This window comes from Bos javanicus, chromosome 21, assembly GCF_032452875.1.
Source record: "Bos javanicus breed banteng chromosome 21, ARS-OSU_banteng_1.0, whole genome shotgun sequence".
Classification (NCBI taxonomy): domain Eukaryota; kingdom Metazoa; phylum Chordata; class Mammalia; order Artiodactyla; family Bovidae; genus Bos; species Bos javanicus.
The window spans coordinates 15,015,941-15,160,119 of NC_083888.1; positions in this window are offsets into that span (position 1 = coordinate 15,015,941).

A 144,179-nucleotide genomic window follows, 5' to 3' on the forward strand; every position below is an offset into this window, starting at 1 on the left:
ATGGGGAGTACTCACATAGTTCTTAAAACAGGAAACTGGGATGGGAAGAAACCCCAGAAACTGCTATTATTCCCGAATCTTTGGTAAAGAATCTGCCTGCCAAGGCAGGACACATGGGTTCAATCCCTGGATTGGTAAAATCCCTTAGAGAAGGAAATGACAACCCACTCCAGTATTCTTCCCTGGGAAATCCCATGGATAGAGCCTGGTGGACTATAGTCTACGGTGTCACGAAGAGTCGGACACGACTTAGCAATTGGGCGCTTGAATCTTAAGAGAGGTATCTGAGATTTGAACAATTCCACTGGAAGGGACCATATCAAAGATTAATATTCTATTATTGTTTATATGAAACCATTATATTTCAGTGCTGGTCTGGACTAGGGCAGCATAGATTACAAATAAAAACAGTATAGTTACAGAAATAATACAGGAACTGCACAAAGACTGTTCTACTATACTGTTTCTCAACTTTAACTGTATATTGGAATCTCTTGAATTACCTGGGGAGATTTAAAAAACACTGACACCTGGGTCTTACCCCCAGCAACTCTGATTCAATTGATCTGTGATACAACCTGGGCTTCAGGAACTTTGAAAGTTCACCAGGTGATTCTAGCATCAGCTAAGTTTGAGGAGGACTAGGTTAATAATTTGGAGAAGGCAATGGCACCCCACTCTAGTACTCTGGCCTGGAAAATCCCATGGACGGAGGAGCCTGGTAGGCTGCAGTCCATGGGGTCGCTAAGAGTCGGACATGACTGATCGACTTCACTTTCACTTTTCACTTCCACGCATTGGAGAAGGAAATGGCAACCCACTCCAGTGTTCTTGCCTGGAGAATCCCAGGGACTGGGGAGCCTGGTAGGAGGCCATCTATGGGGTCGCACAGAGTCGGACACGACTGAAGTGACTTAGCAGCAGCAGCAGCAGGTTAATAACTGATCACCGAAGCTGTGAGCTTGACATATTTTTTGAAGGTAATAAGGAATATGATTTTCTCCAAGAGAGTTTTCCAGAGTGTACAGGTGAGATTTAGCTTAAAACTGGCATGAAGATTGCTTTGATAAAGTAGAGAGTGAGATTGCATGTTTACAGTAGAATATGAGATTCAGTTCAGTCCAACAAACAGTAATTGACCATCCTGTGCCAGGCACCCTGCTGGGGGATAGGACACAGTGCCAAACAAAAGTCCTTGTGTTCACCTCCCTGCTTACTGCAGGAATCACGCACACAATGTGATCTGGAGTTTTGTGTTGTTTGCATATTAATGGTTCTCTCTTTTTGTGAGATTAATCAGTTGTTAGTATGCCATAAGTTATGTGCTATCGTGAGCTAAAATTTCAATGTTTGCAAAGAATTTACCTCTGGATAAATGAAATTATGGTGAATTTATAGGTATCCTCAAAGTAATGTCACTCACTTCAATTCCAGCTTTTGATGAGAATTAGAGACAGAGTTATGACTGAGAATTGTTCCTAACCCACACAAGATGAGCCATACAATCTTAAATTATCTACGGAAGATTCAGTTACAGCTGTAGTTTGACCAATTTCATCAGTAAATTCAGCTTCTCCAGTCACAGTGGTGGGTTGATTTGTTTCAAGCAGAACTGTAATAGACACGAGGGGATTTGGGCATTTTAAAATAGAACAGAGAGAATTATGAACAACAAGGTTGAAGCCAGTGAGTCCACATACTTATTATGTAGCACCTGAAAGGTCTCTGAAAATAGCTTCCTCGTCTTGTACATCTTTGCACACAGTAGGTGATCAACAAATGTTTAAATTTTGAATTGAATGGCAGGTTTGCTGGATGATCCACAAATCACAGGATTGCCGTTATCGTAGTGTATTTGTTAGGGCACCTAGTGAGCAAACTTGGCAGAAATCTTTTCAAACTGGTGCAAGCACAGTTTAGACTTGCCCTTGTATATTGTCTTTCTCCATACGCTCTGCTGTTCACTGTGTTGGCTTCCAAACTCTCCCTCTGTTGAAGCCAATTGACCACTGGTTCCTCTAGGCTTATATTCTATTAGTTTAGCAGCCCCAGTGGAGAAAGAATTCCTATTGGTTACAACAGTAACCCTGGGGTGGGGTGGAGGGAGAGATCAACCCAGATTGGCCTGGTTTGGGCCACATGCTCAACTGAATGTGTTTATTTCAGGGGCCAAGCCATATAACCAGTCCATGAAGTACAAGGTAGATCCTGACAAGTCAGCTGAGAGTAGAGAAGGAGCAGTCCCCAAAAGGAAAACTGAGTTGCTATTTCCAGTTCTACAAGTAGATACTATTTGAAGTAGGCATTATTCAAAGTAGATATCATTTGAGGAAATCGATGTTTAGAAAAATGAAGTGGTTTACCTAAAATCACATAGGTAATAAGCGGCAGAGACCCACTGCCCTCAGTGTGCTTCAGCCAACACACTGGCCTCATGTACCCGTGAAGCTAAGGAAGTTCAAACTTCAGGGACCATCATGTACCGGAGAAGGCAATGGCACCCAACTCCAGCACTTTTGCCTAGAAAATCCCATGGACCGAGGAGCCTGGTAGGCTGCAGTCCATGGGGTGGATAAGAGTCGGACAGGACTGAGCGACTTCACTTTCACTTTTTACTTTTATGCATTGGAGAAGGAAATGGCAACCCACTCCACTGTTCTTGCCTGGAGAATCCCAGGGATGGGGGAGCCTGGTGGGCTGCGGTCCATGGGGTCGCTAGAGTTGGACGCAACTGAGCAACTTCACTTTCACTTTTCACTTTCATGCTTTGGAGAAGAAAATGGCAACCCACTCCAGTGTTCTTGCCTGGAGAATCCCAGGGACGGGGAGCCTGGTGGGCTGCCGTCTATGGGGTCGCACAGAGTCAGACATGACTGAAGCGACTTAGCAGCAGCAGCAGGACACTTATTAGGGGCTTCCCTGGTGGCTCAGTGGTAAAAAAAAAAAAAAAAAAAAACAGCCTGCAATGCAGGGTTCAATACCTGGGTCAGGAAGATTCTCCTGGAGAAGGGAATAGCAACCCACTCCAGTATCCTTGCCTGGAAAATCCCATGGATTGGTGGGCTACAGTCCATGGGGTTGCAAAGAGTCGGACAGGACTGAGCAACTGAGCGTGCACGCACATGCATGGGTGCGCACACACACACAGGACACTTATTACAGGCTCCCTTGTGTTGTTTTAACTTACCTGGTGGCTCAGACGGAAAAGCGTCTGCTCGCAATGTGGGAGACCCGAGTTCGATCCCTGGGTTGGGAAGATCCCTGGAGAAGGAAATGTGTTGTTTAAAATTGTGTTGTTTTAATTGTCTTTGTACATATTTTATCTTTCCCATTAAAATGTAAGTCACTTTCAGAGTGATATTTATTTTCTCATTCTCCCAGTAGTAAGTGTATTGCTTAATAGAGTGTATGTACCCAGTTTATGCATGTTGAGTGACTGGATAAAGTGTGAATGCAAGCCAAGGCTTTCTTTGTCTTCTCTTCCTAGAACTCTTGATTTTTTGTATGTGTATTTTGGAGCAACTCCTTATCAGTTGGTATATGTTGATGAAGGCCGAACTTTGAAGACAAAGCTGTAAAATATATTGTAGACCAGATATTCCTTAGTTTTCCAAGGGTCATAAAGGATTCATGAACAGTTGCTAGAAATGCTTTCTCTTATAATTTTCCTGTGTGTCTCCCCTCTGGGACACTTTCCCCACTTATTTGAATGCTTAAGAGGTAGTGGAGTTGTTGTCAAGTCTTTACTGGTAAATATTTAATCAGTAAAAGCTTTTTGCAAGTCTTTCTAATGGTGTATATTCCAAATAATACAAGAAATAATAGACTTCTCTGACATAAATCCTGGACGACCTATGGAAAAATGCACAAATAACCAGAATCAAGAATGCAATTTTCCTGCACAAGATAACCTGACTGTCTGTTTTGTGTTAGATGTATCTTTAACCACTGTATTTTTTTTTCTAATTACTTTTAAATGAAATTTATTTTTATCTATTGAAAATGTAATAGATGCTCATTGTGGAAAACATACACAAAACACATGCCAAGGGACAATATCTATATGAATACTTTTCTTTTATAGATTTCTGAAACATTTAACCAAGGTTTTTAGTGATTTGATAGAGGATTATTAATTTCCTTTCACAGTACATCTTTTTGTGTGCCCCCAGTGATACCTAAATTCTATTTTAGAACAGCTGGAGAGGAATCATCACCTCACCAACCAGTAGAAACAGCCTTACCAATCTATTAATGGATATGATTAAGACGAAGCAAGCAGACCAGAGAAATAAGTGCTTGTACGTCAAGGAAGATGAATCAGAGCCTCTGTGGGCCATGACTGCAGACTGCCCTTATTTGCATTCAGAATGCTAGTTACATTTTAATTTCAATAAGCAGATTATACTCTGAAAAACTCTATTGTTAGACTTTTGAAATTTTTGTTATTGTTGTTCAGTTTTCTCCAGTAAAATTTGCCTTTAGAAAAATGCTTAAATTCTTTGGGGGCAAAATACGAAGGGAAGGGAGTCTTCATACTGGGTCCAGCTGCAAGGAGAACTCAGGGAGTCTTTAGAAGACAGATGTTAATGGAGCCTGGACCTGCTCCCAGCAAGCTGGGGAGAAGAGCATGGGATCTTCATAATGGATCGTTTCCCACTGAGACTTACATCACCTGCTCTGCCTTGGTCCTCAGAGATCTCTACCATCTCATGAGTCACTCACTGGCACTGAATTGTGAAAAGCCGTCTCAACATGGCCACTTCCTTCAAATTCAAACATGACTGATCTCCTACAAAGTGCTTATTTTTACTAAACGCACTGAAACAGGAGGGAAGCGGGCAGGGCACAACCTTCAAAAGAATGTCACAGCAGTATTTATACTGGTGATGGGCTTAGTAAGGAGATAACCCAAGAGAACCGGTCATATTTAACTAAAGATACTAAAGACTGGTTAGAACCAATTGGGTCCAAATGACAGAAGATTCAACTTTCAATGGACCCCGAGTCACATTATGCCCTCATTGTAATACTTTACCATAAGCTAAGTGACACACCCACCCAACAGCACCGTGACAGTTCTGAGGCTAACCATAAAGGTCAAAAAGTGGAGAGTCACCTAGTTCCTGGAAAGCTCCACCTTTTCCCCCAAATAATTGAACTAATCCTCCCACTCACTAGCCTATGGAATTACAGAGCCTGTAAAAATTAACCATGCCATATTTTGGGGCTCTCTCATTCTGAGATGGCCTGCATTCTGTCTGTGGAGTGTGTTTTCTCTCTAAATAAATCCACTTCTCACCTATCACCTCATCTCTGAATTCTTTTGCAATGAAGCAAGAACCTCAAATGTGTCGGGAAGAGCACCACCACTCTGCAGTAATCCCCAGTCCGTAACTGTAGCCACTTTTGGAACCTCTCCTCATTTGTCCTCTATCACGGCCTCTCCTCCATCCCTCACCAAAATAACGGAGACATACTACTAGTGAGTCCTTATAGTTCATTTTCCTACCCTGTATTACCATGTCTTCTCCACGTTCTTCAGTTCAGTTCATTCAGTCACTCAGTCATGTCGGATTCTTTGCAGCCCTATGGACTGCAGCACGCCAGGCTTCCCTGTCCATCACCAACTCCCGGAGGTTGCTCAACTCATGTCCATTGAGTCGGTGAAGCCATCCAACCATCTCATCCTCTGTCATCCCCTTCTCTTGCCCTCTATCTTTCCCAGCATCAGGGTCTTTTCCAGTGAGTCAGTTCTTCACATCAGGTGGCCAAAGAATTGGTGCTTTAGCTTCAGCATCAGTCCTTCCAATGAACACCCAGGACTTTAGGATGGACTGTTTGGATCTCCTTGCTGTCTAAGGGACTCTCAAGAGTCTTCTCCAACACCACAGTTCTAAAGCATCAATTCTTCAGTGCTCAGCTTTCCTTATGGTCAAGCTCTCATATTCATACATGTCTACTGAAAAAACCATAGCTTTGGTAATATGGACTTTTGTTGGCAAAGTAATGTCTCTGCTTTTTAATATGCTTTGGTTATCACCTTACTAATCCTACCACCAATATAAAAAGTCACCATATCCACCATGTTCTATCAATTTTCTTTTGTGATACCCTTAACATCCATTTTCTAAAGCATTCTCAGTGCCATCACTACTTGATTTCAGGGATTAACCTCACCCATCTTCACGGTGTTCTGCATTTTCTTGCTCCTGATATGGCATTGCATTCTGCTTGCCACTCCAGCCCTTCTCCATTTCCCAAACTCTCCCCTGGACTGACTGACACTGTTGCCAAGGTTAAAACTCGGGTGAGGCAAGTGGGGTTATGTTAAGAGAAGGCAAAAAGATAGAGTGGCAGGGGTGTTTAGTGTATTTACACTAAAATACATGATGTCATTAAGGGGAACCAGCTTCCAGTTTAGTTGGAAGTTGAAGGGAACACCTGGAGAAGTTGAAGATGTATTGGAAATGAGTTTCTTGATAGTAGAGCAGCAACCAGGATTCAACAGGACCAGGATTAGGGTGAGAGTGCAATATATTAGGGAGGTGCCAAAAAACTCAATCATCAAGATAAATAATATTTAATACACTATTTTAAAATAAAAATTACTAGACAACAATACAAAATGAATAAAATATCATTTTAAATAAGGACATGATTCAACCCTACACTAGCGTGACTCAGCCTCCTTGTTGTTCAGTCGCTAAGTCATACCTGACTCTTTGCAACCCCATGGACTGCAGCATACCAGGCTTCCCTGTCCTTCACTATCTCCCAGAGTTTGCTCAAATTTATTTCCAATGATTCAGTGATGCTATCTAACCATCTCATCCTCTGTCATCCCTTTCCCTCTTCCCTTCAATCTTTCCCAGAATCAAGGTCTTTTCCAGTGAGTTGGCTCGTCCCATCAGGTGGCCAAAATATTGGAACTTGAGCTTCAGCATCAGTCCTTCCAATGAATATTCAGGGTTGATTTCCTTTAGGGCTGATTGGTTTGATCTCCTTGTTGTCCAAGGGACTCTCGCCCTACTCCAGGTCCTGTTGAATCCTGGTTGCTGCTCTACTATCAAGAAACTCATTTCCAATACATCTTCAACTTCTCCAGGTATTCCCTTCAACTTCCAACTAAACTTGGAGCTGGTTCATCTTAACGACATCATGTATTTAGTATAAATACACTGAACATCCCTACCTCTCTATCTCTTTGCCTCTCTACATGGTAAAAACCCAAGTGAGTGAAGTGAGTGAGTGAGTGAAAGTCGCTCAGTCGTGTCCAACTCTCTGTAACCCCCTGGACTACACAGTCCATGGAATTCTCCAGGCCAGAATAATGGAGTGGGTAGCCTTTCCCTTCTCCAGGGGATCTTCCCAATCCAGGGATCGAACGCAGGTCTTCTGCATTGCAGGCAGATTCTTTACCTGCTGAGCCACAAACTTTAATGAATTTGTCTATTTGTTTTCCCTGTCTGTGCCTTAGTAGATGTGGGCTCTGGAGAAAAACTCTTCTACCATGAACTCATGATTACCAATTTAAAATGGGTGTTGAGCTCTGTCTGATAATCCTATCAGAGCTCTCTGGTTAGCACTCTTACCTATTGCACAATTAACCCTAGTCACCTTGCTGCTGCTGCTAAGTTGCTTCAGTCGTGTCTGACTCTGTGCAACCCCATAGATGGCCTCCTACCAGGCTCCGCTGTCCCTGGGATTTTCCAGGCAAGAACACTGGAGTGTGTTGCCATTTCCTTCTCCAATGCGTGAAAGTGAAGTCGTTCAGTGGTGTCTGACTCTTAACGACCCCATGGACCGCAGCCCACCAGGCTCCTCCATCCATGGGATATTCCAGGCAAGAGTATTGGAGTGGGGTGCCATTCCCTTCTCCTCCAGTCACCTTAACTCTCCTCAAAATTATGTCACCCACCTATAGCCTATGAACCAGCACTCACAAGCTCTTCTCAGCGTATGGTCAATCCCCTATCTTCTAGAGTAGTTGCCAATAGATAGGAATGCTCCAAATGTCCTATTCTTATGCTTACAACCTTAACTGCATCTTCACCTATACTATTTCCATTATTTCCACTCCTTCCTGGGGATCTCTAACTTGCAGGACAAGTGCATTTCCATCTCTTCTGGTTGTTCCCTCTTTTCTCGCACCCAGACATCTGATGATATTTTCAACATCTTTTTGCAAAGATCTTTTCACGCATGTAAACTGTTCACAGACAGGTCAGAAGAAGACTCTACCCCAACTCTTCCTTGTAGGAGTCCTCTTCCTTTAGCTTCCACGTTGTTCTCAGAGGCTACTTCCACCAACCTCTCAACCTTCGGATTTATAAAGCGTGAGTCAGACTGCAGGCCACTGTTTAACTCCCCACTGACACTGAGGGGACACGTGTTAGGCAATCTCTCTTGACTTATGGTGAAGAGGAGGCATCACTCGTCTATTTGAGATTCCCAACATTCCAAAATTATGTTTATCTTTAAATATCTTCTGTGAATCTTCTATTTGGATTCCCTGTCACTAAGCTTGGGTCCCTAATCCAGAGAGTCCAACCTTAGTGGGTAGGATATGATTGCAGCCCACTAGAAGGGAAACAAATCCATTGGATTGCCTTGCCTGGAGCTGGTCCACTGTTGGTGGGTTGAGGTTGGCAGGCAGAGATAGCTGGGGTGGAGCTGGCAAGATAGCCTGATATTAGGGTACTGCCAATTTAAGGCTGGCAGGCAGGAAGCCATCTACTGGTGTGTTAGGAAAACTTAATGGGAAGCTGCTCCTGGGGGATGCTATTGAACTTACTGGGGAGCTGGCTAGGTCATCAGTATACCAGAAAGCCACCAGGAAGACCCCTGCAGAGTATGTTGCTGTACATGCTGAGAAATTGGCTAAGACATCCTTGGAACTTTATGGAAAGCTTTACCCTCAGGGTCGTCTCTGAAACTTTCTGGGCATGAACTCCACTGGTAGCTCTCATGCCAGATGAGCACTGCAGGATAAAAAGAGAGAAATTACACCAGACTCAGGAAGAAGCGCTTTCCTTCTGCAGTATTTGTGTGCCACATCTACTAGCAAAGGAGGAATGGTTTACAAGATCCATCTCTAGTATCCCAAGCAGGGAAATAAAGGGTGGATTAGGAGCTGAGAGGCAGTAAATTGATAACTGTCATACCACACATGTTTAAAACTCTCCTACTTCTCATTTTTATTGTTCTTAGATTAACATCTGAAGTATTCCATTACTGAATGACTATATTAATTATAAATGAATGAACATTTGGGTGTTTGCATTATCCCCTGGTTGGGAATACTGTTGCTCACCAAATACTCCTGGCTGTCTGCATACAGGGCAAATGGTAGGATTGGACTTCTCAGTTCCTTTGGATTTGGATTGAGCCATGTGAATAGTTTTGAATGATAGGTTGTGAGTGAAAGTTCAGTGAATCAAGAAATGTACTGGTGACCACTTAACAACTGGTTCTTTTGGTGGTGGGGGTCAGGAGGAGTGTGATTTGTAGCACTAGTCTATTTCTCTGGTGCAAATACTCCTGCCATGGCTGATTTCTAGCTACCAACTTGATGGCAATGAATGTGGAGTTGGGAAGAGCTGTGCACAACTGACTCTTGTGAGGCCATAGAAACTGACTCCAAGACACCACTGTGTGAGTCGCTTCAGAGCAAAAGATTAAATTGTTGGTGTGAGACCCTCTGGACTTTTCTTTTGCTTTGTCATCTTGTGTGAAAGTCATTCAGTCCTGTCTGACTCTTTGCAACACCATGGACTATACAGCCCATGGAATTCTCCAGGCCAGAATACTGGAGTGAGTAGTGTTTCCCTTCTCCAGGGGATCTTCCCAACCCAGGGATCAAACCCAGGTCTCCCATTTGCAGGAGGATTCTTTACCAGCTGAGCCACAAGGGAAGCCCAAGAATATTGGAGGGAGTAGCCTATCCCTTCTCCAGTGGATCTTCCCAACCCAGGAATCGAACCGGGGTCTCCTGCATTGCAGGCGGATTCTTTACCAACTGAGCTATCAGGGAAGCCCTTTGCTTCGTCATGGTATGTGTCAAAGTTTAAGACAGTGGTACTACCAACACTGTTGAAACCAAGCAGGACCCTGTGGAGTTTCTGGGTACAGAAGTTTTTTTGTGCCCTGCATATTTCTTGATTACTGGAAATAGGCTTCAGTTAGCCTCCATGACTTTCCCTGAGTCCAAAAGGCAGGTTCAAACCAGCGCTAACTAGTGAAGGGAGGGGATTCAGAGACAAGGGATGAGGAGTCAAAGGGAACAGCAGTGCAGCCTTGGGGCAGGGGCCTGTTTCCCCCTCCAGGGATATACCTAACAATATCTTTGATCTGTTTTGCAGATACGGAAACCCGCAGTAGGTGGGAGAAGTTAAATGTATGCTTCCTTTAGGCAGACTCCAGACCAGTTGGAATCAGAAGTTGGTGATGCTGACTCCCACTTATCTCACCACTAACTAGTCAGAAGAATGTCCATGAGCTGATCACACCCTCTTCAAACCATTACTGTAAAACTCCTTACTACCCGCCTCCAGGTCAGGACACACAGTTTTGAGGGCATTAGTCCCGTGTGACCCGCTTTCCCTGGCAAAGTGATAAAGCTTTTCTTTTCTACTTCACTCAAAACTCTATCTCTGAGATTTAATTTGTTGTCAGAGTACAGAGGCAAGGTTCAACTTCACTATTAGGCTAGATTCCTGTGCGAACAGGTCATGTGAGTGAAAAGCAAATATGTTTGTGTGTCTTTGTTTTAAGTCATGAGAGTTTTGAAGCTCTCCCTTTAGCATAACCTAGCCTAACCTGCCTGATAACCTCATAACTGGTTCAACTGGAATATTTTGTACTCCTTCCAGTTATTCTTTTATACTCTGCCATATTAAGATCTGTAATCATGTTTTCTTCATATTTCATCTCTAATTAAAGTATCTACTGGTCCCACTCTGTTCCCTGCCTCATGCCAAAATATGAAGTCCCAACTTTTTGGCATAGTTCTCAAAATTCTCCAAATATGTCCTTATACTGCGTTTGCTATCATATTGCTCACTATTTTTTTGTGCAAACACCCAATTCCTCAGCATTTCTTTTGCTCTTTCTGTGTTTCACCTTTGCCTCTACTGGCATGTAGCACAGTGAACATGGAATGTACTTTGAATGTTCTTTCTGTTCATCTCTACTGATCATACAATGAAACAGGCATCAAATAAATGTGAGGTTCTCCCAGGGCCTGAAATTATTGACTAAGCAGAAGAAATTATCTCCCTTATGAGCCATGAATATATCTTAAATACACATATACACACAAATTATAATACTCAGGAATAGAAAGGTGAAGTAGAGTTAGAGTCTAGACAAAGAAACAAAAAAAGAAATTGACAAGGCAGAGGAGGAAAATGAGTGACAGAAAACCCAGCTCAAAAAGACTAGGAACGGTGATGAATAGCAAGAGCAAATTCATTGAGAACGCCAGAAACCAGTGACTGAGAACAGCACATTTCACAAAGAGGCAGAGAGAAGAAGCATGAACAGGGAGTGCAGTACAGCCTGCAGATAAACCAAAGGAACAGCTAATGTTTCTATGTGCCAGGCAGTGGGAACAGGTTATCTTATCTAATTCTCACACTTCTGTGAAATGCAGGTATTATTTTCATGTTTCAGATTTAGAAATTAAGACTTAAAGATGTGAAGTAATGTGCCCAAGATTCCACCGCTAGTGAATCAGAGTTTCTTTCTTTCTCTCCATCCTTTCTTTTTGCACAGTCCCAGTTTTGATTACCCTATTCCGTGTTCTTCAGTCTAGGGTATAAATCCTGATTGTTCTAAACCAAGCCTGATAATTGTATCCCCGGTGCCAGTATTTGGCTAGGAGGTGTTCATGTGACCCCATTCTAAATGAGAAGACATCAGAAGAAGGCTACTCTGAAGTTTCTGGGAAAGGTTTTGTCCCTTTCAAAGGAAGACCTAAAGAAGAAATCATCTCTTCTTTTCTTGGAGGCTGCTGTGGTGATTGTAACAGGTGTAACTGCCATATGTCCATAGGTAGCCTGAGGAAAAATTCAAAATACTAGGTATGATTAAGAAAAAAGACAGAAAAATCTAGTTCTGTGATGACTTCCCAAAGTGAACATTCAGCTGACTCTGAAACCACCTTACCTCCCAACTTTTTGATATGAAATAATTTCTTTACCATGTAAGGCACATGAGTTGAGGTTTTAAATTACTTGCACCCCAAATCATGTTAAATGATGAAGCAAAGATTTTAATCCAGCTCTTTTTGACTGCAAATCCATGCTCTGTATGACTATACATACTTTGCCTGTGTGGGCTTTGCTTGATGTTCATAACAGTTATTCTAACTCAGGAAGACAAAGTAAATGGCATCATATATGTCATCCTTTTTTTTTTTTTTTAAATTTGGTTGCACTGGGTCTTCATTGCAGCATTCAGGATCTTTAGTTGCAACATGTGAATTCTTATTTGTGACATGTGGGGTCTTGTTCCCTGACCAGGGATTAACCTGAGTCCTCTGCACTGCGAATGCAGTCTTAGCCAATAGACCACCAGAAAAATCCCCTTCACTCTATTTTCTTAGGCAAAGAAATGTGTCGTATTTTAGCATTGAATTTTTTGTTTTTAATCTCATGACTTAAAAGGATAATCTTCAATTTCTCAAGGTTCATTTTCTCAAAGTGGATTCCTCCTTACCCTGCAGGACACTCTTGATGTGTTACTATTGATTGTACTCAACACAAATATATCATTCTGTGAAGACTTCATGGTCTCTATATACTGGGTGTTAGTGAATTTCAGGTATTTAGTAAATACTATGAACTATGTCAACCCCTTGAAAAATACACGTGCTGTGAGGTCAAAGTAGTATTGTTCATCAATTTGAGTAACCTATTATAATGGCTTGTAATGATGATGATTTATTTTTAGTACTCCCTAATTACACTCTCCCTCTGATAATAATTCATACGACAGAAAGAGAGTGTAGTTGATATAATGTATACATCCAGCTAGTTGGCTTGATGTATCTCCTAATGGTCAAGAATCATTATGGTTATTGAAGAAAGAGATACTGAATTTGAATTTACACCTGTCCTAGGGCACTAAAATAGATGAGTAGTTAATGGGGGAAAGGTTTATAGAGTTTAAAGTTTAAAAGAACCAAGTTGTTTAGACAACTTAATCTCTCAGCCTAAATTCAAGCCCTGGAAGTTCTCTGGGTCAAAAATGTGGTGATACTGTAGGAAAGAAAAACCAGAAATGAAAGGTAGCAAAGAAACACAATTAAAAGTACACAAGATGCATACATTAGAAGACCCAGGCCAGGAAAACTAATTCATGATATAGTAGGAGCGTTATAAATAAGTTCAGGATTCATGTTGATGTATGGCAAAACCAAGACAATATTGTAAAGCAATTAACCTCCAATTAAAATAAATACATTTATATAAACAAAAATAAATAAATAAGTTCAAAGGACATGCAGGTCAGTCAGTAGCCCTTCACAACTCATGTTTTGTGGATATTCTCCTAGTGGCTTTTTTGAGGTGACAAGATTATTGAAATGATCTTTCAAGTAAAGGGATTTATAGAGTAAGGGAGAGAGTAGAATATTTTTAGGTGAGAGCAATGCCATATGCAAACAAAAGGAAATAATGACCAACTTACATATGGTAGGATTTGAGTATGATTGCTACTGAAGATTTTCTTAGAAACAAAAAGAGGAAGGAAGTTGGTGAAGTACTTATATGATATACTGGAATATCCTTGGAATCCAGCAATTGACCATTAAAATTAAAAAGATTTGCTACCTTTAGCAAAAAAAAAACCAAAACTCTAGAGTTAGAATCTGAAGACCTGGGGCTGGCTTCTAGGTCCACTGCTTATTCCACCATAGCCTCATCATTTATAAAATCAGGATAATGATATTAACTAACTTGCATTGTCATTATGCAGACTGCTGCTGCTGCTGCTGCTGCTAAGTCACTTCAGTCGTGTCTGACTCTGTGTGACCCCATAGATGGCAGCCCACCAGGCTCCCCCATCCCTGGGATTCTCCAGGCAAGAACACTGGAGTGGGTTGCCATTTCCTTCTCCAATGTGTGACTAAGAGGGATAAGATGTGTGATAAGAGGGATAAGGATCCATGTGTGGATGGATCTAGCTTAATACTTGATAAAGAGGAGGCTTCATGAGTGTTGCTTGTTGAGAATTATTCAGAACTAAAGCATATACAACCCCACCTGGTTATATCTGACATATCTTGTTAAGAGGCTGTAAATAAACATGTAAATAAACAGAATCCACCAGAAAGTCTACCAGTTAGTAATGAATCAGCATGAATTTACTGAGTAACCAGAATATCAGGTCTTGAAAATCTTCTTTCTTAAATCAGTTACTTGACTTTTGAGGTGAATGAATTTCCACTGTGCTAAAGTGAGGAAGTTCTGCAAAGCTAGAGCCTAGAAGCCCTAGAAGCTTAGAAGCCTGCTTGCCCTGTGCCATCACCAGGCACAGGTCCTCTCTCAGGACTTCCTTTGCTATATCCTTGGCAGTCAACAGGTGGCACTGTGCTAGATGATCTATAACAGGATTCCCAGAAAAATGCTCTTTTGTCCAAAGTTTTGATTGAAGCAGTAACCAGCACTGTAATCAAGCTGACATCACAGTTTATCTTCCTTCCAACCACTGTAATTCCCCTTCTTGCCCACAGAGTGTTGTGGCTCAGTTACTTTCAAAGATCTTTTCAGGAAATGCTCTGCAAGCAAATTAAACAGGAGGCACAAAAAGCTGATAATTATCTATGCACCAAACAGTCCAATGCCAAGTTCTCCTGTGGCCACAAAGAGGAAGCAGTGGAAATGATGAAGGGAGCCTGAGTGTGCAACCCACAACCTCAGTGGATGCAGGAGTAGACAGGCATTAGAGGATCATGAAATGTTAACACTTAGATGAGAAAATAAAGTGCTCTTCTTTACTTTAATAGTTACCAAACATGCTTTTCTCAAAGGCAGAGAGAATTTTAAATGGCAGATTTTATAATTTAGAATAACACTGTCCAGTAGAACTTTTAGTGATGCTGGAAATATTCTATATATCTGCACCATCCAACATGGCCTTGTGGCTATTGAGTACATGAAGTGTGGCTAGAGTGACTAAGGAACTAAATTTGTAGCTTTAATTGTCATTTAAATAATCCCATGTGGATAATGGCAATTGCATTGGATAGCACAGAGAAGTTATTAAATCCAAATTATGCTTCTTAATCCACATTCTGTCTACAAGTATTCCATACCTGTTATCCAGTATTTGTCTAACCTGAGGTTCCTTCACCAACACGTGTGTGTGTGTGTGCTCAGTCATGTCCAACTCTGAGTGACGCCCTCTGTGGACTGTTGCCCGCCAGGCTCCTCTGTCCATGGGAATTCTCTGGCAAGAATATTAGAGTAGGTTGTCATTTCCTCCTCCATGGGATCTTCCTGACACAGGGATCAAACTCACACCTCCTCCGTCTCCTGCACTGCAGGTGGATTCCTTACCACTGAGTCACTGGGGCTTCCGTCTTTGTCCGGGTGTTCCAAGATGGCCCCTTGCAGTTTGGGCCCTGCTAAGAGAAGGATGAACTTATTACTGCCTTCAAGGTGGCTTTTCTGCACTTTCTATCCTGTATTCTCAGTGCTTCCTTCTGGTACACCTGTAGATATAATTCCTCAATCTAGCAGGGGTGGGGATTTGCTACTAAGAACTTGTGCTTAAGAGCACAACTTCTGGAATCAGACTGCCTGGTTCTAAGTCTCAGCTTTACCATTTATCAAATGTACATCAGAGGAAAGTTACAAATCACAATTCTAGTTGCAATTTTCCTCATCTGTAAGAGCCTAGGAATTGGACGATTAAATAAAATTGAACAAGTAATACTGTCAGTAGAGTGCATGGCCCATTGTAAACAATTCAGAAGTGTGAGCACCTTTTATTGTTATTGATGTCCTCTGAATGCCCTTCCATTTATCAATGCCTCTTAAAATGCAATGCCCAGAACTATGAGGGTGTGTGCTTAAGTGCTTCGTAAACTATATGTTCATAAAATAGAGTATCACTATATTGCTTTTGTTCTCATTGTTGTGGTAACCAGGGCTCCCCTCTTTCCTCTTCATCTCTAATTTTAGTTGTCACGGAATTCGAGGTTTTTCTGTATCTTAAAGGAAGACAGCTTCTTGAGTGGAAGAATCATAGAACATTTTATGGGTTCAGGCCTGACAAAGAGAGCTTCCACAAAAATTTATAAATCAAAATATTACCATATTTCCCAGTCTATGTTTATGAGCTGTTCCCTTCCATCAGGCCATATGCCAGAAAGTATTGGAGGAGAAATACTTGAAAGGATAGAGCCACAAGAATTTCTCTTCTTTCATATGGTAGAATTTTTACCCATACCTCAGCCAAGAAGTAATTTACTTATATTTTACATATCAGTGGGACTGTGAAAAATAATTATGAGCAATCAAAAACAAATAGAAGAACAAACGACAGTATTACGCAAGTACACGATCATCAAAGCCATACTGTCAAGTTGAAGTGAAGTGAAAGTCGCTCAGTCTCGTCCAACTCTTTGAGACCCCACGGACTATACAGTCCATAGTATTCTCCAGGCCAGAATACAGGAGTGGGTAGCCTTTCCCAATGCCAGGGCATCTTCTCAATCCAGGGATCGAACCCAGGTCTCTCGCAAACGCAGGCAGATTCTTTCCCAGCTGAGCCACCAAGGAAGTCCAAGAATACTGGAGTGGGTAGCCTATCCCTTCTCCAGTGGATCTTCCTGACCCAGGAATTGAACTGGATCTTCTGCATTGCAGGTGAATATCTTCAGGTGGTAATTCATGAAAAGGAGGACAGGCAGAGCCAATGTTATACTGGAGTTTTCTCAAAGGTGACTTCAGGGAAGTGATTGCTAAATTTTCAAAATTTTGGTAAGCAAGCTGACTTCACAGTGGTAGTAGCTTGAAATTGGCCATGGAGGGAGAATTTATATCATGGAAAGGAACAAGTACTATAACCCCCACACATACCATCATGAGCCTTCTTCCCTATTCCAATCTCCCTTGCTTCATGTGTATGTCACTTCTGTTTTGAATGCAAAAATTATGGATACCCACCCATTGAGTTTAGCATGGCAATTTGGAAACTTTAATATTACCAGGTCATCTGGGATTAACTGGAATAACCAAGCACCTGAGGAAGAAATCTTAAGGTATTGTGTTAAAAATATCTTTGCTCACATATCTCGGGGATTATTTTTGTTTGTTTTTGCAGTGGGTATGAGCACGAGATTAGACATTAGAAACTGAGTTCCAATGCTGCCTGTATCACAAGATCCACGGTGAGATCTGAGGAGATCATGTAGCCTTGATTAGCTGTCCAGGCTGATCTCAGGTCTTCTCTGGCATGGATCTTTGGTAAGTTAACTAGAAAAGAGACTGTAAATTATAGTGGAAACCATAAAGTGAAATCTCACAAAAACCTTCTGAAGGCCTCCGTAGTGGCTGACTTTTATAGGATACTGGCCATGTGGATTTTACCATAAAAGGCGAGTATACTATGGGAGACAATAGCCAATTTTAGCTCAAGAGAACCAAGAAAGATGGCAAAAGAGCAATACCAATCATAGTTTCCAACAGAGGGAGTATGAGGGCAGAGGCAGTGGACAGAGCAGTGTTGAAACCAAGCAGTGTTGCTCCAGGGGCACATAGTTGCTCTAGGAGCAACTATGAGGCGTCCTCATCTGAGGCAGAAATGAGGTGTCTATGGCAAATGACAGTGTTAATCAAAGAGGGAGACAATCAGGCTGTTCCTAATTTCTACGAGAGTAGACGGGTCAATGTAGGTAGATTTGGGGAAGACAGAGATATAGTTTGGAATTATGGAACCAAGCATCCTTCCAACCGCAAGAACAGTGCAGAGCAGAAATTGAACCCACACAGAAGCTGGCATCTTCCAATGGCTGTGATGGGTTAATTTTGCCAGTACTTTCATAAGGAGCACAGCCTCTGGTCAGGCTCCAGACTGTGGTCCTGTTTACAGGTGCAAAGTCCGGAATGTCCTGAAACCTGCACCGAAACCCACAGCCGACTTGGACATCTAGGGACGCCTCTGTGCAGCACCCAGACCTCACGGCGGCATTCCATTTTTTTTGTTGAACTCATTCCTCATGATTTAGGTTGGGGAAGAAACTTGTCACTTAAGAACTGTGTTCTTGCTTAGCCATTTTTATTTCCTCTGCTTACAAGACATGTTCATTTCGTGTAATGAAGGAGGTCCATGTGAGACCTTACAGTGGGGAACTTTTTCTTATTTTTGCCACTGCTTCTTTCTTGTTGACAGATCAGACTCAAAAATATCAAGCTTATAGGAACCAGAAAGGTGACAGAGGGGTAGGTGATTCAAGAAAAAGTCAGAGGGACCAAGGTTCCTGCTTTCTAAGTGGCCAGTCAGTTCATTTAAGAACACAAAATTGGGCTGAGTAAGTGGAGGCAGAAGGAGGACTCAAAGGGACCAAGAAATATTGATGTGTTTTTATCATTTTTACAAGTATATTAAAATACATTTTTGTGCTGAATACTTGACCCTGGGAATCCTGAATAAAATTATATTTGACAACACTTAGCAATTACTGTATTGTTTGTGGGACTTTAAAAGTCAGTAATTTCAGAGTAATTATGGTTTTACATGGAATGAGATTTTAACACAACATTTATCCTGTCTTCTAACATCTCTCTTTACTGTCTGTCTGTATAAGGCAGGAATATCAAACCCTTCATATCTTGAAAGTTCTGCTTTGTTATTCTGTAAGGTAATTGTTACACGAACTTCATATTTGCAAGTCCCTTTGTAATCAATTATTAATCTCTTCCAGGATCAATCTTCATCATATGAATTCTTTCTCCTCTTTCTGTTTTTCATGGGGAAAGCTATATACCAGTAATATTAGTTGTAGTTAAATAAAAATCATCCATAATCCCCAAACCCTAATGCAACTTTTCTTATTTGCATATACTTTTCTAGCTTTTGCTTTTATGAGTAAAGATTTTTAGAGCAACAGAATTGTATGCAAAATTTAATATTGTGAGATTAGCATTGTGTCTTGAAAATGACCTTTATTCCTATGTAATTTTGGAGTATAATTTTCATATTTTGCTGTATATGTGCAAGTAAATTGTCTCATAATATATAAAATAATCCTCTGTCATTGGACTTTAATGTTGTTTCCATTTTTCTCTATTGCAGTGAGGACTGAAAAGTAGACTTTGGTGGAATAAACTTCTTGCTTTTCTTCACTTTCCCAGATCCTAGCAGAGAATCCCGTCTGCAACAGGCACAAATACATATTCAAAAAGTTAATTAGTGAAAGATACTCTTGTTTCCTTTTGATAAATTATTTCTTCAGGATAAACTTCCAAGAATAAGAGAGGTTATTGAGTTAAAGGGGATAAATATTCTGAAGTGCTTAATATATATTGGTTTATTAAAATTTATTTCAATTCTTTTTCAACTATTATTATTTCAGATTTTGACTTAGCCATCAAAATGTTGTTTTATTTATTTTTTTAACATTTTTTTATTTAAAAAACTTGCTTATTTATTTGGTCATGCCACATGGCATATGGGACCTTAGTCCCCTCACCAGGGTTCGAATGCACACCCCCTGCATTGAAAGTGTGAAGTCTTAACCACTGGACTGCCAGGGAACTCCCAATGTTGTTTTAATTTGCACAGTGGAATATACATAGAATCATATTTTAATGGTTATTTTACTTGCCAGTTTCCCCGACTGGCAAGTATCTTGATTCTCAGAGAGTATCTTGATCTGCCTTGAATTCCAGGTGTGTGGCACTGAGTGTGGTATAAAATAGATGTTCAATGACATTAAGTCAATAAGTTGTACAAGGTTTTTGATCACTTGTGCTGTTTATTTTAATGTTTTGGAACTTCTAGAAGAGAAAACAAGAGTAGTGGTTAAAACAAAAGTTCTAGACCCTGTTTCCTATGTCTCTGGGACCAGATGGGTTAAAATCTATAAAATGGAGATATTACTATCTCACGTGTCTTAGAACTGTGGTGAGGATTACATGATGTAATATAAATGAATGATCAGTTCCATGAAAGCACTTAACAAATATTACTCACTTTAATCTGGGTCTATTCATTTTTGAAATCTTCCTGTCTCTCTTATGAAATTGAATGGATGTAATTATCCTCCAATTAAAATAATTGTTAAAAAAGAAAGAAATTTAACCTGCCCTTTCAGCCAAAATGCAAGAAAGAAAATTTTTTGTTTATGATTGCTTTGCTGGATTTTATAGTAGGGACCCATTTTGTTTGATTAAAAATAAGTACAAGGCAAGATCCAGAAATTTAGATTTTAATAAATCAAAAGTACAAAAAAATGAATGGGATATTAATGTGTTACAAATATTGATCTCTTGTTTTAAAAAAACTAGTGCAAAATTTTGCTTATTGTGCATGTTTAAATTTAAATTTTACTTTTTGTTATCAGATTAATGTATTTTAATATTTTACATATTTGAAATGTATTTTTAATATTTTACATATTTGAAATGTAATTAAAAATTACATATTTTAATATTTTACATATTTGAACCTGAATTTTTTCAGATTCATGTTAACAGGGTCTTGATCTTTTCCCCAATTACCTACTTAACATTTTGTTGTATTGTATGTTCCCTGGTTAAGAATATGCCTACCAATTCAGGAGACACGGGTTCTATCCCTGATCTGGGAAGATCCCCTGGAGAAGGAAATGACAACCCACTCCAGTATTATTGCCTGGACAGAGGAACCTAGTGGGCAATAGTCCATGGGGTTGCAGAGAGTCAGACATAACTTTGTGACTAAAAAACAACAACAAATATTTCTGAAGATTTGTATTTCAGTTTTGGTGCCAGTGCCACACTGCTGAATAGGTTTTACAACATATTCTATTATCAGTAAGCTAGGGCCTATATCAGAGAAGGCAATGGCACCCCACTCCAGTACTCTTGCCTGGAAAATCCCATGGACGGAGGAGCCTGGTGGGCTGCAGTCCATGGGGTCGGTAAGAGTCGGACACGACTGAGGGACTTCACTTTCACTTTCATGCATTGGAGAAGGAAATGGCAACCCACTCCAGTGTTCTTGCCTGGAGAATCCCTGGGATGGGGGAGCCTGGTGGGCTGCCGTCTATGGGGTCGCACAGAGTCGGACACGACTGAAGCGACTTAGCAGCAGCAGGGCCTATACGGGCTTCCCAGGTGGCACTAGTGGTAAAGAATCCACCTGCCAATGCAGGATATCTAGGAGTTGTGGGTTCAGTTCCTGGGTTGGGAACACCCCTTGGAGTAGGAAATAGCAACCCACTCCAGTATTCCTGCCTAGAGAATCTCATGGACAGAGGAGCCTGGTGGGCTACAGTCCGTAGGGTCGCAAAGAGTCGGACACGACTGAAGCCACTTAGCACACATGCATGCAGGGCATATACACCTTCTTTCCAGTTCATAACATTACAATGATCTTATTTTGAGCCATCATTTGAAAATATAGGTCACCAATTTTTAATAAGCGTGGTTGGAATCTTATTGGAATTGTTTTAAACATATGGATTAACATGCTCTACTTATTTAAAAACCATGACTCTTCACTTTTAGAAATGATTAAATTTTTCCCAAGAAGACTTGGTTATGTTTTTAATGCACATGTCATTTTTCTTTAAGTTTTCTTCTAAGTATTTTACGGCATTGAATTTGTGATAGCTCATTTGTCATCATTTTCTAGTTGACTTTCATATACACATCATCATGTGTCAATTTCTGAGCACTTCTTTTGTGTCTGGCCATTTTAATAAATGCTTATTTATAATTTTAGAATATTATATTTTTATGTATATAATTATGCTATCCACAAGTAATGACACCGTTGCCATTTTTCCGACAGGGATTTATGGTTTAATGATTATCATTACTGTTTAGTGGATACAGAGTTTCAGTTTTGCAAGATGAAAAAGTTCTGGAAATGCATGGTGTTGATGGTTGTACCGGCAATGTGCATGTACTTAATGCCACTGAACTGGAAACTTTTTTAGGTAGTAAATGTTATGTTACGTGTATTTTGCTACAATTAAACATAAATAAGTAAACAATAAGATGTGTGTGAGTGTGTGTGTGTTAAGTCGCTTCAGTCGTCCGACTCTGTGCAACCCCATGGACTGTAGCCCACCAGGCTCCTCTGTCCATGGGATTCTCCAGTTAAGAACACTGGACTGGATTGCCATGTCCTCCTCCAGGGGATCTTCCTGACCCAGGGATCAAACCCATATCTCTCACATCTCCTGCATTGGCAGGCAAGTTTTTTTTACCATGAGTGCCACCTGAGAAGCCTAGGAAACAATAATCTATGAGTTAAAAAAAAAAAAAAAAACTGAATTTAAGGTGATATTTCTTTTGATCCTTGCTGATTTTAATATGTATTTGGGTTATAAATAGTAACTTTATTATGAAAGAGTCTCATTTCTAAGTTCTTTGTTTTGAATGGATATTAAATGTTGGCTATTGATTTTTCTGTGTTCTCTGATTGATAAGTCATATTCTAATAGTAGATTTTCTTAGGCACATTTGCAATCACCAAACATTTATTGAAAACCTGGTAAGTACCAGATACTCTTCTGGAAGCTTTATTTACTCTAAAATAGCTGATGAATTTTGCATGTTGAAATTGAGAGTCAAGCAGCCAGTCATGCCCCAAGCCACAGAGTAGAAACCGTTGGAGCCAGGATTCCATTCTTCTTACAGAGCAAGTTTGATTTTATTTCACTAGCAGCAGCGTTACCCTGCTCATAGAAGTGATTAACTTGGTCAACAGGGTGTTTTAAACATTTTTTGAGCCAACATTTAAAAACTTGGAGAATTGTCACAGCCATCCAGAATAGGCTCCCCTCTTTAGCAGTCGGTGGGTTTTCTTCACAGCCCACTCCTGTGGGTTGTCAGAGCCCCCTGGATGAAGAGCTTGCCTCCAGCACCCTGCAGCTTCAGCCACTCTCTCTACCCAGTGAGGACTGGGGTCAGCAGCCACTTGCCACCTGCTCACATTGGTGCTTTCTTGACTGTAGAGGAGTTTATCCCTGAAAATAGGCCCTAATGAAAAATAAAAGTTACACTTGGAGGGATGATGGAAAAGAGTATATGTTTCTTGTGAAAATGAAGTTTATGCCCATGCATTTGGTGTGAAAGTCACTCCACCCCTGCTTCTCTGATAGATTTAGAAATGCTGCAGGTTATAAATAGCCTACTGATTCTTATAGGATTCTCTTTCTATGAATAATCAAATTTTATTTCTACTATAGTATTTGATAAAATCATTGTGTTGCCAAGGGTTGAGTTATAAAGCCAATTGATTCAGTGGGGATAAAAGTGTCTTATGATCTAGAGTTTCAGACTGGCAATAACAACATAATTTTTCCTTCACGAGTGAAAAGACTAAAGGTATTTTTAGAGCTATAAAAGAACAGCTATAAAAATCTGACATCACTGAGTGATCAGATTTGATCATAGGAGCTGATTTGTGGAAGTGACACCTTTTCCTTTTTTTGTTCCTAACATTACTATTATTGGCACAAAGACACTCTGACCTTATTCTCTCCACCATTATTGTCCGATGAACAAAGTTCAAAGCCACCTAGACTGAATTGTCTTTTAGCTAGCCCAGTGGTTTCCCCCAGCCTGAGTTGCTGTTTCCAAATCCTAATTATAACATTATGGATACAGCTCCCAGGAATTCCAATAACTTTCCCCAACCAATCAACCAAGTTAATAACAAGTAGCATTATTCTTGCCTGGATATATCCATGGACAGAGGAGACTAGTGGGCTACAGTCTACGGGATCTCGGAGTCAGACACGACTGATCATGCACGCTTACCTACATAAATATACAGCGTTATGAAGTCCCATTTATAGAAGTAATACATGCTTTAAATTTTTTTCTGAATATTCTCCAATGAGATTATTTGTACTGACAGAGGAAAGAGGAAGGAAGAAAGGTACATCCTTCCCAGTTTCATTTGTCAGAATGTATTGTTTTGTTTTTCTTACATGACTAAAATCATACTATATACACAATTTTGATTTGTATCTTAATCAAGTAATCTTATAAAATAGGCCATTTGCAGGTTTTACACATTTAAATTTTTTATGTTATTTTCTATAAGTTTGGGGATCACAGTAAAATTTGCCTTATAAAAACACTTTTAAAATCTTATTTTTTGTACTGCTATAATTTTGTAGTTTAGTTTGAAATCTGAGAGCATGATACTGCCAGTTTCATTCCTTTTGTTCAAAATTTTTTTTACTCTTAAGGACCTTTTGTGGTTCCAAACAAATTTTAGAATTATTTGGTCTAGTTCTGTGAACTATCCCATAGGAATTTTGATAGGGATTACATTGAATCCATAAATTGCTTTGGGTAGTAACACATTTTAACATTAATTCTTTCCAACCATGAACATGGAATATCTTTCCATTTTTTGAGTCATCTTCATCTTATTTTATCAATGTCTTATAGTTTTCAGTGTACTTGTCTTTCACCTCCTTGGTTAAATTTATTCCTAGGTATTTTATTCTTTTTGATTTGGTTGTAAACAGTTTGTTTTCTTAAATTATCTTTCTGATAGTTTATTATTAGTGTGTAAAAATGCCACAGATTGATTTTGTATCCTGCGACTTTACTGAATTCTTTCCTTAGCTCTAAGAGGTTTGTGTGTGTGTGAGTGTGGGGGTTTGTGTGTGCAAGCGCATGCATGTCTGTGTAGTCTTCAGAATTCTTAATACACAGTGACAGTTTTACCTCTTCCTTCCCATCTTGGGTGACTTTTATGTCTTTTTCTTGCCTAACTGTTGTGGCTAGAACTTCTAATACTATGTAGTGAAAATGGTGGGGGTGGTCATCCTTGTCTTGTTGCTGATCTAAGAGGAAAAACTCAGCTTTCCACCATTGAGTACAGTATTAGCTATGGGTTTGTCATATATGATTTTTATAATGTACAAGTACACTTCCTTTATATCCACTCTGTTGGAAGTTTTTTTTTTTTTTATCATAACTGGATGTTGAATTTTGTCAAATGCCATTTCTGCATTTATTGAGGTGATCATATGATTTTTATCTTCCATTTTGTTGTATCATGTTGATTGATTTGTGGCTGATGAAACCATCCTTGGAACACTGAGGTAAATCCCACTTGATCACGGTAGATGATCCTTTTAATGTATTGTTGGGTTAGGCTTGCTGATATTTTGTTGAGGATTTTTGCAGCTACATTCATCAAGAATATTGACCTGTAATTTTCTTTTTTGTGGTATTGAGAGCTGACTTTGGTATCAGGGCAATACTGGTTTTGTATGTTTGGAAGGTTTTCCTTCTCTGCAATTTTTGGAAAAGTTTAAGAATAGAGATCAAATCTTTTAATGTTTTGTAGAGTTTGCCAGTGAAAGCATCTGGCCCTGGGCTTTTATTTTTGGGGAAATTTTCAATCTCCTTACTAGTAATTTCTACACTATGGTTTTCTATGTCTTCATAATTCAGTCTTGGATGATTGTATGTTTCTCATAATTTCTCCATGAATGTCTGAAACAATTTAAAACTGAGATTCTGGTTTTTTTCTGAATTGGTAACTTTAATATTTTTGTCAGTTCTGTTTTTTGGTCATATTCTGCCCAGGCCTTTTATTTCATTCATGCATATTGGTATTTATGTTTTCTTAATAGGACATACACTTTATTGTTTTTCAAATTTAATATATGTTAATTTACTATATATTAATCTAGTATTTCTATGAGATTAATCTTTTTATATTAGTTGTTTACCCTTTCTCATTTTAAATGTTTTATTCATTATTATTATTTTCTCTACTTTTTCATTGTTAGATATACCAAAATTCATTTATTTTAATAGGGTTTTCAAAGTCATCATAATATTTATTCAGCATTTCCAAAGTTTTTGTAAATTTTTCAAAATTTGTTTCTTCTTTTATCTTTACTTGTTTCAATTTTTCTTGAAATGTTTGTCCTTTTATAATTTGAAAATTCTAACCAAACTCACATATTATTTTTAATAATTATTGCTATTTTAATAATAATGATTATTATTTTCTAAATAATTTATCTTAAGAGCTATGTCAACTACTCGATTTATATAGAAGAATGCAGCAATTTTACTTCTATTGTTATAAAATATTCTGTCCTTATATTCCTTACGAAGTCCTTCAGCAGCAAATTATGCAGAGAGTGGGATTGTCCTTTTTTCCCTTGATATTGTTTTGAGCTAATCCTTGAGAAAGTGATCCGACAGTAGGCTAGTCTTTTGAGATGCGTTAGAGGACTGCTACAGAGGATGCACAGATTAACTGCTGCACACCCGCGGGGGTGCAGGTTCACAGTGTAAACCTTCGGGGAGGACGGAAGCTTTATGAATGATGCCCCTGGGATTGTGCTGTGCACAACCTGCAAGAAAGTATTTAAGGTTGGTTTATGCTTTTTACCTCAGTAAGTTCAGTCCCAGAATTTTATCTTGAGAAACAATTCTGCAGAGAAGTAAAATGTGTTCATTCTTATCCACGATAGGAACACTGGGGACAGTCACTGTATACTACTTTTTAGTATCCACAATTAGAAATGATCATAAATGTTATAAATTTATGTATTATATATTTCAAATACGTGAGCTGCTACACACTTATTAATAATAATAATTATGAAAAAATTCAAGCAAATATCTCAGCTACAAAGCTAAGAATCATAAAGTATTACATACTTCCTGATTTTAACATTTTATATCAATATTTATTCACATGACCAAAATGAAGACATATTAAAAAATGTAAAAAGTTACAGATTATTTTCTTTTGTAAGAGTAGTACCAAATGTTATAGTTGCATATAATCTTTTCTTTAATGGAAGCAAAAGAAAAGAGCTATGGCTCTCAGAAAATTAATATTTGGTGCTTTAAATTTGAGAAACTACTCTATAGTGCAGTTCAGTTCAGTTCAGTCACATTTTTCTTTAGACTGAAACATACTTTTGTCAAAGGGCAATTCAAGCACAATGAGTGTTCCAGCCTAATGTCCCCTCTCTGACTCATTGTGGAATAAGTGGCTCTGTTCCCCTTTGTCACAGGTTGCTCTGGCCTCTTCCTGTCGCTCTGAATCTTTGTACCCTTAAAAATTTTCCAAGATCCAAAATGTGAAGCCTCCTCAACCAGCTAACCAAAATCTGCAAGTGTGGAGGCAGTTTTTTCTTGACCAGCAGTGACCATCCACAAGAAGGTTAGTTTTTTCACACTGTGGAGCAGAAATTGGCAGCAGGTGGTCTTCAGTCATTTCGACAACACCTCATTGGGCTGGCACCGCTTCCTAACGCACAGCAGGAAAATTGCCCAGCTGTCAATCCATACTTGAGGACATGCTGGTTTTTTTGAAGAATTTCCTTCAAAAGCCTGCCTAATTTATGATAAAGCTGTTGGCTGCCTTTGGACCTCAGTTAGAGCATTAAAACAATGTCATCAGGTTATTCAGTTTCATGCAGATGTTGTTTGAGATTAGCCTTGTCTTATTTTAAGAATCCAGGTTATGTGTATGATAGCATATGCTGAATTATAGCGTTAGGCAACTACAAAGCAGATTTTCCCTATAGGATCTGCGTAGATTCTCATCCTGACCCCGAGAACAGCACCCTTGTTACTGCTAGTCCCCTGAAAAAAAAGAGAATTCTACATATACGCATACAAGAATATGCTTATACTTTTATAAGAGTTTTTTAAGGATGCTTATACATTTAAAGACTTTTAAGGAGAAGGAAATGGCAACCCACTTCAGTGTTCTTGCCTGGAGAATCCCAGGGACGGGGGAGCCTGGTGGGCTGCCGTCTATGGGGTTGCACAGAGTTGGACATGAATGAAGCGACTTAGCAGCAGCAGCAGCAGCAAGGAGTCTTTAATAGAGAACAAATGTATCTATACCAAGGGAGAAAGTGGGAGTGGGATAAACTGAGAGACTGGGGTTGGCTATCTATCTATATACATATACATATATATACACACACACACTATATATGAAATAGATAACTATTGAGAAACTACTCTATAGTGCAGTTCAGTTCAGTTCAGTCACTCAATCATGCCTGACTCTTTGCAACCCCATGAACTGCAGCACGCCAGGCCTCCCTGTCCATCACCAACTCCTGGAGTTCACCCAAACTCATGTCCATCAAGTCGGAGATGCCATCCAGCCATCTCATCCTCTGTCGTCCCCTTCTCCTCCTGCCCCCAATCCCTCCCAGCATCAGAGTCTTTTCCAATGAGTCAACTCTACTCGTGAGGTGGCCAAAATATTGGAGTTTCAGCTTTAGCATCAGTTCTTCCAAAGAACACCCAGGACTGATCTCTTTAGAATGGACTGGTTGGATCTCCTTGCAGTCCAAGGGACTCTCAAGAGTTTTCTCCAACACCACAGTTCAAAAGCATCAATTATTTGGTGCTTGGCTTTCTTCACAGTCCAACTCTCACATCCATACATGACCACTGGAAAGGCTATGGAAAAGGCTATAGCCTTGACTAGATGGACCTTTGTTGGCAAAGTAATGTTTCTGCTTTTGAATATGCTATCTAGGTTGGTCATAACTTTCCTTCCAAGGAGTAAGTGTCTTTTAATTTTATGGCTGCAATCACTATCTGAGGTGATTTTGGAGCCCCCAAAAATAAAGTCTGACACTGTTTCCACTGTTTCCTCATCTATTTCCCATGAAGTCATGGGGCCAGATGCCATGATCTTCGTTTTCTGAATGTTGAGCTTTAAGCCAACTTTTTCACTCTCCACTTTCACTTTCATCAAGAGGCTTTTGAGTTCCTCTTCACTTTCTGCCATAAGGGTTGTGTCATCTGCATATCTGAGGTTACTGATATTTCTCCCGGCAATCTTGATTCCAGCTTGTGCTTCTTCCTGTCCAGCGTTTCTCATGATGTACTCTGCATAGAAGTTAAATAAGCAGGGTGACAATATACGGCCTTGACGTACACCTTTTCCTATTTGGAACCAGTCTGTTGTTCCATGTCCAGTTCTAACTGTTGCTTCCTGACCTGCATGTAGATTTCTCAAGAGGCAGGTCAGGTGGTCTGGTATTCCCATCTCTTTCAGAATTTTCCACAGTTTATTGTGATCCACACAGTCAAAGGCTTTGGCATAGTCAAGAAAGCAGAAATAGATGTTTTTTCTGGAACTCTATTCCTTTTTCCATGATCCAGTGGATGTTGCCAATTTGATCTCTGGTTCCTTTGCCTTTTCTAAAACCAACTTGAACATCTGGAAGTTCACAGTTCACGTATTGCTGAAGCCTGGCTTGGAGAATTTTGAGCATTACTTTACTAGTGTGTGAGATGAGTGCAATTGTGCAGTAGTCTGAGCATTCTTTGGCATTGCCTTTCTTTGGGATTGGAATGAAAACTGACCTTTTCCAGTCCTGTGGCCACTGCTGAGTTTTCCAGATTTGCTGGCATATTGAGTGTTGCACTTTCACAGCATCATCTTTTAGGATTTGAAAGAGCTCAACTGGAATTCCATCAATTCCACTAGCTTTGTTCATAGTGATGCTTTCTAAGGCCACTTGACTTCACATTCCAGGATGTCTGGCTCTAGGTGAGTGATCACACCATCATGATTATCTGGGTCATGAAGATCTTTTTTGTATAGTTCTTCTGTGTATTCTTGCCATCTTTTCTTAATATCTTCTGCTTCTGTTAGGTCCATACCATTTCTGTCCTTTATCGAGCCCATCTTTGCATGAAATGTTCCCTTGGTGTCTCTAATTTTCTTGAAGAGATCTCTAGTCTTTCCCATTCTGTTGTTTTCCTCATTTCTTTGCACTGATCACTAGGGAAGGCTTTCTTATCTCTCTTTGCTATTCTTTGGAATTCTGCATTCAGATGCTTATATCTTTCCTTTTTTCCTTTGCTTTTTGCTTCTCTTCTTTTCACAGCTATTTGTAAGGCCTCCCCAGACAGCCATTTTGCTTTTTTGCATTTCATTTCCATGGGGATGGTCTTGATCCCTGTTTCCTGTACAATGTCACGAATGTCTGTCCATAGTTCATCAGACACTCTATCTATCAGATAGAGTCCTTTAAATCTATTTCCCACTTCCACTGTATAATCATAAGGAATTTGATTTAGGTCATACCTGAATGGTCTAGTGGTTTTCCCTACTTTCTTCAATTTAAGTCTGCTGCTACTGCTGCTAAGTCACTTCAGTCATGTCTGACTCTGTGCGACCCCATAGACGGCAGCCCACCAGGCTCCCCCATCCCTGGGATTCTCCAGGCAAGAACAGTGGAGTGGGTTGCCATTTCCTTCTCCAATGCATGAAAGTGAAAAGTAAAAGTGAAGTCGCTTAGTCATGTCTGACCCTTAGCGACCCCATGGACTGCAGCCTATCATGCTCCTCCGTCCATGGGACTTTCCAGGCAAGAGTACTGGAGTGGGGTGCCATTGCCTTCTCCGTCAAGTTAAGTCTGAATTTGGCAGTTAGGAGTTCATGATCGGGGCCACAGTCAGCTCCTGGTCTTGTTTTGCTGACTGTATAGAGCTTCTCCATTTTTGGCTGCAAAGAATATAATCAATCTGGTGTCGGTGTTGACCATCTGGTGATGTCCATGCATAGGGTCTTCTCTTGTGTTGTTGGAAGAGGGTGTTTGCTATGACCAGTGCATTCTCTTGGCAAAACTCTATTAGCCTTTCCCCTGCTTCATTCCGTATTCAAAGGCCAAATTGCCTGTTACCCCAGGTGTTTCTTGACTTCCTACTTTTGCATTCCAGTCCCCTATAATGAAAAGGACATCTTTTTTGGGTGTCAGTTCTAAAAGGTCTTGTAGGTCTTCATAGAACTGTTCAAATTCAGCTTCTTCAGGATTACTGGTTGGGGAATAGATTTGGATTACTGTGATATTGAATGGTTTGCCTTGGAAACGAACAGAGATCATTCTGTCGTTTTTGAGATTGCATCCAAGTACTGCATTTTGGACTCTTTTGTTGACCATGATGGCTACTCCATTTCTTCTAAGGGATTCCTGCCCACAGTAGTAGATACAATGGTCATCTTGGTTAAATTCACCCATTCCAGTCCATTTTAGTTCGCTGATTCCTAGAATGTTGACGTTCACTCTTGCCATCTCCTGTTTGACCACTTCCAATTTGCCTTGATTCGCGGACCTAACATTCCAGGTTCCTATGCAATATTGCTGTTTACAGCATCGGACCTTGCTTCTATCACCAGTCACATCCACAACTGGATATTGTTTTTGCTTTGGCTCCATCCCTTCATTCTTTCTGAAGTTATTTCTTTACTGATCTCCAGTAGCATATTAGGCACCTACTGACCTGGGGAGTTCCTGTTTCAGTATCCTATCATTTTGCCTTTTCATACTGTTCGTGGGGTTCTCAAGGCAAGAATACTAAAGTGGTTTGCCATTCCCTTCTCCAGTGGACCACATTCTGTCAGACCTCTCCACCATGACCTGCGCGTCAGGAGGGCTGAGAGGAGCTACTGCACATTCAAGGTCAGGTGGGGTGGCTGTGAGGAGATTACACAGATGTGTATGCTCACCCTTCCTCCAAGGTAAGCAGCAGTGGCTGCGCTTTGCTGGAGCAGCCCTGAAGAGATACCCCACGTCCAAGGTAAGAGAAACCCAAGTAAGACGGTAGGTGTTGCGAAAGGCATCAGAAAGCAGACACACAAACCATAATCACAGAAAACTAGAAAACTAGTCAGTCTACTCACATGGACCACAGCCTTGTCTATAGCACAAGGAACTCTAATTAATCCTCTGTAACAACCTATATGGAGAAAGAATCTAAAAAAGAGGAGATATAGGTATCGGTTCAGTCACTCAGTCATGTCTAACTGTGACCCCATGGACTGCAGCATATCAGGCCTCCCTGTCCATCACGAACTACTGGAGCTTACTCAAACTCATCTCCATTGAGCAGATGGTGACATCCAACCATCTCATCCTCTCCTGCCTTCAATCTTTCCCAGCATCAAGGTCTTTTCAAATGAGCCGGTTGTTCACATCAGGTGGCCAAAGTATTGGAGATTCAGCTTCAGCATCAGTCCTTCCAATGAATATTCAGGACTGATTTTATTTAAGATTGACTGATTGGATCTCCTTGCAGTCCAAGGGACTCTCAAGAGTCTTCTCCAACACCACAGTTCAAAAGCATCAATTCTTTGGTACTCAGCTTTCTTTTTGGTACAACTTCACATCCATACATGACCACTGGAAAAATTATAGCTTTGACTAGACAGACCTTTCTTGGTAAAGTAATGTCTCTGCTTTCTAATATGCTGTCTAGGTTGGTCATAGCTTTTCTTCCAAGGCGTAAGTGTCTTTTAATTTCATGGCTGCAATCACCATCTGCAGTGATTTTGGAGCCCCCCCCAAAATAAAGTCTGACACTGTTTCCACTGTTTCCCCATCTATTTCCCATGAAGTGATGGGACAAGCTGCCATGATCTTCATTTTCTGAATATTGAGCTTTAAGACAACTTTTTCACTCTCCTCTTTCACTTTCATCAAGAGGCTTTTTAGTTCTTCATTTTCTGCCATAAGGGTGGTGTCATCTGCATATCTGAGGTTATTGACATTTCTCCCAACAATCTTGATTCCAGCTTGTGCTTTATCCAGCCCAGTGTTTCTCATAATGTATTCTGCATATAAGTTAAATAAGCAGGGTGACAATATACAGCCTTGACATACTCCTTTCCCGATTTGGAACCAGTCTGTTGTGCCTTGTCCAGTTCTAACTGTTGCTTCTTGACCTGCATATAGGTTTCTCAGGAGATAGGTCAAATGGCCTGCTATTCCCATCTCTTTAAGAATTTTTCACAGTTTATTGTGATCCACACAGTCAGAGGCTTTGGCATAGTCAATAAAGCAAAAGTAGATGTTTTTCTGGAACTCTTACTTTTTCAATGATCCAGCAGACATTGGCAATTTGATCTCTGGTTCCTCTGCCTTTTCTAAATCCAACTTGAACTTCTGAGAGTTCACAGTTCACCTACTATTGAAGCTTGGCTTGGAAAATTTTGAGCATTACTTTGCTACCGTGTGAGATGAGTACAATTGTGCAGTAGTTTGAATATTCTTTGGCATTGTGTTTCTTTGGGATTAGAGTGAAAAGTGACCTTTTCCAGTCCTGTGGTCACTGATGAGTTTTCCAAATTTGCTCGCATATTGAGTGCAGCACTTTCACAGCATCGTCTTTTAGGATTTGAAATAACTCAACTGAAATTCCATCACCTCCACTAGCTTTGTTCCTAGGGATGCTTCCTAAGGCCCACTTGACTTCACATTCCAGGATGTCTGGCTCTAGTTAAGTGATCACACCATCGTGGTTATCTGGGTCATGAAGATCTTTTTTTAATAGTTCTTCTGTGTATTCTTGCTGTATACCTGTAGCTGATTCAGGCCTTCCCAGTTGGTGCTAGTGATAAATAACCCACCTACCAATGCAGGAGACATAAGAGACATGGGTTTGATCCCTTGGCCTGGAAGAGCTCCTGGAGGAGGAGATGGCAACCCACTCCAGTATGCTTGCCTGGAGAATCCCCTGAAGAGAGAAGCATGGCAGATTACAGTCCCTGGAGTCACAAACAGCTGGACAAGACTGAAGAGTCTTAGCTCGCATGCACACATAGCTGACTCACTTTGCTGTACGGTAGAAACTAACACAACATTGTAAAACAATTATACTCCAATAAAAAACAATTTTAAAGTCTTTAATCTCTGCTACAGTATATTCATTTGAGACAGTTAAGACTGGAACATTTGAAGAATAGATGTAAACATTTGATTCTAGGCCGATTTATTCCTCTGAACAATAAACACCATAAATGATAAATGTGACATCTTGACTCCACTAAAATCCCAAACCCTATTATTTAGAACCAATTGGGTGCTCTGTGGATGTTGCTTTCATGTAAACTCAGAAGATAATCACTTAAATAAATAATCAGCTCTTCAATTTATGAATTTGATGTAGTTGGTTGCCATCATAGAGAGGCAACTCCATGAAACTTTGGAGTCCTCTCTCATCTATGATTTTTTTTTTTTTATCAATTTTGTACTTAATATATGTTACTAAAATGGAAAAATTTGGTCAAATATCTTAAATCTATGTGGATAATGCTTTCATAAGTTTCTTGAAGTTTTGAATCTTTTTTTTTCCTTTCATTTCCACTGCTGTATGTCTAGTCCTCATGCCTTGACTCAATGGGGCTAGAGATATCCAAGAATTATGAGGAACAAAAGATGACAGATTTCTTACCTGAGGTTTTAACACCTGAATCAGAAAGGTGGCTTTCAGGAGTAGACTCTCATGGGCATGTCAGTCAGAACCAGGGAGAGTCTAGACTCAGGTCAGTAAAATATATAACCAAATAAGATGAAGTTGTGGTGGGGAAATTTCAAAGATCAGTGTTAGGTAAGAGAGTCTAAAGTGTGCCTGTCCTAAGGCAAAGTGTAAGTGGTTCCCCTGTCCTTAGGTGGCTTGTCTGTCAATGCAGGAGATACAAGAGATGCAGGTTCGATCCCTGGGTCTGGAAGATCCCCTGGAGTAGGAAATAGCACCCCACTCCATTATTCTTGCCTGGAAAATCCCATGGACAGAGGAGCCTGGCAGGCTACAGTACCTGGGACCACAAAGATTTGGACACAACTGAGCATACACACTCATGGATATGCAATGAATCTTAAAAGGAGGAGCTGGAGAGAGGTCAGTTCAGTTCAGTTGATCAGTCGTGTCTGACTCTTTGCGACCCCATGGACTGCAGCATGCCAGGCCTCCCTGTCCATCACCAACTCCCGGAGCTTACTAAAACTCATGTCCATAAAGTCAGTGATGCCGTCCAACCATCTCATCCTCTGTCACCCCTTCTCCTCCTGCCTTCAATCTTTCCCCCAGCATCAGGGTCTTTTAAAATGACTCTTCTTTGCATCAGGTGGCCAAAGTATTGGAGTTTCAGCTTCAGCATCAGTCCTTTCAATGAATATTCAGGACTGATTTCCTTTAGGATGGACTGGTTGGGTCTCCTTGCAGTCCAAGGGACTCTCAAGAGTCTTCTCCAACACCACAGTTCAAAAACATTAATTCTTTGGCACTCAGCTTTCTTTATAGTCCACCTCTCACATCCATACACGACTATTGGAAAAACCATAGCTTTGACTAGATGGACCTTTGTTGGCAAAGTAATGTCTCTGGTTTTCATTGGTCATAACTTTTCTTCCGAGGAACAAGCGTCTTTTAATTTCATGGCTGCAGTTGCCATCTGCAGTGATTTTGGAGCCCCCAAAATTAAGTCTGTCACTGTGTCCACTGTTTTCAGAGAGGTCAAGGGATCCTGAAAAAAATGGTATCTGGAATTTTCAGTTTCTATTTCCCACCAAGATACAAAAGGTAGCTGCTGTTATTGTTGTTTACTTGTTAAGTCATGTCCAACTCTTGTGACCCCATGGACTGTAGCCTGCCAGGGTCCTCCGTCCATGGGACTCACCAGGCAAGAATACTGGAGAGGGTTGCCGTTTCTTTCTCCAGGGCATCTTCCCAGCCCAGAGATTGAACCTGCATCTCCTGCATTGGCAGGCAGAGATTCTTTATCACTGAGCCATGGGGGAAGCCTACAAAAGGTAAGGAATTACTTAAATACAGAAATGAGGTCTGTATGCTGAACAAAAATGTCAACTAAAAGTGCCAATTATGGGATGGGCTTTTACTAGACACCTTATATATTTTTTCTTATTAGTTCTTATAATTATTACTTGTGATCAGAACTATTATTACTATTATCAATATACAGATGAGAAAATTAATGTTTGGAGGGTTTAAGTTACTTTCCAAGGTTATGTTCATGATGTGAGAATGCATTCCTCGGTCTATCAGATAACAAACTATGTATAGCAAAGGGGTTTCCATAAAATTAGAGCTCTTCATTGCAGTAGATATAGGGGACTAGTGAACTCATTTCAAGCCCAGTTAAAGTTTATCGGATATACTTTTATGGATGGAGAGTCAAGAGAATGCATTCTGCAGTAACAAATTTATTTCTCCTCCTATCTATATTTTTAATTTTGTTTATTCTTTTTTTTTTTTTTTTGGCTTTGCTGGGTCTTTGTTGCTGCATGGGTTGGTTTATTTTCTCTGCTTTATTTTCTCTAGTTGCACCAAGCAGGAGCTCCTTCTCCAGCTGCGGTGCACAGGTTTCTCATTGCAATGGCTTCTCTTGTTGCAGAGCATGGGCTCTATGGTGTGCAGGCTTCAGTAAGTAGTTGCTGCGTGTGGGCTCAGTAGCCGTGGCTCCTGGTCCCTAGAGCACAGACCCAATAGTTGTGGTACACAGGTTTCACTGCTCTGCAGCATGTGGGATCTTTCAAGATCAGGGATCAAACCCCTGGATTCTTTACCACTGAGCCACCAAGGAAGCCCCTCCTCCTACATTTTTAATTGATGAGTTATGTAAATGAAACCTATGTGTATCAAAGTGATTCTGGAGATGGACTTAAGTTATTTATAGAAAACTAATCCTCTGGAAAAATATGCTTGGCAGGGAAATTGGCCCAGGCTCCTCTTGTGTTGGAGACAAAAATCACCCATTTTCTTGGGGAACGTTTCTCTACCGAACAGTTGGCACACTACTCATGCTGTTAAGTAATGTAAACCCCACTGACTTTATCATATAGTTACATTTGAGTGCTCAACACAATAAACCCAGATCCACAACACTAGGAGACAGGATAAGCTGCCAAATTCTAAGCAGGTGAGTACACCTTCCATGGTTGCTCACTGACATGTCCTCCCATGCCAGACTCCAACCATCACTTCAAATTGGATGTATCACCTTCTGTAATCAGACACTAGTAAACCCACCTGTTCTTCCCTTCATGGGGTAATGATGTAATATCTAAATGCAGGGCAGTCTTGAGAGAATCCTAGAAGCTCTGAGTTTGCAAGGCTCTCAAGGACACTTCTCTGGGACCTAGTGAATTATAACAATTACTCTGTACCCTTGAAGGAGGAAACAGACAAAACAGGCTACATCTTGAAAGCAGGACTCCATCTTGGGCTGGACTGTGGATTTTGATCTATATGCCCAGTATGTATGGAAATGACATGCCAACGAGAAAACCAGACCTGCCCCACCCCCACCCCCATGGAAGAACCCCGGGGCTCGTAGCTAGACTCTCCATTGCCTAAAAGAATACCTTAATTATCTGTGTAACCGAATAGAATCACAAATTCTATTATGCTTATTGGGGTATGACCACAGGCCGATTGATAATTGTCTGCTGTTAACTACCTAGGCTTAAGGCATATGAATCACGGGTTAACTTTGACTGTATCTTTCTTTTCCTTTGTTCAGGCTAGTTTCAGGGAATTTGGGGAGGCAGGTTTGTGCATGTACACTTAGGGTATATAAGATTTTCACAAAAACTGGTTGGGGTCCTTGGCTAAGAGGAGACTCTGCTTCGGGCCGGCCAGTGTAATAAACTGCACTCCACTATCTGCATTGTCCTTCTGAGTGAGTTTGTTTCCAGGAACATGTGGCTACAACACCCTAATGTGGACAGTTTCTACATAGTAGGAAGGTGGTTCTATGTAAGAGCTTACTGAAAAATCTGAACAAAATTTTTGGCCAAGCCAAAAATTCTTTCTTACCCAAAGAAGGGCAGAGAATGGGAAAAAGGAGGTTTGTCTTCAATTATGGTAAAGAAAATCTGAGGTTCATGTGTGAGCCATTCAGCCCAAGAACCCTATCAAGGATCTCTCCCTTCTTTCCACACACACACTGGCCCTTATCTATGATGCACTTAGTGAAGCCTTAGCATATTGAAGCCTTTCACAATATACACTGATGATATATTTCCTAGTTTGCCTTCCTCCAGAAGTGAAGCCTAAGGGTGGATTTGAGTAAAGGTGGTTTATTTGAGAGGTGACCTCTGGTGGGTGGAGGAAAACCAATAGGGTGTATGTTCATGATGGGTTTATCTCTGCTGTGGGTAACCGAAGCTGAGTTCTGCTGGGGACTCTCTGGGAGTTGGAGAATACAGGATGTTTTAGTTGACTCTGCTGCTGCTGCTAAGTCATGTCAGTCGTGACCGACTCTGTGCGACCCCATAGACGGCAGCCCACAGGCTCCCCCATCCCTGGGATTCTCCAGGCAAGAACACTGGAGTGGATTGCCAGTTCCTTCTCCAATGCAGGAAAGTGAAAAGTGAAAGTGAAGTCGCTCAGTCGAGTCCGACTCCTAGCGACCCCATGGACTGCAGCCCACCAGGCTCCTCCGTCCATGGGATTTTCCAGGCAAGAGTACTGGAGTGGGGTGCCATTGCCTTCTCCCTTAGTTGACTCAGGCTGCTATAATAAAATACCCCAGAGTGAGTAGTTTAAACAACAGAAGTTTACTTTCTCAGAGTTTTGAAGACTAGAGGTCCAAGATTAGGGTGCTGGCAAATTCAGTTTTCTCCCCAATTTGCAGATGGTTGTCTTCTCGCTGTGTCCTCACATGACCTTTCCTCGGTACAGTCACAGAAAGAGAGAGAATTCAAGCTCTCTGCTGTCTTCTTATAAAGACACCAATCCTAGCAGATCTCCAGATACAGCCATACTGGAGGGGCAGGGGGCAGGTGGTTAGGGCTTTAATATAGGAATCTGGGGCAGGGGCACACATATTCCATCTGTAATACAAGGATGTAATATTAGTGCGCTGTTTTTCCACCAGCCCCCATCCTCTACCTCAGACAAAGGAAGATGCGCAATTCTCATCAGGTTGTAATCTGGCAGGGCCCTCTGAGGCCTTCCTGGGACAGACCCCTCCCCCACATCCTCCCCTCTAGCTCTCAGAAGTACCTAGATAATAGTATCTGATGCATATTTCTTGAGTTTTTCAGATGCAAAAACCACCACCAAATGGAAGAAATTAACTATTTATTGATCATGAGCACATAGCCCCCAGACCTTTTGGAGCCTAAGGATTGATCACCATCAACCAATCAGAATTGTGCACAAGCTGATCACAGACCCTGAAACTTCCCTCCTTTGCTGCTGCTGCTAAGTCGCTTCAGTCGTGTCCGACTCTGTGCCACCCTAGAGACGTCAGCCCACCAGGCTCCCCCGTCCCTGGGATTCTCTAGGCAAGAACACCGGAGTGGGTTGCCATTTCCTTCTGCCTCCTTTACCTTGCCTTGAAAAATGCTTTGCTGAAACCCTTCAAAGAGTTCATGTTTTCTTTTCTGTTTTGCTTTGTTTTTTAAAGTATGAGCTACTGTTCTTGCTTGGCCTTGCAACTAATCATTCTATCCTCCAAACTCTGATGTTTAGGTTTGTTTGGCCTCACTGTGCCTTGGGCACAAGAACTTGTGTTCAGTAACAAGGTCAACACCAGAGCAGGCTAAGGAGACATGGGCTGTGAATGAATCTGCTTGCTCTGTGGTATGTGTGTGTCTGTGTGTGTGCTCTCACTGGTATGTGTACTCAATCTTCTGTCAATCAGGGACAGAAATTAGTCCCTGGCCCTGAACCCCTGGACACTGACCCTTGGCAAGAATGCTTGAATGCCTCTAATGTTTCAGGGGTGACTGCCTCAGGCTGCCTAGTGCATAGCTATCAGCCCTCCAGCAATGGGTCAAAGACAGAGTGAAACCAGGGAGAAGGTAAAAGCAATGAAGCTTTTCATCCAAAGAAATCAACTGCCTCATGCTTTACGTTTTCAAAACCTTCGAAGCATTTGTGAATTGGGAGGATAACACATGAAGCACCATTTCCAGCTGCCATTCAATGTCATTCTTTCTCTAAATATATATGAGCGGACTACTACGTCCTTGTCAGGTGACCAGGACACATAATTATTCTTTCTTTTCTTAAAAAAAAAAAAAAAGCTGATGGGAAAGACTGCATCAGAGCTTCCCCATCACTTGTATATATTAGTGGGCTTAGCAGTCTGGAAACTCTTTCTTTTGTCCAAAATCTTTCTTACTTTAATGTCATTTATTTGTGTTGTTATTTATTAACAGTTAAGTTGGCTTACATGTATGAGAGCAATTTTCATTCACATTGCCCAAGTGTTTGCCTCCTTGGAACCAGAAAACAGCAGAGCCTCATTTTTATTATAAAATCTGCAGAAGAAGGAAAGTAAATGAGTAAATATTTTTTAGCGTCTTATTGCGGCTTCCCTGGTTGGCTCAGTGGTAAAGACCCGCCTGCAATGCAGGAAATGTAGGAGATGATTCAACCCCTGATTCAGAAAGATACCCTGGAGGAAGGCATGGCAACCCACTCTAGTATTCTTGCCTGGAGAATCCCATGGACAGAGGAGCCTGGCAGACTACAGTCCATGGGGTCGCAAAGAGTCAGACACAACTGAGCGACCAACACACACACAGACATGTTCTAAGAGCTTTCCCTACTTAAGCCTCATAAAACCTCATGAAAATGCAATGCAGTAGATATTACTTTTACACTATACAGATTTTTAAGTGAGAAACAGAGAGGTGAAGTAGCTTTCCCAGAGCCAATGAGAAACAGAGAGGTGAAGTAGCTTTCCCAGAGCCACACAACTATGCATGGTAGAAAAGGACATAACTCAACCAGCCTGGCTCCTTTGGCCATAGTCTTAACCACTAGGGTGTCTTTCTTCTTCATGTGCAATTATGTGGTCTTAACAGTAGTCTAGGAACCTATGAAAGACATGCTGATAGCAAGTGGTGGAAACAGATTCACTCCCAGAACTACCCGTCTATAAGGCCTTTCCAGTCTATACTCTGAAGTCCTAACTAGGCAACTCTTTAGGTTATTTTTAAAAAGCTTGTTTCTTTCATCTTTGGGTCAGACTTTTTCTGACAGATTTTCTTAGGAATCCGTTGGATGAGAAAATTCCATATATTCCATTGTTATGCATTTTTATATTTACATCTAAGTTTACAAAGAATTCAACATGGCTAATTTTCAGTGTATTTTGCTTCACAGCTTAAATTTTTGAATTTGCTAAACCTGGTCACACAGAGAAGGAGGTGGTAGTTTAAAACTAGCTTATAGGAGGTAAATGTAGGTCAAGTAAATATAAAGATGGTATGGAGCTTGTTATCCCAAGATAAAAAAAAAACTATAAATAGGTTCAAAGACGGCTGAGATAAATTTGTAAATCACAACCCCTCTAGACGTTGTTAAGGAAAATTAGTATGTATGAGAAACACATCCTGTGTATGGGATTTTTGTCTAGTTTGTACGTTTTCTCATTGCATCATTTCTGAGTGGCTCGTCTTTGTCCTCTGCCAGCTTCTTAATGGGCATGGGGGCACTTTTGGCCCCCTGGTTTTACTGTTGTCACTGAATGAGAGGAGAACATAGTCAGCAAGGTGGCCTGTGCACTGCCTGTGTGAGCCCCCATTCATGGTGTGCTCTGAGGCTCCCGTCCGGGCAAGCATTCCAGTTCCAGAGTAAAGTCACAGGGTTACAGCCAGTTTACAGAAATGTATTTCTCACTGCAGTCTGAATGCTGAAGGGAAGAGCACAACAGCACGTTGGCATACGTTCATTTACCACTCAGCTAGAAAAGGCTAAATGTACCTATCAAGAGATGCCTTGAGGATTGTCAAGAATCTTGAAGCTCATGGAGTCCAGTGGAGTCCCCTCCTTTTTTTCAAATTAAATTTTTACTGGAGTCTAGTTGCTTTACAATGCTGTGTTAGCTTCTATGGTGCAGCAGAATGAATTAGCCGTAGGTATACCTTCATGGGGTCGCAGAGTCGGACACGACTGAGTGACTGAACTGAACTGAGCTGAACTGATACCTATATCCCCTCCTTTGGGACTTCCTTTCCATTCAGGTCACCAGAGTGAATGAAGTAGAATTCCCTCTGCTATCCAGTAGGTTCTCATTAGTTATCTATTTTATATATAGTATTAACAGTGTATATGTATCAATCCCAATCTCTCAGTTCCTCCCAACCCCCTTTTCCCCTTAGTATCCATATATTTGTTCTCTATATCTGTGTCTCTATTTCTGCTTTGTAAACAAGATCACCTATACCATTTTTCTAGACTCCACATACATGCGTTAATATATGATCATTGTTTTCTCTTTCTGACTAACTTCACTCTGTATGATTCTGTATAAGTCTCTAGGTTCATCCATGTCTCTCTACAAATGACCTAATTTTGCTCCTTTTTTAACTGAGTAATATTCCATTGTATACCTCTCCTTTATACATTCTTCCATTGATGGACATTTGGGTTGTTTTACAGACGAGGATACTGAGGCCCAAGTGATCCTGTTATCAGTTGATACATAATGAACTACTCTCAAATTAAGTGGCTTAAAGCAACAATCATGTTATTATAGTCCCCAATTTAGTGTGTGATGAATTAGGGCAGGGCTCAGCTGGGTGTTTCCTCTGCCCATGTGGTGACAACTGTGACTGCCAGGTGTTATTTGACTGCTGGAGGGGCTTTTCCTCTCTCTAAACTTCAAACCAGGTGTCACTAGTGGTAAAGAATCCGCCTGCCAATGCAGGAAATGAAAGACACAGATTTGACCCCTGGGTCAGGAAGATCCCATGGAATAAGAAATGGTAACCCACTCCAGTGTTCTTGCCTGGGAAATTCCATGGACAGGGGAGCCTGGCGGGCTATAGTCCATGGGGCCACAAACAGTCGGACGTGACTTAGAGACTAAACAATAGCAACAGATTTCCAACCAGAAAGCTCCCGTGTAGACCCGGAGCATCTCCCCTGATAGGAGGGAGGTCAACTTAGAGAATTCCAAAGGCTTCCCAAAGTTATCTGTCAATGATCCAGGCTATTCATGGGGTACATCAACAAAGGTGTCAGGGGACGATTTTCTTGCCTTCAGCTCTATATCATACCAGATCTTGTATCAAGTTTTCTTCTAAAACAGATCAGCATCTCTGACCTCCTAGCTGTTTGGTTATTACTTTCCCATACTTCCTTTGTATGCGTGAAGATAAAAAGCTAAAATTTTACATAACCTCCTGCTCCTTCTGCCTCTGTAACTCAGCTTGCTCCTTGCAAAGTCTAGATCACATAGGTCTCAGAAAGTGGGGACTCACAATACTAGGAACTGGAGCTTATCTCACTCACCCTTGTCCTGCTCTTTGCAATCGCCCTAGCCTCTGCAAACCCACAAACCCACTTAATCATGCCTGTCCGCGTGTAAAAAAACTCTGTAACCCCTTTGTTCGGGGCTCAGAGCTTGGAGTGTTAACTCCTCTGGGCTCATCAGCGTAATAAACCTGAGTTCTCCAATTCTCTGAGTGTGGTGCTTGGTTTCTTGAGTACTGTTTTCTGCAACACATGTACCTTCTCTCCTTCCTGGTGGGTGGAGGACCCCAGAGCATTTGTTTCACTTGGCATGTGATCATGTCAGAAGGAAGGAAGAGACTCTGGGTTTGGGTCTCAGTGAGCTGGAGCCCTGCCATCCAAGCCAGCATTTCTGAATTGTGCAGTTCCCAGGATCATAGAGTTTATTTTATTTTATTTTTTGCTAGAGAGTGAAAAGGGGTAGCAGGTGTGGAGGGAATGCAGCAGTCCAGGCTATCATTATTTCTGGACAAACCAACCATTCTGATGAATGATATCAAATATGAATCTGGAACTAGATGCTCCTCAGTTCTTCTTGGCATCTTCTGCTGGCTTCTTTCAAAGATACAATGTGGGAAAACACATGCCCCCTATAAATTATTTTCCAGTGCAGACATCATAGAGAGCATATCAATGAGCTACTGCTTTCCCCCTCTGTTCTATGCAGCTGTGAGCGTCACTTTCAATATAGTATTTCATATTTATGTTTTTACTTTCTATGTCTCCTCCCATCCCCGAATCTTCAGGGGACCGGAGAAGAGCATCTGGAAGTGTGGTCAATGGGCAATGGGCTGTTTACTTAAGTTGTCAAATAGAAGAATTAATTGAAAGAGAGGATTACTGAGGAGGATAGAAGGAGGCTATGTGGACATTGGCGTTAGACAGGTTTGAGTTCAAATTCTTGCTCTGCCACTTATTTTCCATATGAGCTTTGTTGTTGTTCAGACACCAAGTTGTGTCCCACTCTTTGCAACCTCATAGACTATAGCCCTGGAGAAGGCAATGGCACCCCACTCCAGTACTCTTGCCTGGAAAATCCCATGGATGGAGGAGCCTGGTAGGCTGCAGTCCATGGGGTCGCTAAGAGTTGGACATGACTGAGTGACTTCACTTTCACTTTTCACTTTCATGCATTGGAGAAGGAAATGGCAACCCACTCCAGTGTTCTTGCCTGGAGAATCCCAGGGATGGGGGAGCCTGGTGGGCTGCCATCTCTGGGGTTGCACAGAGTCGAACACGACTGAAGTGACTTAGCAGCAGCAGCAGACTATAGCCCATCAGGCTCTTCTGTCCATGGGATTTCCCAGCCTAGAGCACTGGAGTGAGTTGCCATTTCCTACCATGTGAGCTACAGCAACTTAAAGTTTCTGAACCTCAGTTTTCTCATCTGCCAAATTGGTATAACCGTACCTATGTCATATGATCATATTAAGGACTGAATGAGATGGTGTATGTTCTGTGTCTGCCATGACGGGAGTTCAGTAAATGTCAATGTCCTTTGCTCAAAGAACATCTCTGTGAGTAAACACAACAGGTAGAAAATGTCTTAAAGACATTTTTATTAATGTCTAGAAATGAGAGATCATAATAAATATTGTTTAGCATTCCACATTTTTAGACTGCTAGGCTCTGTGGAGAAAACATGGAAAACCGAGACCCCAGTAAAGGCAGGAGGGTGTGGGGAGTGAAGGTCAGTATAGCAGCCACAAAACTAGAAGATAATGATTTTAAAGGGGCTGTGCAAGTATGGTGCAGAGACTAGAACTGCAGTATTCAGACAGGGGTGATACAATTCATTCACACCAAGAACAGATAAGTTGCATGAGGTCATGGGGAATTCACCTTGAACTCTATGGGCATTTTTATTTGACTTTGAATTTTGATCACCCATTAAAGGAAATCAATGGTCCAGAATAGTTACCAAAAATATTATAAGAAAAAATTCCCTCAAATTCAAAAACCATAAAAAATTGAGATAAATTCAGAAATCATAAAAATCTGATATACAATTTTTTGAGGAAATTAAAAAATTGTACCATGTGTTTTTCATAACTTTAAAAGATTGGTTAATTTAGAAATAATAGATATATACTTCTATATATCAAAGGTTATTTTTCCATTTTAAAATTTTGAAATAATCTGACTTAAAATTTACAAATGTAGTACTTAGAATTCCTGTATAACCTACTATGATTTCTCGAGTGTTAATATTCTAATACCTTTCATTTGTTCTCTGTCTAGTTATATTTTTAAAAAATCTGAACTGTTTGAGGATGAGTAGAGGGCATTATACTCCTTTACCTTTAAGTCACACTTAAAGGGCTTTCTGGGTGACAATTCAGGAGACACAGGAGACACAGGTTCGAACCTTGGGTCAGGAAGATTCCCTAAAGGTATGGCAATCCACACAAGTATTCATGCCTGGAGAATCCCATGGACAGAGGAGCCTGATGAGCTACGATCCATGGGGTCACAAAGAGTCGGATGTGACTGAAGTGACTTAGCAGCAGCAGCAGCGTACCTAAAACAAGGATATTCTGTAATACAACCACAGTACAATTATCACAATTTGGAAGTTAACTTTGATACACACATATTATCCATCTACAGATATTAAAATTTTATCCATTGTCCCACCAATGTCTTGTATGGAAAAAGAAGCACTTATCTGGCCCAGAATTCAATTCAGAATCACACACTGCATTTACACACCATGCACCACGTTCTTTTTCTATCCTAGTCTTCTTTGTCATTTATGGAGAGTGAATTTTTGAAGTGCATGTACCAGGGGTTTGTAGAATGTGCCTCAACGTGGTCTCGTCTGATGTTTCCGTGTGGTTAGATTTGTAATGTGCATTTTTTGTCAGGAATACACAGATGTGGTGATGTGTTCTGTTCAGTGTAGCATATCTCATTATTGACCAGGGAATTTTTGCAGAAACTAATGCATGTGGCTGGGGATTTTTATTTTGGCCAGCCAAAAAATTAATTCTGTGATTTCACCGACACTTTGTGGGTTATACCATTCAATAGGTACACCAGACACACTCATATAAACTCTTCTAATTTTCATGAAATGTTGTTTTCAATCCACTCTTCTATAGAATCAAAGGAGTATTCTTTAGCACTCTGAGTTTCATTTTCACTTTCCATATCAGAGTCAATCACTAAGGTAATTTTTTTTGTCTTTGTGTGGGTCTAATAATTGTGTTGGTCAGTCTACATTGTCTGACTCAGAACTATATTCTGAAAAATTATCATCTTCTGAGACACTATTATATATGTTGCTCAGACAATCAGAGAACGTATTTTCATAAAATTCACTGAAAAGTGCTTCTTTCCTCAAGATCTCATGATGCATCATATTTTAAAATTTTACATTTATAATATGCACAAGGTTGGAACAAAAATATGAACAACAACAATCATAAGTTGTATAATGAAACTTTGATCAATTTTTAGCACTAACAACTTCACACAGTGGTGGTAATTGTCTCTCTCTCTGAAAGAGTATTGATAGGTCTCCAATCAATAAGGTTCACATAATGAAAGACATATTGATAGAAGTCTAGTCAATAATGTGATATCAGGAAACACTTGGTCATGCTTCTTTCTTCCCAACCACCGGGTTAGACTTACACCAGCCATTTTTCTCCACTGAAAAGTTACTTTTCCTATTCATAGTGAATGAATGGGCTTTCCTGGTGGCTCAGTGGTAAGGAATCCACCTGCCAATTCAGGAGACCTAGGTTTGGCCCTTGGGTTGGGAAGATTCTCTGAAGGAGGAAATGGCAGCCCATTCCAGTATTCTTGCTGGACAGTGGAGCCTGGCGGGCTATAGTTCCCTGGGTCGCCAAGACTCAGACATGACTTAGTGACTAAACAGAACAACAACAATGAATGGTCATCTTGTGAGGAGATACATTAAAAGGCTGTGAACAGGTGCCATTGCTCATCACGTTTTTGCCCACTTGTTTTAGCATCCTTGGAGACTTTTATCTAGAGCAATTATTAGGATAGTATTTGCCAAATAGCTATATTCTAACTCAATTTCTTCTACATTTAGCTGAAATTTTTCTGTAAGGGAGAGCTTTTCTTCTGTAACATTACTTTATTTTTTCATTTACATGTTTATCTTACTGAAAACTCAAGGGTTCTTTTTTATTCTATAGGTTACTATGTTTTTTATTTTGTTGCTCAAATTATTCTGTATTTGATTAGTGGAAGCCCCTTCAAGTTAGCGTGTATCCTTTTCACAAGAACCTACTTTTGCGTTATCTATGTCCAGCCCTGGAATCAGCCATTTCTCCAAGGAGCCATTTTCCTGAGGAATCTGTTTTATTTAATTGTAAAGTGCAGTTTATTCTTTTTCTTTTTCAGCAATAACTGAGCATCCATTATATTTAAGGCAGCGAATGTGGTACTCCGGAAGCTCAAGATGCAATTCTTTACCCCAAGGAGTTTCTATCTTAAAAGAAAAATAAGGCATATACACAAACCCCCATATAAGAGAGAAATGATGCATCTGAAGAAGGTTAAATATGAGGTGTGGGATGCAGAAAAGGGGAAAATCCCTTCAGGATGTTAGAGTTCAGGCAGGCTATAAAACGGAAATGGTATCCAAGCTCTAACCAACCAACTAAGCGCGTGCTTAGTCATGTCTGACTCTTTGTAACCCTATGGACTGTAGCTCGCCAGGTTCCTCTGTCCTTGGGATTTTCCTGGCAAGAATACTGGAGTGGGTTGCCATTTCCTCCTCCAAGGAAGAGTTAAATAAGGAGTAAATGGGGGGAGACAGAAAGATGATCAAATAGAGAAAAATAATTTGCTAATTTGCTCATTATTGAGACAACAGATGCAAATTCATGAACTAAATTTACATACGATTACTTTGTTAATTTATTGTATTTTTTGGCTGCACTGCGTCTTTGTTGCAGCCAATGACTTTCTCTAGTTACAGTGCAAGGGCTTCTCCTTGCAGTACACAGGCTCTCGAGTTGCAGGGTGCAGGCTTAATCACCCTGTGGCATGGGGGATCTTAGTTCTCCAACCAGGGATGGAACTCGAGTCCCCTGCACGGGAAGGCAGATTGTTAACCATTGGACCAGCAGAGAAGTCCCCCTATGACTATTTTAAAGCTATACATCTTTTAAGATTTTGGAGATTTGCACTCCTCCCTTTTAAAGTAATTTTTGACACCACAAAAGAGGCACAAAGATTTATTTCACAGAATTTTTCAAAGAGTAGGAAAACAGGGCTTCTCCCAAGCCTGACTTTGACCTTCCTCTAGGCTTGACCAGAAGGAAAGCCTTCTCTGATCTGCTTGTGGCATCAGACAGGCTGAGAGGACTTGGTCTCACTTCACCCCAGTTCATCTTGGCTGCTCTGGGGGCCCCTGACCAGATCAGTCCACCTTACCTGGGTGCAGAAGCCCGGTGGGCTACAGTCCACAGGACCACAAAAGAGTTGGACATGGCTTAGCGACTGAACAACAACAACAACAACAAATTTTTAATTTAGTAAGACCATGCTGGGCTCCCTGGTGGGCTTAGTAGTAAAGAACCTACATGCCAATGCAGGAGACACGGGTTCAGTCCCTGGGTTGAGAAGATCCCCTGGAGAAGGAAATGGCAAGCTCCTCCAGTATTTTTGCCTGGGAAATCCCATGGAGAGGAGCCTGGCAGGCTACAGTCCGTGGGGTCGCAAAGAGTTGGACACAGCTTAGTGATGAAACAAGATAAGAACAAGCATTTTCTTAGGGCCTCCATCTCCCACTGAACTTGAGATCCTGGATCATGGATCTGTGGCAAAGATAAACGGATGCACAGAAAAGCACGTGGTAACCTATGTGAATTCTTTCAGTCTGTACCTCATGCAACAATTGGATTTCCCTGGTGGCTCAGCAGTAAAGAATCTGCCTGCAGTGCACAAGCCACAGGAGATGTGGGCCCAATCCCTGGGTCAAGAAGATCTCCTGAAGGAGGGAAATAGCAACCCATATTCTTGCCTGGAGAATCCCATGGACAAAGGAGCATGGCAGGCTACAGTTCATAGGGTTGCAAAGAGTCAGACTCACTGAAGTGACTTAGCACGCATGCAATATATGGGACATATTTGTACTAAAAATTGTCCTTTGTTTATCTGAAATTCAAATTGAACCAGGCATCCTGCATTTTATCTGGTACCCACACTCTTGGGAAACAGAAGTCAGTACTGACCTCCTGCCCTATGACACCGTCCCCCTGAGGACCCAGAGGAGCCAAAACTTTCTGAAATGCCCTGCAGACCGTGCCCCACTTGCTCAATAATTGTGCAGTGTGAGATTGGTGGATAAATTGGACATTATGGGAATTAATAGTCAGATGGTACATACAAACACCAAGAGATAAATTACCCATATTAGTTTTTATTTAAACTGTAATTGAATATGTGAATAGAAAATTAGTGTAATGTATTGATACCATCTGGTGTTCCAATTTCACACCGTTCTTTTTCATCTATCTTAATTTAAACACGATCGAATTTTACCCCAACACATGATCTTATGTCTTTTAATTACTGTTTTCACTTAGGTACCATCGTGTTGACCATAATCCTAAGTGGATTTAATAATTTGTAGATAATAGAACAGGTGTGCTGTCTTCAATAAGCCAATGTTCTTCCTAGTTATACAGATGCTAAGGCTCAACAGCTCACCTGCATAGCAAGATTGAATACTAAAACAGTGCACAGCACAGAAGTGTATTTAAAGAAACTGGAATTCTTTCACTCCTGTATTCCTTCCAGTATCTCTTTGTTAACTGCCTACTATGTTTCCCAGACGTACTAAGTCCTAGGCTAGAATGAGTCTGGTGACACATTCAGACCTGTCAGCAGATAACGGCAGCGTGAGTCAGTAAGGAGCAGTTACAGTGCTCTGGGTCCACAAAGAAGACCATCCCGCGTATGATAGAACGAAGAGAAATGAGCAGCGAAGAGAGGCAGCCGGAGAGAGGAGCAAAGCAGCAGCAGGAAAAGGCGTTTAACACAACTCCATTTTCTAGCTCTGTTATTTGATTACGAGCACTTAGACTAGTATACAGAGAAGGCGATGGCACCCCACTCCAGTACTCTTGCCTGGAAAATCCCATGGGCGGAGGAGCCTGGTAGACTGCAGTCCATGGAGTCGCTGAGGGTGGGACACGACTGAGCGACTTCACTTTCACTTTTCACTTTCCTGCATTGGAGAAGGAAATGGCAACCCACTCCAGTGTTCTTGCCTGGAGAATCCCAGGGACGGGGGAGCCTGGTGGGCTGCCGTCTATGGGGTCGCACAGAGTCGGACACGACTGAAGTGACTTAGCAGGAGCAGTAGCAGACTAGTATAGGACTCTAGTTTAAAAGCTCATTCATAGGCATGGGCGCAAGCACACACATGCACATACACACGCGCGCACACACACTCACTGTAGAAATTGTAGTATGAGACTGTCCTATTTTGGGCTGCCATGTGGCATGGGGGAATCTTAGTTTCCTGACCTAGGATCAAACTGGGGGCCCCTGCATTGGGAGCACAGAGTCTTATCCACTGGACCACCAGGGAAATCCCCTTTGAAGGGCAAAGAAGCACAAAGAAGGAGAGACAAAAGACAGGTGGTGTTTCTATTTGGTGCTCACCAAAAGAGCAGGGAATCTGGACACAGTCACCTTAACTGGTTCAAGGTCTGGGTTTACAGGCACTTTTTTCTTTGGTGTATCTATATTTTCTAATTTGTATGCCTTACACTTGTGTTCCTCTGTTGTGATTTTTTTAATGTGATTTTACATTATATATATAATATTTTAGTGTACTTTTACACCACATTTATATAAAGGAAAGATATAAGCATCTGAATGCAGAGTTCCAAAGAATAGCAAGGAGAGATAAGAAAGCCTTCCTCAGCAATCAATGCAAAGCAATAGAGGAAACAACAGAATGGGAAAGACTAGAGATCTCTTCAAGAAAATTAGAGATACCAAGGGAACATTTCATGCAAAGATGGGCTAGATAAAGGATAGAAATGGTATGGATTTAACAGAAGCAGAAGATATCCAGAAGAGGTGGCAAGAATACACAGAACTGTACAAAAAAGATCTTCACAACCCAGATAATCACGATGGTGTGATCACTGACCTAGAGCCAGACATCCTGGAATGTGAAGTCAAGCGGGCCTTAGGAAGCATTGCCACAAACAAAGCTAGTGGAAGTGATGGAATTCCAGTTGAGCTATTTCAAATCCTGAAAGATGATGCTGTGAAAGTGCTGCACTCAATATGCCAGCAAATCTGGAAAACTCAGCAGTGGCCACAGGACTGGAAAAGGTCAGTTTTCATTCCAATCCCAAAGAAAGGCAATGCCAAAGAATGCTCAAACTACCGCACAATTGCACTCATCTCACACGCTAGTAAAGTAATGCTCAAAATTCTCCAAGCCAGGCTTCAGCAATATGTGAACTGTGAACTTCCTGATGTTCAAGCTGGTTTTAGAAAAGGCAGAGGAATCAGAGATCAAATTGCCAACATCCGCTGGATCATGGAAAAAGCAAGAGAGTTTCAGAAAAACATCTATTTCTGCTTTATTGACTATGCCAAAGCCTTTGACTGTGTGGATCACAATAAACTGCGGAAAATTCTGAAAGAGATGGGAATACCAGACCACCTGATCTGCCTCTTGAGAAACCTATATGCAGGTCAGGAAGCAACAGTTAGAACTGTACATGGAACAACAGACTGCTTCCAAATAGGAAAAGGAGTACGTCAAGGCTGTATATTGTCACCCTGTTTATTTAACTTCTATGCAGAGTACATCATGAGAAATGCTGGACTGGAAGAAACACAAGCTGGAATCAAGATTGCCGGGAAAAATATCAATAACCTCAGATATGCAGATGACAACACCCTTATGGCAGAAAGTGAAGAGGAACTAAAAAGCTTCTTGATGAAAGTGAAAGTGGAGAGTGAAAAAGTTGGCTTAAAGCTCAACATGCAGAAAACGAAGATCATGGCATCTGGTCCCACCACTTCATGGGAAATAGATGGGGAAATAGTGGAAACAGTGTCAGACTTTATTTTTTGGGGCTCCAAAATCACTGCAGTTGGTGACTTCAGCCATGAAATTAAAAGACGCTTGCTCCTTGGAAGGAAAGTTATGACCAACCTAGATAGCATATTCAAAAGCAGAGACATCACTTTGCCAACAAAGGTCCATCTAGTCAAGGCTATGGTTTTTCCAGTGGTCATGTATGGATGTGAGAGTTGGACTGTGAAGAAGGCTGAGCGCTGAAGAATTGATGCTTTTGAACTGTGGTGTTGGAGAAGACTCTTGAGAGTCCCTTGGTCTGCAAGGAGATCCCACCAGTCCATTCTGAAGGAGATCAGCCCTGGGATTTCTTTGGAAGGAATGATGCTAAAGCTGAAACTCCAGTACTTTGGCCACCTCATGCCAAGAGTTGACTCATTGGAAAAGACTCTGATGCTGGGAGGGATTGGGGGCAGGAGGAGAAGGGGACGACAGAGGATGAGATGGCTGGATGGCATCTCCAACTCGATGGACATGAGTTTGGGTGAACTCCGGGAGTTGGTGATGGACAGGGAGGCCTGGTGTGCTGCGATTCATGGGGTCACAAAGAGTCGGACACAACTGAGCGACTGAACTGAACTGATATATATGTATATGATATTTTATATGTACCTATGTTTTACTTTTAAAATTTAATTTTTGATTGGCGTATAATTGCTTTACAATGTTGTGATATATTTGTACATTTTAATATATTGGGTTGGCCAAGAGGTTTATTGGGGTTTTTCTGTAATATGTTATGGTAAAATGCAGATGAACCTTTTGGCCAATCCAATATTTAATCTATGTCTATATAAATGGACAGAGTGCAAATGATACATGATGGAGCAAACAAGGAAAATGTTAACAAAAGTGAAGCTCAGAAAAAGTATACATGTTCACTGTATTATTTTTATTCTAGCAGCTTTTCTATAAATTTGAAAAAAAATATTCTTTAAGAGCAGTGTATACATTGTCTTTCTTATCCTCACAAAAATCAAGTAATGTGAGGTTTATGATTCCCATTATACAAATGAAGATACAAAAAGAAGGTGTTTAAAATTGCATAGTGGAGGCTTCCCAGGGACTAACCATTCCCAGTCCAATGTTTAATAAGACTCTGCACTCCTAATGCAGAAGGCAGGAGTTCGATCCCTGGTCAGGAAACTAAGAGCCCACATGCCACATGGCATGACCTAAATAAATAAATAAAACTGCATAGTGGCCCTCAGGGGAGTAAAACCCAGGTTTTCATGCCCAACACCTGTGTTAGTCTGATCGGTCTCTTTAGGCAGCCACATAACTGACCCTAGTGAGGTCCATGTGAAGAGGGGATTAATTTTTTGTAATGCTTGTCCCAGCTAAACACAACTCCCCCACACACAGGATATGGGTCTGAATTTTCCTTGTTTGACACCCAACTTCTCTAACTTGTGTCAGAAGAATCTCTGCTTCTTTGAGACTTAATCTATTTGGCTAAATCATTCTGTGTCAATCTCCTCATTCTCTTCCAACTAGCCAAATGGTCACATTCCCACATTTCCTGAAGAGATGGACATCTGGTTTACTGCATTTCTTTTCTGAAAGTTCTACCACCATCGTGCATGACATCAACTTCCCACGCATGGCACATACAAAGCTCTGGCTCTTTGACTGTCTTTTCTCCAATAAGATGCATCTTCACAGCATGTTTCAATCCATTGTAGAACTATGCCCTCAAACTTTCCTATTTTACAAACCATTTGTTCAAGGCAGGGTGATTGGTCATAAACAACAGAAATCAATTTTGTCTAGTAAAGCAGATGGAAGATCCAATGGAAGAGATCTGTTAGTTTATGACCGACAGGGAAAACCAGAATGCCAAGTCAGAAGTCAGGGATCAAGAGAGTCTGGACAACTGAGAGCATGGCCTGACCTGTGTCCTGGGACCCAAGACCACCACCACTGCAGCAGGTACTGCTGGCCCTAGACACCCACCCACCACCACACCACCGGACTTTGGCCCTAACATCACATCTCCTGTAAGTAATCGCTAACTGCCTCTTCTTCTGAGATTCTTCTGGGATTATGTTAAATGGGAAGAGTATTGGATATTAAGAAGTCAAAATTGACAAGTTCTTATACAGTTAATCTGCTTGGCAATCCTATATTCTCATATACTCTTCTTCCCATAATCACCTTTCAAAATAAAGTCTTCGTTTAGCTACTGCAATTCATTCTTATATGTTGAAAACTCATTTACAGTGCTACCTCCCAGTCAAGGATACATCACGAATCTCTCAGCAAATACATCCAGGTCTGAGTCCAGGTTTCTGAGGAATATCTATTCCTCCCCCTGGCTCTCTCTTAAACCAGTCACAATATTTTGAAACTTATGAACCAACACAACCTGTAGACAATGATGGAGGGAGAAATGGAAGAAATAAAAGAAAAACTGTGTGTGTGTATACACACACACACACATATAGATAGATATATATATATACAGAGAGAGAGAGAGAATATGAGGGAAGGCCTTGTACTGCATCTGGTCTCAAGGTCATAGCTGACGTACACGACTCTCCCCTACGCCCTTGTTCTCTAGGCTGTCAGCCAGCACCCATGGTGATTGCGGATGCTTGCCTAGTGAGCTCAAACCTTCCTTCCTGAAGGATGTGAGCTTGGTGGTCCTGCCAATTAACATCGCAAGAATGGCTGAACTAAAAGGCACCCAGGGGAACCTGTGTCCCATTTATAGTCCTTTCTACCCCACTGCTTGATTCAAAACCATTTCCCCTTGGTGGGATTAAGTGCCCTGGCCAACAATCTAGTCTCCTGTTTTGCTGGTTAATTGAACGGCATGAGGAACTCAAAGTGGACAGATGGTATTCTTAGGCTCCAATTCTATGAAATCATTGTTGGATTCAGGGCTGGGAGCATTCTGTAACTGGATATTCAAATACCTAAACTAATAGGAGTCTACAGATTCAGGCAGGAAAGCAACATTTTTGCTAGTGAGTCACCAGATTTAATTATATGACATGCTCCCCAATTCTAGCCCCTGTAATGGACACTTGTAATATGACTATGAGAGTCACAGAATGATATACTGGAAACTGATTCTGAGCATATCCTTTATTCTACAAGGTTGCTTCCCTTCCAAGGAAGGTTTTGTCCTTTAGTTGAGCCAGGGAACTGATTTTTCAATACACACATAATATTTAATATGACATATACAGGTAGCTAGCAGAAGTATTATTAGCAGAGAAAACAAATTCAAATTCAGAATGTATCTCTTTCACTAAGAAGGAATTTTTCTATTATGAAAGAAGGCTTATAGAATCAATCAGCCACTGGGTCCCAAAATGATCCTCCAAACATCACACCACAGAACTGCAGTTAGCTGTTGCTACTGGAAAGTCGGCCACTCAGCAAGGGGGTAGACAGATAAGCACTGGCTAAGAGAAATCCCTGTTGGAAAAGACCCTGATGCTGGGAAAGATTGAAGGCAAAAAGAGAAGCGGGCGGCAGAGGATGAGATGATTAGATAGCATCACCAACTTAAAGGGCATGAATTTGAGAAAACTTTGGAAGATAGTGACAGACAGGGGAGCCTGGCATGAGCCCTGCAGTCCACGGGGTCGCAAAGAGTCAGACATGACTTAGTGACTGAACAACAATAATCACCACTCTACCCTTAGCATTTACACAAGGCCTGAATTATAGTGATATAGTTGTTACATTTGATGAGTGAAAATATAGGGCAGACAGTTAAATCTGAGGTACTAACCCTTTCTTACCTTGGCTGCTAGAGATGTCCACATTTGCCCCACTGGCAAGTTTTCCTAATAGAATCAGAGAATATAAAAGGTAAATGGTCAAGTGTAAGAGGGGAAAGTTGGAAAAGAATCACAGATAAGCCAATGTCTTCTCTTCTGTCTAACCTAGACATGGGCAGAGAGGAGGGGAAGAATGTCTGAGAGTTGTTCCAGAAAGGATAGTGGTCATTTTCCTCCCTGGTTGGATACTTAGTACAGGGAAATGGCAGCATTCCCAGATAGATTAGAGGATCCAAGACTAGAGGAGATTTATGTCCATCCTTCCATCCAGTTCCCTGGGAAACTGAATAAATCAGCTTCTGCTGTGTAATAAACACCACAGAATCTTGGTGTATAACACTAGGCATTTTTCTTTGCTCACAAGTTTGCAGGTTGGTTTTGCTGCCTGTTTCAGGCTGTGAGTCTCCCCCATGTGTCCTCTTCGGGGGCCAGGCGTGAGGGGTAGTGACTTCCTATGAATCTACCAGGGAGGTAAGAATTTTTCAGAATGATGAGCAGAAACAAGGCACACCCCTTCAGGTCTACACTCAGATCTCAGACACTATCGCTTCTGCCTATGTGCCATTTGGTCAAAAGAATATAGGACCAAGCTCAACATTAGTGGGTTTCAGAGGAAAACTCCTTCCATTGGGTAAAGATTTGCTGAATAATAATTGAATCTATAACCAGGATGGCAAACATTATCATTCAGTTGCAGGGGGTGCTGAGGCAGAAGGGATGGTAGCCATCTCTTGGAGCCCTTGAATCTTTTCCCTGAATAGAGGGAGAAGAAAAATACTTTCCTCTGTGCCCACATAATTATGAAAATTACATAGTACAATGTCTGAAATATTGTAAGTGCTCATACATACTTGCATTCTCTTGGCAGCTATGCCGTGGGGCTTCCCACATGGCTCAGATGGTAACACATCCACTTGCAATGCAGAAGACCCAGGTTAGATCCCTGGGTCAAGAAGATCCTCTGAAGGGGGAAATGGCAACCCACTCCAGAAATCTTGCCTGGAGAATCCCATGGACAGAGGAGCCTGGTGGACTACAGACCAGGGGGTCACAAAAGAGTGGGACAGAACTTAGCGACTAAACAACAACAGCTATGCCATAGGCTGTTGTTTATCAAGCCTTTAATTGGACATTACATGTTTGACAAAATAGTTACCAGTTTTTGAAGGCTTGGTGTGTGCAATTTTTGTCTCAATTAATCCTTTTGATCATCCTGTAAAATAGATCTTATTCTTCTTGGTTTGTGTATAAGAAGGCAGAGACTAGGAAAGTTGAGTCCTGAGTCCTGGTGAAAACCAGAAGAACTGGTATGAGAAAGCCCACGGGCCTGGGTACAGAGCCTGTGTCTTTCCACTGCCCTGTGTGAATCCAGGTCTCCTCTCTCCTAGAGCTGTCCCCTTCTGTCCTCTCCCAACAGCTGCTAAGCTCTTTCAGAAGTCAACTTCCAGCCACAGCCATGAAGAAACAAGGAGGAAAGCTTAATGGGGTGAATGAGGCAGCTTTCCCAATAGGAATTTGGTAAACAATTCCAAACCAAGACTAGTGGAGTCCAAGGAAGCATCTCTTCCAAGAGGCTTTGACAATGCTCAGCTTGCCTGCCTCCAACCAAACCCCGGGGGAGTCCAGCTGGGGAAGGGAGACTGAGGCTATCATAGGCTGTGGGGGGTTCGCAGCCTCCAGCAGGGCCTTCCAGTCTGACCACCACCAGTGATGCTCTATACATCAGGCTCCTGGCTCTGCACTTGGTTTTTACAGCCGCTGCTGAGTCCACGTATTAGTCACTGAGCAGTGTCCTGCTCTGCGACTCCATGGACTGTAGCGCTCCAGGCTCCTCTGTCCATGGGATTCTCCAGGCAAGAATACTGGTGTGGGTAGCTAGTCCCTCCTCCAGGGAACCCTAACCTATTCCCTCCTCCAGGATCGAACCGTGGTCTCCTGAATTTCAGGCAGATTCTTTACCATCTGGGCCACCAGGGAAGCTGAGTTCCTAGTGGGAGTATGTAATTAAAATTGCGGTGGCATTTCAGAAAGGAGAGACTTGGCAGAGTGCCAAGCTTTGCAAGTCTTCTCTCTCCACAGTCCCTTTGTGCAGAGCCCTGCCTCCAGGACCCAGACCTGTGACTGCCCTCTGTCCCTCTCACCAGGCAAATGGCACAACTGGAACAGCATGGGCAACCCTGGGCCTTCAACCTTGAGAGTGCAACTCTGGAGCTTTTTACAGCCATGCACGTGAAGAGAGGAGAGGCAGCTTCTGTTTTATTTAATAGATCATCCTATAGAGGCTGGTGACACTGGCTGGAAGTAGAGTTGTGGTGCGATTCTTTTGCATCACAGACCAAACTGTGTTTTCAGGGAGCGACATGAGCCAGGAACAGCGGTCAATGGGGACCCAAAATACTGTTTTATTAGGATTGTGAGCTGAGATTGTGGCCCAAACACCTCTGATGAGCTCTCTGGGAATCTGGGCAGAAGTAGATGGCCAAGGCCCATGCAAAAGGACCCTACTTCTTGTTGGAATCTGACAACCTTCCCTCAGCAGGTTTCACTGAACAGCACATGGAAGAGGCAAGATTGCCTGAGCAAACGTTTAGAAGTCTAGACGAGAAGAGAGAGCTAGAGACAAGTGTCTAGGGACATCAGCCTGCTCCAGGTAGCCAAGTCAGGTGAACACTGAGTGTAAGATGGATAAAGACGTGCCTTCCAGGACATAACTTTATAACAGGTGGGGCAAGTGGGCCCGGGAGCTATCAACTCTTCCTGCAGGAAACAGACCTGAGAAGGAGGCGCACGGGGACTGCAAGGGAGCGAGTGGGGTTTGCATGCATCCCAAGCAGTATGCCTGTCCCTCCTTGTGGTATACTGTATACTTTTCTCATCTATTTTACCACCTGGCTGGGAGCTCCTTGAAGGAGGGGCTTGTGTTTTTTTTTTTTCTGTTCGTGAAATCTTTCCCAAATTCAGTGCCAGGTGAAAAGTACTTGCTCACTAGTTACTTGTTAAAAGGATGAAGGGTTGGTAGAGTTAGAAGTGGGTTCCAAGAGATGTGGGAGGGTGGAGGAGGTAGGACCTTCCCTCTATGGTAAGAAAAATCCAGGAAGCTTCATGGAGGACGCGGCTTTTGAGCTAGGCCCTTCCACTATTTGCCCACTGATCTCACAAGTCTTAGTGCTCTCATTGGTAAAAGGAGACACATAGGTTCCGGGGGAGAAAACACAAAATGAATATAGAGAATTTAAGACAGTGCCTGGTACACCGGAAGATTCAATACATGGTAGTTGTTTTTATTATCAAAGTATCCTTTACAAGGAGATCAAACCAGCCAATCCTAAAGGGAATCAACCTTGAATATTCATTTAAAGTACTGATGCTGAAGCTGAAGCTCCAATACTTTGGCCGCCTGATGCAAAGAACTGACTCATTGGAAAAGACCCTGATGCTGGGAAAGACTGAGGGCAGGAGGAGAAGGGGACGACAGACGATGAGATGGTGGGATGGCATCGCCGACTCAATGGACATGAGTTTGAGCAAGCTCTGGGAGATAATGAAGAGCAGGAAAGCCTGGCATGCTGCAGTCCTTGGGGTCGCAAATAGTCAGATTTGAGTGACTGAACAACACCACCACAAATACTTTATAAGTGGCCCATTAGAACCCAGGGTGTGGTGACTGGGAGGGCTGGCCGATGTTGAAAGCAGGGTCCAGAAAGGTGGATTGAGCCCCAAGGAGAAGGGCCACCTGGCCAGCCTGAGGAATCTGGCCTTATTTTCAGAGACAGGAAGGTCAAATTGGTGTAGGATTCTAAGTATAGTTTCTGTGGTCAGGTTCCAGACCTGGCTTGACTTCTTGACAACTGTGCGAACTGAGGAGTCTACTTCACATTTTAGGCCTCAGTTTCATCATCTGTAAAATGGGGATCATGAGAGTACAGGGCTGTCGTAATAAGCTACCTTAACCTTGTTGACTTACAACAGCCAACTTATTCTCTCATACTCAGGGGAATCAGAAGTCTGACTCCAAGGTGTCAAGAGAGTCACATCTCTTCTGAGACCCTCTGGAGAATCCTTCCTGCCTTTTCCAGGGGACTCCGAGCAGCTCCTGCCTTGTGTCTTCACATGACTTCTCCTGTTTCTGTCCTCTCTTCTAAGGCTACTTGTAAGATTTAGGATAATTCGGGATGTAATTCAGGATGATTTCATCTCTAAGATCCTTAATTTGATTACATTTCTAAAGACTCTTTCTCCAAATAAGGTCACGTTCACAAATTCTGGGGTGTTGACCTACCTTTTTGAGAGCCATCATTCAGTCTACTGAAAGAGTATATAAAAATAAGATGTGCAATTTCAGCGATGTGCATGTAAAATGTGTTTAAGAGAGCATTAGGTCTTTCACTGATGAAGCTGAATGCAGGCCATGGTGTATGCTTCCCTCCCAATTCCGCTGTAGATTCCACGTGAATGCATGCTAAGTCACTTCAGTCATGTCCAACTCTTTGCAATCGTATGAACTATAGCCCACCAGGCTCCTATGTCCATGGATCTTCAGGCAAGAAACTGGCGTGGGTTGCCATGCCCTCCTCCAGGGGATCTTTCCGACCCAGGGATTGAACCTGTGTCTCTTATGTCTCCTGCATTGGGTTCTTTATCACTAGCGCCACCTGGGAAGCCCGAAGATTCCACAGATACATGCTTTTCTGGGGACCTCTACTCCTAGACTACATTGGTTACTTGTTTTCATTGTCTTCCTCCTGTCACGATACCCATCTCACTTTCTGGCTGTTTCTCATGCTGCTTGACTTCCTTGCCTGAATGTCTTTTTCCAGTCATTATTGTATCAGGTCCCCTACCAATATTTTTGAATGCACGAATGTTTTTCACTAACAAACCACTACGGAGGCGTGAGGAGAAGTGTACAGCTTTTAAGCAGACCTGAGTGAATCTCAGCTCTGAAATTTTTGTGAACCTTAGTTGCCTCATCTGAAAAATGGGCACATTATCCTAACCTTGAAGAATTATTGTGAGAATCAAATTGATATTATTTACTACTTCACTTTAGACTCAGTCTTATTACTCTCAATCTGCCTATCCACAGTACGCATATTTTTCCTTAAATTGTCTTCCTGAGTGATGAATTCATTTTCCCAACATTTAAATTACCTGAAAAAAAATACAAGATTTTATCTGATTAAGACTAATATTTCACCTGTCTTACTAAGACATTGCCAGAGCTCCTCTGGCTGCCTTTTTTTTTTTTTTTTAATTCATTATCATTGGGGAAAAAGTTCTTATAGTATTGTGAACTTAGCTTACCCAATTTATCCACAACTGAAATAAGTAAATAAAGTAGCAAGTTGGAAACAAAACCGCTACTCAAAATCACAGCAATTGCCTCTGGACACCCTGTGTTTAGACACATTGACGTTTTGTGTAAGTCTTAACTGGTTCATCTCCTAAGTGAGATTACAAATAAATATCATACTTACCAAGCTTGAAATATGCAATTTCTTTCCGTTATTCAATGCTGGATAAAAGAGTGCACAGTGAGACTTCCTCAGGAGAAAATTAACCACTCTTGACAGAAGGAAAATAGAAATGTGCCATTTTGTGCACAATCTGCAATCTTTGGCTCAACAGTATTAATACTTTTAATTTCTAATTTAGCAGAGTGGAAATAAGAGCAATTAATTGTCCATCTTCCACATTCTCAGTGTTTGAGGTTCAGGAACGGTTCAGCAATTGACGGGTCTTATTCTGATTTCACAAAGACAGTTGCCATAAATTAAAGTGCTTTGCTAAAAACTTGATAGCATTTTATTCTTGTGGCTTTTTATTGCTTGAAGTTTTTTTTTTATTGAAGTATAGTTAATTTACAATGTTGTGCTAGTTTCAAGTATACAGCCTTGTGATTCAGTTATATATATATTTATATCTGCATTTTTTTTCAGACTCTTTTTCATTGTGGGTTATTACAAGATATAGAGTACAGTTCCCCATGCTATACAGTACGTCCTTGTTATTTACCTATTTTATATATAGTAGTGTGTGCCTGGGTGCTGTCATTTCAGTCATGACTGACTCTTTGTGACCCCATGGACTGTAGCCCACCAGGCTCCTCTGTCCATTGGATTCTCCAGGCAAGAGTACTGGAGTGGCTTGTCATGCCTTCCTCCAGGAGGTCTTCCTGACCCAGGGATTGAACCCTCATCTCTTACATCGGCCTGCATTGGCAAGCGGGTTCTTTACCACTAGTGCCGCCCGGGTATAAATAAGCACCACCCTTCTATACAGTCATGCGTGCTTGTACTTGGTTGCTGAGTCGTGTTCGACTCTTTGCGACCCCAGGGACTGCAGCCCACCAGGCTCCTCTGTCCATGGGGATTCTCCAGAACACTGGAGTGGGTTTCCATGCCCTCCTCCAGGGGATCTTCCCAACCCAGGGATTGAACCCAGGTCTCCCACATTGCAAGTGGATTCTTTACTGACCGAGCCACCAGGGAAGCCCAATATAGTAATGTGTATCTGCTAATCTCAAATTCCTAATTTATCCCTCCTTCCCAGCCTGCTATCCCTTTTGGTAACCATAAGTTTGTTTTCTGGGTCTGTGAGTCTATTTTGTTTTGTAAATAAGTCCATTTGTATCATTTTTTAGAGTCCACATATAAGTGATATATGATATTTGACTTTGTCTGACTTGCTTCACTAACTATGATCATTTCTAGGTCCATCCATGTTGCTGCAAATGGCATTATTTCATTCCTTTTAATGGCTTAGCAATATTGCATTGTGTGTGTGTAACACATCTTCTTTATCCGTTCATTTGTCGATGGACATTTAGACTACTTCCATGTCTTGGGTATTGTAAATAGGGCTGTAATGAACATTGGGGTGCATGTATCTTTTAAAATTAGAGTTTTCTCTGTATTCCTTGAAGTTTTAAGGAAAAGAAAACATGTGGGCCAGAATAAGATGCTAAAAGGAAGGCAAGATTCATTACCTTATCTCCAGGCATTTGGCCCTGATCAAAGCTCTCCATCAGTAATGAGATATCAGCTTTCTAAGGCCGACATTTTTGTGCATCTGATGCTGTGCTTGAAAGGTGGGCACATTTCCCAATGCAACTTATATTTTGTAGAGGCAGGATGGGAATGGTCATGTGGACACCTGTCTAATTTTCCAGCTCCTCACTGGGTCACTTACAGAAATCATGTCCCTTTCCTAGCTCTCAGATTCCTCAACTATGAAATGAAAATCTCAGACCAGATGCTGTTTATACATCATCAAGATCCGTTCTTCTGCAGCTCTGGGAAGTGACTCTTCCACTGGCCAAGCATATTGGTCCAATAGTTCTTTCATCAAAGATGAGGAAATGATATATATCATTTTATACATTTAAAAGAGCTTGGATAAGATATAAACCAGTGGCTCTCGATCCTGGCTGTGTATTACAATCACCTGGGGAAATCTTTTATTTTAATTAAACTTGTGAAGAAGTATCATACGATATACATACATGCAGAAACGTGAACCAATTAGTGAGTTTTCATAAAGTTTCATAAACTCCCATGTTTCATAAAGTGAAAGTTTCCCACATTACCACCTCCTGAAGAGCTTTCTAAGGCTCAGCTCCCAAGTCATTGAGATGACCACTGAATCAGAATCTCTAGCAAATGAACCAGGGACCGTTATTTCAGTCGGCTCCCAGCCAGGCTGACATTGCCATTTGGAAACCTCTCGTGTGTGCTTGTGTGTTAGTTGCTCGGTCATGTCTGACTCTTTTGCAACCCTGTGGACTGTAGGCTGCCAGGCTCCTCCTCTGTCCACGGGATTTCCCAGGCAAGAATACGGGAGTGGGTTGCCATTTCCTCTTCCGGTGGATCTCCCTGACCCAGGGATAGAACCCAGGTCTCCTGAATTGCGGGTAGATTCTATACCATCTGAGCCACCAGGGAAGGAAATGTCTTCCTTAGGTAGATGGTAATTTGTTGTTTTTCAAAGAGACAAGAAGGCTTCAGTCATCCACTTGGGAAGGGACTAGATGTGTTAGCCTGAGGCCATGGGAGTCAGACATCTTGTTAGCTTGGAGTAACCATCCCACAGGGGAGGGGCTCAGGGATATGTGTATATTCTAATCCCTGTGATGACCTGGCAATGGTTGAATTATACTCTTACTTTCCAGAAACTGAAGCGCAAACAGTTAAATAAGGTGCCTGAAATCCCACAGCCAGTGCTGGGTTTAAGACTCAAGTCAACCAGATGCAAAACTCTATGATCTTTCCATCTGCCTTGACACACAGACCTCATCTCTAAGATTGAAACCAGTTCCAACAAAGCCCAACAACTGCTGAATATGTGCCAGGGTGCATCATGGCAGACGCTGGCGCTAGCTCACATCAGAGTTTTCAAGTGCTACTTCAGTTCCAGCATAGGTCAATTCTAACTGCATTGGGGAGCATCTGGAAAAACTTTTTGGTAAGTCTAACTTTTTTGAGATCAGACAAAAATGTTTCTCCACGTACAGGATTTACAGTGGAATATCTTTAATCTAAAATGTGGCTTTGGTAATACGCAAGTGTAGGGAGCTGTACACATTCTTTTATTGATTAAGAATTTTTGTTCTAGCAGACCTTGTTGGAAAAAAATCCTTGTGAAAACTTCTAGTGCTTAAACGTGTTATATAAATCCCCCCTCTGCCATATGTGTCTAACTATGTGGTTAATTGTCGGGCCAAGTAGGATCAATATTCTGTAAAACTGTGTCCTGTGAAATTCATAGTAGATTCCTCCATGGCTCTTTCTTTAGCCTTATTTTATTTTATCACTCTTTCATTTTATTTGTTTTTTGAGCATACTGTGTAGCATGTGGGATCTTTGTTCCCTGACCAGGGATCAAACCCATGCCCCCTTGGAGCTGTGGAGTCTTAACCACTGCGTCACCATGGAAGTCCCTAATTATGCTTTCCGTTTTCATATTTGGGGGTTGGGAAGTGTCGGCAGTGGTGTCTTCCCTCTGACATGCCATGTAAAAAATATAAACTGTAATGTGAGCAGATAATTTGACAGAAATGAGAAACACTGAGGCCAGAAGATCAATCAAATCATCTCTTCTCAAGGGTAACCAGGACAATGATGTTATAATGATACATACTTGTAAAACAATATGTAAATACAACATAGCTCCTTTTAATCAACATTCTGGACATGAAAAGTAAGGACAGATAAGGGAGAATGGCAGAGGTATTCACCTTTGTTTTGAATAATAGATCTCAAGCAGAGGGGGGCTATTTGCCCCCCCGCCCAGGAAATATTTGGCAATATTGTTACAGTGGGAGAAAGGATATGCTAGTATCTACTGGATAGAGATCTGGAATACTAACACTAAATATTAAATACTAAATATCCTATAATACATAAGGTAACCTCCCTCCCAACAAAGAATCACCTGGCCCAAAATACAAATACAAATGGCACCAAGCTTGGAGAACCCTGGTTTAGGAAATGGTAACACATTTCCCACAAAGGCCAGCTTTTTTTGTAAAAACAATTGGAAAGACAACATTATTTCCACTCAGATTGAATAACACGGTGCTAAGGAGACCATGTATTTGACAGCGTTTGCTTAGACTCTAAACTAGTTCCCCTCAGGGCTATATTGGAAAATGGAGCTGAGAGAAAACCGCTTCCTCTCTGGGACTCGGGTTATTAAGCCTTTCTAATCTCGTCTGCCCTCAGCACTCTCCCCTCCCAGCCAATTCTCCTCTGAGGGCAGAATTTGCTATTCTAATGAGAAATAACACACAAACTAAAAAATGATACCAATGCAAAATGCATGTCTCTTGAGCAAAGTTAATTTAGGTATATAAAATCTCAATTGAAAAACGGTCTTTTTTTTTTTTAAGAATCCTAACTTTGAATAAATGTGGCTGCCATGGTGTCCCTAGGAAAGGGTTGCTAAGGAAACAGAAAGCCAACCCCGCAGTCAATGCATCCTGTCCCCATGGAATACCATTATGGCCCATCAGTCATCTTGAGAGTTAGAGACACCACAGTGAACAAAATGACAACTTTATCTGTTTATCCCAGGAGAACAGTTTCAAGAAATAGATTTACCCAAAGCCTTCAGAAGATTATCTAATGACCCCTCCTGTTAATGAGATAGAAAATGCATGTCACTCACAGCAATGCTACCTGGGAATACATTTTCTAGTCTTTAATATTGTGATTATAAAAATGCAAACTTTACTTGGTGATAGCCTGAAAGACTATATCCACTATAATAACTGTAAGTAAGGTCAATTATATACCACACATAAGTGGTTATTGCTTGGGACACAGTGCATTAATTTAAATATAACCCTTGTATAGTTGCTCAAAAAGGTCACAAAAATTCCAGGAAACTCTTCTCCAGGATGCCAGGCACAGGAAGTAATGTTTTTAGTGTATTCTCTACCAGTATGATGGCATCTGGAATACTGCCACAGACAATGGCCAGAGAGAGCTCTGTCAGTGTGACCAGGGTTACAATGCTACAGAAGAAAGAGTTGTCAGAAATTAGAATTCCTGACAACCTCTTGCACTATTGGTGGGAATGTAAATTGATACAACCACGATGGAGAACAGTATGGAGGAGGTTCCTTAAAAATAAAAATAGAGCTACCATATGACCCAGCAATCCCACTACTGACTGTATACTCTGAGAAATCCATAATTCAAAAAGAAATATGTACCCTAGTCTTCCTTGCCTCACTATTTACAATAGCCAGGACATGGAAACAACCTAAATGTCCGTTAACAAGTGAATGAATAAAGAAGATGTGGTACATAGGTACAAATATTACTGTTATAAGAAGGAATGAAACTGGGTCATTTTTAGTGATGTGGATGAACTTAGAGTCTGTCACACTGAGTGAAGTCAGTCAGAGACAGAAAAACAAATATTGTGTATTAACTCATGTACATGGAATCTAGAAAATTTGTACAGATGAGCCTATTTGCAGGGCAGGAATAGAGACACAGATGTAGAAAATGAAAGTGTAGACACAGCAGGGGAAGGAGACGGTGGGGTGAGTTGAAAGAGCAGCACTGACATATTTACATTCCCATCTGTAAAACAGATGGCTAGTGGGAAGCTGCTGTATAGCACAGGGAGCTCAGCTTGGCTCTGTGATGACCTAGCGAGGTGGGATGGGGAGAGGGAGGTTCAGCAAGGCAGGGATACATGTAAACATAGCTGATTCATGCTTTGCACACCAGAAACTAATACAACATTGTGAAGCCATTGTAGTCCAATTTAAAAACATTTAATGTTTAATATTAATGGGCAAAAAAGGAAATCAGGTTGGTTCATCTGATGGGTAAACAGGAGAGTAAAAGAAACGTCCTAACACCTGCAGAATTGCCCTAGTGATCCCATGGCCCCATCTGGATGTGAACCAGCCCGAGCCATATGCACAGGTGTTATAGTACCTGTGGGGAGACACCGCTCCAGCATCGCTCCGTGTTTTGCCTGGACACCCACCAGCCTCAGTATTCTAATCTGTTTCCCAAGGAGCTACAATCTCAGGCACTGTGTGCTCCAGGCCTTGCATCTATAGGAGCCCTTGAGCTATGTCTGTGTGTCATTGGCAGCCTCGGCTTGCCTAACCCCCAGAGTTTTTTCCTGCCTTTCTGATGCAAATGCCTGTGCACCCCCAAGAATGTACACTGACTCCCTCTATTTGTGGACCCAAGCAGTCTGTTCTTGTTTGCCTGGGGACTGGGGATTGAACTTCCAGATGTTCAAATTAGATTTAGAGAAGGCAGAGGAACCAGAGATCAAATTGCCAACATCCATTGGATCATTGAAAAAGCAAGAGAGTTCCAGAAAAACATCTACTTCTGCTTTATTGACTACACCAAAGCCTTTAACTGTGTGGATCACAACAAACTATGGAAAATTCATCAAGAGATGGGAATACCAGAGCACCTGACCTGCCTCCTGAGAAATCTGTATGCAGGTCAAGAAGCAACAGTTAGAACTGGACGTGGAACAACTGACTGATTCCAAATCGGGAAAGGAGTACTTCAAGCCTGTATACTGTCACCCTGCTTATTTAATTTATATGCAGAGTACATCATGTTAAATGCTGGGCTGAATGAAGCACAAGCTGGAATCAAGATTGCCGGGAGAAATATCAATAACCTCAGATATGCAGATGACACCACCTTTATGGCAGAAAGTGAAGAAGAACTAAAGAGCCTCTTGATGAAAGTGAAAGAGGAGAGTGAGATAGTTGGCTTAAATTTCAACATTCAGAAAACTAAGATCATGGCATCTGGTACCATCACTTCACAGCAAATAGATGAGGGAACAATGGAAACAGCAAGAGATTTTTATTATTTGGGGCTCCAAAATCACTGCAGATGGTGATTGCAGCCATGAAATTAAAAGATGCTTGCTCCTTGGAAAAAAAGCTATGACCAACCTAGACAGCATATTAAAAAGCAGAGACATTACTTTGCCATCAAAGGTCCATCTAGTCAAAGCTATGGTTTTTCCAGTAGTCGTGTATGGATGTGAGAGTTGGACTATAAAGAAAGCTGAGCACCGAAGAATTGATGCTTTTGAACTGTGGTGTTGGAGAAGACTCTCGAAAGTCCCTTGGACTGCAAGAAGATCCAACCAGTCCATCCTAAAGGAAATCAGTCCTGAATGCTCACTGGAAGGACTGATGCTGAAGCTGAAACTTCAATACTTTGACCACCTGATGCAAGGAACTGACTCATTGGAAAAGACCCTGTTGCTGGGAAAGATTGAAGGCAGGAGGAGAAGGAGATGACAGAGAATGAGTTGGTTGGATGGCATTACCAACTCAACGGATGAGTTTGAGTAAGCTCCAGAATTTGGTGATGGAGCAGTCCATGGGGCTGCAAAGAATCAGACATGACAGAGCAACTGAACTGGATATCAACTAGGGTGTCCTATAGGCCAGAGTGCTTCTCTGCCACTCACTGGATTACACCCACACCTTCTCCAACAAGATTGGAACCTCTTCCAAGTTGGTGCTTCTTGTGGTACTCTACAGCAGTGCCAGGGTACCTTTAGGGTTTTATTTCATTTTAAAAACTTTTCACTTTATATTGGAGTATAGTTGATTATTCAATGAAAGGATAGTTGCTGAAGCTGAAGCTTCAATACTTTGGCTACCTGAGGCAAAGAGCCAACTCTGAAATAGACACTGATGCTGGGAAAGATTGAAGGCAAAAGGAGAAAGGAGTGGCAGAGGATCAGATGGTTAGATAGCATCACTGACTCAGTGAACATGAATTTGAGCAAACTCCAGGAGATGGTGGAGGACAGAGGAGCCTGGCATGCTATAGTCCATGGGGCCACAAAGAGTCAGACATGACTTAGCAGCTGAATAACATTCACATAGTTGATTAACAATGTTGTGATAGTTTCAGGTGTGCAGCAAAGTGATTCAGATATACATGTGTCTATTCTTTTTCATTATACATGAATCTATTCTTTTTCAAATTCTTTTCCCATTCATGTTATTACATGATATTGAGCAGAGCTCCCTGTTCTATACAGTAGGTCCTTGTCAGTTACTCATTCTGCATAGCAGTGTGTGCATGTCCATCTCAAACTCCCTAGGGTTTTCTTTCATCTTTTTTGTTCCTTCTCATCATAACTTAACGATTAATTCTGTTTACACTTCCTCTGTCCAAATTACTTCATAGAGTTTGTCTTTGGGTGGGACCCACACTGATACACCCTTGTACTGCACAACCTCTAACCCAGAAATTATGTCAGTTCATAAACATGAATGCTGATTTCATTTGTTTGGTTAACATGAACAAAACCAAAATTGTGTACAGGTTCTGGAAACTGTCCCACATTTCCCAAGGTGGCTGCTCTCAAAGGTAGATTGCTCTGCTGAGGCTTGAATGAAGCAAGTGTCACTTTCCTTTTCTTCCTTTTCCTAGAAATGCACACTCTTTCCAGACAGGAAATAGCCCCTTGTTTCAACAAACTACATGGATCTGTAACACAGTTTGCTGCATGAGAGCATGAGGAGTATCATGCTCCTCTCAGTAGAGGAGAATTACTTTCCTGTCTCTGCAGCATGAATGTTAAACCCCATCCCCATCTTTCTCCATCACTGTGTGTGTGTGTGTGTGTGTGTGTGTGTGTGTGTGTGTGATGGAGTTACAACTGCACAATGCTTAGTCTGTGCTAGGCACGTTTTTAAACATCTTTATATCCTAACTCATTTAATCCTAGTCACCTCATTAGGTAGGTACTATTAATCCTCCCATTTACAGATGGAAATCGTGGCCAACAGAGCTTAGTTAATGTGCTCAAGGTTGTGATGCTATTTGATGTCCATTCACCAGCGCCATTCTTCAAGCTGGCTTTATTCATATCTCAAATAAGGGATGGTAGGAAGCTAATGAGCCAGTGGCCCCAGAGAAGTAGCTCTTCATTATACATGATTAAGATGGGAAAATGTACATCATAAACAAGATGCGTTCTGTTTTTTCATTTGCTTTTACCCTCATGTGTTGGGAGATTGAAAATTAAGACCAAACTATGTTCTTCCTTTCCCTCCCCCTATCTTAGATACCCAGCATCTCAGTTCACAGGAAAGACTGTAAGAGACCAAAAAGACACCGGCCAGAGGGAAGGTTATCAGAACATTCACATTCATGGGTACTTAGGGTCATAGTAAATAGAACCAGGGGACCATGAGTATGATGGCTATATTATTTAGCAAAACTAGAATAATTGTGAGAATAAAAGAGTATGCTGTTAATAATCACACTGGCATGAATCATGTAAATCAGAACAGTACTGGGCACACCTAGATATGTGGTAACTCTGTTAGCAGTAGAAGGAAAGACCACCAGAATCCAGGCATGGAATCAAATGGCCATTTAACTGGAGAAATTTAATGAAGAGGCTGTTGGCTGAGCTATGAACAGAAATGTGAGAACCAACAAGGATGTTGATTACCAAGGGACTAGCAAAGGCAAAAGGAGTCACCAACCCTTGACCATCATGAGCTGGAGCCATAGAAGAGGTACTGCCCAAAGAGCAGGGGCTTAAAGAAATATAGCCATTACCAGAATTGGAAGAAGCTAGGAAAATACCAACCTCTCTATCCTCCTGCTTTCTGATCTCCTGCTAGAGCTACTTTCCCACTGGTTTTGATCAGTGGGAATTCAGATGACCAATAGTCTCTTAATAGTCCAAGCTGCAAGGAAGCTAGACTCTCAAGACATGGAGAATTGCAGAGAACGGATCTGAGATCAAACAGTCATCAGTTCAGTTCAGTTCAGTCACTCAGTCATGTCCGACTCTTTGCAACCCCATGAATCGCCGCACGCCAGGCCTACCTGTCCATCACCAACTCCTGGAGTTCACCCAGACTCACATCCACTGAGTCAGTGATGCCATCCAGCCATCTCATCCTCTGTTGTCCTCTTCTTCTCCTGCCCCCAATCCCTCCCAGCATCAGAGTCTTTTCCAATGAGTCAACTCTTGGCATGAGGTGGTCAAAGTACTGGAGTTTCAGCTTTAGCATCATTCCTTCCAAAGAAATCCCAGGGCTGATCTCCTTTAGAATGGACTGGTTGGATGTCTTTGCAGTCCAAGGGACTCTCAAGAGTCTTCTCCAACACCACAGTTCAAAGGCATCAATTCTTCAGTGCTCAGCCTTCTTCACAGTCCAACTCTCACATCCATACATGACCACAGGAAAAACCATAGCCTTGACTAGATGAACCTTTGTTGGCAAAGTAATGTCTCTGCTTTTCAATATGCTATCTAGGTTGGTCATAACTTTTCTTCCAAGGAGTAAGCGTATTTTAATTTCATGGCTGCAGTCACCATCTGTAGTGATTTTGGAGCCCAGAAAAATAAAGTCTGACACTGTTTCCACTGTTTCCCCATCTATTTGCCATGAAGTGATGGGACCAGATGCCATGATCTTCGTTTTCTGAATGTTGAGCTTTAAGCCAACTTTTTCACTCTCCTCTTTCACTTTCATCAAGAGGCTCTTGAGTTCCTCTTCACTTTCTGCCATAAGGGTGGTGTCATCTGCATATCTGAGGTTATTGATATTTCTCCCGGCAATCTTGATTCCAGCTTGTGCTTCTTCCAGCCCAGCGTTTCTCATGATGTACTCTGCATAGAAGTTAAATAAGCAGGGTGACAATATACAGCCTTGACATACTCCTTTTCCTATTTGGAAGCAGTCTGTTGTTCCATGTCCAGTTCTAACTGTTGCTTCCTGACCTGCATACAAATTTCTCAAGAGGCAGATCAGGTGGTCTGGTATTCCCATCTCTTTCAGAATTTTCCACAGTTTATTGTGATCCACACAGTCAAAGGCTTTGGCATAGTCAAGAAAGCAGAAATAGATGTTTTTCTGGTACTCTCTTGCTTTTTCCATGATCCAGCGGATGTTGGCAATTTGATCTCTGATTCCTCTGTCTTTTCTAAAACCAGCTTGAACATCAGGAAGTTCACAGTTCACATATTGCTGAAGCCTGGCTTGGAAAATTTTGAGCATTACTTTACTAGCGTGTGAGATGAGTGCAATTGTGCGGTAGTTTGAGCATTTTGTGGCTAATTTCATAAGCCCCCTTTCCTGTTCTACATCAGTTACCACAAGAAGTTAAAGACTCTCCCCTGTTATCTGTGTGTAAAGCTCTGCACATGACCTAATCTGACCACATTGCCACCCTCAACTCCTGCATCCCTTTCTCTGTGCTTTTGGAACTCAAGGAAGCCATTAGCAAAGTCTTTTTTCATCTTTAGCTTCTCTTCTCACTGTGCCCTTTGCACACATGAAACTTGACTATTTATGGACTCTGATTTTTTAAAGATCTTCACTTGCCCCATATCCCTCTTTAGCGACTGCATCCATGTCTATGCTCTTTTTGCAGGATGAAAAGAAAGCGAAAGTGAAAGTCGCTCAGTCATGCCTGACTCTTTGTGACATATGGGGGTCCATGGAATTCTCCAGGCCAGAATACTGGAGTGGGTAGCCATTTCCTTCGCCACAGGATCTTCCCAACCCAGGGGTGGAATTCAGGTCTCCCACATTGCAGGCGGATTCTTTACCAGCTGAGCCACCAGAGAAGCTTTTATAGGATCAGATCAGATCAGTCGCTCAGTCGTGTCTGACTGTTTGTGACCCCATGAATCGCAGCACGCCAGGCCTCCGTGTCCATCACCAACTCCTGGAGTTCACTCAAACTCACATCCATCAAGTCAGTGATGCCATCCAGCCATCTCATCCTCTGTCGTCCCCTTCTCCACCTGCCCCCAATCCCTCCCAGCATCAGAGTCTTTTCCAATGAGTCAACTCTTGGCATGAGGTGGCCAAAGTACTGGAGTTTCAGCTTTAGCATCATTCCTTCCAAAGAAATCCCAGGGCTGATCTCCTCACAGGATAAATATAGCCAAATAAAGCCACTGCATTCCCCTTCCTCCTTTCCTCTCCTGACCCCACTGTCATCCTGATTTTCATCTTTTCACCACCACTGAAATAGCCCCTGTCAAGAACATCAAGTATCTCCTCACCTCCAAATCCAACAGGAAATTCTCAACATGTGTCTCACTTTGTTCATTAATGTTTCAAGTAGTTGGTTGCACCTTCCTTCTCTTAGGACATTCTTTTTCTGTTGGAGTATAACGGCTTTACAATGTTGTATTAGTTTCTGCTGTACAATGAAGTGAGTCAGCTATTTGTATACATATATCTCCTCCCTCTCAGATCTCCCTCCTCCCAGCCCATCCCACCCTCTAGGTCATCATAGAGCAGCAAGCTGAGCTTCCCGCTAGTTACCTGACACACGGTAGAATACACACATCGATGCTACTCTCCCAACTCATCCCACCCTCCCTTTTTCCTTGCTGTGTCCTCATGTTTGTTCTCTACATGTGTATCTTTATTCCTGCCCTGGAAATAGGTTTGTTACCATCTTTCTAGATTCCAAATACATGTGTTAATACATGATATTTGTTCTTCTTATTCTGACTTACTTCATTCTGTATGACAGACTCTAGATCGGTCCAAATCTCTACCAATAACCCAATTTCATTCTTTTTTATGACTGAGTAATATTCCATTGTATATATGTACCACTTCTTTTTTAATCTTTTTCTTATACTTAGTTTTCGGAGAAGGCAATGGCACCCCACTACAGTACCCTTGCCTGGAAAATTCCATGGACAGAGGAGCCTGGTAGGCTGTAGTTCATGGGATCGCTAAGAGTCTGACATGACTGAGCGACTTCACTTTCACTTTTCACTTTCATGCATTGGAGGAGGAAATGGCAACCCACTCCAGTGTTCTTGCCTGGAGAATCCCAGGGATGGGGGAGCCTGGTGGGCTACTGTCTATGGGGTCACACAGAGTCAGACACAACTGAAGCGACTTAGCAGCAGCAGCAGCATACTTAGTTTTTAGGCTTCCCTGGTGGCTCAGTGGTGAAGAATGCACCTGCAATGTAGGAGATACAGGAGTTGCGGGTTCAATACCTGTGTCAGAAAGATCCCCTGGAGGAGGGCATGAAAACCCACTCCAATATTCTTGCCTGGAGACTCCCATGGACAGAGGAGCCTATCGTGCTGCAGTCTATGGGGTTGCAGAATCAGACACAACTGAGTGACTGGGCAGGTAATGAGAGTGTAACAGGTAGGAAAGCCAGAGGTCCCCAAGCATCAGAGGAAATATATTGCAAGTGGAAGATGTTTTTTGTTAGTTGTTTGTTTTTTATTTCCTCCTGATGCTTGTTGACCTCTGACCTTCCTACCTGCTACCCTCTCAGTACTTTGTTTTCACACCTCAGGGGTCAATCCTCATTAATCAGTCAGTGGTACCCATTCTCTCCTATCTCCAAATGTTGGAAATTTCCAGGTCTCACTCCTTGGACTAGATTTCTCTATCGACATCCATTTCTCAGTGAGATTTTTCTGATCACATGATTGCAAATACCATTTATGCCCTGATAACTAACTACCAAATTTATATCACCAGCCTAATTATCTCCTACAAAGCTATACTCTTATATTCAGCTGCCTGTATAATGCTGCTTGTCTAATATATATTGAGACATTTGAAACATAATCTGCATGAAATATAATTCCTGATGCTTCTAAATATCCCCCAGACCTGCTCCACTTACCATCGCATTCATTGCAGTCTATGGCAACTCCATTCTCACAGTTGCTCAGGATAAAATCTCAAAGTCCCCATTGACACCATTTTTCTCTTCTCGAATATCCAATCCATCAGCAAGTGTTGTGTTCAGTTCAGTTCAGTTGCTCAGTCATGTCTGACTCTTTGAGACCCCATGGACTGCAGCACACCAGGCTTCCCTGTCCATCACCAACTCCCAGAGCTTGCTCAAACTCATGTCTGTCGAGTCAGTGATGCCATCCAACCATCTCATCCTCTGTTGTCCCCTTTTCCTCCTGCCTTCAATCTTTCCCAGCATCAGGCTCTTTCCCAATAAGTCCGTTCTTTGCATGAGGTGGCCAAAGTACTGGAGTTTCAGCTTTAGCATCAGTTCTTCCAATGAATATTCAGGACTGATTTCCTTTAGAATTCACTGGTTGGATCTCCTTGCAGTCCAAGGAACTCTCAAGAGTCTTCTCCAACACCACAGTTCGAAAGCACCAATTCTTCAGTGCTCAGCTTTCTTTATAGTTCAACTCTCACATCCATACATGACTATTGGAAAAACCGTAACTTTGACTAGATGGACCTTTGATGGCAAAGTAATGTCTCTGCTTTTTAATGTACCATCAGGTTGGTCATAGCTTTTCTTCCAAGGAGCAAGCATCTTTTAATTTCATGGCTGCAATCACCATCTGCAGTGATTTTGGAGCCCCCAAAAATAAAGTCTGACACTGTTTCCACTGTTTCCCATCTATTTGCCATGAAGTGATGGGACCAGATGCCATGATCTTCGTTTTCTGAATGTTGAGTTTTAAGCCAACTTTTCCACTCTCTTCTTTCATTTTCATCAAGAGGGTCTTTAATTCTTTGCTTTCTGCCATCAGTGTTGTATCAACTGCATATCTGAAGTTATTGCTATTTCTCCCAACAATCTTGATTCCAGCTTGTGCTTCATCCAACCTGGCATTTCACAAGATGTACTCTGCATATAAGTTAAATAAGTGGGATGACAATATATAGCCTATACCCAAAATCTGACCACTAATCACTACTCCAGGCTCTAAGGTCTTCATACAAGCCTCTACTGCTGGATCCATTTCTGGGTCACTGAAAACATCTCCTAATTGGACTTCCTGTTCTTTATCTTTCTACTGCTTTTCTTAAGCCACACCATGAAACTGAGCCATTTCCCACCTCACTCAGGGTACGAGGGAAAGTCCAAATAAGATCTAATTACGGTTTTTCTGGAATCCCACCTCCTTCTCTTTCTCACTGCACTCCAGCCATACTCTCTTTTTTTTGCTGATTCTTAAGCATTACATGCTTGCCACTTCTTCCTGGGACATTCATCCATGGATAGCTGCATGACCGATACGTCTATTTATTAAGCCTCTCCCATTCCCTCCTAGGGCTTCTCAGGTGACTCTAGTGGTAAAGAATCTGCCTGCCAATGTAGGAGATGCAAGAGACACAAGTTTGATCCTTGGGTTGAGAAGATTCTCTGGAGAAGGAAATGGCAACATGCTCCAGTATTCTTGCCTGGGAAATCCCATGGACAGAGGAGCCTGGGAGGCTACAGTCCATGGGGTCTCAAAGAGTCAGACATGACTGAATGATTGACCATCTTCTCTCCTATATCATCACACAGTGACATACTCTATTTTATATATTATCTGCCTAGCATCTGCCCCTTCCACTAGAATATAGCTTCCTTGATGACAGTGGACAATTAACAAATAAACTTTGGAAAATAGGGAATCAAAAATGCTCAAAGAGAACCAAGGCATTTATATACTAAGATTCTCTCTCTTTCTCTCTTTCACTGCCAGTGAGTCAAAGACTGAAACAGAACCTGATAAATACATCTTTGAGACTGTGGCTACCCCATCATTAGCATATTGTCTTGGTGAAAAGCACCTTTGGAGACTCTGTGGGGAGAAACAATTACTGATGCAGAGTCCCTTTCAAAGGGGTTCAGAGCAATGAGTCCACCTGATAAGGCTCTGCTGCTGCTGCTGCTGCTGCATTGCGTCAGTTGTGTCCAACTCTGTGTGACCCCATAGACGGCAGCCCACCAGGCTCCCCCATCCCTGGGATTCTCCAGGCAAGAACACTGGAATGGGTTGCCATTTCCTTCTCCAATGCACGAAAGTGAAAAGTGAAAGTGAAAAGTGAAAGTGAAGTCACTCAGTTGTGTCTGACTCTTTGCAACACCATGGACTGCAGCTTACCAGACTCCTCCATCCATGGGATTTTCCAAGCAAGAGTACTGGAGTGGGATGACATTGCCTTCTCCAGATAAGGCTCTAAGTCTGTTTAAAACAAATTCCACTCTGCACTTATTCCAAGCCTGCAACTTTGCAGCTGAGCATGGCTGGGGGAAAAAAAAAAGTCACACTGACCATGCAACCCTGTATATGTGCTCCTTCAATCTGAAAGTAAGCCAGAGGTTAGTTCTGGTGATCAGAGGAGGAAGAGTGTTTGAACCAGAACCTGAATTATGACAAGAATCCAGCTGTGCCAAGGTCCAAGGGATAGCACTCAGGCAGAAGGAGCAGTGAGAACAGAGACCCTGAGGTTGGAACAAGCTCAGTGGATTCCATGGAACAAAAGAAACATGCAGCTACACTTCAGTGACCTTCAGTGTATGTCAGTGTAGCCCTCTTCACTGAGGTGAAGAGATGGGAGGGACTGCCATTGACTAAATCACCCATATGGCACTGGAAAATCATTGGAGGATTTTGAGCAAGGGAGTGATGGAGTTCTACTTTCCTGTTGCTGTATAACAAACATCCCCTAAATGTAGTTTCTTGACACAATGACAGTATCTGTTTTGCTCAGAGACCCACCATATAGGCAGGGCTTGGTGAGTCAGCTCATCTCTGCTCAGCTGGGGCAGCAATAAAGCTGGGAATGGCAGTCATCTGAAAGCTTGCTCACTCTAGTGAGGGAATGTCTAGTGGGGAATGTTGGTTTTACAAGGCCACCTCAGCTGGACTGCAGCAAGCCCTTCCATATACCTTCTTGGCTTCCTCACAAGATGGCGGCTGGATTCCCAAGGCAAGCGTTTCAGGAGACAGAGCCTGGTGGTAGCTTGTATCACCTTTATTAACTTAGTCTTGAAAGTCTGCTGTGTTTTATTCATGGAGTCCATCCCAAAGCCTACTCAGCGTCAAGAGGAGGGAACCTAGAACCGTGTAGTGATGGTGGGGTCTCAGTATTACCTTGTAAGAGCATGTGGAACAAGACCTATTGGTGCAGTCGTCTTTAGAAAATAAATTCTGTCCCCAAAGTATGTGAATTATGTGCTTGAAAGGACACTCTGGTTGCTTTGAAAAAAATAAGTTATAAGGGGGACAGGAGTAGAAATGAAGCCTAGACTGGTGGCCCAAACAGACTTGTGGAGAGATGCTGGTGGCTTAGACTATGATAAAGGGAGTGTATTTTAAAAGTAGGAAGAATGCAAGACTTAGGGGCCAAATTTCAGTTACTTCAAAGACCTAAATGACTCTAAAGACAAGGGAGAATGAGCAAGAGACACTTCTCTCACCTTCAAAGGTACCTGACCCTCAAGGGCAGCAACATGTTTATATTTCCTCCCTCTTCCAAATGTCTGGGGCTCACCATTGGAGGTTATCTGTTGTTTTGGTTATATTATCATCATTATGTTAAGCACTTATATTTGGAATGTATATTTTGGCAGAACAGAATTGCTCTGCTAGATAAAGACCCACGATAGAGCAGCAGAGAGCACCTCAAATTGGTGATGGAAGAAAAATCTGGAAAACTGTTCTCTGCTCCTCCAGACTGCTTGTGGGCAGTCTGTTTTGGGCAGACACAGACTGGGGTCAACACAAGTACACTTGACTTCCTCCTTGGAAGGTGTGCCAGGACCCAATCCTCTCCAGTTATAGTGGGGCTGTGTTCTTCGACATGGAGAAGGAAGTGGCAACCCACTCCAGTATTCTTGCCTGGAGAATCCAATGGACCGAGGAGCCTGGGGGTTCCATGGGGGTGCAAAGAGTCAGATACAACGGAGAAGCTGAGTACATTCTTTGTTAAGCAAGGCATCAGGACTTAGGGAAACCACAGCACCTACTACTATAGGACTATGCATATCAGTAAGATGAGAGTCCATCTTCTTCCTTGGGTTCTGTGTTCCAGACTTGTCATAGTAGAGTCCCCTCATCCCTGCTTTGAATCATAGAAGTGAGGAAAAAGAACTAGCATTGAAATCAGACAGCGCGAGGCTCCAGTTCTAGCTCTGCCACTTATGGATGTTTAGCCTTGAAAAAGCTATTTGGGTCTGCTTCCTTTTCCACAAAATGATGACACTAATTCTATCTTAAAGGGGTTACTGTAAAGATTAAATGAAACACCAAAAGAGTAGCTAACAGAATCTGATGCATACTAAGTCCTCAATAAATTGCAGTGATGACTCACATATTAAAGGAGAAGGATGCCACAATATTTAGAAAGCCATTCCAAAATTTCCCACAGCTAGCACCACACAGACAGACCATTACAGGAAAACTGACGCTGCTTGCTAGCTGTGGTCATGTAACATCTTTTCATGGCTCAGTGATTTAACATTTAGAAGATGGAACTTTCATAGCACGAGCAAGTTGAAAAATAAGTAAAACCCCAGAGAGAATTTAGGCACAAACCAACTTAGATGAACGTGGATTTCTAACTTGGCCTGCTAGCTGGATGGTTTTTACATTCTGCTTGAGAAAATCTATGCTATCCCAGAGGTGGTTGTAAATTCACCAGTGCTATATGCATGTCAAAAATTCAGGAAGAGATTAGCTTTGAAAAGCGGATGTTTTTGTACATAACACCAAAGCCTGGAGCAAATGGGTGTGTGAGAAACACTTTGAGAGTTTTAAGAGGGCTAATGAGAGGAGCTGTTACTTAGACCTGAGCTTCTAGGTGACCCTGGGTGCATGGTGGGGCATCTAGGTCTTTTGCAAGTTTTCAGATGCTGGAAATGCTTTGCTGTTGTTGCTCAGTTGCTCAGTCATGTGCAGCTCTTTGTGATTCCATGAACTGCAGCACGCCAGGCTTCTTTGTCCTTCAGTATCTCCCAGTTTGTTCACACTCATGTCTACTGAGTCTGTGATGCTATTTGACAATCTCATCCTCTGCTGCCCTCTAATCCTGTTGACTTCAATCTTTCCCAGCATCAGGGTCTTTTCCAATGAGTCGGTTCTTCGCATCAGGTGGCCAAAGTATTGAACTTCAACTTCAGCATCAGAACTAATGAACATTCAGAGTTGATTCCTCTGGTTGGATCTCCTTGCAGTCCAAGGGACTCTCAAGAGCCTTCTCCTGCACCACAATTCGAAAGCATCAGTTTTTCAGAGCTCAGCCTTCTTTATGGTGCAACTCTCACATTCTCACATGACTACTGGAAAAACCATAGCTTTGACTATATGAACTTTTGTCAGCAAAGTGACAGCTCTGCTTTTTGGAAATACCTAGATCATTGTTTTTATTTTGTTCATTTCCCTTCCAGCTAATCATCTAGTATCAGAGAGCTCAGTGCATCCTAACAATGAATTCTAGCTAGTGTATCAAAATTAATCTTTCCTTAGGAGCCTCTGCTGATACGAGAATTTCTTTCCAGGATCACCTATAGCTACTTTTTATTGAGTGCCAAAAAGTGCCAAAAGATTTTATATACACAATCTCATTTTATTCTAACGACCAGAATCATTTGTTCATCCACTTACCAAATATTAACTGACTGCCTCAGTCATTGATGTCAGCATACTATTCTGCAAATGAGGCATTCGGGTTTCAGAGATGGTAGGTGATGTGCTGAAAGTCACAAAGGCGGTCAGTAGGAGAGCCAAATATGAATGAACCCAGTTCCCACGCTGTCCCAAGCCATACTTCTCGGGAGAGCCAACACGGTGCGAGGAAGAAAGCTAGACTGGACTCTGCGGGTCTAAGTGCCACTTGTGCTCAGTTGAGTCTGGCTCTTTTGTGACCCCATGGACTGTGGCTCACCAGGCCCCTCTGTCCATAGAATCTCCAGAAAAGAATACTGGAGTTGGGTAGCCATTTCTTACTCCAGGGGATCTTCCTGACCCAGGGATCGAACCCACATCTCCTGCCTGAGTCTCCTTCATTGGCAGGCAGGTTCTTCACCGCTTGAACCACCTGGGAAGACCCAGGTACCACTTACTGACAAGTTATTGGTTAACACGACCTCGGAAAAGTCCTTTAATCTCTTGGGTTCCTTTCCTCATCTCCATAACAAGTTGTGAATATCTTTTTAACCCACCTTTTGGTGTTTCTGTGAGAATTAAATGCTGTAAGGTCATAATATAGAGAAATCTCACAAACATAATGTTGGGTCAAGGAAGGCAGATGTAGAGCATGCATCCTACATGATTTCATTTAGGATTTGAAAACATGCCAGATGAATAAGAAGTATGGTTGCCATTTACCTTCAGAGGGAAGAAGAAGATTGTGATTAAGAGAGGGATTTGGAGGGCTTCTGGGATTCTGAGAATGTTCTGTATTCAATTAAAAAAATACAACTTTTGAAAAAATCATAAAAGTAGGTAAAACTACTTTGAAAAAGAGTATACTCAAATATAAGGTAGTGTTCTGAATAGAGCTTCAGCTTTCCACTCCCTGCTAACCCTGACACTGCCCAGGTGTGGCTTCCCCCTACAGTGACCTGCCTGGACCTCCTTACCTCTCTGGGAAGAAACTAGTCCTGGAGAAAAGCTAGGGCAGAGATGGGACCTGAGTGGTCTTCCAAAGACCCCCAGATCCCTGGGCTGGTATCTCTAAGGCAGCCTTCTGTTCTCTTTAAGAACATCCTTGATGAAGTCAGCCAGGCCCAACTCAAATGCTTCTAGGGATGGGGAACCCACTACTTTGCAAAACTACTCTGGCCTAAGTATAAGCTTGCCTGTTCAGTTGCTTCCAGCTCTTTCCATCCCCATGAACTGTAGCCTACCAGGTTCCTCTGTCCATGGAATTTCCCAGGCAAGAACACTGGAGTGGCTTGGCATGTCCTCCTGCGGGTGATCTTCCTGACCCAGGGGTCAAACCTGCTGCCCAACATCAAATCTTTTCCAGATAAAGAGAATACCATAAGACATCCCTTATATGCAGAATCTAAATAGAAATGATACAAATGAACTTACTTACAAAAGACAAGCAGATTCACAGACTTAGGGAAGGAATTTATGGTTGCCTATGGGGGAAGGATTGGGGAGAAGGGATAGTTAGGGAGTTCGGGATGGACATGTACACACTACCGTATTTAAAGTGGATAACCAACAAGGACCTGCTGTATGGCACAGGGAACTCTGCTCAGTGTTACGTGGCAGCCTGGATGGGAGGGGAGTTTGGGGAGATTGGGTACATGTTTATGTTTGGCTGAGTCCCTTTTGCTGTCCATCTGAATCTATCACATTGCTAATGACCCATATTCCAATATGAAAACAAAAGTTAAAACAAAATCTTTCCACTTTCCTCATCTATTTCTCATACCAAGCAGTTTCCAAACCACGCTTTGCCCAGACCACCTTCAAGAGAATTTTTACTGAGCTCTTTTCTTACCCAGCATGTCTATCAGTATAATTTCTCAAAATTTCATAATTTTCTGGGTTCTCAAAATTTTCTACTTTGAATACTAAGCATTTTGCTTATGAGAAAATCCTTTTGTAAAAGAAAGTAGTACTAGTCTGTAAAATAAATAAGGACTTTAATGGAAGGAACATTCCTGGGTTTTATTATCAGAAAATGTTCCTTCTCATAGACACATGGGTTGCACATTCAGTAGTCAGTAATATGAAAGACTCTCCTTGAAAATTTTGAGAAAAGATTTTTTTCATTCTTGTGCAGAAATTTTATTCTATAAACTCTTATATTTTCTGATAATTAATTTGTCACTGGCATATAGCTGACTTACAGTGTTTTACTTCCTGTTGTATAGTAAAGTGAGTCAGTTGTATGTGTCTCCACTCTTTTCCTGTGTAGGCCATCACAGAGTATTTAGTAGAACTCCCTGTGTTATACAGCAGGTTCTTATTACTTGTCTATTTTCTGTATAGTAGTGTGTATATGTGGAGAAGGCAATGGCACCCCACTCCAGTACTCTTGCCTGGAAAATCCCATGGATGGAGGAGCCTAGTAGGCTGCAGTCCATGGGGTCACTAAGAGTCAGACACGACTGAGCGGCTTCACTTTCACTTTTCACTTTCATGCTTTGGAGAAGGAAATGGCAACCCACTCCAGTGTTCTTGCCTGGAGAATCCCAGGGATGGGGGAGCCTGGTGGGCTGCCGTCTCTGGGGTCGCACAGAGTCAGACACGACTGAAGTGACTTAGCAGCAGCAGCAGTGTGTATATGTCAATCCCAATCTCCCGCTTTATCCCTCTCCTTCCCCACTTTCCCCCTGGTAATCATAAGTTTGTTTTCTACATCTGTGACTCCATTTCCATTTTGTAAATTGGTTTATTTGTACAATTTTTTTTTAAGATTCCACATATAAGCAATATCTTATGATGTTTGTCTTTCTCTGCCTGACTTACTTCACTAAGTGTGACAATCTCTAGGTTCATCCATGTCCCTGCAAATGGTATTATTTCATTCTTTTTTATGACTGAGAAGTGTTCTGTTATATATACACACTACCTCTTCTTTAGCCATTCCTCTGTAGAAGGACACTTAGGTTGCTTCCATGTCTTGCTGCAATGAGCACTGGGGGAAAAGATTCTTGAGAAATTTTGAATGGAAGAGCTGAGCAAAAATTCATCTGAAGGTGATCTGGGAGAAGTGTGACCACCTAACTGGAACAATTCCGTTTCTAATCTCTGATCCAGCTCTCTTCTTACCTCCCAAGTGTCACCACTTGGAAAACAAATTACATGGTCACCCTCCCCGTAATCTCCCTGGCCAAATAAAATCATGATTAATATTTTATTATAAATCCATTCCAGTCATTTTTTATACCTATTTTACATCTTTGATCTTGATCTACATATAAAATTTTATAGTTTACTTTTACGTTTTACACTAAAACCTAGGCATTTTATGATATTACTCAAAATATTTTACAGATATTTTGAGTGGCTACATTTTTTTATTCCAATGTAGTTGATATAACCCTTATTTTTGGAAACAGTATGTTTCCAAATTTTAATATTACAAACAGCATTGCGATGAAAATCTTTGGCAGAAAACTATGCCTTCATTTCAGATCATTTCCATCAGTAGAATCCCAGAAACAACATTTTGGAGGTGAGGATTACAAATATCACAAGTATTTGAAAGGCTCTCACATTCTCCCTGGAAAATCCCATGGACGGAGGAGCCTGGTGGGCTGCAGTCCATGGGATCTCGAAGAGTTGGACACGACTGAGCGACTTCACTTTCACTTTTCACTCTCACGCATTGGAGAAGGGAAATGGCAACCCACTCCAGTGTTCTTGCCTGGAGAGTCCCAGGAACAGAAAAGCCTGGTGGCTGCCGTCTCTGGGGTCACACAGAGTGGGACACGACTGAAGTGACTTAGCAGCAGCAGCTGCAGCACATTCTCCCCTTTCCTCTCCTGAAGGCTCCAACCACTCTGTTATTCCTTCCAGCTGTGTTGAGTGTGTCTTGGTCACTGCACTTAATCTCCAGTACCAAACACCCTCATTTGTTACAGTTGTATTAATCTGGTAGGTTAAAAATAGCATCTCATTGTTATTCAAATTTCTATTTCATTGATGAGTGAGGTTGAAAAATGTTCAAATGTTTATTAGCCACTAACTAATGTGTCTGTGTTTTAAATTGTCTTTGTCCTTTTCCCCCTGTATTTACTGGGAACTTGATGGTTTTCTTATTACCTTTTGGCATGAGGTCTTTTCTTATTAAGTACATCACCCTTTGTCCTGTTCAGAGCAAGTATTTCCCCTGGTTTATTTGCTGTTAAGCAATTTTGAGAGAAAATGTAATTTGTATGTGAAATCCCCATTGATCTTTTTCTTTGTTATGTCTGCCACTCTTTTTGAGAGCTTGGAAAATTCTCACCTCAGTCTTGTGTCTCGATTTGATCCCTTCTCCTTTCCACTCCCACCTCCTATTTTCTCTGATTTATATACGTTTAAACAAGCTCAATTCTTCTTGGTCAGGCACATTATGTACTGCTGGGGTTTAATAGGAAGTTTTAATTTATATTTTGTTTTGTTCTTCTGCCTGGAAATTCTATTGCTATTGTTGATTGTCCATTTTAATAAGGTGCCTCTGCTTCAAAGCAGTTATACAAAGGACACAATTGGAAACATAAATAATGAAGAATAAGTGCTTTTACTCTCACTTTATTATTCAGATAGAGGAATGCTAATTTTTATTCAAACATGAGATATGCCCCATTTTTAACTGGATAAATGTTCTTAAAAAAAAAAAAAAAACTCCTTCAACTGGGATAATGGTAGAAATAAATTGAAGTTTTGAATTATTATTATTTTTATTATTTGAGAGGCAGTATCTGGCATAAAGAAGGTAACTCCTAGTCCAAGGGTTTCTTTGAGTTGTTAACTAAAAATTCAGTGACAAAGACTACAGTAATTTCACGATGCAAAAGGAAATGCCTAGCAAACTCTCCAGACAATAGACTATCACAGTTTGCAGAGGTGGAGCAAGTACATGATTTTTTGATCCAGTTGACACATTCAATTATCTTTTAAAACTTTCAATCACAGGACTTCTCTCAGCCATTTATTGGGTATAAAAATATAATCCTTAATTACAGATATTTCATGTACCTTATATCAAAAGCCCCAACAATCCCTTCCTGAGGCATTCTGTCTTCCAGACAAACTGAGAGAAGAAAATAAATGCTTGGCAATCAAGACTTGCAAAGTGACCGTGTGGGGCAGTCAAGGAGCTGACAGCTGAAAATGCGGGGGAAAGAAATCTGTACAATGTACCCTAGAGTTTGGGTTTGCAGAGAAAATAATTTGTTGTATATCATAGTCTCACAGATGTCTGGGACTGAAAGGCACTCTGTGAACATTAATTTAGTCTATCTACCTGCTTTGAGCTGTAACCAACAGAATTTTCTGAGCCTACATGCATATCATAAAGATCAAAACGTAATATGGTGGGAAAATCAGAGGCTAGATTTGAGGTTATTTCTACCATTTCTAATAACATTTCCTTGGGTAATAATGTGTTTAAGCTGAACAATCCTGGATTCTTTTCTGAATATATCAGGTTATTATACTTACCTGGCTGGGCTCTTATGGTGCCTACTAGGATACTGTTTGTGAGATGGTCTGTTCCTTGTTATTAATGACAATAAATGTCAGTCAGCCCTCCTTCACCCCTCCATACCAAGAGATTAGGAGAGACAAGTTGTCAATTAACTTCAAGGTATTTCCATATTGATCGGCCCCCTAAAGATGGGAAACCTTCCTCATGCACACCTCAAATTCTTCATCTTGTAGCTTGAGTGCTTTTCCTCTGGTTAATTAACCAGTGGAATTGTAGAACAGAGACAATCAAACTCAGGAAGATAATCTTCCATCTGATGTGGCCATAGACTTGAGAGCTGCCAACCATGTGTGGCTGAGAGACCTTTTACTCCTTCCTGTAGGCATGAAACATGAAATGGGCTGCAAGAAGAATGAACAGACAAATGTCACTCAGTCGTGTCCAACTCTCTTGTGACTCCATGGACAGTAGCCCACCAGGCTCCTCTGTCCATGAGATTTCCAGGCAAGAATACTGGAGTGGGTTCCCATTTCCTACTCCAGTATTGCTGAATAACATCTGACAAAAATCTTTTTCTTTTTCCCTTTGTATCTCATCTCTAACTCCCCTACTTCCACCTCACGTGCTCTAGTTCTATAATTCTAGCATGTCTAGCTTGTCTAAGACATGACATCTGGTTTGACATTGGATTGTTCTCTTTAAGTTGCCTCACTCATCACTGCAAGGGCCAAGGAATGAATTTTGTGAGTTTTTGCCCCCATTGTCCATGAATTATTTTGTGATAGTGAACCTGGCATTTGATCTGAGTCCTCCCTCTAATGAATATCAAGTGAAAGTGAAAGTTGCTCAGTCATGTCCGATTCTTTGTGACCCCCATGGACTATACAGACCATGGAATTCTCCAGGCCAGAATACTGGAGTGGGTAGCCTTTTCCTCCTCCAGGGGATCTTCCCAACCCAGGCATCAAAGTCATATCTCCCACATTGCAGGCGGATTCTTTACCAGCTGAGCCACAAGGGTAGCCCAAGAATACTGGAGTAGGTAGACTATCCCTTCTCCAGTGGATCTTCCTGAGCCAGGAATTGAACCAGGGTCTCCTGCATTACAGGTAGATTCTTTACCAGCTGAGCTATGAAGGAAGCCACGGACTATGAAAGTATTAGTCACTCAGTTGTGTCCAACTCTTTGCAACTCCATGGATGGTAGCTCACCGGGTTCCTCTCCATAGAATTCTCTAGGCAAGAATACTTGGGTGGACTACAGGCCACCAGGCCCCTCTGTCCATGGAATTCGCCAGGCAAAAATACTGGAGTGGGTAGCCATTCCCTTCTCCAGGGAATCTTCCTGACCCGGGGATTGAACCCATGTCTCATTGCAGCCAGATTCTTTACCATCTGAGCCACCAGGAAGCCAAGCTGCAAGTGACTATGTTAAATGCTTTTCTGTGTTGCTTGAAATGCATAAGACTAATTTGTGTAAAGGAAAAGCCCTTTAATTTATAGGAAATATTCAGGAAAGTAGGAGGAACTTAAGAGAGCATCTTTTATCTTTCAGATTAGGAAAACTAAGACTCAGAGATGCCTAAGGAGGCCCCAAAGCCAAGAATATACAAGGTACAGCAAAGAATAAGTCACATATGGTCACATGTTTAGTTTGTGTTTCTAGAGAGCATATTAAAAAGCAGAGACATTACTTTACTGACAAAGGTCTGTCTAGTCAAAGCTATGGTTTTTCCAGTAGTAATGTATGGATGTGACAGTTGGACTGTAAAGAAAGCTGTCCATCCTAAAGGAAATCAGTCCTGAATATTCATTGGAAGAACTGATGCTAAAGCTGAAACTCCAACACTTTGGCTACCTGATGCGAAGAACTGCCTGACTGGAAAAGACCCTGATGCTGGGAAATGTTGAAGGTGGGAGGAGAAGGGGACAACAGAGGATGAGATGCTTGAACGGCCTCACTGACTTGATGGACATGAGTTTGAGCAAGCTCTGGGAGTTGGTGATGGACAAGGAAGCCTGGCATGCTGTAGTCCATGGAGTTGCAAAGAGTCAGACATGACTGAGTGAGTGAACTGAACGGAACTTAATTTGTGTTTGTCTGTCCCCAAGCTGATGCAAAGAATTTGAGCAACTCAGGTGTCTCTGAAGTCATCCTTTAAAACCAGACATCAAAGTCACTGTAAGGTTGGGAAAGCTTCACATTACTTGGGAAAGTGGCTAAGGTAGACCTTAGCACCGAATTGGCAACCAAGCAAAAGCAGTAGAAAGAATCAATAATTATTTTTCCTCCTACTCATCAGCAGCTTTATTGTCAATTACTATAACATTATTATGATAGCATGATAGTTGAAATTACCTTTCATCAAATATTCCTTTCTTTTCCTATCTTACTATAGGTGGAGATTAATCTACCCCATTGATGTTGGGGTTACCATGTGACTTGCTGTGACCAATGGAATGTTTTTCGATGTTATGGAAACAGAGACCTTAAATGTGCTTATGTATTTTGGCTTAGCTTGGTACTCAAGCGACTGCATTATGAGAAAACACGACCCAGTTAGGTATTGATTCTTAGCCTTGACCCTGAAATAAACACACAAAGAACAGAACTGAACCCAACCAACATCCTAAAGCCAAGTCCAGTTTGCCCAATTGGGCCCATAGTAATGGAATCAGCCTGCAGATTTGAACAAAAGAATAAAGGTGAGTTATTGTGAGCCACTGAGTTTGGAGGAGGCTTGTTATGCAGTATCTTTGTGGCAATTAACACTAATACATATAACTAGCCTTTGAATATTCATTGGAAAGACTGATGCTCAAGCTGAAGCTCCAATACTTCGGCCACCTGATGCGAAGAGCCAGCTCATTAGAAAAATCCTGATGCTGGGAAAGATTGAAGGCAGGAGGAGAAGGGGATGACAGAGGATGGGATTGTTGGATGGCATCACTGACTCAATGGATATGAGTTTCAGCAAACTCCAGGAGATGGTGAAGGATAGGTGCCGGGGTCCAGCTCCGGTGGATCCAGGGAATTCGAAGCGGGGACGGCGTCGGCGAGGATCAGGAAACAACTGCTTAATTAAACTTTAATTAAAGATATAAAGAGTAATGGAATAAGGATAGCTCAGTGAGGAAATTCAGTGGAGAAAAGAGGCTGAATAATTCAGCCAGAAGGTAAGAGAAAGAACGACATGGTGAGACCAAGTTTCAGTGAACAAGGCCCGCACTTTATTTTCCAAAGTAGTTTTTATACCTTAAGTTATGCACAGAGGATAATGGGGGAAGGGGTAGAGTCATGCAGCAAGCCAGGCTTTCTTTCTGCAAACATATCATATGCAAAAGCTTAGGTGATTTGCATCATCTTCTGGCCCGGAGGCCTGTTAACATTTTAAGACCCTTTCTTCAGAAAACTTATTTTTCTCTAAAGGTAATAAGTCAAGCGCCACCCTCCAAAAGCATTAGATAAAGTTGCATTCCTACAGAGCAAAGGTGTGGTGGGCTATAACAAGAAAAAGAATTAACTCAAGGGTCCCAGGTTACAAACATTAAAGCTACTACTTACACCAATTATATTAATCAATACACTGCCAGGGACACAGCAGGTAAGGGATATGGAGACTTAGCAGCAAACATTGGCCCAACAAGTGAAAATCCCTTCACCAATACAATTTCTAATCAATCTTTTAACTGCTCAAAGGAATCTGTATTTAGACAGTTTAGAACATCTCATGCCTCTCACAGTTTGGAGGCTCTGAGCAATCACATGTGGCTGGAAAAACCTATTCAGGCAGGCTAGAGGACTTGCAAGGGAGTTTGTAGGTTGAAACACTGTCACACCCAGGAATTATTAACTGGAGCTGTAAGCTAACTCTTTTTCAGAGAGAGGTAGTGGGGGACAGCCCCCCATAAAGTCAGAGGTGTAGGTGAAAGCACAAAGCAGAAAGTAGGCATACTCTGGTTTTGGGGGTAGATTGCTCGAGAATTTCCAGGGAGACTCCTGAGGCTTGATCCTGCCTTTGCATATGCCAAGCCTCCTTCCTTATGACCTTTGCCAGGGGCGGAGCTCACTCCCCGCAGATAGGGAAGCCTGGAGTACTGTAGTTCATGGGCTCGCAAAGAGTTGGACATGGCTGAGTGACTGAATAATAACAACAAAGCCTTTGAATATGAACTATGCAACAGACAGACTCTGTGTTCAGTGCTTTTAATCATCTCACTTCAATCTGATAATAACACCATGAGGTATGGCATTATTTAACCTTATATTACCCTATATTCACTGAACATTATATTTGTAAGATTTCTTCCTCTTATTACTTTATAGCACTTAATTCTCACAGAAACACCAAGAGGAGCTTGGGCTGCTATAACAGAATGCCATAGACTGGATGGCTTAAACAACAAACATTTATTTCTCTCAATTCTGGAGCCTGGGAAGGACAAGATCCCAATGACAAGACATCCTCATGATAGCCCCTTTTGGGCTTCCCCAGTGGATTGGCAGGAAAGAGTCTGTCTGCAGTGCAGGAGACACAGAAGATGTGGGTTCAATCCCTGAGTCAGGAAGATCCCCTGGAGGAGAGCATGGCAACCCGCTCTAGTATTTGTGCTGGGAAAATCCCATGGACAGAGGAGCCTGGCAGGCTACAGTCCATGGAGTTGCAGTAAGTCAGACACAACTGAAGCGACTGAGCAGGCACACTCATGGCAGAGTAGAGGGAGATTTGGTCTCTTACTCCTCTTCAAAGAGCACTAAATCCATCATGTGAGCTCTATCCTCATGATCTCATCTAAATCTAACTACCTCCCAAAGGCTCCAACATCAAATGCCATGATCAGGGATTAAGGATTCAACATATGAATTCTGGGGAGTCAGAAACCTTCAGTCATTGGAACTGTGATAGAAAAGCTAGTGCAGACAGAAGAGAACTCAAGGGCTCTGTCTTGGTTTGCTTATTTGACATGCAGGTGGAAATATTACATGGAGACCCGAATACAGAAGTCTGGAGTTCAGAAGCTAGAAATTTGGGAATCATCAGAATATCTAACAAGGGGATAAATAAGTCCAATATTTGGAGGCTGAAATAAGGAAAAGAGCTTTAAAAAAGTAGACTGAGAGGTAAACTAAGTGAGGTTGAAGGAAAAGCAGGAGACTGATGTTTCAGAAGCCAAGGGAAGTAAATATTCGAGAAGGATGGAGGAATCCACCTCCTTGAGGTCATGGTGCTTAGTTGCTCAGTCGAGTCCGACTCTTTTGCAACCCCATGGACTGTAGCCTACCAGGCTTCTCTGTCCATGGGATTCTCTGGGCAAGAATAACCGAGTGGGTTGCCATGCCCTTCTCCAGGGGATTATCTTCCCAATTCAGGAATCAAACTCAGGTCTGGTGCATTTCAGGTGGATTCTTTACAGTCTGAGCCACCAGCGAAGCCCTAATCCACCTCCTCTAATGGTTCTAATCAGATAAGAATGAAGAAGACCTCACACTGGCTGTAGATTTAGCAATGTAATTTCATTGATGACTGTTGTGAAAACTTGTTTCCTAGAGTGGTGAGGGGAAAAGCATAAAGGGGGTTGGTCCAAGAGAGCATGGGAGGGGAGAGAGAACTGAAGAATTTTGTAATAAAATGCAAAGCAAGGTGGGGGTTAGAAGACTCAAGAGAAGGAGCTTGTTGATGTTTTTGTCTTAATCATGGGAGATAAAATGACATTTTCATGCTGCCTAAAATGATCCAGAAGAGAGGAAAAACCTGATAAGGTAAGAGAGAAAGGGTGGGATTGATGGTGAAACCGGTGGTTGTGAGTGTTCTGGAGTATGGGCTCCAGTCTCATGTGGTCGGTTGGTCCTGGACCAGAACATGGATACAGGTAACTCATAGTAACAGGAGAGGAGGCAGGTGGTATCATCACAGATGGAGATAGGTTAAGGCATTAAGAGAATGAGGAAGTACTCTTCCTAGGGATTCTGTTTGCTCCACAAAAAGAGGGCAAGTCACTGGTTGAAGCTGATGATGAGGACCCTTATATTGCAGACCTGAGGAAACAAGAGAGTAAGGAATCAGTAGAAGGGATAGGATCACATGGAAGCGATGGGAGCTCAGCAAGCTTGTGAACTAGACCCTGGCCGGTCATCCTGGGTGTGTATTTTTCTCAAACCATGTTTAGCTTTTGCATAACAGGCAGGGAATTGTATTGAATTTCAGTGGGGTTTTACCAGGCAAGTTTGACACAGGATGAAGGGGCAAGAGTGTTGAGTCAATAACCCACCTGACAGACTTAGGAGATGGAAGAATGAAACAATTTCTAAGCATTTTTAACAGTCTTCTCCCAAGAATGTTTTCTTTTCTACTCAGAATAAACTGCACTGTCCTAGATGTAGAAGTAGCTTATTCAAGCCCATGTGTAATTGTTACATTTTACAATGCCATTAATAGCTTGCCTTTTCAGACAAAATGGCATAAATCTCACGTTTAATTGATAATAACCCAATTGTATCAAGGTAAATATGTCTTATAACAATATACATTATAGATGTGCTGCTAAGTAGTAGAAACTCAGAATAACTGAATGAGCTCATTTATCAATCTTCATAAAACGCAAAGGTCAAAATCATAGACAATCAAATACCCTTCTCTCAACTTCACCAGCAGCTCTTTCTTGCTTTCAAGGATATTTCTTTGAAATAAACAATGTTCGAGTATTCCTTTTTTCCTTCTTTCCTGCCTTCCTACCCTTCTATCCCTCTATCTTGCTACCTTGCCCTTCTTTCATTCCTTCTTTTACTTTCTTCTTTTCTTCTCTCCTTCTTTCCCTCTTTCCTTCTTTCCTCTTTCTTTCTTAATATACCAATGTAATATTTTAAAGAGAAAAAAAACAAACAAACCCAACTTGTAGAATTTAGCTGCTCATGTGTGCTAAATCCACCACCTTTCCTCTGCTTTTCAGAGCATTATCTGATTATATCATTTCAGAACTTGGAGAGTTACCATGGAAACAGTCTCCCAACCCTTTCCTTTGAAAAGGATCCCTCCAGCCCTCAGAGAAATCACCTGCAAGTAGCCATCCAGCTGCCTTTGTTATGCTCTAAGTCTTCACCCATTATCTGCTGTCAGACTTGGGTCAAGAGCCTTGCCAATGACCTGTCAAGTGGAACAGCATCCAGAGTGGCTGGTTCAGGCTGGGCCACACCCTGCTCTCCTCCTGGCCTCCTCCTCAGGCCCCTCCTCCACCTGCCCTGGCAAGAGGTGGATTAAATCCAGGAGGGTGGGGCACAGCAAGGTTTCCTTCCTTTCAAAAACACCTGGAGGCTTTTTAAACTCCATCCTGGCTGCTAAAGAATCAAGACTCTGTCTGACAATTTCCCACATCCCCTCCTCCATGAAACGGAGTTTCCCTCCTTATTGGTGTGCCAAAAGCAAAAGAGCATCCCCAGGCACCTGCCATTTAAACAAGAACAGATTTATTACGTTTTGCCAGAAAGATACTTGCTATAGCTGAAACAGTGCATGTGTCAGCCAGGAGGAAAGTTGCCCATAGTATTTTCCCTGGATGACCTATGAATGGATGGATTAATGGATGGAGGCTGCCTCAGTTACCCCTTATTGCCCTCTTCTTCCTCTCAGTATCCTTTCCTCCCATCCCTGTGATACAGTCTTCATCTCTGATCCAGCCTTTGCCCTCTGGTTATAATCATGAGACGAGATCAGAGATTAGTCACTTGATGGTGAGATGATATATGAACTCAGTCCCTGACATGGAGGCTCATTGTGATTTCTTTGTATGACTCACTTTTGCAAATTGAGGGGCTGGTATCTATTCCCTGTGTGATCTGCTCCTATCTCACCAACTGTCAGGGAGAGGGTGCCAGAGTCAGCTATGGGTGCTGCTTTGGGGACTGTCTGCATGTCTGTGGCTGACCGTGTCTCTGCAATCCTGTTTGGAGCCTCAGGACATAATTGACCTAGGATATAATAACTGGATGCCAATAAGTTGGAACTACTTGAAGAACAACTTTTCCCTTAACTTTGGTTTTGGAAACCTGAACTATTTCTTGGGTTTGGGGGTCCTTTTTAATAAAGTGGAGCTATTGCAATAAACAGGGCTTTCCTAATGGCTCAGATGATAAAGAATCTGCCTGCAATGCAGGAGACCCAGATTTGATCCCTGGGTCAGGAAGATCCCCTGGATAAGCTACGCACTCCAGTGTTCTGGCCTGGAGAATTCCATGGACAGAGGATACTGGCGGGTTACAGTCCATGGGGTTGCAAGAGTCAGACACAACTGGGCGACTAACACTCTCATTGCAACAAACAACTGAAAGAGAGAATACAACTCAGGATTGCAAATGTTTGTACCAAGTCTTTGGTTTTTGACATTTGACTGGTGACAACCTTCTCCCTCTTCTGTTTTACATCTTGAAAAGCTGATAAGAAAGTCTGAGTGTTGCCTCCTTTGACACTTATGGGAGTTTGAAAAATCCATGTAAGCCTCTTCCTGCATGAGACAACCCTCACCCTGGCCTCACTGTCTAGCCACAATAAAAATTCCAATCCAATTCTTTTTCTTGCTTAGGCCATTTTTAGAACAATCTGAAAGATATTTCCTGTGCTCCCCAGAAAGCCTCATTATGCAAGTGATAAAAAGTTTTTATACCCTCTTAGCAACCCACTCTGGTGTTCTTGCCTGGAGAATTCCAGGGTGGGGGAGCCTGGTGGGCTGCCGTCTATGGGGTCGCACAGAGTCGGACACGACTGAAGCGACTTAGCAGCAGCAGCAGCAGTGAGTGTGTAGAACCAACAGTCTTGAGATCAAAGTTTTGAGTGGGAATCCATTGTGTGTGTGTGTGTGTGTGTGTGTGTGTGTGTGTGTTTAATTGGAGGATAGTTGTTTTACAATGCTATGTTGGTTTCTGCCCTACAACAATGTGAATCAGCCATTCTTGAACCTCCTCCCACCTCCCCACCCCAACCCACGCCTCTAGGCTGAGCACCAGGTTGAGCTCCCTGTGTTATCAGGCAACTTCCCACTAGTTATCTATTTTACATTGTAGGTGTGTTCTCAGATGTGTCTGACTCTTTGCGACCCTGCAGACTGTAGCCTGCCAGGCTCCTCTGCCCATGAAATTTTCCAGGTAAGAATTCTAGAGTGGGGTGCCATTTCTTACTCCAGGGGATCTTCCTGACCCAGGGATCTTGACTCTCCTGCATTGGCAGGTGGATTCTTTACCACTAGCACCACCTGGGAAGCCCATCCATTCTACCTATGGTAATATATATGTTTCAATGCTACTTTCTCAATTCGTTGTACCCTCTCCTTCCCCCGCTGTGTCCAAAGTCTGTTCTCTATGTCTAGATCTGTATTCCTGCCCTGAAAATAGGTTCATCCATATTTTTCTAGATTCCATATATAAATATATATATATATATATATGTTAATATACAATGTTTGTTTTGCTCTTTCTGACTTGCTTCACTCTGTATAACAGGCTCTAGGTTCATCCACCTCACTAGAACTGACTCAAATTTGTCCTTCTGATGGCTGCTGCTGCTGCTGCTAAGTCGCTTCAGTAGTGTCCAACTCTGTGCGACCCCATAGACAGCAGCCTACCAGGCTCCCCCGTCCCTGGGATTCTCCAGGCAAGAACACTGGAGTGGGTTGCCATTTCCTTCTCCAATGCATGAAAGGGAAAAGTGAAAATGAAGTCGCTCAGTCATGTCTGACTCTTCTCGACCCCATGGTCTGCAGTCTACCAGGCTCCTGCATCCATGGGATTTTCCAGGCAAGAGTACTGGAGTGGGGTGCCATTGCCTTCTCCAAGAACAGAGCTACTCTAATGGTAAAATCTTGCCCATCTTTGTATCCAATGAAGAGAGAAATTGCAGGGCTAGACTGATTTAGGTTCTGTGTTCCCTGAGCCTGGACCAAACATTAGAGAGGGCACAGACTTGCCCTACAATGATTAGCCAACTCTCATCCAGTGAAAAGTCCAAAACTCCATCCTTGCAAACCATTCAAGCATCCGTTGTCTGCAGGAAGCTGGTAGAATAGACAGAGAAGGGGGCAGAGTAAGGACAATGGAAGGGAAACAAAAATGGTGGCTGGAGGGGAAATGCCAAAGAACAGACATTGAGGATGGATGCAGAGCTGGGAACAAACTCCGAATTATAAGCTACAAAGTCACTGATGACTTTTATGGGGAACTTGCAGATTCAGCTTTGGGTAAAGAGAAAGCCAAAGACTTTTAGAAGCTCTTCTGCTATCTGTAAGAGGCCATGTGTGGGACCTATGGAAAATCCCTTTTCCCATTTCATCTGGCAGGCACAGCTGGTCCTTGGCAGAGATGCTGGGGAAGACAGCAAGATAAGTGAAAGGGATGTTCAGGGGTGATACCTGGAGGTGGAGGCATCGTTCAATGATTAGAAACCTAGGCTCTAGAACCAGATTTCCTGGGTGCAAATTTTTCTCTGCCACATGCTGGTTAGGTTGGACTTTGGCAAGCTGCATAAAATGAGAAAAACTCGACTTAAATTTTTTAAAGTACTTTTAGAGAAAATAGAGTTCTCTTATAAAATGGTCAACTCACTAGGGAAATGTATATGTATGCACCTAATAATACAGCTCAAAACATTCAAAGCAAAAATTTATAGAAATACAAACAGAAATTAATACATCTATCATCAAAGTATGAGATTTTAACACAACTCTCTCAATACTGATAGCTGAAGTAGGCCAAAAAAAGCAAATAAAGTACAAAAGGACATTTAAAAATACAGTTGATAAGCTCATGCTAATTTAGAGTCATTGCCAAATAACTCACCCTAATTTAAAGTGAGATTATTACCTGTGTTTTTAAAGGTTTTTTGGTATTTTATTTGCTTTTTTTTTTTTTTGTCTATTTGAACTATCAATATTGAGAGAGTTATGGCTTCCCTGATGGCTCAGAATGGTAAAGAATCTGCTGGCAACACAGGAGACCCGGGTTCAATCCCTGGGTTTGGGAAGATCCCCTAGAGAAAGGAATGGCAATCCACTCCAGTATTCTTGCCTGGAGAATCCCATAAGCAGAGGAACTTGGCAGGCTACCATTCATAGGGTCACAGAGTCAGACACAACTGAAGCGACTTAGCACAGAATGAACATAAATAGGATTTGGCCTATCAATTTAGGAAACACACCCTTCTGCAGTACATGCAGATTATTTACAAAAATTATTTATCTACCAGGCCATAAAACAAATCTCAACAAGTACCAAAGGATAAATAACATATAAGTAAAACACATTTTCTGAGGAAAATGTATTAAAGTTGGAAGTTAAATTATAAATAAATTCAAAATCCTCATATATGTAGAAATTTAGAAAGGTATTTCTAAATAACAAATGAGTTAAACAAGGATTCATAAGTTAAGTAATACTTAGATGAAACTCCTAAAAAGATGATGTAAGAGAAAACCTAGGTGAACTTGCATTTGGCAAGGACGTTTTAAATAAAGCACCAAAGGCATGATCCATAAATTTAAAAATTGATAAGTTGAACTTTATTAAAGTTATACTGACTTTATTAAAGTTTTCTGACAAAAGACTGATACCCAAATATATACAAAGTACTATTAAAATTCAGCAGTAAAAAAATAACCAATCCAATTAAAAAACCGACAAAATATCTGAACAGACATTTCACCAAAGAAGATATACAGATTGCAAAGAAGATATGAAGAGATGCTTTATATCATGTCATTAAGAAAATAGAAACTAAAACAGCAGTTTATAAGTGGCTAAAATCCCAAATAACACTGACAGCACCAAATGTTGACCATGATGTAGAGCAATATGAACTCTCATCCATTGCTGGTGGGAATGCAAAATAGTATAGCCACTTTGGAAGACTGTTTGCTGGTTTCTCACAAAACTAAACATACTCTTATTGTATGATCCAGCAACTGTTCTTTATTATTTATACAAATGAGTTGAAAACTTAAGTTCACACAAAATCCCTGACTATTTACAGTCTCTATATTCATAAGACTCTTGAGAGTTCCTTGGACTTCCAAGAGATCAATGCGGTCAATCCTAAAGGAAATCAACCCTGAATATTCATTGGAAGGACTGATGTTGAAGCTGAAACTCCAATACTTTGGCCACCTGATATGAAGAACTGACTCACTGGAAAAGACCCTGATGCTGGGAAAGATTGAAGGCAGGAGGAGAAGGGGGTGACAGAGGGTGAGATGGTTGGATGGCATCACTGACTCGATGGACATGAGTTTGAGTAAACTCTTGGAGATGGTGAAGGACAGGGAGGCCTGGTGTGCTGCAGTCCATGGGGTTGCAAACAGCTGGACATGACTGAGCTACTGAGCAACAACAAATACTCATAACTGCCGAAACTCGGAACCAATCAAGATGTCCTAAGACTTCCCTAGTTGGTCCACCTTGTTAAGAATCCACCTAGCAATGCAAGAGACACAGGTTTGATCCCTGGTCAGGGAACTAGGATCCAACATACCATGCAGCCACTAAACCCTAGCACCCCAACTGCAGCTACTCAGCCCACATGCTCCGGGGTCTGGATGCCACAATTAGAGAGCCTGTGCACCGCAACTCAGGGGTCCGTGCACTGCAATAAAAGATCACCCACGATGTAGCAAGGATCCCACGTGTTGCAACGAAGACACGACACAGCCAAAAAGGAAAAAAAGATGTCCTTCACTAGGTGAATGGGTAAAGAAACCATGATATGTTCATACTGTGGAATATTATCCAGCAATAAATAAATAAATAAATGTGCTATCAAGCCATGAAATGACATGGAGGAGCAGTGCATATTGATAAGTGAAAGAAGCCAATCTAAAAACGCCCCACACTGGATGATTCTAACTACATGACATTCTGGAAAAGACAAAGTTACCAAGATGGAAAAAGGATTAGTGGTTGCCAGAGGTTCAGAAGGAGGAAGAGAGGGATGACTGATGGAACACAGGGAGTGAAACTAGTCTATATGAGGAAATGGTGGATACTTGTCATTATACATTTATCAAAACCCACAAAATGTACAACACAAAGAGTGAACCCTAGTGTCAGCTATGAACTTTGGTTAGTAATGTATCACTATTGGTTCAGCAATTGTGACAGAAGCATCGCCCTAATGCAAGATGTCAATAATAGTGGGAATTGTGTGGGGGATGGGGAATTAGGTATATATGGAAACTCTCTGTACTCTTCATTCAGTTTTTCTGTAAATCTGTAACTGCTTTCGAAAATAAAGTCTGTTAATTTTTTAAAAAATTACATCTGAAGCTTATGTCACATTTCTATTAGACAGCATTGGTATGAAGTCTCTCAGTTCAGTTCAGTTGCTCAGTCGTGTCCGACTCTTTGCAACCGCATGAACGCAGCACGCCAGGCCTCCCTGTCCATCACCAACTCCCGGAGTCCACACAAACCCATGTCCATCGAGTTGGTGATGCCATCCAACCATTTCATCCTCTGTCATCCCCTTCCCCTCCTGCCCTCAATCTTTCCCAGCATCAGGGTCTTTTTCCAATGAGTCAGCTCTTAGCATCACGTGGCCAAAGTACTGGAGTTTCAGCTTCAACATCAGTCCTTCCAATGAGCACCCAGGACTGATCTCCTTTAGGATGGACTGCTTGGATCTCCTTGCAGTCCAAGGGACTCTCAAGAGTCTTCTCCAACACCACAGTTCAAAAGCATCAATTCTTCGGCGCTCAGCTTTCTTTATAGTCCAACTCTTGCATCCATACATGACCACTGGAAAAACCATGGCCTTGACTAGATGGACCTTTGTTGGCAAAGTAATGTCTCTGCTTTTTGATATGCTCTCTAGGTTGGTGATAACTTTCCTTCTAGTCAGTGTAATAACAAATTAAATATATAAGAATTAGAAAGGAATAAATAAAAATTTTACTTTATTGATAATAGAATTATCTATATAACCTCTCCCCCAAACTATAGACAAATTATTGGAAGTAATAAGATAGTTGAAGTTGGAAGTACAGAAAAATCACAACACAGAAGTGAATTTTTATTCCACTCTGAAGAACAATTAGAAAATGTAATGAAAAGAATATTCTGCTTAAAAGGATGACAAAAATTTAGCATAGATCTTTTTTTTTTTTTCTGAGAGCCATTGAAGAAGACTAGAATAAATATAGAGATATACCATCTTTGTGTGTAGAAAGGCTTAGCATCACAAAGATGCCAGTTTTTATTAGCTGTTGTCATGCTCGATCTCTGAATATATGACTGGTGGTTGTTGTTTAGCCACCAAGTTGTGTACTACTCCTGGGACCCCAGGGACTGTAGCCCACCAGGTTCCTCTGTCCATGGAATTTTCCAGGCAAGAATACTGGAATAGATTGCCGTTTCCTTCTCCCGGAGATCTTCCTGACCCAGGGATTGAACCCACGTCTCCTGTATTGGCAGGCAGATTCTTCACCACTGAGCCAGCAAGGAAGCCCATGTGACTGGCACTGTTTGGTTATTTTCAACATGCTTGTACGTACAGTTAATTCTTACAAGATTATCTTCATTTTACAGATGATTGCCACTCAGTAAGATTAAGGAATTAATACAAGGATTTATTAGTGCTGGCAAGTGGCTAAGCTAAGAGAATATCTAGGCCTGATTCAAGAGACTATCCCTTTGTTTCAAGAAATCTGCCTTGGGCTCTTAACATGGCTTTGCAAAGCTAGAAACATGGCTCTCATCCTTCATTTCACGCCTCCCATCTCCCCCACAGCCAATATTCCTTATGCTCTGTCAATTTTATCTCTTCATATTTTCCAAATTTTCCATTGCTCTCCATCTTCCATGGGAATAACTTTCATTAACTTAAGTGTTCATTTCTTGCCTATAAATGCAACATTTTCTAATGAGTCCCTAACCTATTCATCCTCTATGTTGTAGCCAGAATGATCTGAAATCCAAATTTGATCATCTGCATGAACCCTTTTAGCACCTTCTCACTGTACTCAAGGCTTCCCAGGTGGTGCTGTTGGTAAAGAATCCACCTGCCAGTGTAGGAGATGCAAGAGATGCAGTTTCAATTCCTGGGTCAAGATCTCCTGGAGTAGGAAATGGCAACCACTCCAGTATTCTTACCTGGAAAATTCCATGGACAAGAGGAGCCTGATGGGCCACAGTCTATGGGGTCGCAAAGAGTTGGACATGACTGAGCATGCATACACATTTCACTCAAGACAGAAATTTCTTAACAAATGATTTCATGGCAATTCTAGGCACTTCTAGGTCAAAAATATTTCTCTAACCTCATGTCTAGTTGCTCCACTCTGGAGCTTTCATGATCTTCCTTAATTTGTACTAAGCTATCTCTTGCTTCAACATCCATTTATTTTCCTTTTTCCCTGCTTCTCTTAACTTCTCTGGTTTCCAACGTTTACCCCTTTAGGTTCTCAACATAAATCCTCTGGCATTAGCCTAGGGATAACATCCTTCAGAAAGTCCTCTTTAACGCCTCAGCTTTCAAGAAAACCCATCTTCACTTTTGCTCTCATCTCACTGTTTTGTAATTCATCGTTAACTTTATCTCACGACCACTACACTTGGCTTCATGAGGGCAGAGAACTTGACTGGCACACAGTAAGAGCTAAATACTTTTATGTTAATTTTTTAGCTTTCACTTACAAACCAAAGGAGTACCAGTTAAACACTGAAAGGAAGATGTCACAGTTGATAATACATATAACCATTAATACTATATTGCCTTAATCTGGTAGGTCATTAGTAAGTAGGCATTAAGGAAATGTACTAAAAAATGTAAAGTCTCCAAGGAGTCAGAGCCCAAGATAATATTAGTAATGACTGATAATCATTCAAGATGATATTGATAAAACCCCGACAGCATATGAAAGAGAGACTGAATGAGCAGCTCAGAATTTTTCAGGACATTAAATCAAGGGAATTTTCCAGTCTCTGCTTCTGACAAAGAGATTAAGAATTAAAGCAGCCTTCACTGCCAGAATAATGAAAATAAAGAGCCATAATCATTGTTAGCCATATTATCTGTGGTTCCTGCCTCAGAAAAGCTTCATGAGACACTAAAAATAAAAGAAAACACATTGGCCTGTCAGATTCAAAGGCTTCCCATGGAGAAGATGAATTCCTTGACACCGTGGGAAGGTCTGGGGAGAGGACTTATGAATACCTGGATGACTGACAGGAAGTGGTTAGCGCATTTCCCCCTGACATCTGCATTGCATTTAGCCTCATTATATTGAGTTTTATGAGGATAAAAGGCTGACGAGACATTGTAGAAAATTGGGTGGCATTTCTGGATTTAAATGTGTGTGTGTATGTGTGTGTTTTTAAAGGAACTCATATGGGGACATTTCCCAGCCTATTCATCTCTTTGTTAACACTGGAAAAATGTATTTGGCTTAAGTATTTTAACTACAAAATGGAAAATTTTTAACCACTATCATTTGGAGAACAGACAGCATTTAAAAATTGGCATTGTTTCTTTGTGCCCAAGAAAGAATCTGAAGCACACTTCTGGGTGTTTTTCTAAATTCTTACATTGCTCACCCCTTCATAAGAAGCTACTGCTTCCTAGAAATGGAGAGAGGAGGTCTGGGCTAAGCTTATTTTCCTTCAAGCCTGATAAACTGATGAATTCAAATTAAAACCTTCAGGCCAGATCCAAAAATGTAATCAGTGGTGAGAGTACATCAGCAAAAACAGAACAATTGAGTTGAGAGATTCATTCTTTTGGATTTTTTTTTAAATTTTATTTTATTTTTAAACTTTACAAATTGTATTAGTTTTGCCAAATATCAAAATGAATCTGCCACAGGTATACATGTGTTCCCCATCCTGAACCCTCCTCCCTCCTCCCTCCCCATACCATCCCTCTGGGTCATCCCAGTACACTAGCCCCAAGCATCCAGTATCGTGCATCGAACCTGGACTGGCAACTCGTTTCATACATGATATTATACATGTTTCAATGTCATTCTCCCAAATCTTCCCACCCTCTCCCTCTGCAACAGAGTCCATAAGACTGTTCTATACATCAGTGTCTCTTTTGCTGTCTCATATATAGGGTTATTGTTAGCATCTTTCTAAATTCCATATATATGCGTTAGTATACTGTATTGGTGTTTTTCTTTCTGGCTTACTTCACTCTGTATAATAGGCTGCAGTTTCATCCACCTCATTAGAACTGATTCAAATGTATTCTTTTTAATGGCTGAGTAATACTCCATTGTGTATATGTACCACAGCTTTCTTATCCATTCATCTGCTGATGGACATCTAGGTTGCTTCCGTGTCCTGGCTATTATAAACAGTGCTGCAAGAGAAAAAGTTAACAATGAAAACAAATATTTCGTTTCAGGGATCCTTGTGCTTGTAATGTTAAATGAATGCTTTAAATTGGAAACGCTTAGTATATATCATGATGTTACTCAACTGTAGATGTCAAATGCAGGTGAATCTGAGGTTGCTTGGTGGAGGTTTTAGGAATACAAAAAAATTCATTGTTCTCTTTCAGTCTCCCTTTCCTTCTCTATAAAAGTGGCAATTATCTAAGTAGCTGTTTAAGAATTTTATTATGTTTTATTGATTTGAATTCAATTATATTCATTGACATTATAAACTGAAGAAATTGTGAAAAAAAATTGTGTTCTAAAAACCAGTTGGAAAATATAACATAAAAAGATTCCATGACAATAGCAAACTGTGTTGCTGTTGTTGTTCAGTTACTAAGTCATACCTGACTCTTGGCAACCCCATAGACTGCAGCATACCAGGCCCCTCTGTCCTCCGCTATCTCCCAGAGATTGCTCAAGTTCATGTCCATTGAGTCAGTGATGCTATCTAACCATCTCATCCTCTGCCACCCTCTTCTCTTTTGTCTTCAGTCTTTCCCAGCATCGTGTTTTTTTTCCAATGAGTTGACTCTTCTCATCAGTTGTTGAGAGCTTCAGCATTAGCATCAGTCCCTGAATATTCAGGGCTGATTTCCTTTTGGACCGACTGACTGATTTGATCTCTAGAGAATACTTATAAAGCTCGAGGAAAGTAACACAGACCTATGTGAAGAAAATTATTAAACCCTACTACAATGGCACCCCACTCCAGTACACTTGCCTGGAAAATCCCATGGATGGAGGAGCCTGGTGGGCTGCAGTCCATGGGGTCGCCAGGAGTCGGACATGACTGAGCGACTTCACTTTCTCTTTTCACTTTCATGCATTGGAGAAGGAAATGGCAACCCATTCCAGTGTTCTTGCCTGGAGAATCCCAGGGATGGGGGAGCCTGGTGTGCTGCTGTCTCTGGGGTCACACAGAGTCGGACATGACTGAATTGACTTAGCATAGCATAGTATAGCATAGCATAGTCATAAAACAACATCTAAGAAAAAGGAGATGCAAATTATATTTCTGGATGGAAATACTCAATATTAAAAAGTACATAGTTCAAATTGATTTGTAAATTCAGTTCAAGTCTATTAAGAATCCCAATGGGATGTTTCATAAAATTTAAATAACTCTATCTTTTATCTGGAGGAGTCAAAGCACAGAATTAGCCAAGGTATTTGTAAAAAAGCTTCTGTATTAATAAAACCACCCTCATTATTAACAAAAAGATGGATGAACAAATCAACAAATAAAGCTAAAAATCCAAGAAACAGACTCATGTCTACTTTAAACTTAGCATAAGATAAAAATGGCAATTCAATTTTAATTCAAAGTTGGATAACTTATTGAATCAGTTCAGTTCAGTCGCTCAGTCTTGTCTGACTCTTTGTGACCCCATGGACTGCAGCAAGTCAGGTTTACCTGTTCATCACCAACTCCTGGAGCTTGCTCAAACTTATGTCCATTGAGTCTGTAGCTCATTCCAACCATCTCATCTATATTCTGTCATCCCCTTATCCTCCAGCCTTCAATCTTTCCTAGCATCAGGGTCTTTTCCAATGAGTCAGTCCTTCACACCAGGTAGCCAAAGTATTGGAATTTCAGCTTCATCATCAGTCCTTCCAATGAATATTCAGGACTGATTTCCTTTAGAATTCACTGGTTGTATCTCCTTGCAGTCTAAGGGACTTTCAAGAGTCTTCTCCAACACCACAGTTCAAAAGCATCATTTCTCTGGTGCTCAGCTTTCTTTATAACTCTTTATAAGAGTTATAAAGTGTTCTTTCCAACTCTCACATCCATACACTAATACTGGAAAAACCATAGCTTTGACTAGACAGACCTTTGTTGGCAAAGCAATGTCTCTGCTTTTTAATATGCTGTGTGGTCATAACTTTTCCTCCAAGGAGCAAGTATCTTTTAATTTCATGGCTGCAATCACCATCTGCAGTGATTTTGGAGTCCAAGAAAATAAAGTCTCTCACTGTTTCCACTGTGTCCCTATCTATTTGTCATGAAGTGATGGGACCAGATGCCATGATCTTAGTTTTCTGATTGTTGAGTTTTAAGCCAACTTTTTCACTATTCTCTTTCACTTACATCAACGGGCTCTTTAGTTCTTCTTCACTTTTTGCCATAAAAGTAGTGTCATCTGCATATCTGAGGTTACTGATATTTCTCCTGGCAATCTTGACTCCAGCCTGTGCTTCATCCAGCCCGGCATTTTGCAGGATGTACTCTGCATGTAAGTTAAATAAGTATAGTGACAGAACACAGCCTTGACGTACTCCTTTCCCGATTTGGAAACAGTCCATTGTTCCACATCCAATTCTAATTGTTGCTTCTTGACCTGCACACAGAATTTCAGGAGGCAGGTCAGGTGGTCTGGTATTCCCATCTCCTTAAGAATTTACCACAGTTTATTGTGATCCATAGTTAAAGGCTTTGGCATTGTCAATAAAGCAGAAGGAGATATTTTTCTGGAACTCTCTTGCTTTTGTGATGATCCAGCAGATATTGGCAATTTGATCTCTGGTTCCTCTGCCTTCTCTAAATCCAGCTTGAATATCTGGAAGTTCTCTTTTCACGTACTGTTGAAGCCTGACTTGGAGAATTTTGAGCATTACTTTGCTAACATGTGAGATGAGTGCAATTGTCCAGTAGTTTGAACATTCTTTGGCATTGCCTTTCTTTCATATTGGGATGAAAACTGACCTTTTCCAGCCCTGTGGCCACTGCAACGTTTCCCAAATTTGCTGGCATATTGAGTGCAGCACTTTCAAAGCATCATCTTTTAAGATTTGAAATAGTTCAACTGGAATTCCATCACCTGCACTAGCTTTGTTCATAGTGATGCTTCCTAAGGCCCACTTGACTTCGCATTCCAGGATGTCTGACTCTAGGTGAGTGATCACACCATCATGATTATCTGGGTTGTGAAGATCTTTTTTTGTATAGTTCATGTATTCCTGCCACCTCTTCTTAATATCTTCTTCTATTAGATCCATACCATTTCTGTCCTTTATTGAGCTCATCTTTGCATGAAACGTTCCCTTGGTATCTCTAATTTTCTTGATGAGATTTCTAGTCTTTCCCATTCTATTATCTTCCTCTATTTGTTTGCATTGATAACTGAGGAAGGCTTTCTTATCTTTCCTTGCTATTCTTTGGAACTATGCATGCAAATGGGCATATCTTTCCTTTTCTCCTTTGCCTTTAGCTTCTCTTCTTTTCTCAGCTATATGTAAGGCCTCCTCAGACAACCATTTTGCCTTTTTGCATTTCTTTTTCTTGGGGATGGTCTTGTTCACTGCCTCTTGTACAATGTCACAAACCTCCATCCATAGTTCTTCAGGGACTCTGTCTACCAGATCTGATCCCTTGAATCTATTTGTCACTTCCACTGTACAATCATAAGGGATTTGATTTAGGTCATATATGAATGGTCTAGTGGTTTTCCCCACTTTCTTCAATTTAAGTCTGAATTTGGCAATAAGGAGTTCATGATCTTAGCCACAGTCAGCTCCCAGTCTTGTTTTGCTAGCTGTATAGAGCTTCTCCATCCTTGGCTGCAAAGAATATAATCGATCTAATTTTGGTATTGACCATCTGGGTGACGTCCATGTGTAGAGTCTTCTCTTGTGTTGTTGGAAGAGGATGTTTGCTATGACCAGTGTGTTCTCTTGGCAAAACTCTGTTAGCCTTTAACCTACTTCATTTTGTACTCCAAGGCCAAATTTGCCTCTTATTCCAGGTATCTCTTGACTTCCTACTTTTGCATTCCAGTCCCCTATAATGAAAAAAACATCTTTTTTGGGTGTTAGTTCTAGAAGGTCTTGTAGGTCTTCATAGAACCATTCAACTTCAGCTTCTTCAGCATTACTGGTTGGGGCATAGACTTGGATTACTGTGATATTGAATATTTGCCTTGGAAATGAACAGAGATCATTCTATCATTTTTGAGATTGTATTCAAGTACTGCATTTTGGACTCTTTTGTTTATTATGATGGCTACTCCAACTCTTCTAAGGGATTCTTGCCCATTGTAGTAGATATAATGGTCACCTGAGTTAAATACATAGTCCATGGAATCCTCCAGGACAGAATACTGGAGTGGGTAGCCTTTCCCTTCTCCAGGGGATCTTCCCAACCCAGGGATTAAACCCAGGTCTCCTGTGTTGCAGGCAGATTCTTTACCAGCTGAGCCACAAGGGAAGCCCAAGAATCCTGGAGTGGGTATCCTATCCCTTCTCCAGCGGATCTTCCTGACCTAGGAATAGAACTGGGCTTTCTGCATTGCAAGCAGATTCCTTACCAGCTGAGCTATGAGGGAGACCAAATACCAAGATGCAGCTTCTTGAAACTGCTAAACTTCGAGGATGAAACATAAATCTTGCAACCAACCAGATAGAAAACTCCTATCACATCAAGGAGAAAAAAGTTCAAGTTAACCTCATATTTCTTCACCAAAAACAGCCAATAACAGGTAACAGTGGAGTGATGTTCAACAAGACCCAAGTAAAGAACCTGCCTACCAGTGTAGGAGACTTAAGAGATGCGGGTTCAATTCCTGGGTTGGAAAGATTCCCTGGAGGAGGACATGTCAACCCATTCCAGTATTCTTGCCTAGAGAATTCCATGGACAGAGGAGCCTGGGGGACTATAGTCCATGGGATCATGCAGAGTCAGACCACGACTGAAGCAACTTAGCACAAACACACATGCAAGGAAAAAATGGTATAAGAACTAATTGAAACCATAAATGATATGAAATTAAAAGAATTATGAGATATAAACTACTGTGCATAAAGTACACAACAAAGATATTGATACATTGTACAGCATAGGGAAATACAGCCATTATTTTATAATAACTTTAAATGCAGTATAATCTATAAAAATATTGAATCACTGTATTATATACCTAAAATGAATATAATATTGTAAATCAACTATTACTTCAATGAAAAAAAATGTTGTCTGAGAAAAACTAATCTTACTACCTTACTCAGACTTATTATAGTATTACTGAAATTAAAAGACACTTACTCCTCGGAAGGAAAGTTATGACCAACCTAAATAGCATATTCAAAAGCAGAGACATTACTTTGCCAACAAAGGTTCGTCTACTCAAGGCTATGGTTTTTCCTGTGGTCATGTATGGATGTGAGAGTTGGACTGTGAAGAAGGCTGAGTGCCAAAGAATTGATGCTTTTGAACTGTGGTGTTGGAGAAGACTCTTGAGAGTCCCTTGGACTGCAAGGAAAACCAACCAGTCCATTCTGAAAGAGATCACCCCTGGGATTTCTTTGGAAGGACTGATGCTAAAGCTGAAACTCCAGTACTTTGGCCACCTCATGCGAAGAGTTGACTCTTTGGAAAAGACTCTGATGCTGGGAGGGACTGGGGGCAAGAGGAGAAGGGTATGACAGAGGATGAGATGGCTGGATGGCATCACTGACTCAATGGACATGAGTCTGGGTGAACTCCGGGAGTTGGTGATGGACAGGGAGGCCTGGCGTGCTGCGATTCTTGGGGTCGCAAAGAGTCGGACACGACTGAGCGACTGATCTGATCTGATCTGACTTAAAATTTTATTATATTTGTATAGTAAATATAGTCACAAGGGTTAAAGATATAAATTATATTAAAACGTATCCACTAATGAGTTTTGCTTCCACTACTTTTTCCGTTTACCTTATTCTACTTTCATTTTGGGAAGTTTTGTGAGTTTTTAAAACTCTTCCCAGTATTTCTTTATGTGAAATCAATAAATGCAGTAGTCATTTTTATTTTACCCCCTCAGCCATAAAATGTAGCTGTCTGTACACATTTTTGGCACCTTGCATTTTTTGCATGATAGTATATGTTAAAGATGTTTCCATATCAGTACATATGGAATCTTCATTCATATTTCATACCTATGGATCATTGCATAAGCACATGGACCAGACACTTTTAAAAAGAGAATTTAAAATTTTATAAAAGTTAGCATTCCTCTTTGTGAAGATGATTCATGTCTCCAATTAATTAGGTCTTATTTTCTCTCAATAAAATTTTCCTAGAAATCTCGTATGCATCTATTAACTTACCTAATCTATGGCACTTGTTATTTTTTATGCTGTTGTGAATGATATCTTTCCCAAAAAACTGCCGTATGGGGGTAGAATTAACCTATTAAAAGCTGTAGATATTTAGTGCATACAACTGGGTGTGTTTGAGATACACTTGCGAAACCATCACCACACTCACTGCCATAAACTTATCCATCACCTCCAGAAGTTTCTTCCTGTTCCCTTTATTTGTTGTTCTGCTTGTTTTGCTTTTCCTTTTGTGGTGAAAGCATTTTATGTAAAGTACCCCCTTAGCAAAGTTCTAAGATTACAACGTGGTTAACCACAGGTCATGGGTCATATCGTAGACTTCTAGAACTTACCTCGCGTAACTGAAACTTGTACCTTTTGACCACAACTACTCAGCTCTTCCTTCCTCCAGATCCTGGTAACCACTACTCCACTCTTTGCTTCTCTGATTTAGACTATTTTAGATTCCTTGTATAAATAAGACTGTGCAGTATTTATCTTCCTGTGACTTGCTTCATTCAACATAACGTCTTCCAGATCCAGTCATGTGGTTGAAAATGGCGGGATTTTCTTCCTTATCAGGTTGAGGGACCCTCCACTGTGCATCTATACCACATTTTAAAAACTCACTCCTCTATCCATGCACAGTTAGGCTGTTTGCATACCTTGGCTATTGTGAATATTGCTGCAATGAATGTGAAAGTGCAGATATCTGCTCAAGATCAAGATTTCCAATTCCTTTGGATATACTGCCAGAAGTGGGAGGGAAATATATTTGATTTTTTTTAAGGAATCTTCATACTGTTATCATAATAGCCACATCAATTTACATTCCCACCAAGAGTTGATAAGAGTTCCGTTTCTTCCACATCTTGCAAACATTTATTGCTTGGTTTCCTTTTTATAATAGTCATTCTAGCAAGCGCGAGGTGATAGTATCCATTCAGGTGAAAGGATAAACAAATGGACCACATCCATGCAAAGGAGAATATAATTCAGTCACAGAAAGGAATAAAGTACTGATACAACATGGATGAACCTCAGAAACATTATGCTAGTGAAAGGAGTCAGACACAAAAGGTCACATATTATGATTCCTTATATATGAAATATCCAGGATATTGAGACAGAAATGAATTAGGACTGCTGAAAGGGGGAAATGATGTGTGATTAGGGCTGTAGGGTGATTTTATTGGATGATGAGATTTTTTGAAAGTAGAAAGAGATGTTAATAGCACAACACTGTAAATACACAAGATACCTCTGAACTGAACATGTTAGAATGATGAATTACATTATGTAGACTTTATACCAATAAAAAGAAAATAAAACAAAGTAAATTAATAAGGCGAGGAACTTCCCCGGCGGTCCGGTGGTCAGAGCTTTGCTTTCTAATGCAAATTGGGTTCCATCCCTGGTCTGGGAAGATCCCACATGCTTCAGGGCCAAAAAACCAAAATGCAAAACAGAAGCAATATTGTAAAAAAAATTCAATGAAGACTTAAAAAGTGGCCCACATTAAAAAAAAAATCTTTAAAAAAATATGATGAATAACCAACATAATTTTAAGGGCACGAAGCAGAATCCACAAATGTCACTAATGTTGTTCTACCATTGGCCAAAATATAGTGATATAGCCACACCCACATTCAAGAGAAGTTGGGAAATGTAGTTCTTAGCTGAGTGGTCACATATGCAACTAAAATTTATTGCCAGAGTATCTTAGTGTGGGATGACTGAAAGCAAGAAGGGAAACTGGATGCAAGGAGACAACAGCTCTTACCTTGTCTTTATAAAAACCTACTGAAAACAACAAGGAACAATGAGTGCACACTAACATTTTGGCTATTTCCAACAACTTTCTTGGATCCGAAAGTTTAAATCGTCTGTCTTCCAGATGAATGTTGCCAAGTATTTTACCCTAATGTTTCCCTTCAACAAACAAGAGTCATCAAGTTTGTAGCCTTAAGTATCTGTTTTCTTGCATCCTGTTGTCTGACTGTTGAATCAACAGCAGATATTTTAGTTTGTGTTATAACAGCACCCCAGTTCTGATATTTCTCGGTCAATAGGAATAGATCTTATATCAAAGATCTATTATCTTTGATACAAAGATATCTAAAGATACAAAGATCTTGTATCTTTAAATCTTGTATCAAAGAAACACAAATAAAATGCAAGTGGACAGAATTTATTCCACAAGGTCCTCTAGTGACCAGAGATGGAAACTCAACACGATTTCCATCATTGGGTCTGAGACAATTGCTCTGACTTTCCTGACTTACAGTGTTGAAATCACCATATCTACATTTTACTCATTGAAGACACAGAAAGAACACAGGAATATGAAGCAACTTTGTGTTTAAGGATACAAAGTTGAAGGTGCACATACTCCTTCTGCTTATATCCTGTTGATCAAAATCTAGTCACAAGGCCATAATTAGCAAAGACAGAAACTGACAAATATTACTAATTGTAATGCCATATGACAGAATTGTGAAGGGGACCTCGTAATAAGAGGAAGAAAGTCATAGTGGATACTGGAGGATAGAAGCAGTCAAGCATGCACATAAAATTCCTAGAAACATGATGAAAAAATGTAAAGTATATAATTTCCAATGAGTAAAGAAAAAACATAGAATAATGAAAATTATTCATCAATCTAACAGAAATCAAGAAATGAAAAGAAACATTTAAGGGTTGAAGCAACTGAAAAGCACAAAATAAGATGGTGAAAATAGGTTCAAATGTATCAATAATTATAGATGATATAACAATAACAAACTTGGCAGATACAAAATAAATATTGAGGAAATGAGTAAAAAAATTAACCTTGTTCAATGTTTAAAAGAGAAACAGAACACAAAAACTAAGAATAGTTGAAATTAAAGAATGAAGAATAATCAACCAGTTAAGTTCTAACCAGTAGGAAGCTAATCTACCTGTATTAATAGCAACCTAAGGAGGCCTGAAGGCAAGCAGTACTAAATAGAAGTAAAACTGACAGTTACAAATGTCAAAGCTTAAATTCATGGAGAAGATATTTAAACTTGTATGGATCAACAATTTAGCTTCAAAATATATATAAAAGAAAATGTTGAAGGAATCACAAGAGGAATTGTCAAAGTTGCCATTGTGTTGGAGAATTTGGCTACCCTCTCAGTAGCTAATAGACCAAAAGAACTAAAATCAGTGGAGATGCAAAAGTTTTGATCAACACAAAGAACATGCTTAATTAATGGACTTTAAAATTTTCACTATTCAGTGCAAAAAGCCAAGTGACTAAAGAATAATAGAGTGTTATTATACACATATAATTATGGGAAGTTCAAAAGCTTGCAAAGCCAACAAAAATGTTTAGAAAATCAATCATGTTGTAAAACTAGAATAAAAAAAACAAATAAATTGAAAGACACATTTTAATTTTAGATTGTATCTACTTATTCCCTCTAATGAAAGATGGGATAATTGCATCTATACACTGCTCACTTCCTTTTTTTACCTCATATGTTTCCAAGCTTCCAAATGTTAATGTTCTATTCTGCAAGCAATGTATGAGAAAGACAAGCTCTCTGTCTTTTGTGACACTTGGTTCATCCAGTTTCAATAAAGTCAAACCACAGAATATTCCAAGGCTAGGCTTTGATGGCTCTTATACCTCTATCAGTTCAGTTCAGTTCAGTGGCTCAGTCATGTCCGACTCTTTGCTACCCCATGAATCACAGCCCGCCAGGCCTCCCTGTCCATCACCAACTCCCGGAGTTCACTCAGACTCACGTCCATCGAGTCAGTGATGCCATCCAGACATCTCATCCTCTGTCGTCCCCTTCTCCTCCTGCCCCCAATCCCTCCCAGCATCAGAGTCTTTTCCAATGAGTCAACTCTTGGCATGAGGTGGCCAAAGTACTGGAGTTTCAGCTTTAGCATCATTCCTTCCAAAGAAATCCCAGGGCTGATCTCCTTCAGAATGGACTGGTTGGATCTCCTTGCAGTCCAAGGGACTCTCAAGAGTCTTTTCCAACACCACAGTTCAAAAGCATCAATTCTAAGAATGTCAAATTGATTGGCAAGGTGTTACAAAGAGGTGGTATATTCCTGGACTCATATTACTGGACTCATACATTCCTGGACTCCTGCTCTGGGGAGTACCTTCCACTTACTGTGCAAGAAAAGCAAGAAAAATCTTATTCCAAAAAGTGAATAATTTAAAAGGAGAAATATGGTAAGATTATCTATTATGATATACATGTAGTAGAAACTTGGTTTGAATGATAGTGCTAATGTAAAAAGAGTATTTCTAACAATGTAGAGGTGTCCCAATCCCACGTGGATTTGAATCCACTAGGAGAGACAAACTCCACGGCACTGGAAGGCTAAGAATTATGCTGTCTCAAGTTGGGTTGTTGTTGCTGTTTAATTCCTAAGTCATGCCGAATTCTTTTGTGACCCTATTGACTGTAGTCTGCCAGACTCAACTGTGCATGGGATTTCCCAGGATACTGTAGTGGGCTGCCATTTCCTTCTCCAGGGAATCTTCCTGGCCCAAGGATCAAACCAGCATCTCCTGCTTGGCAGGTGGATTCTTTACCACTCAGTCACCTGGAAAGCCCCTCAAGTTGGATATTGCTAAGTAACCTCAGTTGTGTCCAACTCTGTGCAACCCCATAGATGGCAGCCCAACAGGCTCCCCCATCCCTGGGATTCTCCAGGCAAGAACACTGGAGTGGGTTGCCACTTCCTTCTCCAATGCATGAAAGTGAAAAGTGAAAGTGAAGTCGCTCAGTCGTGTCCGACCCTCAGTGACCCCATGGACTGAAGCCTTCCAGGCTCCTCCGTCCATGGGATTTTCCAGGCAAGAGTACTGGAGTGGGGTGCCATTGCCTTGGATACCATTCCTTAATTTCCCACTGTTTCCAGCCTCCCTAGCAGCTGGGAGTGGATAATAAGAAAATGGAAATCACTGGGTGAATCTTAAAATCAGCTCATCTAGTGAAGGAGGGTGTCCTTTGAGCCTCCCCCTTGCTTTTTCATTTCTTTTGACTCCAATGTTTCAGTGGAATGATGGATTGGCTCTTACAGTCTACCATGACAACCTTCAAGTGTGTCTTTCTCCATTTCAAAGACAGGAAATCTGAAAACAACTTTCTCCATATCTCCTTGAAGCTGTGGTTCTGGATACAGTGAATGTTCAACCCATCTAATGCATAAGTGGAAGATCTGGAAGGCAGAAATAAAGCCAAGTGCTGCTCGTATTGTTTTTGTTGGCAAGCCCGATTGTGTGGGATCTAGTTATGCCGGAGAAGCATTAGCCAAAGACCTCACTTCCAGTCACTGAAGTCGTGGGTGCAGGCATAGCAGAAACAGCTTGGTTTTGAGGACACCAACGGTGGTACAAGCTTCCCAATCATGGCAGCTTTGTGATTATGTGACTTCCTGCAATTGAATTTCCTTTCTTGTTGTGCAGTGGCCATGTGGCACTGGAGGCAGCAAGTGGGGCGGCAGCTTTAAACCAGGCAAACAGCTTCTTGATCAAAGAAGGGATAGCAAAAGAAAAAAGAGGAGCAGCTCCCTTGATGGCTCAGTTCTTTCATGTGATTTTGGGAGTTATTCCAGAAATCTTAACCCAGAGTTAAGGTTAAGAGTTTGTTTTTTCAGCCTTACCTATGATTCTCTAAGCCCTTTCAGTTCAGTTCAGTTCAGTTCAGTCGCTCAGTCGTCTCCGACTCTGTGACACCATAAATCGCAGCACTCCAGGCCTCCCTGTCCATCACCATCTCCCGGAGTTCACTCAGACTCACGTCCATTGAGTCAGTGATGCCATCCAGCCATTTCATCCTCTGTCGTCCCCTTCTCCTCCTGCCCCCAATCCCTCCCAGCATCAGAGTCTTTCCCAATGAGTCAACTCTTGACATGAGGTGGCCAAAGTACTGGAGTTTCAGCTTTAGCATCATTCCTTCCAAAGAAATCCCAGGGGTGATCTCCTTCAGAATGGACTGGTTGGATCTCCTTGCAGTCCAAGGGACTCTCAAGAGTCTTCTCCAACACCACAGTTCAAAAGCATCAATTCTTCAGCACTCAGCTTTCTTCACAGTCCAACTCTCACATCCATACATGACTACTGGGAAAACCATAGCCTTGACTAGATGGACCTTTGTTGGCAAAGTAATGTCTCTGCTTTTGAATATGCTATTGTTGGTCATAACTATCTAGGTTGGTCATAACTTTCCTTCCAAGGAGTAAGTGTCTTTTAATTTCATGGCTGCAGTCACCATCTGCAGTGATTTTGGAGCCCCCCAAAAATAGAGTCTGACACTGTTTCCACTGTTTCCCCATCTATTTCCCATGAAGTGATGGGACCAGATGCCATGATCTTCATTTTCTGAATGTTGAGCTTTAAGCCAAACTTTTCACTCTCCCCTTTCACTTTCATCAAGAGGCTTTTTAGTTCCTCTTCACTTTCTGCCATAAGGGTGGTGTCATCTGCATATCTGAGGTTATTGATATTTCTCCTGGCAATCTGGATTCCAGCTTGTGCTTCTTCCAGCCCAGCGTTTCTCATGATGCATTCTGTATATAAGTTAAATAAGCAGGGTGACAGTATACAGCCTTGACATACTCCTTTTCCATTTTAGTACTCTCTAATATAACCATTTGTATGTAAAGTACCTAAAGTGGGTTCAGTTACCTACAACTGGAAACTGATTAATGCAAATGTGATGTGATGGGAGGAAACTGATCAGTTATCTTGGACCACGATGCAACTGTAGAGACAGAATTTGCAGCCAAAGATTGTGAAATAGAAAGGGGAAAGAAATTTGCGTGCCTAAGGAACCACTGCTTTAGCTCTTCACTGTCTATCTCTGAAATATTTTTTGTTTTAAACATGCAACATACTTCCTTAATTTATCTTACTTCAGCTCTCTACTTCTTGCAGCCAAATGAATTCCTTTTGTATGACATTCATTTTAGCTATTTTTATATTGATTTTATCAATCAGATCTTTTCTCACTATTTTTCATAACTTGTTATTACCAACAAAAATAAAAATTATTAACCTTTATTTATTATTGCATCCACCTGCATTACAGAGGTCTCCTATTCATACTAGTAATTTTATGGTATATTCTCTTTCATTGTATTTCTGCTCCAATCCATCAGGAAAATGAAGGAAAAGCTAAAAGCCCAGGATATGTTATATAATCCAATATTTTAAATTTCTCATATAAATCTGGCCTGAAATAGTCTTTGATTTTTATATAACCTCAGATTTATTTTACTATGTAAAAATATATCCAAACATTTATGTACTTATTTTATTAAAAACAATTCCACATTGTTAGTAAGACACACTCAATATTTATAAAATATTGCTTTTGGTTACAGCTGTCCTACTAAATTAGTAAGATAAAAATATTTCCTACCTTCTCTTGCTGAATTACAGATGGCTCACCTTCCAAAGAATTAAGTACCTGTTTCACTTCTTTCAGTAAATGAAATAACTGCAAAATTGATTTTTGGAGAAACTTCTGATGATAAAATGACTACTTCCAATGCACGTTGTTGTCCTTTGGATGCAGTGTAGTGGATAGAGAGGCAGGGAACCGAGCATCTCCTGTTCAATCACACCAGGTTCTGTCCCTTTGTCACATCACCAGCGTCTCTGGACCACAACTTGTTAATAAGGAAATGCACCCTTTCCAGCTCTAATCTTCTGTAGTTCATAGATACACTCTGAATGTACATTTTTAGCAAAGAATCAGACTTTTTTTTTTTTAATTGGAGGATAATTGCTTTACAATATCATGTTGGTTTCTGCCATACAGCAATGTGAATCAGCCATAAATATACATGTGTCCCCTCCCTCTTGAACCTTCCTCCCACCCCAAACCCTATCCCCACCGTCTAGGTTGTCACAGAGCACCTGCTTGAGTTCCCTGTGTTATACGGCAACTTCTTACTAGCTATCTGTTCCGCATGTGGTAATGTATGTATTTCAATGCACCTCTCTCAATTTGTCCACACTCTCCTTTCCCCACTGTGTTCAGGCAGTTTTGTTTTTGTTTTTTTAATTAAATAAATACAAGAGCAAAAATGTAAAATGAATTCTAAAATATCTCCACCAGATTACACTTCCTTCAATGTTAAGGGTGATTTTCTTCTTCACAGTTGGAAGTTTTTGAAATTGAGATACATTTTATAATCAAATGTACGCTTAATATGGTAGCTCTTTCTCCTAACCTCTCCATCTCCCAAATAAATTCTTGCTATAACAGTGGTATAGCATATATTCAGTGGAGGAAGAAATGGCAACCCACCCCTGTGTTCTTGCCTGGAAAATCCCATGGACAAAGAGGCTTAGTGGGCTATGGTTTGTGGGGTCACAAAGAATTGGACATGACTTCATATATGACTTCATACATGTGTGATACATTCAGTAACCTCTAGGAATCTAGGAAAAACAAAATAGGCACCAGGGTCAGATTCCCACATGAACTTATATACAGCTGTGCATGGGGTCAGGGGCACACCAGTGTCTATGTCAATTGGGTTACATGGGAATAGGGTGAGGGGAGAAGTCTTCCTGGAAAAATATGTTGGGCAGATGCCTGTAGTCAGGGTCAGGGGGAAGATGGGTGGGCCCTGAGCCATGCTGTGTGGGTCTCCAGGTGAGGAGTTGTAACACAGCTGGGGAGAGGAACTCCTGTCCTACCTCTAGGGATAACATGTCCCTGCTTTACTGCTGTGCCTGGCCAGTCTCCACTGTTCTGGTGGTGATCTCAGAAACTGTGGCAAAGCCCCAGAGGGACCACAGTGCCCGGAAAGTACGGTGATTATCAGTGGAATAGCACAGAAGATGCGGCTCCTTGATGGAATCAGAATACGACCCAGTAAGAAGACTGTGTGATAGAACCCTAGGGAAGCCATTATAAGTGGAGTGAGTTTAAACATGAGATCCTATGAAGAAGTGGCGACTGTGAGCCTGTGAGGTCTGACTATTAATATTAATGTGACTTCATCCAAACTCATAGACTAGGGAAATATTTTGGAATAGATGTACATAAATACACACAAACATTTTTATCTCTCTCTCTCTTTATATATATATATATATATATATATATAATATTTATATGTAGGTATATGGTGGTGGTGGTGGTTTAGTCACTAAGTCATGGCCAACTCCTGCGACCCCATGCACTATAGCCCACCAGGCTCCTCTGTCCATGGGATTTTCCAGGAAAAAATACTAAAGTGTGTGTGTATATATATAAATATATATACATCTCTCTCTATATATATATATTATATTTATATATAGGTATATGGTGGTGGTGGTTTAGTCACTAAGAAGGCAATGGCAGCCTACTCCAGTACTCTTGCCTGGAAAATTCCATGGATGGAGGAGCCTGGTAGGCTGCAGTCCATGGGGTTGCTAAGAGTTGGACATGACTGAGCGATTTCACTTTCACTTTTCACTTTCTTGCATTGGAGAAAGAAATGGCAACCCACTCCAGTGTTCTTGCCTGGAAAATCCCAGGGGTGGGGGAGCCTGGTGGGCTGCCGTCTATGGGGTTGCACAGAGTTGGACATGACTGAAGCGACTTAGCAGCAGCAGCAGCAGCAACATGGCCAGCTCCTGCAACCCCATGCACTATAGCCCACCAGGCTCCTCTGTCCATGGGATTTCCCAGGCAAAAATACTAAGGTGGATTGCCATTTCCTTCTCTAGGGGATCTTTCTGACCCAAGGATCAAACCCAGATCTCCTACATTGCAGACAGATTTTTCTAACATCTGAGTCACCAGGGAAGCCCCATGTATGAATATATGGAATAACAAAACCATTCTCACCAACCATGCAAAAATTAAGAAATAAAATAGTCTTTGCTTAGTATTTAATTAGGACTTTCTTATAAGTGCTAATTTCAAGATTTCTCTCAACTCTAAGGGAGACCTGGAGTTGAGTTTGAGTCAAATCTAATGAGCTACATCACACTACTTAACAAAATGTTATGAATCGGGTAGAGGGAAGGGGTTGTCCTGTGAAGGAGGGGTCAAGAAGGGACAGAAGGGGCAAGCTTCATGAAAGAAGGACTCAAGGAATTTGAGTAACACAGATATAAAATATTCTTTTTTTAAATTTTATTTTATTTTTAAACTTTACAAATTGTATTAGTTTTGCCAAATATCAAAATGAATCTGCCACAGGTATACATGTGTTCCCCATCCTGAACCCTCCTCCCTCCTCCCTCCTCCCTCCTCCCTCCTCCCTCCCCATACCATCCCTCTGGGTCATCCCAGTGCACCAGCCCCAAGTCACCTGGGATGTAAGTCATTTGCTTCTCTTTCCACATCCAAATGTGTCACATGATATCTGCCACACAAGCTATTGTTTTGTGGAAATCAAGAAAGGATTTGAATTTCCCTTGTTACCAAAATGTAAATTTAATAAACAGATATATGAACAATAATTCAGAAGAATCAAAAAATTAGGGCCAGAGGGTATCATGAGAATTCAAGGCCCTGGTATCCACAGACTTTTTGGAAAGGGCATTGAGCTCAATAAGAAATTGAGCTTATCTAAGGTAAGTCTTAAGGGGGTGAAGCAACCTTTATAGGAAGAGATGGATGTAGGCATACGTATAGGTAGGTGATGTGACTACTTGGATTGCCCAGGACAGTTCCAGTTATTCTCTGTTGTCCTTAGATCTTGTCTATTTTTGCATTTGTTCCAAGTGTTTCATTTTCTAGTCAAATATGCTGTTCTGTGAAAAGTATATTCACATATTGTTCTGAAGCGTGAAGAGCCAACTCATGGGAAAAGGCCCTGATCCTGGGAAGGATTGAAGGCAAAAGAAAAAGAGGATGACAGGAGATGAGACGGTTGGATGGCATCACCAACTCGATGGACATGAGTTTGGGCAAACTCCAGGAGATGGTGAAGGGCAGGAGATTCTGGTCTGCTGCAGTTCATAGGGTCACAAAGAGTCAGACACGATTTAGTGACTGAGCAACAACTGAAGCATGACTTGTCCTTTAGATCAAAGGAAAATGACAAAGTTTAGATTATTTAGACACTTATAAAATAATTTTCTTTATCCTAAATCCTTTTCTACTTGTAATAAAATAAGGCAACAGCTGTTTACCGTGCCAGTACAATTAACAGGATGAGAACTTCACAAACATGAGATGCTTTAAATAAAAAATTAGGTTGATTTCATAAGTGGTTCAATTTTTCTGTTTAGTTTATGAAATTGTAACAAAACATTTTGAAGCTCTTCCTGTCACTAAAGTGAAACACCTGAAATTTTTGTAAAATGTGTTGTTAAATTCAATTTTAGAAATTCAACAGGGAGAAAAAGTTATTCAGGCAATGATAATACAAATACAAATTTTAGTGGAGGATGGCATTGTAAAATATAGTGTTGTTCTAAATTAAGGGACCTATTTGAATTGGCTGTGGTGAAAATAATCCATAATTATTTCCAGATAAGCAGTGATACTTTCTCAATCACAAAGAAGATGGAGCTGACATCACTGATAAATATTTTACATGTCCACACGGTAAACAAGCCACATGATTTTGAATATGAAGTTGAATTAGAATCTATTTCAGCATGGAAGTTGTGCTTTCGCTTTCTAATGCTCACCAAAAGCCACATTTGAGAAATATACGATTCTTAGATCTATTTTTTTTTTAATCAAATAAAGTGAACTAAAACACTATGGAGCATTTTTGTAAGTGAGTTTCTTAATTTTGTTTGTACTGTTTATTAAGACTTTCAACTAGCATTTCAGATCACTTCATGTCACCACGCTATGACCACAATCCGGAGCCGCAACACCATGAAACATGCCCTACCCCACCAGTTCCCCACCTTCCAGAGCTGCTTTAAATTATCTAGCCCAGGCCGTAAAACCCTTTAAATATCTTTCTCTAATTTCTCCATTTTGAGTCAACACTAAGGCTTTTGTCATGGTGCTAGTCTCCCACCCTGCAAAAGGTCTAATAAACTCAACATCACTTCATCGATGGGTAATTTAAACTTTGACTTATCAAGTTGAAATTAAATTTTCCCTTATTGTATTGTGCTCACTTTATCTCTCTTCATCTATATTCTGGTACTATCAATTAGGTCCATATGTTTCTGTTTCTTTTATGAAAAATATTTTCCCCAAAATTACTCTCACTGCTTTGAAAAATCAACTGTAATGCATGCCAACAAAGTTTTCTTTCAGTTTATCCTTTCCAGGTCAGAAGGTTTTATTTTAAAGAAACACCTGGTCCTCCTTACTCTGGAATAATATATTTAAGTAGTAGGTAGGGCTCACCAGGTGGCTCAGTGGTAAAGCATCTGCTTGCCAATGCAGGAGATGAGAGATGTGGGTTTGATCCCTGGGTCAGGAAGATCCCCTGGAGAAGGAAATGGCAACCTGCTCCAGTGTTCTTGCCTGGGAAATCCCGCGGTCAGGGGGGCCTGGCAGGCTGCAGCCTATGGGGTCACAAAGAGTCAGACACAGCCGAGCACACGCGCATCTAAGTGGTAGACACTGCAGCCGTATTCACAGCAGCCATGATATGGAAACAACCTAATCGTCCATCAGTGGGTGAAGAGATAAAAAAGATGTGATATCTATACACAACAGAATATTATTAAGCTATGAGAAAGGAGGAAATCTTGCACTTATTAATATAACAATATGGATGGACCTTAAGGGCATTATGCTAAATGAAATAGGTTAGAGAAAGACAAGTACTGTATGATCTCACAATGAGATTGGATTTCAGATATGTGAAATCCAAATAATCTGAATTTATGGAAACAGCAGAATGCTGGTTATCAAGGACTGGAGGCATGGGAGAAGGGAAACTGGGAGAAATTATCTTAGCCCACAAACTTTCGACTAGCAGTTAAGTAAGTTCCAGAAGTCTAATGCACAGCATAGTGATTATAGACAATACCATATTCATAACCTTCAAAATTTCTAAGAGACTTACACCTTAATTATTCTTACCACAAAGAAGAACTGATAATTACATGACATGATAAGTGTCTTAGCTAATGCTAGCTCCTTAAGGTAATCCTGTTGCAAAATTTGATATATAAATGATGTATAAATACATCAAATCAGAACATTGTACACCTTAAATCTAAACTATGTTACGAATCAATTACATCTCAATAAAGAAATATTTAAGCAACAAGGGAACATTAAAAAGCCAAAAGTTTCATAGGTTTACACAGCTAAGAATGCCATCATTAATTGTACTTTATATCCTATAATCGGGATGCCCAGCGGTGCCTGGGCTCTGTTCTTTAGATCAAAATGAGACTGCTTTTTGGCATTCGGTGGCAGCGCTGTGCTGTGATGTAAGGCCCAAGATTAAGGCTCCATATGTTGTGCTACCTTGATATCTGATAAAACTGGGAGGGTTTTGTGTTGTGGTTGTTGTTCAGTTGCTAAGTTGTGTCTGACTCTTTGCAGTCCCCCAGACTGCAGCATGCCAGGCTCTCCTTTCAGTCAGTATCTCCTGAAGTTTGCTCAGATTCATGTCCATTAAGTCAGTGATACCATCCAACCATCTCATACTCTGCCATCCCTTTCTCCTTCTGCCTTCAATCTTTCCCAACATCAGGGTCTTTTACAATGAGTCAGCTCTTCAGTTCAAGTGGCCAAAGTACTGGAGCTTCAGCTTCAGCATCAGTCCTTCAGTGAATATTCAGGACTGATTTCCTTTAGGATGATTGGATCACCTTGCAGCCCAAGGGACTCTCAAGAGTCTTCTCCAGGACCACAGTTCAAAAGCATCAGTTTTTCAGTGTTCAACCAATTCCCCTCCCATTCCGTTCCTATGGATAACGTCTTCTCGCCAAACACCCCTCCTTATCATGGGGCCCAGACACAGAGCCTAATTGTTCCTGAGTAGCAGGCTTCAGTTCCCTGCCAGCCCACAGAATTATTCAAGCAAATCAGTCTCATTCTCTTGTGGGAACCGTGGAGCACCTCACCGTCTTGATACTACAAAGCCTGCCTCCACAGCCCCTCCTCCTGTACGGCCCTGTATAGCCCTGCATGCTGTATGAAGTCTTCCACTCCCAGGCTGTGAGTTCATGTAACTAATACACTGCAGCCAATCTCAACCGTCCAGGGTCACATGTCATGTATTCAAGCCACCTCCATAACCCTGGAGTGAAAATCCCACCCACCAATGGGAGGAAGAGGAGGAATGCATAAAAGCATGCATTCTCTGTATCAGGTAAATTTCCTTAAAAGGGGTGCAATAGGCTGGTTCTAGGGTTTTGAGATAAAAGCAAACCCCCCAAAGTACCACTCTGGTTTCCATGAGACCCAACCAACACAAACCTAATATTGAAGACAGAAAGTGGCTTTGGATGTAAGTACCAGGATTTCAAGCCCTTGGAATCAATGAACTGTTTCAATTACACTTCTAAAAGAGAACACAAGGGTAAGGACAGGCTTCCAAACCAGGCAACATAGATTCTGCAACATTTCAAAGCAGATGAGATCGTCTTTGATCACAGACCAGGTGGGCACCGCAGGCCCCACTGAGCATCTCACTATTTCCTCTTGTCCATGGCCCCGTCTTCTCCTACATCCACCTTCATATACACAGCCCCTGTGGTGCTTTTTAGGAGTAAATAGAACTCTCAGTGTGAGAAATCAGCCTCAGGAGATCTAGATTTCAATTATCCTTGCCACGGATCACCTCTGTCACTGTGGTTAAGTAACTGGGAGTGAGGTGCTCTTAGACAAAGACAGCAAACGCACCAGCTGATGATACAGGTGCCTGGTGCTCCTGCAATTGACCTCCCAGGTATCTCACACTACACTTCGGTGCGTGAGACAAGGAAGAAGAGGGTATGAGGGCTAATGCACAGAAACCCGCTTTATGCATGTCAGAGATTGCCGAGAATGCAATCCAAAGCCATGTGACTTCTGGCCTCAGGGGTGCTCTCTGAAAGTCTAAATGCGCTCACCAAACATGTGCCATAGTGCTTAGTAGCAATAAGAACATGCAAGCAGATTCTCAGCTTCTTTATGACCTGTGAGCTTGCTGTTTTCTACTTGACCTCCAGCAGTTGTCTACCAGGGGCTTCCAAGGAGATGCTAGCAGTAAAGAATCCACCTGCCAAAGCAAGAGATATCAGAGATGCGGGTTCGATCCTTGGGTCAGGACAATCACCTGGAGTACGGAATGACAACCGACTCCAGCGTTCTTGCCTGGATAATTCCATGGACAGAGGAGTCCAGCGGGCTACAGTCAATGGGGCTGCACAATTATCTACAAATGGACTGAGAATGCAGTGAGGCTTCTCAGGACATGTTAACCTCCAAGGAGCTAGGATAAAAATCCCTTTGTGGACACTGTTCTTTCCATGTTATTTGGAAAGATTGTCCCAGGATTAAACTTAAGCTGCCTCCACTAAGATTCATCACGCTGGCATGTCAATTGTGTTGACTCTCATCCTAGAAACAGCATTTCCCATCAGTATGACACAGACAGCAGATCCCTGGGCCTCACATAATGAATATCTAGGTGCTAGAGATAGTGAACAAGACACAGTGTCCCCTCCACAAGGACAGACAGAAACAGTCGGTTATAAAACTGTGTTGTGACAGGCCAAGGACAGAATGCTATGGAGCACTTGAGAGAGAACTTTGCCCAAAACTCAGAGCCAGGAAAGACTTCCTAAGGGAGGGCTAATTTGAGGCTGAAAGGTAGTTAGGTGTTAGCAAAGAATCAGGCTAGACATGTCCATTTTTCCAAAAGTGGGATCAATGTGTGCTTAGGCCTGGAGGTGTCAAATACCATCTATTTCTATGTCAATGACACACACCATCTCTAACTCCTTCCAAAATGGACATCATCACTCTTTAAATCTGTTCCTCATCTTGAATGTGTAAAAAACTTAAACACTAGTAGAATAAAAAGAAAGGGGATGTAAATCCTATAAACCACAAATGAGAGAAAACCTAAAAAAGAACTTGAACGTTTTGCAAAGTCAAGAAGTGTAAAACAATAAAGGAGCATAAGACCTCAGAAACAAAGCAGGAAAACACAGCCGGATTAACATCCAGTATATCAATGATGGCAAGAGAGTGAGTTTAAAAAACAAGTTCTCTTAAGTTGGGGAAAAACAAACAACCTGCTAATAAGCTGTTTATGGAAATATGCATAAGGTAAGTCTGAAGTCTTTCAGACATGAAGTCTGAAAGAAAAAGGGTTAGCCAAAATACACCAAACAAATATAAACTAATTTTTTAAAAAAGCATGAGAGACAGGATTAGGCAAGGTAGAATTAAAGCAGCCAGATATAAAAGAGGAAAAGGATCATTTTGTATTGATAAAAGGTATAATACCAAGAAATCAAAGCCACAATGAACCCTGAAGCATCAAACAATTGTGCATTAAAACGTGTAAAGCAAAACTGCTAGAAATACAAGAATTTGATGAAGCTGTAATTAAGGTGGGAAACGTTTAAACAGTTCTCTCTAAATTTGACAGATCAAGTAAACAAAATTAAAGAAGTTTGAAGATATACTTCATTTAGACACAATTACAAGGAACTAAAAGCTTATTTAAGATTAATTTGTCCTCAACAAGAAGCCAAACCCAATTCAAAAATGAGCAAAAGACTTGGATAGACCATGCTCCAAAGAAGATATACAAACAGCCAATAAGCACCTGAAAAGATGCATGACATCATTAGCCATTAGAGAAATGCAAATCAAAAAGCAATTATCCTCCAATCAAAAATAAATTAAAAAAATATGTTTTACAAAAAAATGCAAACAATTTTCAAGATGTCTCCAATCAAGTAGGTTGTCAAACACTTTCAGTACTTTGTGTATGAGTTTGGTTAGTATTTTCTTCTTTAGTATCCATTTTATAAACTGTTTAGAGTGAATCTCTTAAGTCTTCAGTGTCTCCATCAATAAAATGAATGACAAAACTTTGAAATCTTAGAATAAAGCAAATACCAAAGATTTAAAACAAACAAACAAACAAAAAAAAATGTACAAGATATCACTTCTAGGCCCTGAACCTTTCATACTTAAGTATTGGACTTATTATTAATAAAATCAAGTAATAGAACACCATGGAACTGGATTTGTCAATAAAAAATAATCGTGCGAATGTATGTCAATTCTCTTGACATTCCAGGGTGTGTGTGTGTGCTCAGCTGCTCACTTGTGTCCTACTCTTTGTGACCACATGGACTGTAGCCTGCCAGGCTCCTCTGCCCATGGAATTTTCCAGGCAAGAATACTGGAGAGGGGTGCTGTGCCCTCCTCCAAAGGATCTTTCTGACCCAGGGATTGAACCCCTGTCTCTTGCATCTTCTGCATTGACAGGTGGATTCCTTACCACTTACACCACCTGAGAGACCCAGGTTGCTACATACAATGAACAAATTCTTGGGCCCCTAAGAAGTCCAGGTTGGACAAGGAAATTTGCTTTCATTTTGTACCATGCATAGCAATGATTTGTTTACCAGAATTTTGTCAACCCTTTAACGTGAGGAATCCTCACCCTATTTTAAAGGTGAAGAAATATACATGGAGAAGTCAAGTGCATTGCCCAAGGACCCACACCCAGTGAATGAGTGTGAGAGATAGGTTGGGATCTAACCTTCCCTTATACCAAAATTGAGCCTTTTCCAACCATTTCACCATGCTGTCCTCGATTAGAGGGAAAGTCAGGAGACAAACATTGTTAGATGTGACAGTAAGTGATTGTAGAAATTGTAAACATGTTAAAAATGGAAAAACAAGAAAGAGCAGGAGGAGAGAGGGGAGGAAAAGGAGAGAGTCTGCACTTGCCCCTAACTCTCAGAGACCGCTACTGCTCGCCCAGGGTGATTCACCATTCATCATCTCGTTTCAGCCTCACAAACAGAGCATCCCCTGAGGTAGAACGACTATTATCCTCATTTTCCAGATGGTAAAATAGTAACTATGGAATTTAAATAACTTGCCAAAGTCTCATAACTAAAAAGTAGGGGACCGGGGGCAAAATATTATCATAATACAAAAAAAAAGGGCAATATTTGGAAATCCCTTAGACCTAAAAACAGGCATATCAAAAGTAGGTTTTCCTTTGCTTTGTTTATTCTTTCTCTTCCCTAAGCAACCAGCATCTCTGGGACAGTCTTGGTGCTGTTTTTCTGGGTCACCTCTGTCTAGATGGCCACTGTGCAAAGAAATGATGGGCCAGCTTCACCTTAGGGGTCTATGAAGGCGTCTGTACCAAGACAAGCTAGAAGGAACTCTAGACTTTGCTATTCTCATCAAGTGTGCTCACCTCAACCCAGTGATGTGAGGTTAATAGTAACAATAGCTACATTTAGCGAGACTGATGCTAGGACTGGCTCTCCTCTGTCTAACATAATTCTTAGCATTGTCTTTGAATACAGATGTGGCCAAGGCTTCAAGAGTCTCCCAGAATCTGTGCTGTCTTTGTCTTCTGAGGCATGCAGCTAGACAACCTTGTCCAGCCCCCTTACATCTATTAATAGAAGTGGCCATGTGATGAGTTTTTGACAGCGGACCAGCCACAAAGGTGGTGTGTTGTTGAGACTGATGTGCCTTCTCCACTTTCTTTCTCTTTTCCCAGCAGCCTTTCCTCATCTATAGGCTGAATTTAGAGGATGATACGGTTCTAGAAGATCATAGAGACAAATAGTGAAAGGTGCCTGGACCCTTGAATGACCACATGGAGCTGAGCTCCTCCCCAACTGCTCACATTGGCCTGGACATGAGAAATAAACTTTCACTGTACTAAGCCCCTAAGACTAAAGAATGTTTCTTGTGGTACATGTTTCTTGAGGTACATGTTTCTTGAGGTAACATTATTAACCTCAACCACAGCAGTGGGTATCATTATTCCCATTTTGCACATATGATAACAATAGTTGGAATTAATTGAATATTTATTATGCACTAGACATTCTAATTTAGTCTATTACCATCCCTGTTTTACAGCCTTCCTTGGTGGCTTAGATGGTCAAGAATTATCCTGCAATGCGGGAGAATTGGGTTTGATCCCTGGGTTGGAAAGATCCCCTGGAGAAGGAAATAGCTACCCACTCCAGTATTCTGATCTGGAGAATTCCAAGGGCAGAGGAGCCTGACGGGCTACAGTTTTTGGGGTTGCAGAGTTGGACATGACTGAGAAACTTTATCATCTTTGGAGTCCACCAGGCTCCTCTGTCCATGGGATTTTCCAGGAAAGAATACTGGAATGGGTTGCTATTTCCTTCTCTAGGGGATCTTCCTGACCCAGGGATCAAAGCCCCATTTTCTGCATTGGCAGGCAGATTCTTTACCACTGAGCTACCTGGGGAGCCCTTAAGGGTGGTCAGACTCAACCTAAATGGAGTGGATGTGTGTGTGTGTGTGTGCATTAGTTACTTAGTCGTGTCCGACCCTTTGCAACCGCATAGACGGCAGCCCACCAGGCCCCTCCATCCATGGGATTCTCCAGGCAAGCATATTGGAGTGGGTTGCCATTTCCTTATCCAAAAGGAACTATAGAAAGAAAGAAAGAAATTGAAGTCGGTCAGTCGTGTCCGACTCTTTGCAACCCCATGGACTGTAGCCTACCAGGCTCCCCCATCCATGGAATTTTCCAGGCAAGAGTACTGGAGTAGGTTGCCAGTGGATGAATGGTTTCTTATCACCCATTTCCTACTGCATCACAAAAGGCTTTTGAGTTTGAAGCTTCAAGAGTTAAAGCTCATGGTATTTCAGTCACCAGAAATGGGACTGGTAACCCTTAAGCTGGAGAAAGAAATGGCAACCCACTCCAGTATTCTGGCTTAGAGAATCCCATGGACAGAGGACCTCTTTGGGCTGCTCCATGGGGCCGCACAGAGTCAGACACAACTGAAGTGCCTTAGCATACATGCATGCATTGGAGAAGGAACTGGCAACCCACTCCAGTATTCTTGCCTGGAGCATCCCAGGGACAGAGGAGCCTGGTGAGCTGCCATCTATGGAGTCACACAGAGTCGGACACAACTGAAGCGACTTAGCAGCAGCAGCAGCAGCAGCAGCAGCCCTTAAGCTGCTGTTACAGGTAGGGAAAAGTTTAGGGAGGATGCTAACAATGTTGGCCTTAGGATAGGGGTGATACTTCATTATTTTATCTCAACACCTTTATTCCACCACTTGGTAAACTTATACATAAAGAAATAAACTAAAAAAAAAAAATGATAGCCCTGGATAAATGACAGCTGTAAACTTCATAAGGCTATGATAAAAAGAAGGTAACTAGATCTTTCTGGGAATTTTATCCTACTGAAGTTGCTCTAAATTGTTCAACAGGCCCAGCTAATTTGGATGCTTCCACAGCTGTAGTAAGTACTAGTTTCCTCTGGTGTATTTTTGTAGGCAAGTGAGTAGCTAGAAACAGGTGGCTCAGTGGTGAAGAATCCACGTCCAGTGCAGAAGACATGGATTTGATCCCTGAGTTGGAACAATCCCCTGGAGCAGGAAATGGCAACCCACTCCACTATTCTTGCTTGGGAAATCCCACGGACAGTGGAGGCTGGTAGGCTACAATCACAAAGAGTCAGACACGACTGAGTGACTGAGCATGCATGCAGGAGTAGTTGGAAACAGGAGATATCCATGAGCAATATCTGCTGAAACAGGAAGACTGACCTGTTGCCCCTCCACTCTCCTGCAGGAGACTCACCCCTGAGGCTGGCCCATCCAAGGTCCCACTCATCCTCCTGGTAGCACGCATTCACCTTTAGGGTGGCATGACTATTTCTTGTTGGCTTCTTAACTGTTATTCTAACTTCCTAACACATTTTTGGCTAATGTTGAAAATCACAATAACTCTTGAAACTGTTGACATCGATTACGGAGGAAAAAAGTCAACAAATGTAGTTCTGGCACTTATCAGTCATATAATAAGTCGTATAAAGCCAAACTCATAACTCTGGCTGCCGTTTTTCTACTAGTGAGATGAAATCATTGGAGTAGTCTCCAAGGATGCCTAATGTCCAGTGAGTGAATTTATATTTAAATGTGAATGGAGGATGTGGGAGGAAAGTGTAATGGGAGGATGGAGAGAGGTCAGGAACCCAGTACAGGGAAGAGGCACTTGAGTGCTATTACATAGTTCTTGCAAAACGCCAGCCTGGAGTTGGCCCTTCCTTTGGCCAGCATCATGGGAATTGTTAAGAGTTCCAGCTAATTCAGTGATTACATAGTTCCTCTATTTGGAATACAACATTTGTGATATTTTTTTCCAAAGTTCACATAAAATTTTATCAGGAGGACAGAGGGGAGAATACGGGTACTATTTGGGGGTCTCTCCATGGAACAGATAGATTTTGACTTCAGCCATACCATGTCTGTTTGTGGGCTCCATATTCTATGTCATGACATGTGACTCTGAGATTTAGAGATGTATCTTTTCTCCAAGCCTTTCCTGATTTCCTTTGATAGCATATGTAATTAGCTATTTCCCTTCCCTATTAAATTCTGCGTATTATCACCACCACTCTGGCTAAATCAGACTCAAGAGGCCAACATTATGAAACAAGGATTGGGAAATCTGTCTTCATTAAATAAGAAACAGAATAATTGAGAGGGTCAAGATGGAAAAACAAACCACAGCTGGGGGATGCTAATAAGAATCAATTGCCTACTTTTGCAAACATTTAGAATTTAAATCAAAGGCATGCCAAGTTATACTATTTCCAATTCTTTTGGAAACTGTTTCCTTACACAGCATTACAAAGCCCTTCTCAAGTTTGGAATGTGACCCAAGAGACTTAGAATATTTCCTGTCCTATCAATAAATAAGGATGTCACAGTCAGCAGCAATTCCAGAAGATCATGGCATCTGGTCCCATCACTTCATGGCAAATAGATGGGGAAACAGTGGCTGACTTTATTTTGGGGGACTCCAAAATCACTGCAGATGGTGACTTCAGCCATGAAATTAAAAGACACTTACTCCTTGGAAGGAAAGTTATGACCAACCTGGATAGCATATTAAAAAGCAGAGATATTACTTTGCCAACAAAGGTCCGTCTAGTCAAGGCTATGGTTTTCCCAGTAGTCATATATGGATGTGAGATTTGGACTGTGAAGAAAGCTGAGCACCGAAGAACTGATGCTTTTGAACTGTGGTGTTGGAGAAGACTCTTGAGAGTCCTTTGGACTGCAAGGAGATCCAAGCAGTCCATTTTGAAGGAGATCAGTCCTGTGTGTTCATTGGAAGGACTGATGCTGAAGCTGAAACTCCAATACTTTGGCCACCTGATATGAAGAGCTGACTCATTGGAAAAGACCCTGATGTTGGGAGGAATTGGGGGCAGGAGGAGAAGGGGACGACAGAGGATGAGATGGCTGGATGGCATCACTGACTCTATGGACATGGGTTTGGATGAACTCCGGGAGTTGGTGATGGACAGGGAGGCCTGGTGTGCTGCGGTTCATGGGGTTGTAAAGAGTCAGACACGACTGAGCGACTGAACTGAACTGAACTGAACTGAGGGCACTGAATCCAAGATATCAGCAGCCATGAGATTGAAGACAGTCCTTACAGGGAGCCCTGAGGAACTCAGGATGTGAAAAACACAGGATACTGGCCCCAGATAGCTGAGACACATATCAGAGGAATGATTTCAGTGAGCCCAGACTCTTGCATCTTCCCATATATAGTGTGTGTGTGTGTGTGTGTGTGTGTGTGTGTGTGTGTATGTTAGTAGCTCAGTCATAGCTGACTCTGCAATCCTAGGAACTGTAGCCCACCAGGCTCTTCTGTCCATGAAATTCTCCAAGCAAGAATACAGGAGTGGGTTGCTACTCCCTTCTCTAGGGGATCTTCCCAACCAAGGGATCAAACCCATCTGCCTTGCAGGTGGATTCTTTGCCATATGAACCACCAGGGAACCTCAGCTTCAAGGGAAGCCCCCATATGTAAAAAAGCGCTAAACTCCTTGACTTGAGATCTCTGGCTTTCTTTAATTCACAAAAATCCTTTTAATGTTCAGACTACCTGCCCTTTGTTGCAAAATTCTATATAATCTGACTCCCCCCCCCTTCTCCCCCACCTCCACCTTCTCAGAACACTTCTCTCAGTGTCATTTGAGATGCTGTTTCCTGGGCTTGAAGTCCTAAAAATTCCTACTGAACTGAACAACTCTCAGTTTTCAGGTTTTGACTGTTTTTTAAGTCAACGTTCATCATTTCATTATCTTGGAGTTGGGTTTTTTAATTTCTACAATTGTATGAGAGGAGTTTATATTTCATGTTGCAGGAACAGAACTATGTTCTAGTTGACTCCATTTCTTCCAATTTCACATCAATAGAATATACAGTAATGGCCCAAGTGTTATTCACATCTATACTAAGTGGCTATAGAAAGTCAGTTTTATCTGAGCTGAACAGATTTAGACTACCAACATGTAATGAGAAAAATGGACTGTTCATGCTTCTTTTCCAGTTATAAAAAATGTTTCCAAGATTCATCATTGACTCATGTGAGTATGAAACATGTTACTTGTCAAATATGCTCCCATAGTACAGCTGATGTCACCACAAAAGTAACCACTTGACAGGACATAAAGGAAGAAAAATACCTTAACTCAGAAGAAATATCCAATCTGATTGCTTCTACGTCCTGTCCCTTTTCACTTCTCTATCTTGGCTTCAATTTTTAAGCATTGTCAATGAATGATGCTTTTAATTTGAGGAAAGGGATATTATATGGATGCACACAAATTAGCAGGAGAGGGCAATTTAATTACAAAGGAGTCAGATTCTTGCTGAGAAATATTGATGACTGTGTCCTGAGAGTTTCCACCTTGTCTAAAATGTATTAAAACTGAAAATGGAAGAAGAAATATAATGGATATTCTGTAACAGGCTTACTTTGGAAAATAGAAAGGCAGTTCTATGCAACGTAACCTCTATTTAAGTGCTATTTTTGCTTGAACTAAAGATATTTTATAGGCATTTTCTCAATAACCTTCCTTGGAAGGCAACCTTACTAATTGACTTAAGGAACAAAAGGTCAGCACTCACCCCTCTATTTTACTAACTGGCTCTATAGCCTTAGAAAGAAAGCCATAATTCGTTGATCACCAAATACAATCCAGGTACCATCAATTCAGTAAACATCCATTGATTCTCCTTTTATGCTGGCACTGAGTTAAATCTTGGAAATGATAGGGACAGAGTAAAGGGACAAAATAGGTGATTAATAGCTAATTCCACTAGGGAACTGTAATTAAAAAGATATGGGAGACCCCTGTAAGTTAATGATTACTCAAGAAACACATTTGCTTAACCACAAAATCAAGCAGGCTTACTTAGTAACAAAACCATGCAACAGAAGCACAGGATGCGCCCAAACAATAAAACTATGGTGGCAGGAGCCCCATATCCTGCCCAGTGAGCTCAGTAAGTTAATGATTCCTAGGACATGCTCTCTGCACACGTTAAAAACAATCATTTGTGAACCTAGCTTGACCACTCAGGGACTAGAAAACTCCCCTGCTCAACCTGGAGGAGGAACTAACAATGAAAACATGCCATATACTCAAGAAAGACAAAGAAGTTCTCTCCCCCTCCCCACTTTTCCTTTGTTTATAAAACTGTAGCCTGCTAAGTTCTTGGAGCATGGCATTTCTCAACTGCCCACTTGTAAGCCTCACAAATGTCCTATTCTAATAAATCACTTATATGCAGAGTACATCATGGGAAACGCTGGCCTGGAAGAAGCACAAGCTAGAACAAGATTGCCAGGAGAAATATCAATAACCTCAGATACGCAGATGATACCACCCTTATGGCAGAAAGTGAAGAACTAAAGAGCCTCTTGATGAAAGTGAAAGAGGAGAGTGAAAAAGTTGGCTTAAAGCTCAACATTCAGAAAACTAAGATCATGGCATCTGGTCCCATCACTTCATGACAAATAGATGGGGAAACAGTGGCTGACTTTGTTTTTCTGGGCTCCAAAATCACTGCAGATGGTGACTGCAGCCATGAAAGTAAAAGATGCTTACTCCTTGGAAGGAAAGTTATGACCAACCTGGATAGCATATTAAAAAGCAGAGATATTACTTTGCCAACAAAGGTCCATCTAGTCAAGGCTATGGATTTCCCAGTAGTCATGTATGGATGTGAGAGTTGGACTGTGAAGAAAGCTGAGCACCGAAGAATTGATGCTTTTGAATTGTGGTATTGGAGAAGACTCTTGAGAGTCCTTTGGACTGCAAGGAGATCCAAGCAGTCCATTTTGAAGGAGATCAGTCCTGGGTGTTCATTGGAAGGACAGGTGTTGAAGCTGAAACTCCAATACTTTGGCCACCTGATGCGAAGAGATGACTCATTGGAAAAGACCCTGATGCTAGGTAAGATTGAGGGCAGGAGAAGGGGATGACAGAGGATGAGATGGTTGGATGGCATCACTGACTCAATGGACATGAGTTTGGGTAAACTCCAGAAGTTGGTGATGGACAGGGAGGCCTGGCGTGCTGCGGTTCATGGGGTTGCAAAGAGTCGGACATGACTGAGCAACTGAACTGAACTGAACTGAGTAAATCACTTCTTATCTACCGCGTTGCCCTTGCTGAATTCTTCTCTGCACTGAGACATAAAAGACTATAAGGTACCAGAGCTCTTCAGAGGCCCCATGAAATAACACCATTTTAGAAAGAAGATGGAAAAGATATGACCTTATTTCAAGAGGCTCACAGTCTAGTAATGCAACATAAAGTACATCTGAAAGTTTAACAATATACTGATCTATTGTATGGGTTTCCCTTATGGCTCAGCTGGTAAAGAATCCACCTGCAATGTGGGAGACCTGGGTTCAATCCCTGGGTTGGGAAGATCCCCTGGAGAAGGGAAAGGCTGCCCACTCCAGTATTCTGGCCTGGAGAATCCCATGGACTATATAGGGGTTGCGAAGTGTTGGACACGACTGAACGACTTTCACTTTTCAGATATACTACATAGAGTGTGAGCTATATGGGGGTCACACAGAGAAAGAATGATGCCAAAAGCTTGGTCTCTGTGCACTGGTGCTGAATGAAATCTCAGAGTTTTGGGGGAAGTAGAAAAGAGTAGCTTTATTGCTTGGCCAACCAAAGTGGGACAAAGCAGGCTCCTCCCCTGGACAGAGGAGCCTGGTAGGCTACAGTCCTGGGGTCACAAAGAGTCGGATACTGAGCGACTTCACTTCCCAACTTAGTAGGATTTGGCATGGAGTTTTACAGCAATAGTTCAAGTTCAATAATGGGGTTACTGATAAGATTAGGGTGTGTGCTGGGCCTCCAGTCCTCTAATCTTGTTGTTATTGTTCAGTCCCTCAGTCCTGTCTGACTCTGTGAATCCATGGACTGCAGCAAGCCAGGTTTCCCTGTCTTTCACTGTCTCCTGAAGTTGGCTCAATCTCCCGTCCATTGAGTCCATGATGGTATCCAATCATCTCATCCTCTCTCATCCCCTTCTCCTCCTACCCTCAATGGTTCCTAGCATCAGGGTCTTTTCCAATGAGTTGATCCTTCACATCAGGTGGCCAAAATATTGTAGCTTCAACTTCAGCATCAGTTCTTCCAATGAACATTCAAGTCGATTTCCTTTAGGATTAACTGGTTTGATCTCCTTGCTGTCCAAGACACTCTCAAAAGTCTTCTCTACCACCATAATTTGAAAGCACCAATTCTTTGACACACAGTCTTCTTTATAGTCCAACTCTCACATCTGTACATGACTACTGGAAAAATTGTAGCTTTGATTACATGTACGTTTGTTGGCAAAGTGATGTCTCTGCTTTTCAATATGCTGACTAGGTTTATCATAGCTTTTCTTCCAAGGAGCAAGTGTCTTTTAATTTCATGACTGCAGTCATCATCTGCAGTGATTTTGGAGCTCAAGAAAATAAAATCTGTTGCTGTTTCCACTTTTCCCCCTTTTATTCACCATCTCAGGTGATCTTGATGACTGTCTCTGATTCCTTTAATGTAGCCTCATGTGGTCTTTCTCTGGTATGAAGAATGCTGCCATTTGCCATTTGTTGTGCTTTAATCCTATAAAGAGCTTAAAGACATTGTTATGTGTATCCCTTGTGGGAGAACCAGGGCCTGTCCCAAGGCTACACTACTGTTTCCTGGTTGCCCCTCCCTTGTCTTTGCGTCCCTTCAGTTCAGTTCAGTTCAGTCACTCAGTCATGTCCGACTCTTTGTGACCCCACGAATCTCAGCACGCCAGGCCTCCCTGTCCATCACCATCTCCGGGGGTTCACTCAGACTCACATCCATCGAGTCAGTGATGCCATCCAGCCATCTCATCCTCTGTCGTCCCTTTCTCCTCCTGCCCCCAATCCCTCCCAGCATCAGAGTCTTTTTCAATGAGTCAACTCTTCGCATGAGGTGGCCAAAGTACTGGAGTTTCAGCTTTAGCATCATTCCTTCCAAAGAAATCCCAGGGGTGATCTCCTTCAGAATGGACTGGTTGGATCTCCTTGCAGTCCAAGGAACTCTCAAGAGTCTTCTCCTACACCACAGTTCAAAAGCATCAATTCTTCAGCACTCAGCTTTCTTCACAGTCCAACTCTCACATCCATACATGACCACTGGAAAAACCATAGCCTTGACTAGATGAACCTTTGTTGGCAAAGTAATGTCTCTGCTTTTCAATATGCTATCTAGGTTGGTCATAACTTTCCTTCCAAGGAGTAAGCGTCTTTTAATTTCATGGCTGCAGTCACCATCTGCAGTGATTTTGAAGCCCCCAAAAATAAAGTCTGACACTATTTCCACTGTTTACCCATCTATTTCCCATGAAGTGATGGGACCAGATGCCATGATCTTCGTTTTCTGATGTTGAGCTTTAAGCCAGCTTTTTCACTCTCCTCTTTCACCTTCATCAAGAGGCTTTTTAGTTCCTCTTCACTTTCTGCCATAAGGGTGGTGTCATCTGCATATCTGAGGTGATTGATATTTCTCCTGGCAATCTTGATTCCAGCTTGTGCTTCTTCCAGCCCAGCATTTCTCATCATGTACTCTGCATATAGTTAAATAAGCAGGGTGACAATATACAGCCTTGACATACTCCTTTTCCTATTTGGAACCAGTCTGTTGCTCCATGTCCAGTTCTAACTGTTGCTTCCTGACCTGCATACAAATTTCTCAAGAGAAGAAATTTCTCTTTCAACAACACAAGAGAAGACTCTACACATGGACATCACCGGATGGTCAACACCAAAATCAGATTGATTATATTCTTTACAGCCAAAGATGGAGAAGCTCTATACAGTCAACAAAAATAAGACTAGGAGCTCACTATGGCTCAGATCATGAACTCCTTATTGCCAAATTCAGACTTAAGTTGAAGAAAGTAGGGAAAACCACTAGAGCATTCAGGTATGACCTAAATTAAATCCCTTATGATTACACAGTGGAAGTGAGAAATAGATTTAAGGGACTAGATCTGATAGATAGAGTGCCTGATGAGGTTCATGACATTGTACAGGAGACAGGGATCAGGAACATCCCCATGGAAAAGAAATGCAAAAAAGCAAAATGGCTGTCTGGGGAGGCCTTACAAATAGCTGTGAAAAGAAGATAAGTGAAAAGCAAAGGAGAAAAGGAAAGATTTAAGCATCTGAATGCAGAGTTCCAAAGAATAGCAAGAAGAGATAAGAAAGCCTTCCTCAGCGATCAATGCAAAGAAATAGAGGAAAACAACAGAATGGGAAAGACTAGAGATCTCTTCAAGAAAATTAGAGATACCAAGGGGACATTTCATGCAAAGATGGGCTCGATAAAGGGCAGAAATGGTATGGACCTAACAGAAGCAGAAGATATTAAGAAGCGGTGGCAAGAATATACAGAAGAACTGTACAAAAAAGGTCTTCACAACCCAGATAATCACAATGGTGTGATCACTCACCTAGAGCCAGATATCCTGGAATGTGAAATCAAGTCGGCCTTAGAAAGCATCACTACGAACAAAGCTAGTGGAGGTGATGGAATTCCAGTTGAGCTATTCCAAATCCTGAAAGATGCTGCTGTGAAAGTGCTGCACTCAATATGCCAGCAAATTTGGAAAACTCAGCAGTGGCCACAGGACTAGAAAAGGTCAGTTTTCATTCCAATCCCAAAGAAAGGCAGTGCCAAGGAATGCTCAAACTACCGCACAATTGCATTCATCTCACACGCTAGTACAGTAATGCTCAAAATTCTCCAAGCCAGGCTTCAGCAATATGTGAACCGTGAACTTCCTGATGTTCAAGCTGGTTTTAGAAAAGGCAGAGGAACCAGAGACCAAATTGCCAACATCTGCTGGATCATGGAAAAAGCAAGAGAGTTCCAGAAAAACATCTATTTCTGCTTTATTGACTATGCCAAAGCCTTTGACTGTGTGGACCACAATGAAGCTTAAGCACTTTCATTTATAAAAATGGTAAAGTAGCAAAGGCTGAGACACTACAGTAGGCAAGGCTTGTTTATGTCGTCCCGTAATCCCATCATCCAGACTTGGCTAACATAACTGCTATACTTTCTTCTGGTATCTTATTGGTTTGCCTAAACACATCTGTGGATATGTCTGAGTGCATATGTGCACACCTGGGTGTTTTTCTACGTAGGCCCATCCCTTACTTCCTCTGGTAACATCACAGCCACCTTTCCTTTGAAAAACTCCTTGCCCACTCCAATCTCACTGACCTGGGTGGTGAACAGGTCAGAGGACCTTGCTTCTCCCCAGCCTCTGCAGTGATTGGCCCAGAGATTAGTGATTAGTCTGAGCCTATCCCCATTACAAGATATTATAATGGGAAAAGTTTATTTTTCCATATGGGTTGCTAACATGAAATAATGTGAGCTCACACTAATTTTAAATCCTAATAGTAAATTAAGTTGTGTAAAAAAATTACAAGAATTTTAAAGAAAGAATCAGAAATGTTAAATGAAACAAAGCTGTTTAATAAATACAGTACTCAAAAAATGTCCACATATAACAAAAAGGCCACCATAATACTATCATACTGTAATGACTCTTACATCATGTAAGTTCTTCCCAAACATCATTTTTATGTCTCATGTTGGCCTGGTAAATAAATGCTGCTGGGCAGACCTAAGACATTTGCTTTATTAGATTGCAGAGGCAACTGCATGTTGGTGCTATCAAAGGCAATTTACATACACAATTTACAGGATATTTTGCTACCTTTCTGATTTAATGATTTGGTAGAAATGATCAAATTACCCTCTCATAGTAACTGTTGAAGATAAATACAGTGATCTATGCTTCCACTCTCATTTGTTCGTGAATCATGCACCTGTGCTGTGTTATGCTTGAAGCTAAAACAAAGAAACTTGTTCTGCTAAGCTTAGTCTGTGGGAGTGAAATAATTGCCTCAAAAGAATTTTCTCTAAATTCTTATTTTCTGGCAGTATTATTGAAGATAAACTGATTTTAAAAAGTTAACAAGATCTGTGGGTTGTCTTTTTGTTTTGTTTATTGTTTCCTTGGCAGTGCAAAAGTTTTTGAGTTTGAGTAGGTCTCACTTGTTAATTTTGGCTTTTGTTTCCATTATTCTGGAAGATGGATCAAAAAAGATGTTGCTGTGATTTATGTGGGAGAGTGTTCTATGTTTTCCTCATTGTAGTGTCTGGTCTCACATTTAGGTCTTTAATGCATTTTGAGCTTATGTTTGTGTATGGAGTTAAAGAATGATCTATTTTCAGATGACCTGCAACCCCACTCTTATTCAAAAGGACACATACACCCCAATGTTCACTGCAGCACTGTTTACAATAGTCAAGACATGGAAGCAACCTGCAAGTCCACTGACAGAGGAATGGATAAAGAAGATGTGGTACAACATATACATATATATATATATATATATATATATATATATATATATATATAATGGGATATTAGCCATTAAAAAGAATGAAATAATGCCATTTGCAGCGACACAGATGGACCTAGAGAGTGTCATACTGACTGAAGTAAGTCAGTGAAGGAGAACTATCATGCAACATCCCTTATATGTGGAATACCAAAATAAACGATACCAATAAACTTGCGTACAAAACAGAAAGAGACTCACAGACTTAGGAAATGAACTTATGGTTGCCAAGAGAAAGAAATGATTAGGGGATAGGATGCACATGTACACATTACTATCTTTAAGATGGATAACCAACGAGGACCTACTGTATAGCACATGGAACTCTGCTCAGTGTTACGTGGCAGCCTGGATGGGAGGTGGGTTTGGGGAAGAATGAATACATATATATGTGTGGCCCTTCATTGTCCTCCTGGAACAATCACAGCATTATTAATCAGCTATACTCCAATGCAAAATAGAGAGTTCAAAAAAGGCTAACAGGATCTATATCAGGGTCTTTGATCTTCTGACTTACTCTTTTGATGTTTTCAGGTAAATATGTGGTCCCCAATTTACTTTTCCTCTTCTATTTTTCATTGTTTTTTGACATAGGATGTTACTTTTCTTATCACAGTACCACATCTGAAATCCTCTGCCCCGATGTATATGCCTCTTTCCCCTTACTAACATAGGATTGTTATCCCTGCACTCAGTTGCTCAGTCATGTCTGACTCTTTGTGACCCTGTTGACTGTAGCCCACCAGCCTCTTCTGTCCATGGGATTTTTCAAGCAAGAATACTGCAGCTGGTTGCAGTTTTTTCCTCCAGAGGATCTTCCTAACCCAGGGATCGAAAGCACATCTCTTGTGCCTCCTGCATTGGCAGGCAGATTCTTTACCACTGTGCCACCTGGGAAGCCCCAGCTTCCTACAAAGCCCAACTGGGATCACCATTGCTTAAGAAAATTAAGTCTCTTAGAAGGAATGTCTGTGTCATAGGCATCTTATTCCTTTTTTTAAAAGAAAATATTTTGGCCCCTCGTGGCTTGCAGGATCTCAGTTCTCCAACCAGGGATTGAACCTGGGCCACAGCAGTGAAAGCACTGAATCCTACCTGCTAGACTACCAGGGAATTCCTTGCATATTCCTTCCTGTAAAAGTTTGTTCATTACTGTGTGCAGTAATCACGCCCGTCACAATTTTTGAAATAAGATTCTAATTTGGCATTCATGGGAGAATGGTGCATGATGTTTTGAATTATTTTAATTAAATAAGATGCAGTATTTTCCTAAAAGCCAATTCTAAATAAACTGCAAAAAAAAAAAACAAGTATATAATAACAGATCTCTGGTTCTTTGTTCAGGATGTGTTCTTTCCGGTTCTGGCTGAGTGACCGTCAGGATCATCAACTAGAGGTCTGTGATCTTTGTTTAATGTCTGTTTTGGTTTCCTAGAGCTGCTTTGTTAAATCACCAGACACCTGGTGGCTTAAAACAATGGAAATTTATTCTGTTACATTTCTGAAGGTCATAGGTCTGAAATCAAAGGGTCCATAGGGCCGTATTTTCTGTGAAGGCTCTAGGGAGCACTTGTTCTTTGCATCTCCCAGCGTCTGGTGGCTCCAGGCATCCTTGGCTGTGTCTGCATCACTCCAAGCTCTGCCTTCATGTCCACGAAGGAGAAGAGGAACTCCTCCTTTCTCTTCTGTCTGAAATCCCCCTTTGCCTTTCTCTCATAGGGACGCTTATCATTAGACTCCTCTGGATAATTTGGGGTGATCGCATGTCAAGATCCTCAACTAACAAACATTTGCAAAGATACTTTTTCCAAATAAGGTTGCATTCACAGGTCCTGGGTAGACCTATCTTTTGGGGTACCACTGTTCAACCTCAGTGCCTGATAATGTTTCCTTGAAAAAATACTTGCACTTTGATCTAAGACAGTGTGGTTATTCACCATTACTGGATTCTTTGGGGAAGCTTTAGTAACGTCCAGTGGTTGGGCACAGTGAGAGCTGGGGGTCTCCTCTCCCACCTCTTCACTAGCTGGTTGTATGTTACAATGAAAGTGAGTCTCAGACCAAATTCTGGGCTTCCCAGTTGGTGCTAGTGGTAGAAAACCAATACAGGAGATGAAAGAGACATGGATTTGATCCCTGGGTTGGCAAGATCCCCTAGAGAAGGGAATGGCTACCCGTCCCAGTATTCTTGCTTGGGAAATCCATGGACAGAGGAGCCTGGTGGACTATAGTCCATGGAGTCTCAAACAGTCAGACAAAACTGAGCAACTAATACACATGAAAATGTGCGCCATGTATCCTGTACCTCAATGAACCCCCCACTCCTGGCCACGCAGGCCCTCTAATGAGTACCTTGCCAGAAAGGTTTACTGATAGAATTATGCAACAGTGTTTTAGCCACAGGATATTGCTAGCTGTTTAGGCTAGGGCTTTTCAAACTATTGTTTGCATCCCACTAGGGTGTTCTGAAATAAATTGAGTGATTGCAACAAACAATGAACAAAGTAAAATATAGTACAATTGAATATAATAGAAAATAATAGAATGCATTACAAAAAGTGAGGGTAAGAAGTATTTTTTCTGGAAACTTTTCCTTTTAATGTGTGTGTATGTGTGTGTGCAGTAGTAGTAGGTCATGCTATAAAATATATTTATTGGCTTCCGTGGTGGCTCAAACAGTAAAAATCTGTCTGCAATGCAAGAGACCTGGGTTCAATCCCTGGATTGGGAAGATCTTCAGGAGAAGGGACTGGCTACCCACTCCACTATTCTTGCCTGAAGAATCCCATGGACAGAGGAGCCTGGCAGACTACAGTCCATGGGGTCTCAAAGAGTCAGACTATTAGTAGTAGGTCACGATATAAAATGTATTTATTAATCTGATCTAAAAAGAATAAGAAATTATTTCCTAAGAGGAACAGAATGCAGGACTTGATGGAGTCCTTTACAAAGGTACCTCTTCAACAGTTATAGACTGACTGGGACCCTAGACACATAATCCAGACAGGAAAGGAAGGTTATTCATATATAATTTTTTTCTAGTCAGTCTAGATAACTGAATATCAGTCATTTCACTAGTGGAAGAGTACTTAGTGAGTGTAAATAGCTCAGTCATGTCTGACTCTTTGTGACTGCATGGACTGTAGCCCACCAGGCTCCTCTGTCCATGGGATTCTTCACCAGTGGAAAAGAGTATTTCTAACACCAACCATTCTAATCAGCAA